Raw genomic sequence first — 144,179 nt, 5'->3', positions numbered from 1 at the left:
TGGCTTATTGGCAAGTATATGAATTTTTTTCCCCCAATAAAAATGCCGTTACTGTAAAAACATCAGTGCCAACATTAATCATCTGCTGTGCAATATTGCGCTCTCGAAAATCTAGAAGGGAGCGAACATATGCATTACCAGCGAACATATATTAATGAGGACATCACAGCACTTCTGCGCACTGACACGATCACATTACTGACAAACAGATGACCCTCTTCAACGAGTCTGATGGAACTTAAATGACAGTGTGAGCTGTAGATTGTATATATATGGTGATGGATGGTGATGACTCTTTCTCCTCCGTCCTCAGTGCCGCAGGCTGACACAGCTGGAAGGAGTGATCTGTATTCTGGGAACAGTGAGGTCAACCAATGCTCAGCCACTGCAACTTATTAAAAGGCTAGATGTACTGACTGGTAGACCGAGAGAAGCAGCATGTGCGCTGCATAAGCACTCTTAATGTACATACATGTGCTGATACAAGTGCTGGATATGCATATGGACAGCATAAAAACATGCTACCTGACAAAAACAAAACGAAGCACAGTGCTCTTTTCCCCTGTATCTTTTCACTTTCAATTCCCCAAACTATGTAACGCACATATGTTCAGGGCTATTATCCATACGGCGCATCAACTTTTACTGGCCTTGGTTTGATAAAGAGCACTGTGCATAGTTTACATAAGATGGACGAATAGATGGACATGCCTTTAATTATTAAACACGGCTGACGGCAGCATTACAGAGATAATGCGAAGAGGAAGAAACCATAAAGTGAGGCAAAGGAAAGGCACAGACTGAATGAATGGATGGGTGGATGTATAGATTGATGCATGCATTAATATCTGCATTACGCAGTCCGATGCGACCATCTGATTTCAGAGCAGCGCAGTCAGTGAGAGAGAGAGAGAGAGAGAGAGGGGGGAAACGCTTTATCAGGTAATCATATTCTGAACACAGGACACATGCAGGAACAGTGCCATCTGCAACTCAATCTGACTGATGCAGTGTGATGTGCTTCAGATCATTCAGAGCTTTCCGAAGACACAAAACAGATCTGAAAGACTTGCATTCGTCAAGACATTAATGTTGCAGTCAGATAGAGGAAAAGTCTCGCATGATGACAGCAGGATATGCATGATTCATCTGTATTGAGTTGCGCAGAGTTTCCGTCTTTAAAGGGAGTGACTAGCAGCACTGAACGTGCCAGAGGCCTGACTAAGGGAAATGCAAAGTCCCATTAGCCTGACTTTCCATCTGATTTATGAGTATTTACATCTCTGTGTGTGTGTTTGTGTGTGTGTGTGTGTGTGTGTGTGAGAGAGAGTGTGTTCCCTTCAGAATTATTTCAGCAAATGGTAAGGTATTTATAAAACACAACATGTGCAGCTTGTGCACACAGAAAAGTGACAACCCAACCTGTTATGAAAAATACTCTTGACCTGTAAACACAGTTACAACTTTTTGGTAAAATCTACCTTCATTACAGCTGTCTCTTTTATTTAACTGTATTTTATTTGATAAAATAAAATAATTTATATAAAATAATATAATAAAATATATATATATATATTTTCTATATTTTTTGCTTTTATATACATTTTATGCCATATATAATTATATGTTTATAATGGGTACCTTTAATATATTTTATATAACTCATTTTTATTAATACATATTATATTTATATATTAATACAATATTTATTTTATATATAATATTGATTAATTATGATAGAATATTTATAATTTCACATACATACTAAATAAATGTACCTATTATACCTTTGTATTTATTTAGTATATACTTTTCATTAGAAAGAAAAAAATATATAAAAAAATGCACTGCTTTGATACTCTGCTAGTAAGTTGGCCCAAAGTATTTATTCCCTAAATGATCCAAAAACACTGACTTTGCACTCAAGCCAATAACCTTGTCTGACCTCAGATAGCCTATATCTCGGGGCTTCCATTAGGGCGGTCTGTTTTTGTGACTGAGAAATCTGAGCAATCCTCAATCAGCGCAGCAGACAGCAGAGATTACCCAGACTCGAGCTGCTGTTAATTGCGAGGTGGAGTTTTCCAGCTCCATCATGGCACAGCTGGAGGATCCATGTGAACGATTTTAACACCACAAGATAAAACTGCTTTATGACAGGGAACACATGGAGATCAGTCTCAGATCCTCAGCGCTAGGAGGTGCATGTGGTCGGTCAGGACAGGACAGGACAGGACAGGACAGAGGAACTGCACTGGGCCTGACGCCAGCTCACCCCACCCCAGCTCCAGCCTGCAGAGAACTGCAGCTCCAGAGGGCAATGCAGAGGAGGAGAGAGCAAGGGTACTCCAAGCACAAGACACTCCAATATCATGCTTTCCACTCTCAAGGGAAACAAAATGTGCCTGATGTGCGTGTATATAAAGGAAAGCAGGCGGTAGGTGGATTGAAAGCAGGAGATAGACATCTTGTTGACGATGTAAACTGCCCGTTCACATCCTTTTGTTGCCATGTCTGTTCAGTGTGAGCTGGATGACTAGGGGCTTTCTGTTACAATACACATAACCACACAGAAAGCTCCATAAACATCCTCATTATCATTGATCACTTTTTTTTGGTCACCTTGCTTGAGGATGTTTTTGATAAGTTTGAATTAAGGACAAAGTGTTGAGCACTGCACTGACTGATATTCATGACTGAATATTTGTCAATTTCCACAAACAGGGTTCAAACTCTTCTTTTTCATCAATTGGACAGTGAAATAAATCGTCAATATTCATCAACTCACACATCAGTTGTGGTAAACGGAAGCTCAAGCATGCTTGCTTGACGTTGATAGCCAATGAGGTTCACTGATCAATAGCCTAAATTCAATCTGTTCATCATATAAAGCGATTGTGTAAACCGCGCTATTCATGTGGATTTGTTTTATGATCTCTTTATGAATTTTTTGAAGCTGTCAATGGAGGGACAAATAAAAAGATCTTCATTTGTTTTTCAAAGATGAACGAAAGTCTTGCGGGTTTGGAAAGACATGAGGGTGAGTAAATGATGAAAATATTTTCATTTTTATAAATGAAATAACCCTTTAAAACCCGTATCTGTGTCATTTAATAAGCATAACGCTAATTATAACATTAAAACAATAAAAAAAAAAATCATACAATAATTTGGGTTACAAAGTTAACTGTTTGATCTTGGCAAATGCCGTCAACTGAAAAAACAAAATAATACTATTTACTTTGTTTGAATTATGTCACTTCCTGCATGTCACAGTTTTTATGTAATATTAATACAGAAAATCATGCAGCAACAGGGTTGGTCATAAAATATCTGTTATTCGTGAATAAACTACGTTTTGGTCATTAAAATGGTTTCATAATTTAAAAAAATATATTTTACTGCTAAGCATTGAATATCATTTCAACAGATTATGGTACAATTATGATATTAAATATATATATAAAAAATCTATGCAAGATTAAAAAAAAATAGAAAAACAACCAATACAAATAAATTGTAAAAAACATTATGGAAATACTTAAATGATAAATGTTTTTACTGCTAAGCATTTCAACAGATTATGTTAAAATTATGATATTTATCCCATGTTATGGGGGATACAGGCATTTAATGTGCTACTTTCAAGTTTAGTTTATGTTAGTTTATCAAACATGTCTAGTAACAATGAAACATTTTGTTGCATCTAATGCTTGCAACAAAAAAAGTAAAAAAATGATTGTCATTCACTTGTGTTATCAAAGCTATAGCATTTAAAAAATATCCCACAGCCACTGCCTCCAAAAACCAGTAACATACACCTGACAGCTGATAATTAAAAATTTATTGATTTGTATGTATGATCAAATCATATTTGACATAAGAAACAAAAGAACCCTTGCATAGATCACAGACCATGCCTTTGTCAATGTACGACAACATTAAAAATAATTTAGCATAACAAAGATTAAAAAATAATTCAAAAAACGTACAGAAACATGTAAAAGACGACATGAACAGTTTGACCAGATGTACATGGAACAACCATTAACATGGAGTCATCATCTGTCTAACATAAACATGTAGCTGAGATGGTCAGTAATGACTGTATGGACTCTAGTTTGGGTTTTTTGGCGGAATTGAATGTTTTGTCAAATGCATCATTCCATGACTTGTATCATTCAGCATCCTGAAAGCAAACGGCAAAATCTCAAATGAAGCCAAAATAAATAAAAAAAGAAACTGATCAGTGGAGTTTGACGGATTAAAGAACTTTTCCCAAACGAAAGGGAACGAAAATAACATTGGCGAATAAATAATGAAGATGGCTCTAGGAACAAATGACAGCAAGGGCTTAAAAAAATGATGCAACCAGAATATAGTTGATCCTCAGTTTTGAAAGGCTAAGCTCATGCAGTCTTCCATACACCATGCAGATTTTTGCAATTGCTAGGTTGCTGTTGTGTTTTGGTTTGGTATGGCGGTATGGAGTTAAGGTTATTACAAAAAAAAGTACAATGTACAGTACATTTTCGATGCTAATGCCATTTTTTTTCATTTCATGATATTGATAATACAAGCTATAATCTTCCTATATATTTGTAATGGCTTGTCTTATGGACTCGTTTGTGAGTCTACTGTAGTTTTATCAAGGGCATGGGTTTGTTATAGTACAGTTAACTATAGTGCCACATGGACGTAACATGGTAATATAGCTAGACGAGGCCACGCAGGTGAAGAAAATAAGTATGTCTGACATCCTCCTAAAGGCCACAACCTAGGGATCCTCATTTTTCAACAGATAGCTTTCACATCGGGTAACTTAGTATTAGTCAGTCATTTATTCGTAATTTTTTTATTCCACTACAGTGTATTTGACCTTTTATCCCTTCTTGAAATAAGGTTTCAGCTTGTTGTTAGGAAATTCTGAGCAATGCAAAACAACCAAATCGAAAGAAATAAAACTAAAACATGTAGTATGCTATGGATTTACACCTTTACAGACTCAACTGATAAAAGACCTACGTCCTAAGCCATAATTCTTTTCAAATTTTGCTCATAAACGGTCCTCACCTTATATCAGATGCAAAATAGACTTCTTAGTACCACAGTACTAACATCATTTGCTTCAATAGGGAAAAAGAAGCGACACTTCCACTTAAAGGAACATTTCTTATTTTTTGTTATAGTCTCTCAACATAAAGTACATGAAAAATGATCATTGGTGGAAATTGTTTGTCCTCTTGCATTATAATAGGTTTACATCTCTATTCTTATCAAAAGTTTGTTTGCCACAGCCCTTGGTAAATATCAAAATAAGCATTCTGGACAGTCCTGTAATACACTTAATCCCTATTGCTATGATATATGGTGTAGTTATTAAATATAGGATTATGCATAGCACCATAGGGTTTGATCACCACTCACATGCCCAGTGGAAACAGTTCTTACTCATCTCATCTTGTTTCATTTACCATATTAAAATGAAATTGTTGTGATGAAATATGTTGCATGATTGGTTGCCTGTTAAGATAACACCACGATTTTACGTTTGCTAAGCCCATTTTTGTTTCCGCTGAAGCAATGTTATGAACTCTAAACAAAATACACATAAATAAAGCCCTGAAAACCTCTTTCTGGCACCGAGCTACAGCAGAGGGGACTAAACCCATGTTAGTGTTATAGGAAACTGCCCAATGGTAAAATGCTGCTGTTTGCCTTTGATTACAATCACACCTCAAGGATCAATAAAGGTCACATGATCAGGCAACTTGTTTACGAGCTGCTCTAGCAGACTTGCTAGCAGACACCCAAAAAGACGAATTTAATCGTGGCCATTTTAAAGCGCTTTTTAATTATCAAGGAAAATGAAAACCTTGAATATTTCGCATTTAACTCTATGCACTGAAATAGCCCTCATTAGCATGAACACAAGATTTCACATTAAAGTTTAAGTCATCAGTACACTCCGTAAATCAATTAAGTCTGCATTCAAATTTGGTCATTTACAGTACCTGTGTGCATATGGCCCGGACGGGTGCAGGCTTAATATACCGTCTTAATTTGAGGTTGCTATACTAATGGGCTAAACATGACTTTTTAACATTACGTAGACATGTCTTTTTGAGGACATACTTTAAAATGACTTTGCAAACGTTAAAATCTACATTGTACCCTGTGGTGTTAGGAAAACCTGTGCTGTGGTCTCTTCCCAGATCTCTCTTTTAAAAAAGGACTAAATCGCAAAACAGAAACAAAAGTGAATGTTGATTGTGCTTAGCAATGGAGCGTTACAGATACGAGGGGTCAGGGATGGGCGCATTGTTGAAATTTGTTGTAAGTGCTTGAAAAAAGGCTAATTCTAGGGCACACTAAGTGTATTATTTCTGCCGTATCATCACACTTCACAGGCTCTTATGTATCTCATGTTCTGCTCTGCAGTGAGCTGTGCGGCGACCTCACTGAGGTAGACTCTTTATTATGGCACAACATAATCAAAACCACAACGAAAGGCAGATCGAAAACTCTAAAGGTCCCGTCATGTGAAAGTCATATGTCTGATTTCATACTCAAGCTCAGCTGTCATATGAAAACACAGAAAATGTTTGAGTTTGTGCCTGACAACCATGTGTCACGTTCGGCAAAACAACAATAAAAATGAAAAGCACTCCGAATACACTGTAATGACCAGCCTCAACATACATTATGACAGTTCTAGAGCAGATATTGTTCCCTTGCCCTGCCCAAAACTCCAGTTACTCTGAGGCACTTTCACCTGTCCGGTTGCTGAGAGGGTCAAAGGCACTAGCAACTAATATGAGTAATTCTGCCATGTTCTCTTTTGCATCCTGCTAAGATAAAGTAAGCGATTTTTGATTTCATAAATCCTAAATTTGATCGCAAAATGGAAGCGTGTAGTATAATTGCCCATAGTTTTCTTTTTTTTCTCAAAGAGAGAGAGAATGCCCATGCACTGCACTATTTAAGTTATATTCATGTTTTTTTAGTTTTTTTTTTTAACAGGTGCGCTTATTATGAGTATATGCATTTGATAGTATCTTGATAGTTCTTTTTCTGTGTCTTTGACTACTTTTTAGATTGAAAAGTTTGCATCCCAGCGTTGGGGCTTGCATATATATTTTGTCACATTTCAGAAAATGTCAAGGAATCAACGTCCCTAGTTTCCCTGATTGTAACAACGACACCCTTATGAGGTATCTCAATTGCAACAAGCTGTTATACCGATGTCATGCATTAAATATACTAGGATACACAGTACCTTAGTTGAGTAGGCCATAATGCAGGTTCTTTTGACATGCTATGATATCATTAAGATTCTGTTTCCCGTAAGGTTAAACATTCAGTCTTTAAATACACCTAAATGATAAGCATCTCAAATCATGACACACTAGTGCACTTTTCATGGCGACAAATAAGGAGGTTGATGGAGAGGGGGAGCTGATGGAACCGAATGCAAAAGAAAAGCAAAACAGGAACAGGTGTCCTATCGTCATGAGGTAATGTCCGACGCATGCCAATATCAAAACGAGGATAATCTAAACATGCTAACTATGAGGCTCCTCTTTCGGCATTGTGCTGTCTTATATCTAAAGGTCATGGCATTTAATCACTTGGTGATATCTAAATTACAGCATCTGCTGGAAAATAGCAGCAATGCGGATGTCCATGAGGCGATGACCTTGGCCTCCGTAGCATCCCAGCAGAAGATAAGTCTTGTTCATTATAAGGTGCTTTGCTGGTCAGTTGGGGAAGACCACCTACGGACGAGGTGTCCACCGCACACTGCACTTGGTCTTTTATGCATTTTCCCGGATGCAGTGTGCAGCTTGCTGAAATGTAGTCTACAGTCCATGCGTGATTTTTTAGTAATCCCATCGTCGAGAGTCCTTCAGTGCCTGTGGACGTTAGCTAGGTGCTCGTGGAGGCTTTTTTCTGAATCATCCTCTTTGGAAATGTATTAGACTAAGTATATACTGAATCATCTGCCTCATTTGCTGCAGTTATGTTCTATATGTTTTGGTGTAGTATTTTTCTTTCGTCTGCATTGTAAAGATATTCGCATTGCAAGGGCTCACGAGAGGAGGTAAAGTAAGCATTCATATGTGACCAGTCAGTACTTGACTGAGTTTTCTACTGTGTCTCTAGACATCGGTTAGCAGCTTACTTTTGTTCACACAGTTCTGATTAGCGGTAGTGCAGTTGCCAGTTCTGAGGTTGGCATCTCTGAAGTTGTCGATGCTGTTGTTTATGTCTCCGTCTATCTCCATGTACTCTGACTTGCTGACGGTCGAGGAGCTGCGACGACTGGAGTTGGAATCAGAGGCGATGTTCGGGTTGCTCACGTTGAGGAGTTGGGCCTGCTCCTCTCCTTCAGTTTCTCTATGGTAGAAATAGTTGAAGTTGGACACGATGACAGGCACGGGGAGGGCGATGGTCAGCACACCGGCGATGGCGCACAGGGAACCCACGATCTTGCCCCCTATAGTCACTGGCACCATGTCCCCGTAGCCTACGGTAGTCATCGACACAACCGCCCACCAGAACGCGTCAGGGATGCTGGTGAAGTAGGACCCTTTTTCCTCGGCCTCTGCGAAATACACAGCACTGGAAAACAATATGACGCCAATGAAGAGGAAGAAAATAAGCAATCCAAGCTCTCGCATACTGGCTTTGAGGGTCTGCCCCAAAATCTGAAGGCCTTTGGAGTGCCTGGATAGTTTAAAGATCCTGAACACCCTGACCAGACGGATCACCCTGAGGATGGCCAGTGATGTTGCCTGCTCGCCCTTTCCCTCCTTCCCGTCCGGCTCGTCCGCTAACTCTGTGCCCAAGGTGATGAAGTAGGGGATGATGGCCACGATGTCAATGGTGTTCATCATATTCTTAAAGAAAGCCGCTTTGCTCGGGCAAGCAAAGAAGCGGACTATCAATTCAAATGAAAACCAGATGATACAGAGGGTCTCTACAATGAAGAAGGGATCGGTCAGGATGTTTGGTTTGTAGTAGAAGGTGGTGTTGCCTATAATCTGTATCCGCCCTGCAGGGTCCTCTTTCAGTTCAGGTAAAGTCTCCAAACAGAAAATGACAATGGAAATTAAAATGACCATAACAGATACGATAGCAATTCCTCTGGCCGGCCCCGAGCTCTCGGGATGCTCGAACAGAAGCCAGATTTGCCGTTGAAACTCACGCTCTGGTAAGGGCCGCTCTTCCTCACGGATGAAGCCCTCATCTTCACGAAACTTCTCCATCGCCTCGACCCCAAGTTCATAGAACTTAATTTCTTCCGAGAACATATCCAATGGGACGTTTGCCGGCCTTCTCAGTCTTCCACCGGACTGATAGTAGTAGAGGATGGCATCAAAGCTCGGACGATTTCTGTCAAAGAAGTACTCGTTCCTCAAGGGATCAAAATACCGCATCCGCTTCTTTGGGTTACCTAAGAGAGTCTCTGGAAACTGGGAGAGAGTTTTGAGCTGGGTCTCGAAGCGCAGCCCCGCTATATTGATGACCACCCGTTCGCAGCATTCATGATCATCGTGGTCAGGAGGGTACGTGTCCTGCGGATGTCCCGGCACGGCAGAGGTCTCATCCATGTTGTCCCCAGCCACGACTGTCATCCTGCAGGTCAAAGTTGGAGCTCCGCAGGAGTTAATTTAATTGAGTAGACATCCAATTGCCCTCCCAAGGCGTCGCTTTCCTTACTTTGCTCTGATTCCAGACCCTTAAATCTATCTCGATCCCCGGGTATATGGTATGACTTGATCTTTCCTCAGTGTGGCCCCACTGCGGTTGTCACTGATTCGACCATCGCTCCCTTCCACTGCATCCACTACGGCTGCCTCTGTCACCGAGTCAGAGAAAAATGGATCGAACAGCGGCGATATTTGCTAGCTCAGCAAGTTCACACTACTTATTTATTTATTTACTTGTTATTGTATGTATATATCACAGAAGTGCACAGCCTTAAGGGCACAATTCTGAATCATTATGCTAATTTAGGTTATTGAAAAGATGTGACAGGACACTGTCACTTTTGCTCCATCACCACATACATGCAGTCTACTTCTCACTATAGATATATATAGGGAAACATATTATTGAATAGCTTAGATGTAAGTTTGAGTACATAAATTGATAGGAAAACATGAAAATGACTTTCACTTCAGGCTGATACATGCAGTTATGATGCTCACCTCGCTACTGAAGGAATGCGTCTTCTGCCGGCAGTCTCCTGTCAGTAATGCACCCTCGATTCTCTTTTGTTGTAGAAAATGCCCTTGTAAAAGCTTCTTTACATTTTCTCACTTTCAAAATGTTCGTCCATAAATGTCACATCCATAATGAAATTAAATCATTCACGACATTCGCACGCGACGCTATAATGACAGAAATATGGCTTTGAGCTGTATTACAAAGCTTCACATTCAATTTAAACGAGGGATAAAATACAAGAAGCGGGAAAAAAGGCTAAAAGAAAACATGAAGCCGCAACGTCCTCCCTCCGCTCATGCTCGTGCGGCGGCACCTTGGTGTAAATGGCTTATACTGCATGAGAAATTGTAATGCTGCAGCTCAGCTCAGGCGGGAGATACATTAAGGGGGCAAAAGCGAACCATACCATTTCCAGACATTACTGCATCAGCAAAATTTCCCTCTTACGAGTAGACAAGATGACGAGCGGTCTGTTTTATCTGGACACACTGACAGGGGTGTATGGAAGCGAAAGGCTTCTTAAAGAGGAGATCAATAAGGGGAGAGGGAATAATTCCTTAATCATGCCCAACATATTGTTGCACTGTATTGCACATGGGAGAACGAGGAGCGGGAGAGGGGGGTAGGACAGTATGGGGGAGGGGTTCGACGCAATGCGTGGCCACAAGTGCTGGTCCACGCAATGCGCGAGAGCTTTTATGTGCCAACACTGGCGCAGTATCTGATTCGCCGAGCACTAATGTGCACAGATACTTTAACTGACCACACTAACCAATAACCACAATAAAAAGACGGCTTCTCTAAAGTGCTCTTCTTCGTGCAATACTGCGACTTCTTTCCACCCAAAAGAGTTATAGAGCCTCACAGCTCCATGCGTGTTGATGGGAGACTAGATCGTGCGGGGGTTGGAATATTTATAGAATAACGTGGGTGTATGTACTTGGACGGACGGCGGTTTGTGCAGCACCTCGGTTAGAGCTCTTTTCAGCAAACGCCAATAATAGGCTTTCCCCCCTCCCAAAAAAAAAAAAAAAAATTCACATTTTTCTCTAAATAATTAACTGGATTTTTTTTTTTCTTGACATGTTTGAATTGCTTGTTTAACATTTTGGTCATTTAGAAAATCACTCTCTATAATTCACAAATGTATAGAATACACAATATTATACTATACCCTAACAATATAGAATTCACAAATATATCAAGAATATAGGCTATACTGATATTTAAGTTAATGACAGAAAAGAGAAATCATTTTAAGATGCCAGTTATTATAAATGTAGCCTAATATTTGAGCCTATTCTTTAATGTTTTTCTACAAAATAAATAAATAAAATAAATTATAGGCTATATATATATATATACATACTTTTTTTTTATAAATTATATTTATAATATTGCAATAATAATAAAATATTATTAATATTTTTAAAAGATATAAAAAAAATATTTACGTCAACATTCCAAGACTTCCTGTCATTTATTTATTTTATATTATTTAATATTATAATTTATTTACGTCAACATTTCAAGATTTTCTGTCATTTTATTTATTTATTATTTTATATTTAATATTATAATTTTATTTTACAATCTGTGTATAGTTCCACCACCAAGATATGTTCAGAAATTGAAAATATATGTTCATCACAGAAAGCTTTAAACTAAATAAGCTTAAATGTAGGCTATTTAATAAACCTCACTGATATATATACTGTATATATAAATTTAATTAAGGAAAGTATTATTACATCATCCGATAATTCTGATAAAGAAAGTAATAGGCTAATACTTTCCTTAATTAAATTGACACAACTCCACGTCTGTAGACGGTGATGATTCCTCCTATTCACCAGTAGGTGGCATACAAACATCAGCAAACGATGTAAACACTACAGGAATGATTGATCTGTGCACGACATCTTCCCATTAGTGTCATGTAACACAATTAAGAGAGGGAAAAGCCTGAATAAAAAGATACATTAAAATGATAAATAAATATAGGCTAAAATGTATAAGATAACTCATGAAACTTAGTATATCCAGTTGATCTACTAATTTGTTTCACATAAATCATCAGCCAAATCAGCCAACGGGAGTACAAGCACAACCGTTTTTATTATCAGGCACTGTTAGAACAGCAGCTGCAGTGAGCTCTTAACTGCTAAATATCATGAATAAGAAATGGGCAGCCCTTTCCTCCCTTCACTTTGCCGTTCAATGACTTCCCCTCAATACATGTAGGCCTACTTTCGGTGAGCAGTGATTAGTTCAATCAACATAAATGCATAGGTAGTCATTAATCAGAGCTGTCTGAAGTGTCATAGATCCCACCTGTTATACATTATTGATGGAGTAATTGTGCAGTTTTGTAAGTGTTTCATCTCTCTGTTTAAACTGACCATGACCAAATTACTTCATCTTTATTTTGGAGACATGCCTCCACTTCACTTTCTTTAAAAAGGACACCCAACTCAATCTAGTTAAATTGCAAGTGTTTCTTGGACCATTGCTATCATATATACAGGCCTATATATATATATAGATATTTTATGCTTAGTCAGAAATATTATTCAAGGTAACAAGCTACAATGCTAGTGAAACAATGATGAAGACAAACGTCTAATATGAATGTGACAAATTATTTATTTACCAAAATAAGTTCATTCTTACCTCATTAATAAGTTAGAAAAATAGTTAATTCACTTGGTCTGATGCTGTCATGTGGGCAGGTTAACAAATCAAAACAAATGTTAAGGAAACAAGTGTCAGACCATTCAATTACATTTCATCCTGAGCAAAGGCAACATGTGCCAACAACAACTCTTGCATTTTCAAAGCACACATAAAGCACAAGGCAGAGATATTTTAAGAGCAATATATCTCATAAGGCACTGACATAATGAAGGCTTAAACAAAGCTTAAATCAATTTATAAATATTTCAATAAGTTCTAGATTACAAATATATTACAATATATTACAAAAATCAGTGGCAGCCTGTGAGTATACATTTTTACATCCTTCATTAATTTAGTTTTTCATTGATATTTTGGCTAAATTCGAAAGTTCCTCTTCACCTGTTGTCTGACAACAATCAGGTTTGATGACGCACTTACGTCACAATGAAAGCTATAATATTTTCACATAGGCTACAGTATGTATTTGCATTATGCACATAAATAGGCAAATGAAAAAAGTCAACTGTATCAGCTTTGCTGTTACATTCCTTTCGAATTCACATTTTTCCTTCCCTGAAGAACAACCACGGACATAAAAGGTTATAACGCACACATATTGCATGTTTACGAAGATCATATGAACTTCTGTCTTCTTTATAGAGAAGAAATGCCTTCATACATCTGCTGCATCCTGCAATCAGAAGTAACATCAGGTGGTGACAGATAATGAGACATGCACCCATCAGTGAGTGTGACATTTGCCTTCTCAAACAGGTTCCATGCTGTAGGACTCTCTAGATCCCTAACCCCGCCGCAAGGGGGCGATTGATACCCATAATATCACATTGGTCCTTTTAACTCTTTCCCCACAAGCGTTTTTGAAAAAAGTTGTCATTTTTGATTATTTTCACTAAAGTTTCACGTGAAAGCGTTTTTGTCAAAGACTACACTGGGATTCCAAACGATGATCAAAACAGATCGAGTCCATCAACACCCCCCAAAGCTTCACAGTCCTATAGCGCGTCCTGGGTCAACATTTCATTTTGATTTATATGTTGTTTAATGTTGATGATTGAACGTTATTTTACATATGCACATGTTTACACATGATATGGTTTGTTTCTGCTGCTTGATCAGATTTTGTACTCTTTCAGAAGATGTGACATATAGCGCCCCCTACCGTTTAACAGTGAAAACACAGAAAGCCGGACATTTCCGTCAATGGTTGGGGAAAGAGTTAAGTTTGAGCGGCGCTGTCCACCTGAACAAGAGGACAAATAATTGACACAAAGCTTATTCTCTCGACTTAGGAACTTAGAACACTAATTTAGAATTCAACCAATGTGATGTCAGGCACATATATTGACTTTTCTACAGTCATTATCTAGAGTTGGAACCCTAGCAACAAGATCCCCAAACGTACGCGCACAGAATGTGATACTCACATAAAAGCTCTTTTTGGATTTCTTATACATCTGTGAGTTTGTCTGTATGTTCTTCTGATGGATTCAAATTTGATACGCTTGATGAATTCCAGTCGTCTTCGTTTGAATGCTCTGATATCACGAGAGAGGGTTTACTGTCGCTTTTATTTCGGTCACATAGCGAAGGCAACGGGCGGCCACAGGTCACGTGCGTGTATTCCTCTTGCTCATCTGCGTTGTGCTCTCGGTGATAGAAATAATTAAAATTCGACACGATTACCGGTACCGGCAGGGCGATTGTAAGAACTCCTGCAATGGCACACATTGATCCAACAACTTTGCCTCCAATGGTGACGGGATACATGTCGCCATATCCAACTGTAGTCATGGTAACAACCGCCCACCAGAACGCGTCAGGGATGCTAGTAAAAGAAGATTCTGGGTCGTCCACTTCGGCGAAGTAAACCGCACTGGAGAACAATATAATGCCGATGAGAAGGAAAAATATCAGTAGTCCGAGTTCTCGCATACTCGCTCGTAGGGTCTGACCGAGAATTTGGAGACCCTTGGAGTGCCGTGAGAGTTTGAAAATCCTGAAGACGCGAACCAAGCGGATAACTCTCAGTATGGCGAGGGACGTGGTCTGTTGCGAGTTTGACTCGGTTTCGGAAAGGTCTAAACCTAGAGTAATGAAATATGGAATAATAGCCACAATATCTATGGTGTTCATTATGTCTTTGAAGAAGGCAGCTTTGCTTGGACATGCAAGAAACCTTACAAACAGTTCGAAGGAAAACCAAACGACGCAGATCGTCTCCAACAAGAAGAATGGATCCATGAACAGACTTTTTTTCCCCGGAGTCGTTCCGTTCGGCGCAAGGTGGTTATTGAACACACGATCATCCTCTCTAAATTCGGGCAAAGTTTCTAGACAGAAGATAACAATGGATATCAAGATGATCATTACAGATATTATAGCAATGATTCTGGCTGCTCCTGAGCTGTCAGGATACTCGAACAGCAGCCAGATTTGACGCTTAAATTCACTGGACGGCATGGGCCGTTCTTCTTCTTTCAGCAAACCCTCGTCCTCTTGGAAATGTTGGATGGCGTCATCACCGATCTCGTAAAATTTGATTTCATCGATAAAAATCTCAACCGGCACGTTGACGGGTCTTCGAAGCCTCCCACCTGACTGGTAGTAATACAAGATCGCATCAAAACTGGGTCTGTTTCGGTCGAAGAAGAACTCGTTCCTCAACGGGTCGAAGAACCGCATCCTTTTAATCGGGTCTCCTAGCAGCGTGTTCGGGAATCTTGCGAGTGTTTTAAGTTGCGTTTCGAAACGCAGACCTGAAATGTTGATGGTGATGAGCTCGCAGCACTCCTGGTCAGGACACTCCACTTCACAGACGTCCTGGAAGGGGGGGTCAGCGTGGTCCACGCTTTCATCCTGGTTCTCTCGGGACATATTTGCCCCTCGAGAGTTTTGCCTGTTTGTCCTCCTCGACTTGCCGCCACTCCACCAGTTTTGGGGATCCGATAGCTCCAGCCTGACGGAGATCGAGCCCTAAACTAACTTCTGAAACTTTACTAGGCCTACCTTCTAAAAACTATTCAAACCCGGTTTATTGTTGTAAGGGAATAGAAAGTCATACTGCCAACACGCTCAGCCGAGAGCTGGAACAGATATAGTAACTCAGACTGCTTGAGACAGCAGAGGGTGGGCTGGCTGTGATTGGCAAACTGTGACTGAAGCAATGCGCCTTGGCTGGTTTGAACTTTAGAACCTGTAATTTGAATACTGAAAAGCTTGATGTTGTTTCTGTTCATTGTATTTGTCAAGTACATTGTAATTATAAATACACACACACTCACCCCTAACAAACTCACTCTCTCTCTCTCTCACCCCCCACCACACACACACTCACTATCACTCATTCTCTCTCTCTCTCTCACACACACACACACACACTCACACTCATACTCCCCCACACACTCACTCACTCACACGCTCACACACACACACACACACACACACACACACACACACACACACAAACAAATTACCCATTTATAGTAAATGTACAAATAGTTTGCAAATTCAATTTTTTTTCCAAACTGTTTATTTAACACTCAAAAGAACAGTTTCAGTGCGGCTCAGATCTGGGTCCTCTTGAAGTGAGAAGTGAAAGTGCTGGCTTGACTGACACCTGAGCACCAGCAGACTCGCTCTGGATCAGGCATTAGCAGCCGTTACACTGTACAACTTTACAACTAACACCAACAGCCGTGTTCGCACTGTCGGGCCAGTGCGAGACAGGGCTTTAAAGTGCCTGTAGCACCGGGCCCAAAATCTGCTTCCACCAACAAATGGAAGTTTTATCAGAAAACTAATCAGAAAGACTTTTTGCTGGCATTTTTGAGGTTTTCTTGAATATTTAAAACCCAAGCATCAATGTTTTACCACAGGTTTACAATAAAAAGTGATACAGAGGCCCAAGTAGAAATGTGATCATGCCTGTTCATTGGTGCTGTGTGATGTGGAGAGAGAGAGAGAGAGAGAGAGAGAGAGAGAGAGAGAGATCATCACACCTCCGACACCTGTGTGCTGGAAGCTGTCTGGAACAGCCGTCTTGGTTATTCTGTGCTTTTGTTTGCTGGTTAGACCTGTGCTAGTGATATCTTTATTTTCAGCAGAGCCAGTCAGGGACCTCTATCTACATCAATGGTTTTTATCAGTATGCAAAATTACTAACAAAATTGACCATTTTGGTGAACACCAAACGTTTAATTAGACCAGCAGAAATGGAAAGTATTTTTTTCATTCTTTCTAAAAGGCAAGCTATTTTACTATCTTATCATTAACTCAAATTTTTTATTTCAATGAACTCAAAATTAAGGCAACCAGCTAACTTACTTTTTTAAGTTAAACCAACTTTTTTTTTTATAGAAGTATGATAGTAACTTGGTTATAGCTGCAGCTGTACCTCTTGTGTTCTTTATTAATAAATTACACAACACTGTTGCTGCTCCCGACATTAAAAATAACTCTGCATATGGATATAAACAGACATGATAAATCAGTTAGGCGTTTCCAAGCAATCAGGAACAGTAGATTGAATCTTGAAGATATCCGATAAACAGGACAATTTCTCTATTTAAAGCAGAAGGGATTCCCATGAGAGGAAAATGCTGACAGAATGCAATTTGCCACCTTAATAAACGGCACCAGCACTGGTCATGTGAGTGAAGGACAGCCCTGTGGGACGAGATATCATCATTCAATTCACACCCAAACGTCAGTGTGGAATTCCTGCAATGTTCAGATGCCGTCAGGCTCCCCAAGGAATCAGGGCTCACGTTTCACCTTGTTGTGTGTAATGGTGTGATGGTACATCCAAGAAATGTATCATGTTTTCAGGTATGACAACCCTTAAGCCCTCAGATTTCAAAGATCTTATATGGAGCTGCGACCCGCTAATCCTCAATGAAAGTTTCTCACTGCTTCTGTGCAGTTGTGTATGCTACAGTAGTATATAATAGCATAGGAGTCTTTCCCGCAGCTAAATAAAGCTCAGATGAATTTCGAGAACGTCTCTGTTTAGTTTATCAACTTATATTACACACTCTTGTCCAACAGAGAACTTAATACTTTCATCATCCCCTGTGTGTGATAGTACCTTAAAAAACGTGTGTGTGTGTATGTGTGTATATAGAGGGGCAAATTTGTACTCATTCACATACACAAGTATGTTTTGGCTCAGTAGTTGATTTGCATGTGAGGTAACATTCCTTTTTAAAGAGATAGGTCATTCTAAAATTATTTCGTTTACTCACCCTCATGTCATTAAGTGAATGTCCAGTCTTCTTTTTTCCCCCCCTGGACAATCAAAGCGAATGAAAATTGGACTATTAAGTTCCACAGATGACAAATAAGTATTTAAATATCTTTTATTATTAACTATAAGACTTAACTAGCAGCTACTATAGCTAATATATCTGTCCTCTCAGTCAGATGTGAGACAGACTGATTTATGCGTGATGATTGATAGCTTCATATGATAGGTTGAAGGCTGCTGAGAGATGTTCTATTAAATTATAATTTTCTTAAACATTATTAACCCATTTTCATGTAGTTATTCTAATGTGACCTAAATGGAGCATGATAGATGGTTTGCAACAACACCTAATTACTACATTTAAGGTGAAAAATGGCCGTGTCAAAACAAGCTAAGAAACACCTGCTACTGAAGCTCAGCAGGTTCATAGTGTGAAACAGTGCTAAGTTGCTGCTGACTTCAACACCTTACGCTGATGCAGATCAAGGCTTCCTCCATAGAAAGTGAATACGACTGCTAGGCATTGCGCCAGTTCTTGGGGTTTGATGGTCACCAGTTTTAGCAGGGTGTCAGTTGAGTTTGATGACCATGTTTTCGCTGATAGGCGACCATGGCATGAGGCAAGGGGTGGTGGTGGTGAAACCCGAGACTGGAGATCCGGGATATTGGAAGGTATCTCTGCTGCATGCTCTGTTCCTCTCCTGACTCTTTCCGGATTATGATTACAGTGCTTGATTAAGACTTGCCCTTTTTAGCCTCAGACACACGACGTCTGCCGTCTACAGCTGCGATCGGATCTGCTGGAAGGAAGGAAGCCCTGAACTGTGTCCTGCTCAACATGAAAGGGTCAGTTTTAAATGTGAGTGAACAAAGGAAATTCTCAAATGTCATTTTATTTGAGGTTTATTGGAGGTTTACGTTCCTCTCATTTCTGAGGCAAAATCATAATTGAGATAAAAGTGAGTTTTTATAATGAAAATGATTCCTAATGTTATTTTTCTTGTTGCAAAAACGACCCTTAAAAAAATGCATTCAGTATTTTTTGTTGCACTATGCAGTCGTTTTGGGCTTATAGTGGCACCTAGTGGTGTGGATGAAGCATTACGCAGAAACGTATGTTTCAAAATAAATGTTAAATATATATTACTAATAGTTTCTTGACAGTAAAACTGAAAAAAAGAGAATTACTGAGTGATATATCATTTTTTTGAAAGCTGCTATATAATTATATAGCTATAGGCTACATACTAAATCTTTTCTACAGTTTTACTTAAAGAAATGAGTGATAAAATAAAAAGCCGATTTTTTAAAATCTGTTACACAATTATACATAGGCTACATTAAGTGTTAATTTCTGTTTAGAGTAAAACTGGACAACAAATATTTCAAAAAATGACTTAAATGACAAAGTGTGTGAATGCTCTGAACAAAATTAAATAAAAAAGAATGCAAACATAATTCCTCGACAATTTCTGAATCAGCAGTGCGGCCATGAACCATTAAGTATCTCAGTAATAAATCTGACACTGTAGCTGGTATGTAGACGTATGCGATACAGCTGAACATTGTGTGCATCATTTCTCAATCTTCTCAGTAACAGTACTGGGAGACACAGATGTTTGACCCTCAGATGCAGCTGAAACTGTATCCAGCCTCACAAGTATCCCTCTGGACTGCCAGGAACTACAGCTAGTATTAATAGCCCTCCAGCACTTTCTGAAGAACCGTATTGGAAAACATCCCCCAATACATGCAATTAGTCTGCATTGAATCAATCAATAGCAAGTTTTAATGAAGAGCTATAAAACAATCGATCTATGACTGGAGTTCTCCTTTCTCATTCAGCTGATTCATGCATTTATAACAGGCAAACTGGTTGGAAATGTTCTTTTAGACTCTGTTTATTTATATTAATGACAAATTGCTTGAAGATCTGCAAGCTTTCATCTAAAGTTGTGGTCACATTAGCGAAATTTCTATTGCCAATGTAGTATAGTATGAAAACACTGCTCACACAGAAGCTAAACCAATCAGCTTTCAGTTTGCAAATTTGCATGGCCAACCTGAACCCACTGCGAAATCTGCGTGGGGAAATCCTTCACTCACAAATTAAATTCCTGATTGGGTGGATTCCTATTGTAATTAACGAATTATCAACGTTAAATGTGACCACACCTTAAGAGCAACGGATGTTTTTAAGTGCTTTTCTCATTACATTTCGAAGTGTACTTTGAGTTCTAAGACCAAACCAGACCACGGGTTTCTGATGTTTGTGTAAAACAATGTGAAATTCTTTCTCGCACACATTTAATCAGGGGTGTCCAATCCTGCTTCTGGAGGGCCACTGTCCTGCAAAGTTTTAACTCTCCAACCCCAGTTAAACACACCTAAAGCAGCGAATCAAGGTCTTACTAGGCATTCTAGAAACTTCCAGGCAGGAGTGTTGAAGCAAGCTGGAAGTCTGCAGGACAGTGGCCCCCCAGAACCGACTTTGGACACCCCTGACCTAAATGTATTTGTAGTGAGATGTAATTCGTTTTTTTATTTTATTACATCTCCCTTTCAGTTGAAAAGAAGCTATTAAGGCTCAATCCCAATTCACCCCTTGCCCCTACCCCTTGGCCCTACCCCTCTGTTTTGCGCGTTCCCGTGAAGGGGTAGGGTTGTCTCAATTCTCTTTTGGTTGGAGGGGTAGGGGTAAGGGGAAGGGCCAGATAGCCCTTGAAACGAAGATTTTTCGGGACCACACTTCAAACGAAGGGGTATGAAAAATGTACCTGCATACACCGGCTACAGAGGCAACATGACTGCCAATAATCATTTTCTTTGTCACATTCAATCTTGTGTTCATATTTACGGTCATGTTCTTCAAAGAAACGGTTGCAAAAAAACGCTAAAGTTCGTTAACAATATGACGCGTGTAAAAAGCAGTTTGAAGCGACGTGGACGCGCGAATGAGGCGAATTCGCGTCCACCGCGCCGCGCTAAACGTCTCATTCGCGCCGCAAGACCTCCAGACGCGCTTAAATGCGTCTTAACATTGAAATCACTCGCGCCAGATGCTCTATTCACGTTTGGTGTGAACGCGGCAGCATTAAGCCTGTTTTATGCTTCTGCGTCGAACTGCCGCCGTAGCTACGTCGTAGGCTGTGTGTAGCGCGCGTACCCTACGGCGTACCCTGACGTGCACCTCTCCAAAAATGTAACAACGCGTCAATTCTACGCGGACACAAGCGCTGTGATTGGTCTGCCAGAACCCCTCCCTCGGGGTTTCACACGCTTCCTAGGTACGCGTCAACGCGGACAACGACACAGAAGTATAAATTAAAACCAACACGTTGCCTACGGCGTATAGGCTCCGGCGTAGGTCCGACGCAGAAGTATAATGAGGCCTTTAGGCGTCGAAGATATCGTCATCTCCGTTGTTTTCTGCGAACTTCAGAAGAAAAATGCAAAAAATAGCTGTAACTCACGCAAGACTACAGCTGACGACGGCATCTTGGAAGTTTGTGATAAACATTGGCGCATTTCCTGTGACGTAGGCGCTATATATAGCGACGACGTATAATGAAACGGTGTAGTAGTGGTGTCCCATTTCTTAGGGGAATATTTTCACCCCTACGCCTTGGCACTCTGTTTCAAGGGGCAAGGGTTAGGGGTAGGCGAAGGGTTAGGGGTAGGTGAAGGGGTATAAAATAGAATTGGGATTGGGCCTAAATATCCTTGTATATGCTTCCCCACACTACTGCATGTGATCCACATATCAAATTCTCTGTTTGAACAATATGCTTAAAATGCCTCTATTATGCTTTTTCGAATAGTACATTTCATGCAGTGAAGTTGCATGAGTGCAGAACATATAAAAAGTTATTGTCTCCTAAAAGAAGGAATCGATTCTAAACTGCTGAAACGAGTGCCAGCAATTCCCGTCTCACTTCCTGTTACAAACCCATGTAGATTTGTAACAAATTCACAAGAAAGTGAATCGCTACAATTCATTGATTCGCTACAATTCTACTTTGACTCGCCCTCAAACACCGTAGTTGTAGCTGAGGCCTGGAAGAGTTTGATGCGTGTCGTCGACATGTCGAGAAGACACCGTTTTCTGTGCTAAGAAAGCAAATCCACTTTGCATGGGCTTCAACTGATACGGTAAAACCAACGCCATCGTCGTCTGTATCACAGTGTATACAAGTGGTGAGGAAGCCTCCAGAGCTGAAATTCAGATATGGTAATGGCCGTTTTGTTTCCGACACGCTGTTAGCGACACAACAGACTAGGCCATCTGACCAATCAGAGCAGAGTAGGCTCTCAGAAAGGAGGGGTTTAGAGAGACCAAACCCTCGAACTAACTGTTTTCAGGCTCTTTGAGAAATGAGGTGATGTGCAATGTATATCTTAAGCAAATTATAGTGATTTTGACCTTAGATGAATGTAAACCTCTTGTAGGAGACCTCCAAAACAAAACGAGGAACATTAGAAAGACAAAGTAGCGGAGCCCTCTAATCAAGGTTACGATTCGTGTGGTGCCTTCTAGTGAAACATCACACTATCTGTGGGCACTCTGATATATTAGAACTGACATTTGTCTCATTCATTCTATAATGCTATTTGGCATCTCCACAGGTGGAAAAAAAAGAAAACAAACAATAAAGGTTACAAAGAACTCCGAGTTTATTTCTTCTCCAATGAAGACTAATCAGAGGAAAGCAGGAAAGAGTTTACCAGACATGTACATCCAGTGTAAATACAAATGTTTGATAAACAAACATCCAGTCACATTCAGCACATCAGATTTACTCAAGTCTCTGAGTAGTTAGACTCCAATTTACGGTGGTTGTTTCTCTGCAAAGTCTATTAAACCCAGTTGCTGGGCGGTCGTACCAATGTAAATGCCATTGCGGCAACTGTGTGCTATACAACCAACTAAACGGATACTTGACGGAAATGTAAAACGATTGAACAGAGTAATACACTGAGTGAAATAATACAAAAACACCCTTTCATGCTATAGCCAATGACTTCCAGGGAACAATAATCCATTTTTTTTTTAAAGCTGGATGAAGAATATGGTAGAATGCAAAATAAAAGAATAAAATGTTTCAACAAGGCATTTAAAAACTATGATTTTCCAGCTCCTTCAACATTCACTACAGGCAACCATGGCTAATTGTCATGCCCCCATTGCTCCAGGGATCAAACTAGTCCATTGTGGAACACAAATGTCTGTAAACGAAACTGTTCTGGGGCAGAAACAGAGCGCAAACAACAATACATATTTATTTGGCAAATGACAATCATTGGTGGTCAATTTTTCCACTTCAAAAATCAATAATGGAATTTGATTTTTAGAACAATGTTAAAAGATGAAATTAATAAAACCAAGGTGCACTATTCATGAGTTTTCACAAATACATACTTCTGCACAGACAATATTACCATCATAGTTATTCTACCTAAATTATCTTTCACTATATAAGTGGCCATATATTTATTAAGCCCAAAAGTGCCATATAAAAATCTATGGTAAACAAACAGCATCCAAGGAGTCCAGAGTCTAACTCCAACAGGCATATACTGACTCAAAATGATTTGAAGAAAGAAAATTTTAAGTGGCAAATGGTTTGAAAAAAAATAAATAAGGCAGAATAAGGCAGGTGAGAAACAAGGCTTGAACGGATAAAACAAAAGAATAAAAGGCAATTTAGCACAACACATTTTGAAACGCGTAAATATTAAAAGAGCAAAAAAAGAAAGAAAGAAAAAGTGTTGGGGACAAATAAACCAGAAAACCGTGACATACTGTAAGACCCTCTTCTCTAAAGAAAGAAAAGACCTGCTTTTAATCCAAACCGAGCTGTAAAAATCTGCATAGTCAAAAGTTACAAATAGAGATGCTATGAATGAGTAAAACAAATAGAAATGTTATGAATGAGTAAAACAAATTAGTAGTTCATTTGGAGTTCCCTATGCACACTTTTAGAAGAATCATAACATATGACATACATAGAGAAATTAGCCTGTGGTTGCTTCAATAATCAGATCTTTTTTGGGGGTACAATATTATTAAATGAAGACATTTAACTAACCATATTCAAAAGGCCTTAATACTTCAATAATCTCAGGGCTCAATGACGAGGAAAGAGAATTAATATATTAACATTACCAGCTAATTCCTGCTTAGTTTGAACAGTCTTTTATTTGTGCACATTCATTTAATGAGTAAGACTGGTGATATTTTTGTGCTTTAAGTAAAATCAAAAAACAAACAAAAAAGCACCCTGATACAGACCAGAATGAGGATAGTTCAGCCAAGAAGTATTTTAATATTTAATCAACATAATGTTGTTTCAAACCTGTATGGCTTTTTATGTGGAACACAATAGGAGATATTTTCAAACCTTTTTTTTCCTCTCTCTCTCCATAAAATGAAAGTCAGTTGTTTTGGACCCCTTTGACTTTAACTGTAGAAATTCTTCAAAATATCTTCTACTGCATCCCACAGGAGCAAATCATATGGGTTTGAAACAACATGAGAGTGAGTAAATGTTGACAGAATTTTTCCTATTTGGGTGAAAGGAGCAGCTTGGACATTCTGCCTAAATATCTCCCTTCTGGGTTAATATGTGAACCATTCCTTTAAAATGAGGTCGTTTTTTTGTCATAAGTTAATACAAGTGTCACTAATGAGAACGTTGGCGCGTCCCAAGGAACGGTGTGGTCGGCAGTTGGGAGCTGCTTTGCGCGTATGGATTTCGGTTGACGGTTAAGTCTGTTCCTTTTCCCTCTAAATCACATCTAAAAGCTCTCAGCAACACTAAGTGCTGTTTCTTTGTGCAAGGCCAGCGGTGATGCAATTAAGTGAAAATGGCGGTAAGCTCAGAGAAGGTTATATGGTCTGACTACACACGGATCACACAGAGCCCTCCGAGAGACACAAAGGAGTACCAGCTCCTGTTCTGAAGTGGCATTTCGCTGTTGTAGGACACAGGACAAACAAGTAAGAAGCACAACCAACCCCTAACCTTATAAAATAAGACCCATCCTGACAAACACTTGTGTAAGATAGTACGCCATTTGAGAGAACATTATATAAAACACCCCTTCCTAATACTCACATGTCATTTAAAAGAGAATATGAAATTATTAATTTTTTTGCAGTTTCTTCTCCTCAAATCCATCTTTTTGGGTTGGAGATTGGGCGGACAACTTCCGGAAGCCATCTTCTCCATATAGCGGTTAGGATAGTGCTACATTAAGGTTAGGGCTGCCTTATGGACTACCTTATGTCATATGTTGATCCAGCTATGTCTCTGGGCTTGTGACTGTGGTAGCTGCTGTGGAATTTATGATCTTCATGTACTGAGTGTTGATGGCATCGAAGGCCTCGTCCCGATGAATCATGGCACCAAACACTAGAGGCTGCGGAAGAGGCATAAAAAAGTTAGTGTGCTTTTCACACTAGTGATTTTGGTCCATTTGACATCACAGAAAGTTTTGCAGTATGAATCGCAGTTGGTATGAAAGCGATCCAGTGTAGAAGCGATTCTATTGGCTGAAAGAACATGTAATGGACACTCGGTTTGGTGCCTGATTAGAAATCTGGCAAAATGCAGCTTTTAGATGGTAACGTATCATATAATATAACCAGTGCTATAAATACAGCAAGCATTTCACATTCAGTTATTTCAGTCAGTGTGCAAGCTAAACAATTAGCCTACTAGCTTTTCCTTTTTTGGCACCTTCTTTGTTACCTAGCTACAGTGGTAAACAGCTGCCTCTGGTGCTCACTGTGGTGCCATGGTTTGGAGCCAGAGAATACAATGAACAAAGAAACCTAGCAGGGTGAGAGGGTGGAATTGAACTGTGTAAACAACCTTGAAACATTTCACCTTAATATCCTACTATTATAAAGAGGAAATAGTTATTATAAATTAGAAGTAATAATACTGAAAAAAAAGGAAAAAAAAGTTATACAGGTAGCTTTACAACTTTATTTATTTATTTTTAATTAAACCTGTGTGCAACGATACCAATTACAATATTTAGCCTACACATGCACAGTAGTATATACATGTGTTTTAGTATGTAAACAATACATGTATATTATTTATAGAATACACACACACCAGAAAAAAAATGCCATTCCAAATATTTGCTGTTTGTTTGAAATTTCTATACTTTAAAGATCTGAATTTTTTTTTATCACGTTTACACTAAAATAATGAGCAGCACAACTGTTTTCAACTTAAAAAAACAGGGGTGGAAATAAATGGTGGCTTTGGGCAAAAATACCATGAAAACGAACAAAAATGCCCCCCAAATTCAAGATAAGGGGGCAAAATACTAATGTAAATAATTTTCATGTCACTTTTATCGTGACAGACTTAAAGGGATAGTTCACCCAAAAATGAAAATTAGCCCATAATTTACTCACCCTGAAGCCATCCTAAGTGTATATGACATTCTTCTTTCAGATGAATACAAATCGGGGGTTATATTAAAAAATTGTCCTGGCTCTTCCAAGCTTTGTAATGGGAGTCAATGGGTATATATTCCTTCAAAGCGCATCCATCCATCCATCCATTATAAAAGTGCTCGACACAGCTCTGGCGGGTTAATAAAGGCCTTCTGAAGTGAAGCAATGTGTTCGTGTAAGAAAATGATACATATTTAAAACTTTATCAACTAAAATAACTAGCTTCTGGCAGACGGCCGTACGCAAGTCGACTTATGCCAAAAGAGTAACCCTTTACTTTACTTCACTTCAGAAGGCCTTTATTAACCTGCCAGAGCCGTGTCGAGCACTTTTATCATGGATGGATGGATGGATGAGCGTTGATGGACTTCCAAAAAAATATACCCATTGACTCCTATTATAAAGCTTGGAAGAGACGGGACATTTTTCAATATAACTCCGATTGTATTCGACTGAAAGAAGAATGTAATAAACACCTAGGATGGCTTCAGGGTGAGTAAATCATGGGCTAATTTTCATGTTTGGGTGAACTATCCCTTTAATGAAAGTTTTATGACAGATCTAATGAAAAGTGTAGATTCTGGTATTACATTGAGATCGCATGTTGCATCAGATTTCTTTTTACATATTTTTGGCATTGAGCATTATAACCAATCGCACGTGCTTCTGTTAAGCTTATGAATGCAATGGCCAATCAGAGGCATTTTGATTAGTCACCACTGAAAATACCAGGGTTTAGTTCTGACTGAATTCTGCAGTGTGTGAAGAAAATGTTTTGTTGAATTTAGGGCAAGTTAACGAGACAACAAAAAAAGTGACAAAAGCAGACTCCATTTGACCCTATGAATCACCGTAGTTCACGCCGGGGTTGCCATGTCTGCAGTTTTTTCCCCTATACAAAACAGTATATGTAGCGCACATCCCATCCAATAATTGCAAAGAGCTTTGTGTTTTGTTACTTCTAATAAGAAAAAGTCTCAGCTTTCAAATTCTGTCCATTTTAAAAAGTTAGTGGAGTCACGAAATTCAAACAATAAATGGTGATACTCTTAAATGTGATGTTACAGAGTGCTGTAGTGCCCCCGATCAAGCGGCAGCCAAAATACAAGTTATAGTACGAAAAAACATGCATGAAGGTATGTTGAAAGATACAGTACATCTTACCGAAATGAATCATGTTTAATGTAATCGATCAATCGGTTTAAACCGCGGAGATACGTCAATAAAACAGCTTGTGAACAATGTTGCTCAACCTTGCATTTACCTCAGGAAAGTTATTCGATATTCATTAGTTAGCTATAAAAAAATAAAATAAAATAAAAATTCACTAGAGAAGAGCTTATTTAAGGTTAATTGTATATGTATGCTCCAATAAATTCATAAGAGTTTATGAAAACTAAACATTTCAGTTTTTATTTAAGCATTTATTATATCTGAAAATAAATAGCAGTTGAAAATAATCGTTTGAGCTCTGTTGTTAATTTTAACCTCTGATAAAATAGTAATGTACCAAATGAGAGGGTTCTCAGTATAGTTTGCAGCATTATTTGGGAGAGATTTTTTCCCCTTAAGAAAATCAAAGAATCGGTATCAGCAGATATAATTCTGAATAATCGGCTATTGGTATCGGTGGAGAAACTTAGTATCGGTGCATCTCATATATATACACATACGCTCTCTGATATTTTGTACATTGGCTGCTGGCCACTTACCTTTAGAGTGGATGGCGTTGTAATCGAGATCCCCATCCCAGATCCAGGCAATACTGACAACACCTTGTACTGTTAACATGTGTGGAGAATCCAGTTAGAACACGCACTCAAGAAAAAATTGTTAATCATCCACAAAACATTTGGCAGACCTTCTGAATATCTGTGATCTCGTGGAGCTTGATGACTTTATTTTTTTTCGAGGAGGTTGCCCGGGAACTGGAACTCTCGAAACACAGGTAACTAAAAACACAAAACACAGTTTTATCATGAAGGACTGCAGTGGGCCTTGCAATTCTCTCATGCAACTCTTGTGCCTAAAATATGACAAAACATTTACAACTTTGTTCAGAGTAAATGCAATTGGTAAATATTGCCATTTAATGCAAAAATACATGCATGCATACTTCTCTGTGACGTAGAGGACACCATTGCGGATGTAGTCAGTCGGCATTTTCCTGTCCCTGTTGATCAAGCAACATCGCCATCCGTTCTCACACACTGTGAATCAAATCAAACATTCTTTTACAATTAAAGACACAACAAAGTACATATGAAATGTTCAAAGGCTACCGCAGTTTCCCCTTCCCACCTGGAAGGGGGCGCTCATTTTCAGACAAGTTGAAGACTTCATGAAACGGGCCTCTCTTGGTGTTGTAAGCCCGTCCGCTTTCCTCCTCACGACCAATCCCGCATGACATCCCAGCCGATTGAGCGCCACGTGCTACCGTTGGCTGGATCTGCTACGGGGAACAAGCAAAATGATTAATTTAGGAGCAGGATGTGTAAATAAAGCCCCAGGTTCCTGTGTGCCAATGAAGGATCAATGCTATCTTTTACCTCCTCACCAGATAAAGAACAGAATTAATCCTAGATCAGCACTTGAGGGCCCCAAAAACAGCACCCATGTGGGGGAAGCTTGTCAATTGTCATAAAACCAGTGAATGCCATTGAGCCAAGCAGCAGTGTTGACCTATAGCACAGTGAATGATGGGTCAGTGGCTCAGCTGCATGTGGACTCCTGGTGACAGACTCGGTTCTCTGGGTTGGATGCCAAACAGTAGCGAGGGATGCCTGGAGGAGGGTGCTGCTGAGGACTAGTGCAAAGCTCAAAGCCGGAGTTAAACAGCCACTTATCATAGGTATTACCACTCACCAACATACTACCATATTACCAAGGTATTCATTTATTTACAGAATGTGTTAGAGTTTGGGACTGAGCAAGACAGATGTCATCTGATCAATGTTCATGGGCATTTCTTCAACTACGGGCACTTTTAAGTGTTGGGAGTTGATTTATATTAAAATTAGCAGAAGAGCTATTTGTTAAACATACATATACACTTTAAAATGAATTAATAAATATTCTATTCACAATTTGACAAATTTTCAATGCCATCATGAGCTATTTTTGATACTTTCTAATGTCTTATGACTAGATTTTATCGTTTAGGTTATACAAATCAATATTAATAATAAAATTGATAACAATAAAACATCCAATTGTCTTATTATAGATGTATATAATAAAACTATACACATGCACTCTTATTTTATGCCATCCTATTTTTAATGATGATGATACTAATAATAAAGATTCTTCATTTAAAACATACATAACTAAGAATAACAACAATACATATTGTTACTGTAATAGGTTTTTCACTTTGTTTATACTATGTTTCATTATTTATCATTAATTTATTGTTGTTATAGAGGTTTATCATTTAAAGAAATTAAATCTATACACATCTAAAAAATAAATAAAAACTATGATAATATAAACAGTAAGTAAAACAAGTCAAATTTTAATATCTATTGTGTGAAAACTATTTATTTTCAGTGTTTTTCCTCATTTGAATCATGTACTTCTACTTTTGTTAGTAGACAAATTATATAAATCACTTTTGAGTTTGAGAAAAGTGTATGTTAAGGGATTTTATTTTTTCCACATGGCAAGTGGCCACAGTTGAAGAAACCTTATATTTGCAGAAAACTGCTTCTTCGTGCATAGAGAGTACGTCTGCAAATACAACATATCCGCAAAAGAAATGTTGAATACGGTAATTGACACAACTGACTACTGTAAATGTAGCCACTTTGAGGCCACTGCTCAAACATGACAAAAACTCGAATCCTATAGTCATACAATTGCATAATATGCAACATTTTCAAATAACAACCATTTTGAAAGTAAATATATGCATATATAATTAAATTTTTAATGTAATTCATCTGATCATCACTTTACCTCCATTTTCTGAGAGGTAATTGTAACCTAGCTTTGAAAAGTAAACACTACAAAGTGGCGACACCAGAAGAGCCAAGCTTTTCAGAATTTCTAGCCACCTACACAAGGCATTTATGTAATCATATGAAAAAAACTGTACTGTAAGTCGTGCATAAATAGAAAAGGATGAGTTTCCTTCTAATTCTCAACAAATGTCTCCATAAAGTGTAATTTGTTGCTAAAATATGTAAAAGCTTGACTGCTCTAATGTGGTCACTGCTTCAAAATACTATTAAGCCCATTATTCTACACTAAACTATAGTATAGAGCAGCAGAGAACCTCTCAGATAAACCTTGCATGTCACACACACACACACACACACACACACACTCACACAGTATTTCTACACTATCACCTTGTCTGATGATGATAGATCAAAAACATCCTGGTACTTTTTACAATCTTGTTCATATACGTTTTGTGCAAATTAGTAAGATGCATTTTTAAAAAGACAGTTTTTGATCCAAATATCGGCAGACATTGTCAGTGTCATACTGCATATTCCTGACACACACACACACACATAAAACGCACACACACACACACGCAGGACCAGCCATTGGTGGCAAACACAGGCACTGTTGTCAAACCAAAGGCCACACTAGATCCCTACCTTTTCGAACCCAGACAGCTGAGAGAGGAAAAATAACAGAATAAACATGTGACAGACCATCACACAAACCAAAATCCTGCCATTTATTAATGAAAAAGAGGAATTACATATCCTCCATTGGCTGAATTCATGTTTAACCATCTTGTAGACACTGTTTTGATCTGTCCTCCATTTTGTGTTTATTTCTTTGTTTTAGTTTATTTTTTTTATTATTTTTTTTTTTCATTTTAAATGATATTTAACTGATTTTAAGATGTTATTAGCACCAAGATACAACTCTTATTCAAGAGTGACCTGGCTAAGATGGAGATGTAATGTAATGACTATATTATAATTAATGTTCTTTTTGACAGCTTGGCCAGGTCAATCTTATAATATAATATAATATAATATAATATAATATAATATAATATAATCTTTTTGCCAACAAGAGTTTTATTTTGGTTAAATAAAGGCTACTAACTAAAAAGAGGAAACTATTGCTCATTTTCAGTCATAACTGACAAGTTCCTCCTCATAAAGAGACAAATAGGAATCAGGATTAATATTTTATAAGCTTTTTGAAACCGGAACAATGAGGTTGCGCACGCGAACAGTTCACTCACCCGTCTGCTCAGTGTGGCGTTGTTACGCTCTTTGAGCTGCGGGTCTGTGGGTAAATTGGCCCATACAATGTAGGGTGTGTCGTACTTGTCCCTCAGTTTTGGACAGCTTTTGAAGATAAAGTCAATGATGAAGAATTTGATGCCAGCATAGAACCCTGAAATAACCACAAATAAATAAATTATAGACTTGAGACAAAAAAAAAGCACATTCAAAGTATTGTTGCATGTCAAACAGAATTTCTTACCAATCATGAAGCCTAAGAGTTTATATGGCAGCAAACAGGAAGTGATGAACGCCATCCACAAACCAACATACAGTTTCTGTGTGATTTCAGGCTGCACCCACATGAACAGACTGCAATGCAATTATATACAGAACATAAATATTATGCATACATGTATGCAAATATACATTTATACAATAAAACATACTTAAACAGGGAAGTACTACCAAAAAAAGAAATCAAAATCATTGCACCATTAATTTTATATCATCAACTCTCTCACAATAGTACTAAAAAAAATAAAAATAAATAAATAAATAAATAAATAAATAATAATAATAATAATCATAAAATTATTTATTTATTTATTTATTTGAAACTTGAATATAATAAATGTACTGTTAATACACAAGTTATTATTTTTATTTATTTATATTTATTTAAAAAAATAAATAAATGCAGAACCAAATGGCATCTGAACCATTACACAGTATATACTGTTATACCGGCCGGTCCCACAATTCAATATCTAACATACTCACTTCTTGATTTTTTCCAATACGTCTGACATCTTTCCAAATAGATTCTGTGAAAAGACGTCACTTGTGCGTCAACAGCTTTATGTGTGAAGCAAAATGAAAGGTGTCGGCGTTACACCACCACAGCTGGAACAAAGTCACAAATCACTTACCTGTGCTTTCTGTGCAACATCCAACACTAACTGGAACTTCTCTGAGACAGTGAGATCTTCCTTTGGAGGCTCCTAATAAAAAGAAGAGCACAAATGAACCATTAAGGCTTTTAATCAAGCATTTATATTTAGCAACTTACTGATGTTAATAAATTAAAATGAGGCTAATACTTACTATCGGTTCGGACACCTCAGGCACAATACTCCACTGTATCCTCCAACCCCTGAAAAGATACACGCAGAACTGTTTTAGTATGCAAGAAAAATGTTTTATACCATATTTAAAAAAAAAATAGGATTTAAAGGTAACATTTAATTATTTTCTATGCTAAATAATAGGTTAGTTAAAGGGATATCTAATTATGGGTCAGATCCCATGTCATGCAACCAGCACATGGGTTTGTGAACTAGTTGTGAATTGAACCAGTGATAGATTATGTCGGACGTACTTTGCAATGAGGTAATTCAAGGACAACCGCAGAATGGCTAAAAATAGAAACATGGGGATAACCCAGCCATGCCAGGCAGCATTCATATAGATCTGTGGAAAAGATGAGAGGGAAGAAGGCATTAAAATGAAGGATGGCATGTCAGGCGTGTTTCTGGCAGTGTTGAAATCATGTCAGCCACCATACAGAAACACGTGGTGGCACTATTTATCTACATTTTAGTATTTTAAGATCTGCCAACTTTTATCACACCGACCTAATAAACATTAAACCGTGTAACTGATTAGTTTAACCTGAGGTGGGGCTTTTTCAAATCTGGTGGTATGCAAACAACAATGAGCTTTATTTGTTTTAATTATGGTAGTAAAACAGACACTTTGGACTGGGAGGCTACATAAACATGATAAACAGTGATGAATGGTGTTTGAGGGATTTGTGTGGGTGGTGGGCTGTGCTCACAATAAAGGCGATGGCTGACGTGTAGACAGAGTGCCAGCTGGATAAGGCAGAGAGGTTCCTCATGAAGTTAGTTACAGGCTTAGCACCCCGTTCTGAAAACACACACGCAACACACAGACCAGAACACAGTCAGTTTCATGCCCGTGACACAGCAGAGGTGATGAAAATTAAAACGGGGCTGCAATCCATTAAAATATTTAGCGTTTATGGCTTGGAGGGTTTTTTATTTGGGCTGCAATATGAAAACACTTACTGAGTCGTCTCATATTTTCAGTTAATCTGCACAGAGGAGAAAAGAAAATTAATTATTTAATGAGATCCGTTGGGAGGGTGAAATTATAAAGCCAGAAATAGCATGAAAATTGAGACTGCATATAAAAGACATCCAGTTCAATGTCCCATCCAGCACATATACAATAAAAACAGGTATAAAAAAAACAAACAAAAAAATTAGCCTGATTCCAAAATGGGTTTTTAATCACACCTAGCATTCAATTACATCCAGGTCATTCCTATTATGCAGTCAGTACATTTTCATGTTTTCAAGTATACTTGAATATATTGGATAAATATGAAACTTAACTTTAAAGAGGTAAATCATGTTAATTATGCAATTAACTGAACAGAGCTGAACTATAAATAATGAAATTATCAAATTTACTTTGGTTTTAGTGGATATTGCCATTTTTCCATGACAAAAACTGGCAATTTATGAAAGTCTTTTGCAAGTTAAACAAACAAAAACAAAAAAGTTAATGGAAAACCAGCAGAAAAAAATATTATAAATATTAGGGCTGGCCAACGATTAATTGCATCCAAAATAAAGTTTATATAATATAATATAATATAATATAATATAATATAATATAATATAATATAATATAATATAATATAATATAAGTTCAAAAGTTTGGGGTCAGTAAGATTTTTTAAATGTTAATATTATGACAATTTAAAATGACTGTTTTCTATTTTAATATATTTTAAACTGTAATTTATTCCTGTGATCAAAATAGTACATATACATAAAATATATTGTATATATCTGGAAAAAATATAAAAATATCTATTATATTACATGTATAATTTTATACTTTTAAATACTTAAGTAACTTTTAAAGGTTTTAGTATAGTTGACCAGAGTCTGACCAGGGTTTACAGAGTTCAAAAGGTACTGCGTAACAGGAATGACCCATGGCTTGAGCAGTTCTCTGTTCGACCTCCCTTCAAAACCTGTAAATTATTAATCGATACAAACTAAACGAGGCTTTATTTGAGCTGGTCACCTTTTAGCACTTAGTGGTTCCTCAGTCTCGACTGTATTCTCCTCAGGCTGAAAGCGGAAGTCTTCGATATAAACACCAAAGCGCTCATAGAGCCATTTCCACAGCCGGGATCTTAAGGTATCCTTCTGTTTGTCCCCTATCAGTTCAAAAACAGCACAACACTTCAATGCAGCATTGCAGACATTTAATAGATTCACAATATAAACATAAAACATAAAAAGGGCTGTAATATTCTCAGAATTCTATTGTGCATTATTACAAATGAGAATCAGCCATTTCAAGGGATGTTTAATTATAGGTGAAATGAAAAAAACAACAACTCCTCTTCTACATGAATTGCAGTTGACAAAATAATAAAAGAATGACCGGTGATATAACAAAATATCTGAAGCATGAAAGACAAAAGCTAAAAATCCGCTATCAATCAGTTGAAGCGATGGATAAACTATAATCGTGTTCCTCAAATGAACTTCAAAATAAGGGCACTGGTTCTCAATCACTAATAAAGTGTTGCTTAGCGCACAGAACAAAATTGCCACACACAATTTCAGGCAGGACAGGTGCGTGTCCAATTCAATTTATTCTTCTCGTTCTAATGTTGATGAATCCGGATTATTCATAATGAGGGACTGTGTGCCCGCCGCTAGTAATTACACAACGCACATCCAAACCATCTCCATATGAGAACACAAATAGCAAAGGTAAAGCCAAATGTGTTACTCAAAACCACATAAAACACAAAAACATTTTATTTAGGACTAGACTGCATGTAATCATGTTTTGGCCCACTAATTATTATGCATTCACCAATAAAAGCTGCATTTTTGTGCAAAACACATCCCAGATTACGATGTAATGCATATCTTTTTTGTTATTAAGAAATAAGGCTTGCTTAAGGCCCGAAAATAATCCGCATTTCGCCTTTCGAAGGATACTCATTTGGCCGTGAGCATGGAAACATGTTAAAAAGACTTTGTATTCAAGTGCTCAAGTGCACATGCAATGTTATATGTGAACTGTCCGAGCAGAAACAAAAATTGGGCTGCACAAGGACGGTGTGCCGAGACGTCCGCGGGCCCTCCTGATGACAAAAATTACATCGAAGTATACTTGGACTTTAGTTATACATTTTCTAATAATAATGCATAAAACAAGATCAAATGCAGAAAAAAATTAATCTAAGCGTGAACCATTATTCAACATATTTGACAGCAACTACCTAACAGCCTCAGTGCTACAGAAAAAGTACTAAAGAGATAAAGAGTGTTGAAAAATTAAAGAAAGAAAAATCAATAAATTAACAATGAATGCGCCCTTAGAGTCAAAACAGCAACAGGCAAAAGTGATTATGATGATGTATTGCTATTAGAGATATCAATTTCCAATTGAATGCATAAGTAAGTGGGTCTCAAGATCTCTATAGATCTATAAGGAGAACAAACTAAGCTTTACCTGTTCCATTGACTGAAGTGACTTGTGGCTTTGGAGGTGGAGGTGGAGGTGGTGAATCTTCTAGTCTGGACCAAGCACACTTATTGTTTAGAAAGTATTAACAATAAATAAATATAGAAATAACTAAAAAGGAACATTTATTTATTAAGTTATATACTATAGACGTGTCAAATGTTGTTGTGGGAAACTTCTATACTGTGGAAAAGCATCACCTCCCATACCTGGATCTGAGAATTTCATTCATTTTCTGCTCGAGATCGACTCTTTTCAATTTCTCTTTCTCCAGCTCCTGCTTCAGGGTGTCGACATTTATCTCCTCTCGGAGCTTCCTCAACTCCTCCTCTGTGAGCAATACACAAAGAAAACAGTTCAACTGCATGATTGAAGGACTGAGGAGATTGCTGTTGACTTCAGGAAACGAACTCGGAGACCATCAGCAAGCTCGAGGTCTCTTTGGCCACAGATGTCAAATATACGCGATACAAAGGGTCAGCTGGTCGTTGTTGCAAAATAAACCCTGACAGCATGATCAGGATCTTGTATCACTCTCTTAAGGTTTATTTTGCAATAATGACTGGCTAAATGTTCATCTAGGCAAGAGGAGAACTGCCTCCCCGACTGAGCCTGGTTTCTCCCATGGTTTGTTTTCTCCATTTCTAATCACCTGATGGAGTTCTATTGGCTTGCTTAGTTGGGGACACTTAATATTCAGTAATATTGATTTGACCCGCGCTGATACTATCGGATGAGAACAAAACTTGAACTGAGCTGAATAATGACACTATTGTCTTCTGTAGAGCTGCTTTCTAGCTGAATTGAACTTGTTCCAGAGGGTTAGGATGACAGGATCCTAGTCATCCTAAATCTCAAAGATGACACTGACACCAGGACAGGACACTCGGCAGAGGAACCAGAGGAAGATTCGAGACACTTCATCCTCAATTTCAGAGAACTTGATGATTCTCGAGTCAAACAAACATGTAGCTGCTGGCAGAGACGGATCGTCCTTGATCTAACAAAACGAAAATAAATTAATCACAGTTCTAACAAAGAGCATGTTTTCTGGAAACTCTTTGCCTCTGGAATCATGCACCAGCACAATAGCCCTAATCGAGTAGTTTTTCCACCTGCCCTCTATTGCACACAATGCCTGCTTCAAGGTTGCCTGGAACACAAGCCCATCTTCATCTATAATTCAGCAGTTCCCGAGTCTCCCACAGAGGCGCTATAGTCATGATAAAGACCCCCTGCCGCTGGCTCAAGGGCAGGTGTGCCAAAAGAGAAGACATCTGAATCCAGATGATCAGTGCAGACCATAGGGGCCGTCGCTAAACCCGGAGCTAGTGGACGGAGGGACTGAGCAAGCTGTTTCACAGTGATAAAACAATGGATCGGAATTAATATTTATAGCCATGATGCTATTCTTCACTTTACAGCGTGTTCAGAGTGCCTAGGCAAGCAAATCTAGATCTAGTTGTACAAAGGCATAAATAATATCAATAATCATAATAATAAATCATATTACTAATAATAATAATAAAGAATAAGAACAAACCAAAGAATACTTACAGATATCCTAATATCCTGTAACATGTTGTGCAAAGCAAATGTTTAGGAGCTTTACATGAATAATCCTTTTGGGAACATTTGCTAGATTTGTGCTATTGTGTGAGCTTTTTTTCACGTTCTGGTATGCAAACTCAACCTCGCTTACGGTTACAGTGAAATTGTGGCAGAAATAATCTTGTAAGCAGATATTAATCTTCGCCATGCTACAAGCACTTAGTCTTAGAACAATATTTGTGTTGCAATGTTGCACTGCACAGATGAGACCCTGAACTCAAATGGCACTTACTGTAAACGTAATGGTAACTAACTGTAAACCAATAACCCATTAGTCAACAAGGAAATGTAATAGAACCTAGTGTAGCGTTTAAACATTGAGTTGCTTAGTCACAATGTACTTTGGTTACTTTTACACTCGGGCTGAAGGTGAAGGTGTCATTTCTGTGCCACTAGTAGCACAAAATAGAATGGTAAAAAAATATTTGTAAAAAATTGTGTGTGACTGTGTATATATATATATATATATATATATATATATATATATATATATATATATATGTGTATACACGCAATTGTATAATTATTTATCAATTATTTAAACTCAGATTTTTAAAATGTTAATAATTAAATGATAAAAGTAATTACATAATTAACCCATAAGCAATCAGCACATTGCTCAGGCAGTAACAATGCGGAAGGAACTTGAAAATGTAAACAACATTTTTATGGTTTGATAAGGACATGTTCAATGAGTTTGCCAGATTGGATCTTGGCCCACTGTCCTTCACTGAAGCTGTGCTGTCTCACTGCCCTCTCTGAAACACAAACTTCAGCCTCAGCTCACGCCAACTTACTGGAGCAAAAAAAAGCTAGAAAAAAAAAAAAAAGATAGCATCTAATGGCCCATTTACACCAAACCAATTAAGCATATGAAAGCCTTTCTGACTGACAGCATCCTTTCACATAGTTCACACAATCAGCCATGCCTGTCTCTGCCAAAAAGACCATTAACAATGGCAAAGGCTACACAAAACCATGGACCAATGCTAGCTCATCATAGAGTAATCTGATGTAATGAATTTGTGAACTACTCATGTTAAGCTAGAGCACCGTTTTCCTCCAGAAAGTTGAATGTTTGAGGAAGTATGATATGTTTGAAAGTTTCGCCAAACATTAGCAATGAAGGTCTTTCATGTTGACATGGTGCATGTTCTGACTGAGCAAGGAGTCACTATACTAGCAGTCAGCACAACTCTATTGTAAAACTGACAGCTGCAGCTTCCAAAGAGATCATGTCATTTGATCCAAGACCAGTGAGATGAGGGATGGGAAATATGAAGATCTGTCTTATGATCTTATGACCATTTGTTACCAGCCCCAGGCATTTACCAACATCACAAGACTAATGCTACTCAAGTAAACTGGCCAATAGCTCTTTGGACTTATTCATTTCAGTCACAAAATGTTAACAGTACTACTACACTGCAATGTAATGCACTGATTTATATATTTGATTGAAATAATTACATTGTTATTATATATATATATGGGAAATGGGATCAAATTTAATTGTATAATATAAAATAAGGAAATACAAAATATATATATATATATATATATTTTGTATTTCCTTATTTTATATTATACAATTAAATTTGATCCCATTTCCGGGTCACAACTCACTGATCTACAGAACAGTCCAGATGTGAAGAGTCACAAAAAGAGCATCCAAATCTTTGACCTCACCACATATAACCTTGCAGCAGCATTATCATCATCATTCACAGGTTTTAAGTCAAAGCCATTAGGTCTCTCTTTCTTTCTTTCTTTTTAGAGCGGAGAGGCCTCTGTTGTGTAACAAACTATTAATAAGTCCAGTCTGCTTTTTTGGGCAGCAGCAGTTTGGCCGCCCAGGTCTGACCTTTTGCTGCTTTCCAGTACTGCAGGGCTCGAGGGCAATTCGTATGCACTCACATACATACAAATACAAACGCAGGGTCTAAAAATAGACCAGACATTCCCAATCTCGTAATACACAACTAACGTTCTGTTTAAGCCAATATAATGAATGGAAAACTGAATTATCACATGGGAAACAAGATATTTTAATGCCTCAACATGCTAGAAAAATCTAAAGATAAAGAAAAAGATGATACTACTCCAGAAAACGTCTGTTGTATGCGTGCGTGTGTGTATGAACCCCAGTGGAGGGCTAATCTCTGCTTCTGAAAGTCTCACTAATTGAAAAGTGGTAGAGGTGAGATGGATCAGCAGTATACATGGTGGGTTTATCGCCGTAAGGTGCAGGCAGCTCCCCGTCCTAATGAGAATGATCTCACTCCACTGCTCGGGGTGATAAATCCAAAGACACAGTGAGACATCACCCATTTAGCTTGAGATATACTGCAGATCTGGAGGCCTGGGAGGACAAATCACTTTATTCCTGAAGAGCCGTTTCTAACAAATTCTGGATATCCAAGTTAAAACTAAATTTTAAAGCAAAAAAAATATATAATAGCCCTATTCCAAAAGCATTTCAAGGTATCATAGGTGTGGTTGTAAGTATGCAATCCCCAAATGCACTGCAACAAGCTCAGTGAAAAAATAAAATAAAATCCACAATGACCTGTGTTGAATGAAATGTTGATTACAAACACTTGTATTTTATTATAATTTACAATTAAATGTATATTAGAATTATGAATATTCAAATATTATACTTTTATTAAGAGTAAAAATTAATAACAATAATATACTTTAATCAATTATAATCTTTAAATATTTATAATTATAACAAAGGTTGCAAAGAATGCATACAAGTATTACATTTTTATTAAATATGAATCAGCCTGGCTCATCAATATTAATTAGAAGAAGCATTTCAATGTATTGAAAGTGTGGTCCTAGGTAAGCAAGCTATATTATATTGTATTATATTATATTATATTATATATCACAGCCTGGCTCATGAATATTAATTAGGTAATGTACAGTCCTAACTGACTTGCTGAAAGTGGGCGCTAGTCATATTAGGACCACTGTTCACCGCTTTCACTTTCGATGAGTCGACTGTCAATGCAACCGGTTCCGTGACAGCTGCCTTAAACTGCTGACTACGCAGACAGTACGCAGCGATACAACTTGCAAGGTTTTAGAACAGAAGCACAATGGCTTAAAAATGGGGCCATTATAAAGCATGAAATCCCACAGAAAAGAACTGCAAAATCAGCAACAGAATAGGATGTGTATCAGGGGAGCAGTGATGATAATTTAAAACGATGTAACCATGTAAAACAGGGATGCTACAAGAATTTGTCTGGGTTACTCACGAAGAAAGTGCTTTTCCAGTAAGGCTATCTCCAGGTGACCTTTGACCTCGTTGAGTCGGTCTGAATCGCACATTTTGTAGTCCTGGTTGAGAGCAGCAGACATGGTGAGAGTCCCTGAACCAGCCTGGAAAAAAATCAGTAAGATAAATTAATTGCAATGACAGCAATACTAGTGTTATGAAAAGCCAAATGGCCCAAAATCTCCAAACTGATCAGTGCATTATTAAAAAATGTTTTTTTGCCTGAACAACGCAGAATATGGCCACGTTACGGTCTAATAAATGAGTGTCCATTAGGAGTCCAGTAAAAGACATTTCACGGATTTGTACTCCAGCCTGCCAGAGACGTTACAGCATCGTCTTCATAGAAGTTCAGCATAACCAGGATTCAACAAATCACGGCTCTAGTCACCAACCGGACGCCAGTACGGCAGCTGTAACCATGGTGACCAGCTCATAAGCTTGCAGAGACACAGCAGCTCTCGTAGGTGAGCTTTCCAGCGCTTATCAAATTAGAAGCAGCAAATGCAATTTCTCAGAAAACGTGCTTTGACAAGGCCGACCTATACGAAAGCCCTTAATAACATCATTTTCTCAAAACGTGGTTTCCGATCAGTTCTTTTCTTGTAAAATTACATGTAAGACATCAAAGGTCAGTGCTGAACACTGAAACAAACGTCCACAGGAAAAGATACTGCAGCTTGAGTATCTTGAGATACCATCTTGACAAAGAAACTCTTGAGATTTTTTTTTAGACGAAGTATTTGGAAGTCTGGGTGTGAACGATGGAGGGAACTCTCAGCTGCAACAGGAAGAGGTCATTAATACAGAAAGAAATACAGTGAAGCAAATGGATGTTTGGGCTGAAAGTCCTTTGGGAATCCGGCTGTCTGCCTCTTCATGCAATGCAAAGGACAGGAATTAAATACAGACTGGAAGCAAGTGACGGGGAACACTTTTTTATATAACTATTATTAATAATGCTATTCTACAAGTATCTGTTCATAAATTTGTTTAATATTTAGATAAAAACATTTAGCCAACACATTTCTACATAAACCCCAGTAAAAAAAACGGTTAGCGAATAACCCGACTCCACCCACACTGCTGAGAGCGTCGCTGAGATGAATATTGTTGGGTGGAAACCTTAGATTTCTATACTCTGTAGTTCTTTTTTTTTCATAACTCATCACTATTGATCACCCTTTATGTCTATCTGCGGGTTTTTGAAAATATTTAACCAATGAAAAGTATTAAAAAGAGCTTGTGACTAAACTGGTCAGTAAAGCCTCATAACTTCACCTACCTCAATCTTAAACGAAGTGCCGCATGCAGTTTGAACAGTCTCTGCTTGTTTGTAATGCAAGGGTAAATAAAGAACTGGTTCTTTGAATAAGTACAGTGTTTACTCAGGAAACATTATATATGTAAAGACTAATGTTTTATGTATTTGAGGAGCGGAAAAGAGTGTCTCAGTCTAGCACAGTGGTTCTTAAAATAGCCTGTGCGAAGCACTTCATCTTTTATAACATGAGATTTTGGCCAAATAACAAAGAAATTTACCACTACAATAAACTTTATAAATCGTAAGTTGATGAAAACGTAATGAGATGCACATACTGCCTTAGATGCGGCCATTTTAATGACAGACAAAACACGCATGTCCAAAATTCTCTGAAATTCGCTGGTCAACAACCACTTGATTTTGATAAAATGTTAATAATATAAATGCCACATGAAAGTATCCGGCCATGTATAAAGCCACAATTGTAAAAAAAAAAAAAAGTGTTACAAGGTTTCCGTCCAACAGCGATGACATGTAAAATACATTTCCTTTCAACAACAAAAACACACAACAACAAAAAAAAAAAAAAAAAGTGAGAAAACCGAAGTGATTAAAGATAAAGAATCCATTTTTGAATAACATGCATCAATGAATCACTTAAAAAAACAGAATGGGAATAAATAAATAAAAAAACTTTTTTTTTTTGGAACGGGGGGGGCGGGGGTCGGTCTATGACTGGTGTTATGAAATCTTCTAAATAGAGGTCTTCACCATTTCAAAATGGCTTAATCACAATCTTATCGCATCTCTACATTTTTCTACAGAGACAAAACACTCAACTTTAAAAAAAGAAAATAAATCTTCAGCACTTTCTGACAGATGCACCCTTGATATTCCTACAAATGAAGGAACGTCACTTACAGGGTCTCGCTGCTCTTCTGTGTCTTTGATAGAGCTCCGCTGTTTTACTGGGACGTCGTCATTACATTCGCTATCAGATGCGTTGGGGGACTCGGCAAGGTCCAGGAACTCATCTCGCTTCGGTCCTCTGAACCTTATCTTATCCAGACGCTTTAGCATGTTCAACACAGAGATCTGTGTCTTTATCTTAACATGGCGGCTGGCAACCCTGTAGGGACAAAAGCAGCTTCTAAGTCATTGTGTTGACATGAAACCATGCAGCGATGAAGAAACGTACAATTGCACAATACTATCTTGATAAATATCATTCTCATTTAAACCAAGTTCTGGCTTTTCATATGTTTATTGCACATACTGAATATGGAAAGTACCATGATATGAATATTTACACTCATTAAGAAACATTCTTCATATTATTGTCCAAGTGAAATCCAGAAGCGGAGTGAGACAAAGCCAGCCATTCTTAGCTCAGGAATAATGTGCAACTGACAGTCATTCGCTTACACAATAATAGTCTCTCTGGACTGGGTATTGAGGTCTGTGAACTGGGACGCCTGATCTCGCTGTGAGAAATTGCTACAGTCTCAAAGAGATCAGCTGATGTGGGACTAGTGTGGCCCAGCACCCTGTTCTGTGTACAGTATGTGGGTCAGAGGTAGAGGCCCCATGATCCTCACGGCCGTTTTGGCCCATAGTGAGACCCTTGTCCAGTTTGAAGTGTGAGGAAAACCAGACATTTCAAATCTATCTAAAAGTGATAAGTAAAAGTTACTCACCTCCATGCCATGAAAAAATCTGTATGACTTCTGATTTGTAAACGAATCATAAAACAGGATTTGTGAACTGAATTGACTGATTCATTGAAAAGACTTGACTCGAAATAATCAGTTAATGTTGTATATATGGTCAGTACTGGATATTTAATTTAGGGCTGTAATCAACCAAAGAAAATCTTGGTCGACTGAAGTCCTGAAATTTTCGACTAAAAATTACGTTAGGAAAAAAAACGTTAAATTAATTAGCTGCGCACTTGGTAGCCTTGTTGTCCTCCTAAATGAATTATAATATATATATATATATATATATACACACATAGTAGGCTATTTTGCAGTATATTACATCGTTTTTGACCAAATTATTTTGCACTGAAATGAGTCTGACACACGAGTCTGTCGGCGCTGCATCACGTGCACCTGCGCAGTATCATAGCCTATGATTTCCGAAAATAGTACTAACGTTATGTTGTCAACTAGTGATATCATCACAAGAACTTTTGAGGAATATGCAACATAATTTACACAATTGTTTTTGTCATATGTAGTATAATAACTGACAGCCACTGTCATTTCAGCCGCTCGGTGTAACTTAGCTCAGCTTCGCGGCTGAGACACGACTATTAACTTTAAAAATGCTGCCACACTGCCGATGTCTTTGTTGACATGGTAGAAGAGGTCTGACTGACTATGAATTAAACGCTCTCACAATTAAATAAATAATATTCAGCAAACCTTCTAGTAGCGTATTTTCTTCAATCTGTCGCTCTTCTCCAGTGGGTTGGGCTAATCCAAAAGAAGTGAAAACGGGGGGTGTTCTGAAGACAGACTGTTACCTGTGAAACAGGGGTGCTCTGAAAACATCCCCATTAGCAATTAGTGCTTTCCACCTGATGAAATGAACACGGCAAAACTGTTGAAATGAACGCGGCAAAAAAATCTACAAATCAGAATTTTGGTCGAGCCAGAACGTATCGACCAAATAATCGACTGGGAGATTACAGCCCTAATTTAATTGTACATGCTCAATTCCACAAACTTTTAGTGAGCGTTAGATTATGATACTTTAAAACAAAAAAATAATCTTTAAAAACACAAATTGCAAACTTTTATACAATTGTGATGCCTAAATTCACTTGTAGCATCTAAAAATGTATGTTTTATTTTTGATTAATTTAGACAAAATGAGGTTGAATTTTAAAATCAAACATTTGGCCATAAAATGAAAACAATTATTGGCTTATTGGTATAGTCTAGAATTTTAACACAGGTGCAGCACTATTTTAATTTTTTTTTTTTTAAATATTTTCAGTTTTCATATTAGTTTTAGTGATTTTATTGTGATTTTGACGCATTAATTCGTTTTTTGCAAATATTTCCATTTACAGTAGCTTTAACATTTTTATATAAATAACTGTAAATTAAAATGATTATAAAACTTTAGGAAGTCAACTTAAACAAAAATTGAAACAAACAAATATTAACTACATTTAACTGAAATAAAACAAGTTGAAGTTTTAATTGAATTACAGAAAATCATTTTTAATTTTTAGTTAATAACAGCACAGTTCCTCACACAAAACTACCATATGGTCTCAGAATAAAGCATTGTAAAACCCACTTTTTTTATTTACTTTATGGGGCTTTTGCATCCTTTTCGAAGCTTGAAAGCCTCACTCACATTGATTGTAACTGTACAGAAAAAAAAGCAACCAGCACATTATTCAAAATGTTTCCTTTTGTGTTCCACTGAAGTGTTAGTCATACAGGTTTAGAACGACATGAGGGTGAGTAACTAATGACATAATATTCATTTTTGATCTTTAATCTTAATATGTTCCAATAACTACCTAATGGAAACAGGACATTCGGCTGTTAAACTCATGGAAAGAAGCAGGTCATGAACTATTGTGCTCTTCCTCAGGCAATGTCTTAAACGTCTTTGTGCATCTACAAACATTCCCTGAGAATGCTGAGGTTAAAACACTAACACAGCTTTGCAACATGTGACTGGATTATTTATACAAAAAAAACTCTCCAGGAACCAAAGGCCCAGAGTGGGGCACAAAATAACGCTATTGGTGTTCCAAACTCTGCATTCCCTGCAGTTAGTTGACCTTACAGCAAACAAAGCAGGCCTGGGAACAAAGCGATCGTATGCGTGCCTAGACACTCAAAACCTCCAACCCAGTTCTAATTTCACTTCCAGAGCTCAGACAACATGCTGTACATGATAATGATAGTACTGAGGTTTAACACCAGTCGTCTTGTTCTCAAGCAGACTGATTTTGGCTTCCTGTGAATTAGAAAGGGACTTTTTTTCTTTCTTTTTTTTACAATAAGCAGACGTTTCAAGCAGCTCTCATGAGGGAAACGGAAACATATCTGCGGATGGTATTTATCACCCATTTGTCAGATTTACAATGTTTAAACTCATTAGAACGCAGCATTTTATGAGAAATTATGACAGTGTGACAACTAATCACAGCCTCTTTCTAAAAAAGTTTTGCTTGTGAAAGAGTACTACATCAGGCCTAAAGTAAACCTTCATTTTCTCTCTTATGTTTCATAGTATAAGAAAATTATTTCTTTAAAGGAACAATTTTCCTAAAAATGACACCTGGTGCAACGTATCTTTAAAAGTCAAATTCCCTAGCTCAAATTTTATTTTTGTTAAAAACAAATCAGTTTTATGATAAACATAACAGAGATGAAAGCCAAAATAGTAAATGGCATATATGAGTATTATTATTATTCTTTTATTTTTGTTATTCACTACTCTGTAGATGGAGGTCAAAATGACAATTTTCACCTGAGAAAAGTGACCCACATTTGGTTTTTGACAATTGAAAATGGGTAATAATCAACAATTTGGACATGGAGCTGCATTGAGATCCCTATATCTATGGGTTTGAAACATAAGGCCTTAAAAATTAAGATACCAAAAGAAAAGTTTGCCAAGAACCAGAATCTAAAATCATATTCGTTAAAACGATTTATCGTTAAAAGGTTGCGATCTTGATTCAAACACCCACGTGATCTTATTCCTTAATAACAGTGATTCGCCTGTGTCTATTAAACCATTGACAAGTTCGATCACAGTGAACATTCAGATCTGCGTTGGCGCTGCCGCTGACCCAGACAGAGCAGCTGTCATGTATAGGTATGAAAAAGCATCACAAACAGTCTTTTCAACTACCCTGGTAATCCAGAGTTCTCGCGAGAGCACAAGTTGAATTTGCTCAGCGAGTTACTCTGGTGTCGAGTAATGATGCTCATTAAATATGCCCCTCGATCTGAGCTGCACCAATCACATCGGGTTATCTGATATAGGCGGGCCAGAGGCGAATTAAACAGATGACGACAGGGCTGTGACGTCGAAGTCATTAGTAAACATTGCAAGATGGCTATGGATGAATACCAGTTGTTTGAAACGGCTTTGGCCGCTACAATGAACGAGTTAGACTTGGCTTTTTATCTAAAACAGGAACAGAAGACGCCGCCGCTCGAATCGTTCCTTTGCAAGAAGGATGTTTTTGCTGTTTTGCCGACCGGATACGGTAAGAGTATAATCTACCAGTTAGCTCCGCGTATGGGGTTTATTGTTGTGATTGGTCGTAGTATTATCCAATTGCGTGCAGTGAGATTTTCAAATGCATGCTTGGTGCCGCCCCTCGAGCTGGCCGATTTTCATTAGTCGACGCCAGACCATTAATCTTTTAGATTTAGGTCTGGATTTCCAGGCTACTTTTCAACTACACAGTATCATCATTTCTGTTACAATAATTCAAATTGAGCTTATAGTTCGGATATAAACACTGATGTATGTGGTAGCAAAATACAGTAAATCACCTTTTGAAAGTAATGACGCTTCAAATAAAGATTGAATCAATTACACTGTTACACCAGTAGGTGGCGAAAAGTGACCGTTAAAGAGATTCGTTCAAAAATGCTGATTCATCCAGTAATGAAACAAGTGAAGTCTGTGGCTGTGTCCGAATCCGAAATCACTCCTATACCCTTAAATAGGGCAATTTTTGAGGGGCACTCGAATGCACTCATTCAAACCCACAATGCACTACAAAAACGAGTGCACAACCGATGTACGCTCAACAGCTAGAGAATACTCAATGCACCGCAAGGGTCATGCCAAATGAATTCCCATGTGGCAGAAGATGGCATCTGCAGCTGAATCATCCATCCATTTTCCAAACCGCTGGTCCAATGTGGGTGCAGCGTAACATCATAGTTATTAGTGCTGTCAAATCGATTAATCACAATTATTCACATCTAACAGAAACGTTTTTGTTTACGTAATATGTATATACAGTACATTATATTTACATACATGTCTGTGTGTGTATACTGTGCACATGCACACACATATATAACATAAATATAATACCATATATACACACATATATCATGTAAACAAAAACTTAGATGCGATTAATCGATTTGAAAGCACTGACCGGTATAAATTCCTTTTTAATTGACTATTAAATTGGTTAATTAAGCTATAAAGCTTTACATTTAGCTCGTTTCAACGAGCTAGTTTCCATGAAAGAGTTCAAGATAAACCTTTACACTACTACTGGAGCTGCCAGTTTGCTCAGTGACAAAAATAAGTATTTAACAGCAAACACAAACTATGCAAAAGTGGCAGGCCTTACGGCGCACTCCAAATTCACTCATTCGTTTTCATTCATCCTTCAAGTAAACTATATTAGTGAAGTAACGTAGGGAATAGTGAATGAGGGTACAGGGGGCGTTTTCAAACAAATACTAAAACATACTTACAGGTTGCGATTCATAAACCAATTGTCCTGACAAAGTGGTAACTGCTCCATCTTTCATGAAAAGCTTTTTTAATTCGTCTGCCTTAGGAAGGCCAAACAAAGGGGTTTTGGAACCGGGGTGGAAAAAACAGCATCTCTTCGACATGGCAACAAAACGGTACTTAAGCAGATGTTCTTCGTCTTCTCTAGCGCAGCTCGACTAGGCCTCGCCCCCTTTTTTGCTATTACGTGGGCAGGATTATTTAAATGAGTGACATTGTGACTTCACAAGATCAGGAAAAGGCGCGTTGTAGTCCCGAACAATTCGCGTTGTAGTCCCAACAAACGCCCATCTAAACGTTCTAAGAACCTTGCCAGAACATTAGCCAACATTTTGTGAACGTTTCCTGATAGCTGGGAATGTACAATACATGACAAAATGCGTTATAAAAGAAAACAACGTTCCATGACTGTTGTATTCCATTCAAGACGCCATTATATTGTAATTCTATATTAACACCCATTAGAATTACATCATAGGTAAACACCATGACTACCAAAACTATTTTCTCAGTACTGACGCCACTGGGCGACTCCCCTTTCACTCTCCCGACTCTGAAGATGAGTTCAGCCGTCAGGCTGCTCCTCTGTGCTCCCTTTACAGCCTCATTTACTGGCATTGTGGCCATCTCCATTCCCCCATACTCTCTCCAAACACCACCCGCCCCTATTGTCAGAACCTCCGCAGCCTATTACTGTATCTGTCAGCAATGTTTAGCGCCTTTTTACATGCTTCCTCGTTCATTGAAATCCCCTGTTAAATAATAAAAAGCATCTTGTTAACACAATGCTTGCTTTAGCCTATCCCAAGCATTCTGCATCTTCATCACCTCCCCGTGTAGTTCAAGTTGGATCTCATCAATAAAACATCGAGGGTTGACACAGTTACACCATCAATAGATTGCCGACTAATGCCTTGACCTAAAAAGCCTTTCGTCACTATGGAACATCTTATAGATCGATGCCGTGTATAGAATGGCGGCTTTCGTGTGCGTGCACAAAATTTTAAATCGTTTTCTTACCTCGTCTTGACTGTAAGGGGTGGTTGTCACATTAAGCCATATAATATATTAATTAAGAGCGTGAAATAGACATATGTCCAGAAAGCGTGCTGCGCTGCACAAAACTACAAACAATGTGGCACATTCGCTCGCGAGTCGCGCGCGCTGTAATGAGTTTGAGGTTTCGAATTCGAACGTAACAATGTAACAAAAGCTTCATCAGTCCGACACATTGTAGCACGCGCCCCGCCCGCAGAGGGATTAAAAACCAGAAAGGGGTTAGAAAGTTTCTTACCCACCTTGCACGGAATCCGTAATTAAGTTTCATTAACAGGAAGGCATGAATATTCGAGCTTCGCCCCGCTCCGTCGCCACCTGCTACCAGCTCGATCAGAAATCCTGCGTAAAATGCCCAAGCAGACACATTGATCTACCAATGCGACTCCATTATCTGTCAGTTGTTATTTTCAGCGTTATTGCGGATTAGAATCGCATGCGAACTGCAAATCATCATTTGTGGTATCTTTCAATCTGTTGTTGATATCCAGCAAGACTCACTTCACACCAGGAAATTTCGTCAATGACAGCGACAGAAGCTCTTAAAGGGGCCGATAATTGACAGTCGCCTCTTGTCAGGCAATAATAATTCTTTTTCGTGAATTAAGTTAGCGTTCTTAAATTAGAACTGTATTTAAAATATTTTAAATAAGGCAACAACAGAGGGACTTCTGTGTCTCAACAAGTGAGGTGGACATTAATCCCATAACTCTTGTCAATCCATGCTTATGCGTCATATAGGCATACGAGGGTGAAAACAAACGCGATGGTGTATAGGTTTTCTGTATTTTTATTAAGTGGACTTGTTTTGACTTGAATATAAGTCTAGACAGATATGTAACAGGTCTTGTTTGACTCGTTTTGGGGGTTTGTACTACAGTTCAATTTAGCCTTTATCGCTGGATGATTGTGTGTCCACTAGGTGGCGCTCAACGACAGTTCATTGTGTTTACATTTGAACAGTAGAACTTTGTCGCAAAAAACACAGTATCACACATTACATTTTCTTTACATATTGCATATTTTATATATACCTTATTTTAGCCTTCATCACACAATACTATCAAAACTATCAAACGGTACAATGAGAATCATCGTTTTTTGTTTTGTTTTTTGGAGGTGTTACATTGGTAAACAGTAAAATGTAAATATTACAATATTTTTTAGAACAAGAACTTTTCAAATACATTTCGAAATGTAATTTATTCCTGATTTTCAGCATCATTACTCCAGTCTTCAATGTCACATGATCCTTTAGAAATCTTGAAAGTTTAAAAAGTTGTGCTGCTTAATATTTTTGTGAAAACCACGATACATTTTTTAGGATTCTTTGATAAATAGAACGTTCAAACAAACAATTTATTTTAAATAGTAAAGACATTTATGACGTTACAAAAGATTTATGTCACTTTTGATCAATTTAATGCATCTTTGCTGAATAAAAGTAATAATTTCTTTAAAAAAAAATACTGACCCCCAAATTTTTAACTGTAGTGGAGATTGAAGGAAATGTCATAATAGCAGAAATAAAATAAAAACGTTTTACTTAAAGTTTTTAAATTCATTTATTTACAATATTAAAATGTATTATCAGTGCGAATAGTACAAATATAAATACCTTATTTTACATGCTGGAATCTAATGTCTACGAGCTTTGACAAGTAATGGAGGTATTTCATGGATACACATTTAATGTGATGATAATGTTTGTTCAGTTAAGGACAACCGATCAATAAATGCTTCTAAACTATTACAGATTACATAGTTACTGACCTGACATCACTTTCACATAGATTGAAATTTAACATGAGTTAAAAAAAATAAAAATAATAATAGTCCCTGAATTTCTCCATCTATATATTATTTACATAAGAGGTTTGGCAGAGATTATAGATGACAGGCACTTTAGGAATCCTTTGATTCTCTGTTGGTAATTTAGATGCAGAGCAAACATAATAAAATACTGTTTTTCTATGTACAGCACTGGCAGAGACATTAAGACATGCTGAACATAAGCTGTAAAATACTGTCAGAGGTAATCAGTGTAAAAACACAACTGCCCATTGAACCCAATACAGAGATCCGATGACAGACAATGTGTATGATGGACATTTTCATACTAATAATTCATAAGAAACTGGGGGGGGAGAAAACCTCAACAAATTTACAAATTAAGCTACAACTGCTAGTTCTTAAAAATGCACAATATATATATAAAAAAACAATATAAACATTCAAAACAGTGCTGTAAAAATACCACAGTAAACAAGTCAACCATAAATATCCAGTATTGGCATCGCAATGAAACCCTATTGTACAATTTTACAAACAACCCTATTACACATCTAAAATACAAAATGTAACTATAAACATTACTTACACACCATAAGTCATCTGTTTATGACTGATGAATTCTGGAATAAACTGTACAAATGCTTATTAATATCAAAGTCTTTATTTTAGTAGCTCCAGATCAACTTTATCCATTTCGACGAAAACCTTCTGTCCCCATCCAGCAGAACTTGGGCAACGTAGTGCTTTGGAATGCTGGGATACAAAGCGCCCAGACTCCATTTGTATTAATCGAACCTTTAGAAAATACTAAAAACAACTTCAGAGCATGTCCATGTTGTGCTCTAATACTAGTAGGGAGAAAGTCACTGATTCTTCAAAACCCTTCCAGTTCATTCAACGTCCTTCACGGTGAAGACTCAGATTGAAGTTTCATTGCTGCCACTAACAAGAGAAACACAGAGTGGCGTTACATTCAGAACGTGACCAAATAAATTCCAATGATCAGCATTTGACATCCAACTCACTCGGAATGGAAGTCTTGGTCCGCCAGGGAGACGTGGCTGGTGCCGAGCTCCACAGCGATCCCGTTCAGCGCAGGCTGGCGAGGTAATGGAGGTGGCTTGATGACGATGCTGTTGGCCTCGGTTCCTGAGCGAACGCCCTCGTTTGACCCCACCGATGGAGTCTTACGGGGGATCTGGGGTGGGTTGTAGTCGCTGAGCTTCTCCCTCAAGCGGTTCTTCATGTTCTTGTCCGTCAGTGGGGGTGGATATGTGATCTTGTTCTTTAAAATGCCTAATAAAAGTGAAGCAATAATATAATATAATATAATATAATATAATATAATAATTACGTTGCCTATTATCTATTAAATATTATTTAAATATTATCAAATATATAAAATACAATCTTCTGTAAGCATGAAGAAAATTGATTGTTTTTTTACATTTAAAGTACTAAAATGGTTTAATTCTCTTGTTTTAAATGAAAAATATAAATAAATATAAAATATATATATACATGTGTTGTCGCTCACCTCTTCTGGGTAGCTGGTTGCTGTTTGGCTGACTGGGTGGACTCTCACTTTGAGACACATCTCCATTTTGGTTTAGTTTATTCCCTTGATGAAGTTCCACATTCACTTTAGTTTCCACCCGCAGTTTCTCAGTTCCCCTCGTATCCTCACTTTCGCTGGCTGTGGGCGGCTCCACGGGCCAATACTGCTTCCCATGACCAGACACAGCATCAACTGCAGAACAACATGGGTACAGTTATCTAACATCCACATTTAAAAATGAATTTGAGATATTTTATGTCAGGAATGAATATCTTCTGGTGACTGACAACTATATATCTAAATCTTTTTAGTGTTTGCTTGAATAAACCATGTAAAAGAGCAGGTCAGAGGTCAGAGAAGAGGTCGCAGGCACCTTTAGGAGTGCTGTGGATGGGCGTTCTCTCGTTATTCCATTTGGTCTTGGAGTGCCTGGCCTCATCCTCACTGTCCGAGGAGTGGGAGGAAGCGTAGGAGCTGCTGTGGTCATCCAATGAGAGCTCACTGTCCGAATCTGAGTCTGTATAGAAACAACAGAAGAATTAGCCTCTGATCACAGAAGTGCACTAGTTTACCCATAATTCATTGTTTGTTTGTTTTTTGCTGATGCTCTCCTACTGACTACTAATTAACAGAAGAGCTTTTAGCATTTGGCTGCTTAATAAAGTTCTTGAATTTTCCTTTGGAACAAAAGTTATGACACCAGTTGACCCTTCAATGGTCTGTGTATGTTGTGTTTTTAAGTGTATCTTCCCTCACCTTCTGCCTTTTTACTCTTATGGAAAAAGTGTGACAAGTCTCCTTCATCATGTCCTACTTTTCCACCATTAGACGATATGCTGTGTTTCTTCTCCCTGTGTGAAAACAACATTAAAACTATGTATTAAATATTAAGAGTTTGTTGCGGAGTCACACTTAAGTTATTTAATGACAGTAAGTTGATAAGTGAAATCTTCACAAATGCAGCAGCTGCAAATATAGCAATATGACAAATATGACAACCAGAATTTTTTCATCACTAGCTAGTAAAATGTTCTCTGAAAGTGTCATATGCTTTACCACCAGTACATTTTGTAGTAAGTAGAATGTGCGTTTGAGAGATAAATCAATACACATTAGATCCAATATGTGATCCATGTAACACATGACCCTGTGCTGTGAATTAGGACACCATTTACAATACTGAAGGGCTCCATTAGTGGTTATGGTAAACAAAAATCTGAGTCATAAATATGGCTAAAGTGGCCCCATTGATAGTCATAATGTACTTAGTTTCATCTAAAGATATTTAGTTGAGTGACCTAAAAACCGCATGCTCCTTTGAGACGTTTACGCACAATATAACAGGTAATAATTGGTGCAAATATGTTAGTGAAACAGCTGCCAGCACAGCTGCAGGCAAATACGTCATTGATTTCATATGAGTTCATAATTCCCGATATATTTAGGGCATGTTGCAGAAAACCGATTCGTATTTGAGAGAAACACTAAGGTCTGCAGAAGTTCAAAGGATACATGATTCGTGTTTTAAGAGGTTAAGGAGGAGGTGTGGAGATCTTTCACATAAGCATTTTTAAAATGAAACAACAAATGAAACCATATTGTGAAGTGTTTAACCCATATCATGATTCACTTGTGGTTTATTACCTGAGTGTGGACGCGAGGTAGCTGCTGCTGTGACTCTTGGCTGATCTAACAGAGTTCTCTAGAGATACAGAGGACTCTCCGATGGTGGTCCGGTACAGACCTCCATCCTCCATGTAGACGTCACCATTCAGAGAACGCTGGAATGACAGAAGAACAGATTCACTGTTAACGTTTCATCGCCAAATAAATTGTGCCTGTATGTGAATTGTTACTTTTTTAATTAACTTTTGTTTTTGTTTTGTATGTGTCAAACTGACTGTGAGTAAAGTAGCCCGTGTTGTACTGGGATCTTCAGCTGGCATTTTCTTCCCTGTAAAGACACTTTTCAGGTTCCTCCTCACGTCTTTATTGAGAATACAGTGGAAAAAGAAGATGCAAATGCCCTGGAAAGAAAAATCCATTACTGAATAATTACATAGACACACATTTGTTGTAAAACACAAGCATACCTGTTTCTGGTCTCATTGACTTCCATAGTAGGAAAAAAATATACTATGGAAGTCAATGAGACCAGAAACTGTCTGATTACTGATATTCTTCTAAATATCTTCCTTTCTGTTCAGCAGAAGAAAGAAATTCATACAGGTTTGAAACAACATGAGTGTGAGTATATGATGACAGAATTTTCATTTTAAAGTGGAGTATCCCTTTAAGAGAGCAATCCAATTCCATATGGTTTGTATAAACCATATTTTATTAGGTAATTACCATTAATTATTTTCCATTGTATTGTATTGAAATGTAAATTTTATTATTTTTATTATTTATTACATTATTTTTAATAATATTTTTTTATATATATATATATATTTTTTTTTTTTACATATTATTTTTATTTCCATATTGTTTGTTTTATTAGCAAAAATGTTAATATTCAGAATCATAATTATAATTAAAATAATTTAATTATACATTGACAGTTATGTCATTAATGCAAAGTTGAATCTAACTTGACTTTATTTAATATTTAACTGGACTTGATTGTATTCTATTTTATATTTCTATATTTTTATTATAATTTTTATCTCATCTTTTTATTTTATTTTACCTTACATTTTCCATATACATGTATATATATATTGCTGAAAATTATGTCAATACAGCTTTGTTTACTTTACCTTGGCTCTAAATCCAATCTACACAAACTGTAGACAAGTTCTGACAAACAGTGTACATAATTCACATGACCATATGTACCTGTAGGCAGCTGAGGAAGGCAAAAAGGTAGTGGAAGGAAAGCACATCACTGTTGACTGCCATTAGACCCAGCAGCCAGGTGGCGCTGATGAGCAACAGGAGGAGGAAAGCCACTCGAAGAGCAGAGCTGCACAAGAGCAAAGAAGAATGTTGAAAAAGATTGGCTTTTATACCAGTTTGACCAAACTCTCACTGAACTTACATTGCTCCTGACTTTTCTGTGCGCTGGCGCCGTCCAAATGAGGCTTTGGCTGCCAGCACAATTAGGACTATATTTATCTGTTAAAAAAATGTTTTTCATTATTTAGTCAAAACCAAACACTTCAGTTGGGAAAAGAAAATGAATGGAAAATTTACACTGTGCTAAATGAGATTAAACTGACCAGCACTAATATGGAGATTGGTCCAGTGATACTCCAGATAAGAGTGTCGTTGACAGAGAGCCAGCAGAAGTCAGGGTTTCCATAACCCTGAGGATCCAAACCCACAGCCAGACCTGACAAGAGACAAATAATCAGCAACAGTATACAATCAAGATGCAAATTACAGGGGGTTTAGGGGGTCTGACCCCTCTATTTTAAGGTGCAGTAAGTGATTTATGAGAAACACTGTTGATATTTGAAATCAACCCAAACAAACACACCCCTCTCTTCATTGCTCCGCCCCCAAAATGCACAAACACACAATGCAAGAGTGGACGTCTCTTTATAATAGCTGAAGCAAAGCAAAATAATGCTTCGCGAAAAATAAAGCGAAGATTAAGAATGAACGACAAGGAAGAACAAAAAATGAACATACAAGAGTCTATACAAGCAAGAGTTTGTTTGTTAGTCGAAAGCAGCACATCAGCTCCAGGCAAACAATGACACTCAAAACTGTCCTGTAGGAGCAAAAACAATGCAACCTCTGTGTCTGTTTTTAGGCCTTCTCACTTAGGTCACTCCAGTGCTGGAAAGCTTTTCTAATATTAACACGGGTCCTAAAGCTCTCGCCTGATCATAAAAACCCTTCTTTTTCCAGTGATATTCCTCTGGCCTTATCTTGCTTGCAATGTCTCTCAGCCATCTCTCTTTTTACAGTCTTTCTTCAAATCTCCCTCTTGCTACCTCTCTCTCCTGCCCCATCATGAGTGGACAAGCCCCCTGATACACGAACCGTCCAAAAGAACTTCAGAACAAAATGTTTTAGGGGGGGTCCTATACTAAACATTTTTTATGAGCAACTGAGTCTCATACCAGTGATAACAGCAGGAATCCCCCAACCGATGGCGTAGTAGAAGCGCATGTGGCCCTGGTTAATGTTACGCATCTCAGTCAGCATGCGATAGATGTGCAGCCCCTCCACAAACATCCAGGCAAATGCGCACATGTACGAATAATGTAGCAGAATGGCCACAACAGTACATACAAACTACAAATCAGACAAAAAAACAGGTTAAGTATCTCACAGAAACGTCAAAATGAAAATAAAATTATGCTATTGCTATTACGATCTAAAATCTGCACACCGGACTGTCGGTCTGATTGATGCCAGTGAGGAAGATGAACTCAGAGAGGAAGATGGCGGCCACCAGGTTCTTGTGGATGCTGTGTAGGTTGGAGCGCAGCTTGCGAAGAATGGCCAGCAGGAGGAAGGTGATGAGGAGGGCCACCAGAGAGGCGGACACTGTGGTGTAGGTCACCACTTTTAGAGGAAGAACATCACCATGCTAAGGACGAGATACCAGCGTTGAAAAACTAGTTAGCTAGCTGTATACTAGCAAAATTCCATATAAACCAAAATTGTTAGTTGTGTCCTACCTCTCGTTTGGAGATGTCCATGAGGACAGCAAAACTGGTCATGTGGTTGCACTGGCAGCTGATGTGAGTCGAGTTCCTGAAGACCAGCTCACAGCCTTTAGAAGACCAGGCACCTCCACCAGAAACCCTATCGAATAAGAAGACACACAAAAAATACACAATTGTGATGTTTTCTGCAATCACAGCATAAGCAGAGCTTTCCTAATATATTGTATTCAAATATTAATCATTAAGTACTCACGGGATGGAGTGGTTCCAATAGACGCACACAGGTTTGGTCCTCTCGTGGGACTCCAGGAGCCTGAAGTTCAAGGTGATGGGTCTTTGGAGGGGTGTGGGGAGGGCTTCTCCGTCCCTGTGGACCACCACACTCACTACAGGTGTGTTGATGACAGGACGAGTGGGCAGTCTGGGGATGTGTAGAGCACCAGACAAATTTACAACACCAAATATATATCAGATGATTCTTTTTCTTGATATTGTCATAAGGGATGCACAATCCCTGAAAGAAATGTTTTATTTATCTGTGTTGGCTGACATTTTAAATGTATTGAAGCCCATTTCCAGGCAGCACATAAGAAGTAAAAAAAAAAAAAAGATCAGTTTTTAAATTATACATATATTTAAAATATATAATATAATATAATAAAATAATATATATATAATTGACTTATGTCAATTTCTTTTTATCTCATAATTATGACTGTCTTAATTTTGACTTAGTACATCATTTCAACTTTTTATCTCATAATTTTGACCTTTTATATCATAATTATGACTTGTCATACTTATACATAGGATTTCTTATCTCATTATTCTGACTATCTGTCATAATTTTGACTTGTCATCCTTTTTATATTTAAATTGTGACTATTTATGGCATAATCAGTGTAGGGTTTTTTTTCTAAGTGGCGGAAACGGGCTTCCGTACATATTTGATGTGTCATTGTTTTGTGCTCATTTCCTCTATTTTTACATTCAGATTAAATTGACCATCATTTTACACTCACTTAAATGTAATCTTGAATAAAAATTAATATCCATTTTACATACTGTACATTATAATGTTGTCTAAATTCACAAGTCACATTTATAATGATGGATTTTCGTTTTTAGTGTTTATTTTTAACCTATTTAAAAAAATTTTTTTTTGAATTTTAATACTGGCTATTTATCAGAATGAAAACAATTATCAGCTGACACACCAACGGGAATTTGAATATGATATATGATAGCATTGCATATCCTGGTCAAGGAAATCTGTTGTTTGTATGTAAAATCCCAGGCTGAAGTTCTACCTTAGACTGCGGCGGTCCGGATCGTAACTCTCCGGAAGGAGACGTCCCAGAGACCTGTAGATCATCACCATTACAACAGCGGGTGGATCAGGTTGTTCAGCATGGCGTCTTTTTTTAATGGACGGTGTTAGATAAACAATATTTGATCCATCCATGCTGATGAAAGACTCATTTGATGCAATCTGGGCTGGAGGCTCTGTGGTAACAGCATCTATAGGGTAATACGACATAAGAAAGTTTAGTTTAATTTCCATGACTACAACTTATATAATATAAAGAGATAAGTTTCGAGGTGAGAACCTTTGCTCTTTTTCGGCATTGAAAGCAGGTTTGGGAAGAGGACAGATGACTCCAGTTCTTTTGCGAACACCTCCGTAACCTCCTGAAATCGAGGAATCTTGTCTTGGTTTGCAGTGGAGTCCAGAAAATCTAATGCAACAACTTGAATGTGAAGAAAAATGGTAAATATTTTTACACTAAACACTCAAAATTAAGCTACAGGACTGAGAACGCAATACTAACTCATGTTGTCAGTGACGATGGTGAAGGGTCTCAGGTAGGTCTTCCTCACGTTCTGTACCAGAGTGTTGGCATACTCCTCAAAGTAGTGCAGAAGATGTGCCGTCCCGCCATCAGAGCGCTGTATCTTCTCCCAGTGCTCCTTGTTGACTGGGTCAAGAATGGCACTTCCAGTTTTAATAATGTTCTACCACAACAAACAAGAGTAACGTTTATTAATACTGTATAATAACCACCCATCGTTTTTTAATGTCAATTAATTAATAAGGTACAAAAATAAATAATACATTTATTAAAATATATTCAAATAAATTAATAAAAATGAGTTAATTTAAAGACACTGAGATCTGAAGATCTGAATGTGTCTGTGAATAAAACTAGATCTTTAGCACATCTTTGCACACATGCATTTCAAATATGGTTTTAAATGCTGTCTAACTGGTCAAAGCTGCTCATTAGTTGGTCCAAGATGGTTTAGATGGTTGATCAGACTGGTGAGGTCAACCAGATAGACCTTCTTGATTAAACCATATTCAGAGAGTAGGTCACTTTTGACCAGCAACAAATCAGTTACAATGTTCCAAAAACCATCTTGACCAACTTAAGCCTTGAAGATCTGGTTCCAATAAAGTTATCTTTAAAAAATTAGTTTAAATAAAAAATTGTATATATTAAATTCAAATGTTACTGTTCCTATCATACTCTTGAGGTGCAGAACCCATTAGATTGAGCTTGAATGTGAAGATACTGAAAGATACTGTGAGATTCTGGAAGTGTGTGAAGGCTTCGAGGTCTTTACCTTGTTGAAATCGGTATCATGAGTGGCGGTGAGCTCAAAGCCCTGCTGCACACTCTCATGCTCTAACACACTGGCCAGCAGATGGTAGGCAGTCCTCACGTCATTTCCAAAAAGACGCTCCGTGTGGTCTGTGGAGACGTACAGCGCCCCCGCAAGGCTTCTTGATCTTTCTCCGTCCATTCGAGAAGAATTAGCATGAAGATCCTCACTCTGAGTCACAAATGTAGTCACACTGGTCACTTCTAGGATTGTGGCATCTGGCGTAGAATGTTTAATAAAATTCCAAGTTGAATCAACCAACAAAAGAGTCACAAACCTCTTTCTTTAGCTTTGAGAAGCTGAGGGAAGTGCAGTTGAAGAGCTCAGGTGGAAGCCATCCTTTATCATCGCTGCAATGACGGATAGCTGTGCCTGTCAATAGACATATCAAATGTGTATATATCGATAAATCATTCAACAAAAAATAAATGAAATGATGAAAAAGTCAAAAGTTTGCACACATCTTCTTTGTTATTGTAAGTACTATTTTCAATTTTTTTTAATTTATAATAAAATCATTCAAATGAATAAGCACAAATAGAAATATGGGATTTATGTAGTGACCAAATATATCTATTTATTTATTAATTATTAATTGTTTATAAAACATAATAAAAAAAAAACTATATTTTTATATAAAATATATAATGTATTTTTAAACAAATATTTTAGTTTTGTAATATATATATATTTTAATAAATATAATTGTGTCTATATTTTTTATTTAATATAGTTATCTACAAAAATTAAATGTTTCAAATTCAGTGAAGTGTGTCCAAACTTTTGGTTGTTTATGTAAATTCTTGATTTAGTTAAGGACCGTATAATTAATCTAGACTCACCGCTGGATCCTTTGGGGCAGTTTGTGGCTGCAGGGCCACCAAACGTGGTCCGGGGCCACCAGATACCGCCTTCAAACGCTTTGGGACAACCGTCATAAACCACTAGATAACAAAAACATGGAATGAGACTGAGAGAAGAAAGGACAGTATGGCAAAACAGATGCCATTTAGTGTCACTAACACTTGTTGCTTTGTCTTAATGATAAGGCCTTTTAAAGGGATAGTTCACCCAAAATTTTTAATTATGTCTTCATTTACTCATCTTCAAGTTGTTCCAAACCTGTATGAATTTCTTTCTTCTGTTGAACACAAAAGAAGATATTTTGAGGAATATGGGTAACCAAACAGTTAATTGGCCCCATTGACTTCCATAGTATGAAAAAAATACTACGGAAGTCAATGGGGTCCATCAACTCTTTGGTTACTGACATTCTTCAAAATATCTTCTTTTGTGTTCAACAGAAGAAAGAAATTCATACAGTTTTGGAACAACTTGAGGGTTAGTAAATGATGACAGAATTTTCAGTTTTGGGTGAACTATCCCTTTAAGAAGCAACAAATTCCTATTATTTCTTCTCCAATTAACCCCATAGTCAGTATACTTGTAGGTACTTCATGCTGACTTGAAAGCATTCTGCTTATGATTATAGTGTATACATTTCATCATACTGTTCATGCATATGTAAGCTAAAATTGTAAACAGCTTTCATTTTTTTGTCCTTATTTATTCAATTGTCAAGAATATTGTAACCAGTTTTGAAATGAGCTCATCAACAGTGAACTGCTATCCTGTCCAGTTGACAGCACACATACCCACGCATCCCCCGACTGTCACCTCTGCGAAGGGGTTGTCACAACGGTTGCACTGACGGCCCACCACGCCCATCTTACAGGCGCACTGGCCCGTTACAGGGTCACATATCCGCGAATGCGCTCCAAGGTGAAAACAATCACAAGGGTAGCAAGTGTCCCCACCAAGAGGCCGAAAGTAATTGTCCTGAAAAATTGAGGAGAAAATAATAGCATCTTGTAAGCATTGACCTGAGATCAAAATATAATAATGATTATATTAACTAAGATATTATTATTTTTTGAAAGAAGTGAATACTTTTATTAAGCAAGAATGCATTAAATTGATCAAAAGTGACATTAAAGACATTTAAATGTTACAACAGATTTGTATTTCAAATAAATGCTGTTCTTTTGAACTTGATAAAATAAACTTTTTTTTTTAAATCCACAAAAAGAATATTAAGCTGTTTTCAACATTGATCATATTTTTTTTTCTTGAGCAGCAAATGATCATATTAGAATGATTTCTGAAGGATCATGTGACTGAAGACTAGAGTAAGGATGCTGAAAATTCAGCTGTCATCGCAGGAATAAATTAAAATATAATAAAATTGAAAACAGTTCTTTTATTTTGTGATAATATTTCACAGTATTACTGTTTTTACTGTATTTTTTATTAAATAAATGGAGCCTTGGTAAGCATTTTCTTTTAAAAGCTTCTTACTGGTTCCAAATTTTGTACAGTAGTGTGCTTAAAGAGTTAAAAAAAATTAAAATGATCCCATAAGTTACTCACCCAAGCCATCCTGGGTGTAAATTACGTCCTTCTTTCAGCTAAACATAATTAGAGTTATATTAAATCATATTTATAATGGGAATGAATGGTACCTTAGATTTTGAAACCCAAAAAACTGCATCCATCCATCATAAAAGTAATCCATACGATTATAAGCCAAGCGATTATAGTTATAGTAAAGTAATAAATATGGACATTTTTCTCACAAAAATGCATCGCTTTGCATCAGAACGCATTTATTAACCCCCTGGAGCAGTATAGATTGATAGATACTTTATGATGGATGGATGCACTTTTTTGGGCTTCAAAATCTCAAGGTACCATTCACTCCCATTATAAAGCTTGGAAGAGCCAGGATATTTTTTAATATAACTCAGACTGTGTTCGGCTGAAAGAAGAAAGTCATATACACCTAGGATGGCTTGAGGGCGAGGCGAGTAAGTTATGTGATAATTTAAATTTTTGGGTGAACTAACACTTTAATACAATAAAAGCCACACGGTCCAGTTTATATTTATATTGTTGTACAACTAGAAGTCAGTGGTTTCCCGTCATTTTCTGCACATTCTATTGAGAGTCTGGAGCATGCGATCACTTGCAGCTTACCTTGCAGCTACACTCTCCTGTGGTTTTATTACAGTCCCTTTTGAAGCCTTTGCTGACATCGCAGTTACAGGGCCCACAGGTCGGGTATCCCCACCAGCCGTGAGCACAAGGTTGATCCCCTCTGTGTGTGTGCGCACACGTCAAAGAAAGAGTGAAAAGGGGGACAGTGAAAAATTAAATAATGCAATAGTGCACTTTACAAACTTCACAGAATGAGACTCAAAACAGCTTATATTGGGGACTGAGGCTGATTGGATTTGCTTTGAAATTGGAAATAAAATTCAGCTGTAAAATCAAAGCGGTGGATTCTGACTGGGAGGCTTGCTTGTGTGAAAGCAATACATCATTCTAAGCCCGCTTCCTTTGTGATCATTGAAATGAGAATCTTCTCATGGTTAAAGGTGGTTAAACAAAATAATTTCAAACATATTTAATCCTATAATTTAAGTCTTTCTCCTCTCATGGAAATTTTTTTATTTGTTATTATCTAATTTTTGGAGTTTACAGATTACGAACATTTAAAAGAAAATTCACTTTTTCAGAACTCAAGTGATTCTGCTAAAGAACAGTTTATCTTTAGTGGATGAAAGACTCGCCAATTACTGGATCATTCCTGCAGTCGGAGCTTTACTTTACTTTGTTGCATTATAAATGAAAGCGATACAGTGTGGGTGAATTATCAGAATTAAAGGAAAGACCAGATTTAAAGGATCATTATAACAATACCATCACAAATACAGTCAGCATCTGCGATCACAGCTTTCACCACTTACAAAACCTTGGCAGTTCATGAAACAGACCATCAGACAATAAAGTTGTTGTCAGTCAGCGTGTTTAAGCATGTACCGAGCTTTAACTAAAAGTCCACCAATTTTCTTAATCCTAACCAAATCTAAACATAAAGGGACAGTTCACCCAAAATGAATGTTCTGCAATTATTTCCAAAACTTTATGACATTCTTTCTTCTACAGAACACAAATAAAGATATTTTAAACAATGTCCCAGTGTTTTTTTCTCTTTGTGGCTATGCAATGAAAGTCCAATGTTGTTTTACCACATTGACTCATTATATGGACAGAAACAGTTGAAACGGTCTTCAAAATATCTTTTATATTCCACGTTCCACAGAAGAAAGGAAGTCATACAGGTTTGGAATGATATGATGGTGAACTATATCTTCAAATACTAACATGACCCCTATTGTATCATCAATCAGACAAAAATGGTATGTCTGATCAAGTACTAACCCTCTGCTCAACAACATGCATAATCTGAGACAACATTCATGTCCGACAAAAAAATGTACATGCAAAACTTTGGGGTTAGGGATTTGTTTTGAGCCCTAACCTTAGTAAAAGCAATGAATGAATGAACCAAAGAGAAGGAGAGACACTCACTTGCGCTCACAGTATTGGCCATAGAAATTGTGTCCACACTCGCAGCTGTAGCCATGTTTGGAGCTGGGTTTTCGAACACAGGAGGAAATGTGTTCGCAAGGGTTCAAGAGACATGCATCCACACAGTCTCCGCCAAAGTAACCTGGGGGAAAGGAAAAGAGAGAAAGAAAGACTGAGAAAGATTCATAAAACTAGATACTCAAATCTTTACTTATATACACAAAATATATTACTTACATACACTTATGTATGTCCTCCTTTTGCTTTAAAGATAAACCAAATTTAATTCCAATTTAAATGTGGTCTCAAACTTTTGGACCCCACTACGTTACTAATCTAAAAGGTTTTAGTCCCTATGTAGAACTGTTGGTGTTACCTGGCTCACAGACACACGTGTGAGACGCCCAGTTGTCCCCACAGTGGCTGTGTGTTGGACACAGGTTGGATAGACAGGCATCAGGTACGTTACATCCGTCTTTAGCCCGGACTCGTGTCGCATGCCGTATGTTGATGTTGGCGGTGTTGGTGGACGTCTCACCCATTCGGAGACCCTATAAGATGACCACATGAAATAAGTAACCATGTGAATAAGACAATACACACCTTTAAACAAAGTAAATGTGCTTGTATGTGAGATCTACCTGCATGCAGCCAGTAAATCCTCCCTGCACAGTGCCGTCTTTCTTAAGCAGTCCCCCGATAAACAAGTTCCTCAGTTTAAGCCCGGGCAGCTCATTGCCGATCTCCACTGTCCTCTAAATATATCAAAACAATATCAGAAATATCAGAACTCAAACCACATGCCTTTATTGGTGTTTCTTCAACTAGAGGCACTCACCTAGGGTGATTTCACACTTTTTTTCTTATTTATGTTGTGAAAGTCACATTAAAACTTTTTTATTCCATCATTTACTTTTGCAGCAAACGCATGGGAAATCTATCATAAAAATGTTAATTATTACACTGAAGGGGTGGATTCTTCAAATCTACTGCTGCTTCAACACTTTTAAAGCAAATAATAATAATAAATAATGATAAATTACACAAACACAATTTTAATAGTTGTTCTTCATAGCATGAAAGCCCTTTATATAAATGTGTATGCAAACTAAGAGTTTTGTGTGCATCTTTTCCATGTATGATTATTTTGTGCATCATTTATAAAGACATTTGTCAAATTATGTAAAAAAAAGTGTGAAAATATGATATAATTGCGTGTAATTAGAATACATAAAAGCCACAGTGTTTTTTAGTGTCATTGAGATACTATTATTTTTTTTTTGTATTTTTAATTAGATTCTATTTTTGTATTTACCATTTTCATAATAATTTAACTTATAGTTAATAACTTATGTTTTGTTTTGTCATTTTTTTTATACTGTTTATATATATACAGTATAATAATTATTTTCAGTTTAAGTTATTTTAGCACATTATGTTAAACTAAATGCAAATTAGAAATGTTGCTTTGGCAATTAGCTTAAATAATTTTTTTATATTAACTAATGATAACAAAGATTAACAAATACAGTAACAAATGTATTGCTCATGGTTAGTTCATGTTAGTTAATATATTATGTGTAAACAAATGAAACCTTATTGTTAAGTGTTACCGGAAAGATTTAATCGAAGTGCATACAGTACCACCTTCCCATAGTTGAACATTATTTGTGTTTGAACCAGACTTAGGTGGTCTACAAATAAATATACATAATAATATAGATAATAGATAATATACCTGAAACATGCCATAATCCAAAGACACAAGAGCCATATATTTGATGTCTTTGCCATCTTTTCCACTCTTGAGCTCGACAAGCACATGGTGCCATTCACCGTTGTCCACGCAAACCTGAGGAAAATCTAAGAGGGCCACACGTCTAATACCCAGAAACACCTGGAACCGAAGGTGTCTGTTGCTCACCTGGAAACACAAAGTAAGAATATGAGAAATCTACGACAAAAAAGGATGAGAGCACAGTCTGATTCATCTGCTTTATTAAAAAAGACATATCATGGAAAACAAGATTGAACATGGTGGATTACTGAAGCAATACTCACCATAAGATTAATCTTGGAAAACTCTCCAGCACTGGCTTGTAGCAGAACGCCTGTGCTTTTTCGGGTGCGAAACATAAGACCCATGTACCAGGGAATGGCAATGGTAATATCGGTCTCACTCCATGACACCAGTGCGTGGCCATCGAAATGCAGAGGGGCGGGCATAACTGTGGAAAGAAAACCATCAGACAACAGTTTAGATGACATCCAGACTAAACAAAGTTGTTTTATTAACTGAAATCTGTTCAATGAAACAAGCACACACTGAGGGAATAACTTTGATATTCCCTCCTGTCCCGACGCACAAATAATAACTATCATTCACGGACAGAGGAATGTTTCCAGTCATCCAGGAGATTTCTTAATCAGGAATGTGAAACGTTCTTACACACCAGTTTCCTCAGGGCAAATATTTTACTTTCTCTAAGCGAGGTCTGAACTTATGGAAATAACAGTAATATATCTTAGACATAACCCTGGGAGTGTGACAGTAATATTAGTGATATTCATAGCTGGCCTTCTCTTCAGTTTTCCTCAATTGAGATTTGCCACCTACAGAGGAGAAGAAGATTTTCTGAGCGCCCTGATCTCAGTGTGCTTTGAAAGAGTAGCCTGAATGTCTTTTGTAGACTCATAACATGGTGTGACCTCTCCATCCAATTGATAAGCAAAAATAAATAGAAAATGCGTGTTCAACCAGGTTTCCTTCCAAGAAATTAGGTCAAACTAAGCTCACTGAAAATGTTAAGCTATTTGCAACCCCATTCACTCTTTCAAATCTCCATTGCCCGTTAAGGGGGACTCTTTGTGATTATGATGCACTTACTCAAATGGGTTTACAGTGTAAAAATTTTTTAGACAGACAGATAGATAGATAGATAGATAGATAGATAGATAGATAGATAGATAGATAGATAGATAGATAGATAGATACTCAGGTATGAGTCACTGGATTTGTGTACACTTTGGTATGAGGCCAAGGGCAAATCCAGGCAAAAGATGGGAGGTGTGTCTATGTGTTTGTGTCCATTAAGCAAAATCAAGTCAAAAGAAGAATGATGTATAGAAAAGAGTAGGAAAGAGAGGATTATCTTACCATGTTCACAATTCTTTCCTCCGTAGCCTAATGGGCAGTTACAGGTGTGGGTGTTCCATCTATTCACACATACGCCTCCATTCAGGCAAACAATCTGGCTACAGAAGTCATGTTTTGCTGCACAACCTGAATAGAAAGGAAAAGTGCACTTTAAATATTAAGGGTTGGAGTTTGACAGCTTAATGGAAAGTTAAGAAAGAAAAACATTCTTTGAAGAAACAGTGCTGTGAGAAAAAAATATTTAAAGAGGCCACATTTTGTCAGGGTTTTTCTTACTGTAATTTTTCAACAACGTTGTTATAAACTCAAGACGTTTCTAAAAGTTTTGAGTTTGTTTTTTTATAGTACTTCGAACATGTATTATTTAAAAAAAAAATCAGGGTAGATATGATTTGTCATGATATGAACACTTGTTATACAGTTTCTAACCTGCTGAGGTGCCATTGTTGGCAATGAAGCCGGCCATGTCTATGGGCTTGCTGTCGATAGTCAGGTTCCTAATGCAGCCCACGAAGTCTCGGTTCTGTATGGGGAAATCCTCAGGGAGGTTTGGAACGCCACCCAGGAGCAAAGGTCCGGTAAGATCCAGTGACCTGCGCACAAATAGAAAGATTCTTGAAGCCACGGATACAAAAACCCAAGTTCCAAACATTCTCCATTATATGGAATAATACAGTTGCATTAAAAAAAATAAAAAAAATAATAGGCAAAATTAAATTGGAATTATGTTTATGTGCGTTCAAACCCGAGATATCAAAAAGTAGGCAAAAATAGATGACATTGAGTTGAGTGGCTATTTTTATTGTACTTTTTTGTCCTTTAAAAAAAACAAAAACAAAAGAGAAACTTTTCATCCTTTCAACCCTCATTCATCACATTTCAAAGAAAACAAACATATTGGTTTGGATAAAAATAAGGACAAGATGATGAAAGAATTTGCTTTTTTGGGCAAACTATTCCTTTAGTATTGTTCACGCAATTTATATATATATATATATATATATATATATATATACAGTAGTGGCCAACAGTGATGTCTGGAGGGGATATTTGTTTAGAATGACCCTACAAGTTCCATCCATCAAAATATGAGGATTTATTTGGAGAAAATGGCAAACTATAGCATGCAAAAAGCATTCATTGACTACAACATAATTAGTTATTCATATTTTGTTGGTTCTCTCTAGTTTTGCACGTGTTCCTTGTATGACAGTCTGGCCAAAAATTATGTCCAGAAAATTTGGCATGTTTCACTGCATTACCATAAATAAAACCATTGACTCCCAGCACAACTACACAATATGCTAGGAAAATATTTTTTCATAATATTTAAAATAAAGGGTGAAGATGTTTCTACTATGCCGGCAAATTGGGTTAATGCCATTCATAGCCTTGTTTTATTTTAAAACAGATATTTATCCAGTATTATATGCCAACATCTGGCAGCAATGATCATATCCATCATAGTCTATCATTCATAGAAAGGCTATCAGATTATGAAAATAATCTAGTATTTTCAAAGGAGGCTCTGCAAGAAAAAAAGAAAGAACCATTAGAAATAAAATGCGCAGAGCTATTAAAAGGAGTGTGTTTACATGATTTTTTTTTAAATTCAGAATAATATTTCATTTTATTTGAGAGTTTTATTGTCACCAGATATGCTGCGGTTTTGTATTTCAGCATCTGGGTTTCACATTCTGACAGATAGCAGTGCATTTAATTTACAATTCATATTGTGAACCATAAATCCACATAGATCTGTAGGTTTATGGGTCAGCACTTACTGCAAGCATATGGTCTTACCCTAGCAGTTGCATTTGAGAGGCTTTACGGACCATATCTCCACTTAACTCTAGGATCTCCACCATCTAACACTGTGCTGTTCTCCACACAGAGAGACAATTAGCCTACAATAGCAAATCCCAGCTGTAGATAAGCCGAGAGTGTGTTCCCATTGTAGAGCCCATAAAACTTGTTTGACGTGAGACAGAGTGCAGATTGATGGAGATTAGGGGAAAAATGGAGTGAAATGGGAGAAGCAGAATGCTCTGTAATCTCCTTTAATGATCAGCTATTCAACACCCGTCGGTGGTTAGCATGCCTTCGTGTACTCAAGTTCCTCTGTCCCGTCACACTCTCCCTTTCAGCACACAATATCATGTCCGTGAGGGCTTTAGATGGTGGAAACATGAATGAATGTGGGAGACAGAACTGACAGACTGGGAAGTGCAATTTATCAGGAAGGTATCACAAACCTTGACATGAAAGCTCCACATGAAATCACAATTCCTCAATGTTTACTAAAAAAACTCAATGTTTTGAAGGCTTTTGCAACCCATTTTACTTCTGCAATGTCACATATTTCCAAAAAAAGATGTTAAACAAGATTGTAGGTATTGGCCAGGCTAGAGGTTCTATTTCAAAAGGAAATACGTCAACCCAGAAAAGAAATCTGCCCTCAACATGCAATTTCATGATTTATTTAATATATGGGGGCTTCAATAAAAAATATTTGTTTGAATAAATAAACAAGTATTATAAGTATCAACTATAAATGATTATATATATATATATATATTACTTTTTTTTATTATGAATATCCTGTTTCACTCTTGAATACGCCACACTACGCAAGTATTGTGCAAGTTTCATGTTGACTTAAGAAAACATTTATCTCTTTTGGCCTGTTTGGGTCAAAATGTTTCCAGGTTTATCACAAATTTTTATTTTTTTATAATTAATAATAATAAATATTATTATCATCAGAGTGCTGATGTCAATAAAGCAACGGGATAATTAAAATATATAAATAATAAAATAATATTTATATTTAACTCTGCATAATAACAATAATCAAAAAATATATAATTTTTACATTTTTAATAATATATACATTTTTTTATTCTTGTTGAATATCCTGATTCACTAAATATGCCACACTCGTAAAATGGGTTGTAAAAGCAGTCTCACGTTTACTTTAAGAAAACACTTACTTCTTTTGGCCTGTTTGGGTACCACTGGCTGCACAGCTGTAGTTCCCAATCTGTCCCCCGAAACGCAGAGCCATGGCCACATCACAATCGTTGACTGCAACCACTGCAACCTTTTCCTCAGAGGGGCCATGAGGGACGCCAAGACTCCCTATATTAGGCTTGAATAAAAAAAAGTTGTGTTTTTAAATCTTAACAGTTAAAATGTAATGTAATACAAAGTAAATTTGTGGGCCCCAACAGTTATCTGGACACTAAAGCTTAGCTTAAAACAATGTATGTAGTTTCTAAACACTGTTGAAATTCAAGAGATTACATATTTAATTGTATTAACAGAAAAAAAAACTAAAGTAAATTTCAAGTATGTCAAATGTAAAATATGTTACATTTATTTACAGTACTGCTATAAATAGTTTTCTTTACACAATAAAATATATAGATGCTTTTATAATTAATAAATGGGGATCCCTCGCAAGGACATCATCTAATGTAATGAAGATCACACATGTCTCTTAAATCTTCTTCTAAAATCTTGGAACATAATTTCAAAGTTTGTGGATCGGAGCAATGATAGATTTAGTTTGTTTGTAATCTCTAACACACAGCATGAGATGATTGTTTACCCCTCTGTGACATTCTGGCCTTCTCAGCTCATCTAATTGGATTATGCCAACGAGACGCTGGCACAGAGGAGATACCAGACAAAGAGAGCACATCATTTCATGTACAACCTCCCCAGAGACCCAAATGGTTTCCACAAAACTGCAGAAATTATCATCTGCCAACACGCAAGAGGTTTTTTGAAATTTTCTCAACCTATTAAAATTGATTTTGTGGTGCGAATGATGTGTTGAGCTGATCTTTGATGTCTGCCCTGTGGTGTTAAAAAATTTCCAAGTGACAGTTTGGTGTGATGTGAACATCACTCGCTCCTGAAGACAGCGGTCACCATTCAAACTAAGTCTATCTAGTTATCGGTGTAGCCTTTGCTAAAAAAAAAAAAAAAAAAAATTGGTATTAGTCTGTTACCAGAACAACAATGATGAAAAATTTGCTGCAAATTAATGCAACATAATAATAATAATAATTATTGTTGTTGTTATTATGCTGCCTATAAATCAAAGTGATAATTAATATTAAATGACTGTCAATATTTATATTCAACATTGCATAACAATAAATAATTGTAATTGTATATGTATAAATACACCTCTAACTAAAAATTCGAATTTTCATAAATCAGATGCCATATTCCTCTCAGCTGCTTCCAGAGAGCGGAGATGAAAAAGGGAATGCAAGTAGACAGATAAACTGGTCAACAAGGAAATCCATGAATGGGAGAATTCCTACACTCTGACGCAAGTGTCATGGAATAAATCCAACCGGTCATGGCCTGAAGCGGACTACTCAGTCAACAGCAGTCAATTTAGCTTTAAAAAAAGGTGTGAAAAAACAGTTTGAGACACTTTTAACAGACCGAATACCATTCAAATATCATGTTTCTACTGCTAGGACATGCATCTCTTTACAGTTTTTATCAGGTGCAAGATGAACATAAAGAAAAGAAAACTGATTCAGGATCAGAGTGTTCACGACCGGAGGTCACCGCAACTCAACCATCTGCCACTCATAATAAGGATCCGCTTCCATTGTAACGCCTTAATGATCCCCAAATCTCTGCTTTCTTGAGTCCAACGACGAAAATGAACTCAATGACAAGCTCAATGCCCTCAGGAACACACATGCACACAAATCCCGACAACGGCTATTAACCTCCACCCTTGTAACTCATCAGCTTTTTTGTTTCAAAGATCAAAACAACGGTTCATGGATTCCGGGTGCTTACACATGAGTTTAAAGAAAAAAAAAGAAAAAAATCAGTGATCTGTTTCAGATAGGAAACCAAATGTATTGTATTGTGTGTATTGTATGGGGTGAGTGAAAACCTAAAGCTGTCTGTAATAGCTAAAGAAATATACTTTTTAAATACAGGTAGGTATTTAAAGATTCTTCTTAATCGTATGAGAACTGACTATAAAACAAATGTCATCTGATTATCAAACATCCTCCATGTCCTTCAGATACAAAATATGTATAAATGCAATGAATTTTTACATGCTAAGCTTTTATTACTGGTGTAACCAGTGTAGAACTATACTGATGCCAATTGATTTTGTTTTCTTTTAATAAATTGTTCTACCATGAGCATTTAGCAAAGTCAACTAAATACTTTTCTTTTGAACTTTCTATACATCAAAGAATCCTGTAAAAAATCCACTAAAATATTAAGCAGCACAACTGTTTTCAACATTGATCATAATAAGAAATGTTTCTTGAGCAGCAAATCAGCATACTAGAATGATTTCTGAAGGATCATGTGACTCTGAAGAATGGAGTAATTATGCTGAAAATAAATATATATGGTCAAATAAATGCTGCCTTGGTGAGCATAAGAGACTTCTTTCAAAAATATAAAAAAATCGTACCTACCCCAAAATCTGTAGTGAAAAAATCATTGGGGTCTCTGGACATCAAACATAAAAACAGTAAGTCTCAACAAACCATCCGGGATAAAGGACCACATTAACTGCCAAACTGTGAATAATGCAAAAATCTTTCCATCATCAAAGGATTGTTTGTAAAAATCGGAGGAGGCAGTCACTTGCTGAGACACTTTAAAAAGAAGAGTAACACTTCAAAGCATCACTGCATTACAGCTGCGCCCTGTTGGGTTTGCTTATTATTACTCAAGGTGAATATCTGAAAGTGTCTTCAAAGACAACTCGAGTCTATAGACAAAATAACACATAGGTTGAACTTTGGAAAGCAAAGATCAATGGGGTCAAATAGAAGTGATTTACATAGTTTTTGAGACACCATTTCACAATATGGTATGGCAGACAATTCAACCAAATCAAAATAGAAACGGCCAAGCGGATGTCGCTAAAGACCCGAATATGTGATAATGATTGCCAAAACATTCATGCATTTAAGGGTTATCTTCACCACAACCTTACCATATGGTCATATTATCTTTCATTATTTTTTTCTTTCTGAAATAAAAAAGCATTCAGGAGATTTACAATAATAGTCTGGGTGTTTTTATGTTCATGTGCAGCAGAAGAAAAAAAAGCGTGCCATCTGGCGCTTTTAGAAACTCCAAGTGTGTCATTGTAGTCCCAGATTAACTCAACAGGGGGTTTGCTATTGTCTGCGTTCCTGATCAGACTATATTGAGCTTGGACTTGTTAAATGACAGGGTTAAGGGGGAGATATAGCCACAATGGAGCAAGCACGACATACGCATGGGGGGAAAAGGACATTGAATCTAAATAGACATCTTTAGAATCTGATCTTCCATAAGTGTAAATGTTGCATGCTACGTTATATTATATACATTTTGGATGCAACTACTGGTCTCAGTGAGGTTTCCAACTTGTGTTGGGCTTTCATCTGTTTAGTGCAACTTGGGTCGAGGTTAAAAAGAAATGATGGACCATCAAAAAGAGAAACCTTCAGCATGTTGACTCAGGGACGAATGTTGCTTTTTAACGAGACTTCAGTGAGATTCTCTAAAGATTCAGTATGTTTCAATTCAGGAATACTGAGACAGACTCAATTAGTTGCTCAAAACGCTTTCTTTTTTAAATTTTATATTTTACAAATATTGTTTTAAAGTAAGGCAGCATGTAAATAAGGTTACTAAAAGGTCACTTAGGAACATAAGAAGGGGTTAATGAGAGCTTAAAGCATTCAAGCTGAATTAATTGCATGTGTAACTACAAAAGGTTAAGGTTTTCGTAATTCAGCAACAACAAACAAAAAAAACTTGAGAACTACTGCTTCAAAACATGAAGAACAAGGATTGAATACCTTATTAAATAATACTATGAGTTACAAAATACTCTTAAAAACAAGACGCTGTGTAATAAGACTCCCAGGTAAAAGAGAAGACACAACTAGCTTTTGGCCGTGAAACATGAAACATGACACATGACACATGACATATTACACACGCACCAAACTTCATGAAAGCTGCATTTCAGCAAATGAAATATGAGGGTTGAAAAACTGAACAGGATAAAAGAAGTAGAAATACAAGATGTTTCTTTTGACTCGAGTTCTTAGAAGGTGCTGTGAACTTTGATACAGCTAGAGATGCCGCTGATATCACGTGTCTTCTTTCATGAAATATGGACACAGAGGCAATGATCTCATCAAGAAGCACGCGACTTGTGAGACTTTCTCTGGCGTAGGACCAAAAAAATTAACGAAGTACAATCAGAACAAATTTTTTGCATATTCTTCGTAAAACCATTCTTACATAATGCATTGCGCAATCAATGCAATTACGTGCTTAATGAATTTAGGAACGATGTAAACAGCATTTCATTTTGCTAATGCTTCATGAATTAGGTCCATTGACTTCCCAAGCACATGCACTACAATGACCGCCCCTTCTCATTGTGTTCAGTACAAATTACTTACCTTGTTGTAGTAATGTAGATGTACAGTGTGCCATTGTCCATTGCTAACCCCACCAGCTACAAATGGAGTCACTGTGGTTTTAGATTCTCCTAAACAAAAATAACAGGAAAGAGGAAACCATTTGTTCAGAAATTTTGCTAGTGATAATCACATTTCATATATACATAGCTTAACACAATATGCAATACAATACAATTCCCAAAACACTAAATTCCAGACTAACAAAATGGCTCCAAAGCACCTTGAGTATTTTAATATGTGTGGCATTTTTCCAGTCTAGTGGACAAAAAAAGTAAATCATTATCGAGGAGATAATGGCATGTCAGGACCTCCCACGTCAGCACTTTCCCTCAGTGCATACACTGTTAAATATCATAGTTGTTAATATCTCTCTCCAACTTAATTAAGTTGAGTGATGGCTAGTAAGCTGGGATGGACCTTTGATCTCTGAGGGTTCATAATTTACCAGAATCACTGTGCTGTTTGATGTTTTACATTCCAGGACAGTGGAGGAAATGCCTTTCACTGTCTTTATTCTCAGCTCATGTGGACAGTGGACCCTCAGTATTGTGGTTAGACGTAACAAGCATCTGCTAATACTAGGACACTCTAGAGATGAATTCCACTATCGTGTTTCCTTTGGAAAAAAAAATCTGACCTGTTAAAAAGACAGTACGTGGTATTTCACACACACTGACTAGACAGTAACTCTTGTTGATGTGCGAGGTTCAACAAAACAAAGGAACAGGTAGACAGAGGAAGTGTGTTTTAATGCTCTTTGGCCACCTGCTTCCTTTGGCACAGCTCTGGATGAGCAAATACGCACTAATGTTTGGGATTTGACACTCAAAAAAAAAAGTAGATGAATATTTAGGACTCTAAGGCTTTGTTCAGATTCAAACCGAATGAAAACCAGTTAGTTGTTAGTAGTTTGAGCAACAAAACAAAACAAAAGTCAAAACTACAAACTCGATCCAATACAAATATATGTAGTTTAAAATCTGATTTAAAAAAAAAAGGTGTCATCATTCACAAAGATTTTTTTGTATATATTTTTTTAAATGCATTGGTTTCTTGGGTATTTTCATTAAACAAAAACATTGGGTACCGTTCTTAAAAAAACAACTAAACTAAATTATTAAAATTCTATTTTTATATTAAAACAAAAAATACAGATTAATTGAATGGTGCCATTTAGAAATGAAAGTCAACTACTTACCAGCAGAGAAGGTCAGCTGGATTTGCTCTTCGACAATTTCAATCGCAATGAAATCATGCCTTTCATTAAACCTGCCATTATAAAGCAGTAGGCCGTTTCTCTCCCTGGTAGCAAACCTATGAATAATAAAAAATAAATTAAAAAATTAAAAACCTAAATGCATCATAATTAGCTTGTTCAATTCAAACCTTAATGCATAACAATTAGCTTGTTCAATTCAAAGTGTAAAGTAAGATCCACAGGCTATTTCAAAAAGTTTCTTAAATAGGTTTAAAAAAAAAATGTTTACACCAGATTTATCATATATTCATCAGACATTCTATTTGAATAAATATTCATTTCTGATCCACAGATCAAGAGTCCAGGAACATCCTAAGATCACTCACAACAAAAACATGCATGCTTGACAGGAGGGTAAAAAAAGATAGGGAGTGGAGGAAAAGGAAGTGATAAAAGCTGCCAAGAGACACAGCTAGAGGTAATGACGCTGTAATGGACAGGGGAAACTGATACTCTGATGTTTGCCAACCTCTGGTATCTCAGTTGGCCCTGTGGTGAGGGCACCTGGGATTTTTGCAGGGAGAGGTGTCAGATTGCACATGGCAAAGGGGCAGACTCACAGGAAGTACGAACAAAGATACCTCACCGCACGCGGCATCCTGTTTTCATGTTTGTCATGAGAAGACCTTGTGTGGCTGGTATGCATTCGTGTCTAATTTGCTAGATCGGTTACATGGTAATTAATAAATGGCATAATGGGAAAGTGAGGAGACGTGGTAGAGGTTAAACAGGTGTTAACCCTTTAGAAAAGTTTTAACAGCACGACATTTTCCCAGGACAGAACTGCATGAGATTTGGATGCGAATCAGACGTTATTAACTAAACGTAACAAAAATCACATAAAAAATCATATAAAATGAAATAGAAATATGTCAAAATAATACAAACTAAACTGAAACTATCAAAACCAAATAACTAAACCTGAACTAAAATGTAAAATATATTAATATAGTATTAAAATGTAAATGTGTTATTTTGACTAAAAAAATTTATAATTTTATTTATCATCATTAATTAATAAGAATTTTATTTTATTTTAATATATTTCAAATATTTGTATTATTATTTGATAAATAAAATGTATTTTATGTATAATAAGATTTTTTTTTTGTATTAAAATATGATCTTAATACATTTATCATTTTATTATAAGATAATTTTATTTTAATATTATTAAAATATTATTTAATTAATAATATATTTAATTTAATTGTTTATTATGGGATATTTTAATAGTATTAAAATAAAATATTTTATTATTTTATGTATTATTTATTATAAAATATTTTAAAAGCATTAAAATATTATCTTATTAATAACATTTATCATTTTATTATTTATTATAGGATCTTTTTATTTTAATAGTATTAAAAATATTGTTTTATGAATATGTAAAATTTTATTGGTTATTATGGAATATTTTAATAGTATTTTATGTATTATTATTTATTTTAAGATATTTTATTTTAAAAGTATAAAAATATGATTTTATTAATAACATTTATTTATTATCAGATATTTTTATTTTAATAGTATTTAATAGTAATAAAAAAATAATGGTAACCATCGGCTAATAGACAATGTTGTCTAGAGAGGTAAGTGCATGGATGGATGGATGGGTGGATGAAGTGATAGATGGCGTAACTCTAGAGAGTTTACTGACATGAAGGAGAGGGTGAAGTGGAATCTCTGCCTCAGGCCTCTGAAGGTGACGAAGGACTGGCCAGGGAAGCTGCGTGTGGTCATCTCACAATAGGGCTTCTCGTACTCGCCGTCAGGACACTGGCACAGGAAACCTCCCACCAGAAGGTCCACACACCTGCCTCCGTTCTTACACACACCTGGAACACAGCGGCCTGAGCGCGTGTTCACCTCACAGCGCTCTCCTGAAAAGAAAATACCAGAGAAACATTACTACAACAAACTGCTTTTTATGTTTTCTGAAGAAAATACGAGTGGTCTGAAAGTTGATTGTCTAGGGTATTGTTGCCAAGGTGTTGCTGTGCAGTGCTTGAAGAACCTTTTTCCACAATAAAGAACCTTTTGTGCATTGAAAAGATTCCATGGATGTAAAAGGTTCTTCGTGGAACCATAGATGCCAATAAATAACCTTCATTTTAAAGAATGTAAAAGGCTCTACTGTGATAGAATTTGCAGACAAAAGTTCAAGTTGTTAAATTCTGACACTCCACCTTATGGTTTGCTAAATGGTGACAGAATTTTCATTTTTTTGTTGAATTAATTCTTTAATAAAATGGACAGTTCAGGTCCTGGATGCTGAATGGTCCTTCCATTAATGCTAAATGAGGTAACCAACCCACATTTCATACGTCCACTGACACATACTAAGTGCAATTCAGCCATGGAACTCAATTTCAGATTGTTCCCTTCACCCAACCTTCTAACCCAGCCACTTGAGGGAGCTTAGTTTTAGTTCCAACAGGACAAAGGCTTCCAGTTCTGTCCAAACGAGAAGTTTCAGAGAAAGCGTTGACCACCATGTCCTCTTTGCTTAGTGATTCCAGGCAGGCTGCTGTGCTCACTGACCCAGACTAACCTTTGTTCATACTCTAAAGAAACAGGACCAAAGCCAAGCAACAGAAGAACAATGAAAGAGCCCTGGTGGTCTGTAAGACACCTGTTATGCTCCACTAGCCTCATAACGGGACATGAGATCTGGGGTGAACCGATGACGGCTCGCTATTGGAAGATGCTGCAAGCAAAAGTGACATCATTCACATTGTTACAGGTAGATGTTTGCCAGAGGGTTCCTTTGATATTTATCACGGTAAACGTTTTTGAGGTTGCGTTAGGGGCATTTGACCAAATTAAGATTAAATTCAAGAAAAACACATAGCTGAAAGATGAGACTGCTTAACTTTATATTGCAATAAAGGTCAACTGAACCTGATGATTTTATTTCCAGAGTGTTTTTTAGCAATCTTTGTGCATAATTGGCCCAAAAAATTATTTTTGCCACACTTATTGACAGCAGGCGAAATGAAAATAAATAAATAAATATTAATGACCATAAATTCTAAGGTAACACATTACAATAAGGTCTCATGTTTAGCATTAGTTAAGGCATTAACTATCATAAACTAACAATGAGCAATATATTTTTTACAGCGTTTATACAGACAGATAGACTGTCAAAGATAGATAGATATGTCTTTGTACGACCCTTATATATATATAGTTTGTTTGGTTTGTTTTCACTGAGATAGATGCACCCGTAGCACAGGACACAGAAACATGCCGATAACAATCTTCCCAAAAATCCATCACCATGCTGACAAATGCAGCAGCTGCGGAACAAACATCTGAGGTTTGCTTGGAAGACTTTACCTTGTTGCACTTGTAATCCTGTATCTCTGATTCCAGGCCAGCTCGGTGTGCACACTATTGTGTACCTGCCATTACCTTGACAAGATCTGGGCCCAGAGGAACTATGTCGACTGGGACACACAAAAGAGGTTCCAAAGAGGTAATGATCCAAATGTCGGTCAGATAATCCCTCATTTCTGAGGAATTAAAGGGATACATTACTCTGTAATGAGAGAAACCCATGAGAGGAACTACAGAGGCCACTGTCAACACCTCTAGTTATGACCACATACTACCTGAGGGCTTGACAGGGCAGGGGTTCACTACTCTTTACTGTAGTTAGGAAACCTGAGCTGACAAACAGACAGAAGCTGTCAAAGTGAATGATCCAGTGCGGGAGCTCCGAACCTCGGGACTGAGGGTCTGGATACCGTTCCTGCTGTCAAACTTACACAGGATAATTCCTTCCAACAAGAGCTTATCTCCTTTCAAGTTATGACAGAAGCAAAACTAATGGCGCTCTCAACAGTCTCAACAACTGAGAAGAAGACAATTTGCAACCAATTTTAAATAAACCATACTATATCAAAACACAGGTTATTGATATTTGCAGTGTTTCCAAAGGCACACATACCTATAGCTTGGATTTGGGTTAGAGATGTGAATAAAACACAAAACCTAAGCATTAAATGTCAGCAAGCAACTTGAATCATACCTCAAATCATGCCGTTTGTTGAAAAGAGGTGTTGTATTACTTTTCTAGGCAAACAGACTTGCAATTTTCACTTGGCCACCGATGAAATGGGTAAATGATTGTGTGTGTGCGCTATTCAGAATTTAATTGACAATGCCTCTTAATTCTGAATTCAATCCCTGAAGTGGCCAACAGGATACAATTCAAATTTGAATGTAAAGATTTAAAATGAACTGACATTCAAAGAAATTCATGTAACTGAAATGTTAAACTAAAACAAGCAATGATAGATAGATTAACAGATACTGACCTGTGAAATCTTGCGGGCACTCACAAGTGAACCCCCCCTCTCGGCTGCGGCACTTCCCGTTGTTCTGACACGGGCCTGAGTAACAAAGGTCCACCTCCGTCTCACAGTAGTCTCCAGTGAATCCGTCAGGACATCGACACCGCAACCCGTTCACGGGGTGTATGGGCCTGAAAAGAACCGTGTTGGATGCCACGAAGGGAGCCGTACTGTCAAACTTCAGAACGGCTACACACTTCATGTAGTTCTCACAGGGCTCACGCAGACAGATATTATCATCAAACGGCAGGACGCGCTGAGTTGAGATTAGCCTCAACAAGGTGCGGTTAAGGTACATCTGCTCCTGCAGTTCCTCTGATGGGAAATAACGTCCCGGAGCTCCACCAGGGAGCAGGGCCGAGAAAGTGACGTTGAGAATGCTGCCGCTAACGTCCGTATCATTTTGGACGTTGAAGACGAAGACGCCATCGGGGCTGGTGGACAGGACCGCGGCTACACCTTCAGTAAAGAGTGAGAGCAGAGGGGAGAGGAAACGCTCCTGAGACATGTTCTCCAGACGAACGGTGATGCTGTTCGTCAACATGTCATCCGTAATGATGGTCACACGTAGGGTGCAGAAGGCTGAGACCTGGTGGAGTCCATCTGTGAAGACACAAGGTACATTGAGGGAGTCGATTAATGTTTAAACCAAAATGAATGCCATGTCAGGAGCTGGCAGGTGGTAAGTTTACATTCTTGAGAGTGAGATGAACTTTATGAACATGCTTGAACATGGAGCTCAATTCATGTTGCAATGTGATTGTTCACCAAGCACTCCTACCTTCAGAGTTTTATGATCATTATTCACACTGTTTGAACAGAAATACAAGGTTTGTTGTGGATGAGGTGTTGATTACCGGTTGTAATTGTTTTACAAGGAAAAGTATAAATACATTATTCTGATCTGATACTTATCTGAATACAGTAATAGAATATATCTGATACTGCAAAAAAAGTATAAAAAAAAAAGTTTGTATTAGTATTATTATTAGTAGTAGTAGTATTAATAATAAATAGGGATGCACCAATATGAACATTTTGGACGATACCGATAACCGATAATTCTTTATATTTGAAAGCCGATATCTGATATATTGGCCGATAAATCTTAATCCAAAATTTTATATAATTTCTGAGGGCCTAATTACAAAAACAAAAGTCTCACCATTAAAAGCCATGTCCCAAGCACACAATTATAATGTTCTCATTATGATTTTATGTAGCCTATATGACTGACTTGCGCTGTACATGTTGCAGTTACTGTATTTTCCTTTTTTGAAGTAATTCCAATCATATTTCAAGCAATTCAAAACCATCATGGCAAACAGTGCGCATCTGAAGTGTCTCAGCTGAAGGACATAATACATTTTTTATTGGCTTTAATATATCAGCCAAATTTTCTTAGCGGGCCAATAACGATAACATTAACATATCAGTCAATACCAATATGGTGGCCGATATATCGTGCATCCCTAATAATAATAATAATAATAATAATGTTATAATAAATAAACAAATGAATTAATTATATTGTATATGCTTTTGTTGTTAATATTATAATATTTTTTACAAGGAAAGAAAATGAATATATTATTCTGATGCTTATTATAAAAATATTGCAAAAAAAAAAGTTTACTATTATATAATATTATTACAATTTATAATAAATCATTGAATGAAAAAAGAATGTTTATTATTGTTGTTAATTAATATATGAATAATTTATATATACATACATATACACACACACAAATTTGTGTGTGGTGGTTCCATTGAAAATGTTGGCAGAGCAAATAAAAAATGTGAACTACTAGTCTGACGGCCAGCAGAAGAAAAAAATCCACCTTCCTTTTCATTCATCCCCACTTTATCATTACCAAATGTTTAAAAGTGTCTAAGTGTTGTGTTGTACATCTGGCCACTGTCACATTTGCCCTGTCCTTTTGTTTGACAGGCACTGTTCATGGTCCAGCGTATTCTTTAGTACCAATTGCGGGCTCCTAGTGTAAAGGGCCCCTATGTCATGTGAATGGAGAGAGCTATAATTGCAGGACAATGAGGACATGTTTCCACTCTGTTACACTGTCTTTTCACATTCTGTCAGCCAAGCCAGACATGCAGTTGCAGACACAACAAGGAGTTTCTCTTTCTAGACGCACACGCATTTGCACATGCACACAAAAACGCCACGCATACACATTAAATTATATTAATTCATACTTTACACGCACAAACACAACAGTTGAACAAGTCACAGCTATTGCAATCATATTCCATTTCATCACCCTTCTTATTTCCATTTTATAACTAAGCAGATGAAATAATATTTAAATATCATAGGAATTCTTACAAAAATATAAAAAAATGCACAATAGTGATCATCACAGGCATTGGTAATTAAAAAAAAATATATATTTCCAATGCAAGAAAGTTTTCCATCAATGTTTTTACTGTAGAAAATATTTTGACATGAATTATTGTGATTAATGCAATTATTTCAATTAAATTGTGTAATCGATTGACAGCCTAAAACTAATTTCCTCCTATCTTTACGCGTTAAACATGGGGTGTCCTGGTAAGCTTGCAATCTTGGCAAATCACAAATTTGTCAAATACTAACCGCAATTTTCCCAGAAGTTTCTATGAGGGGAACGGCTTATAACAGGTCACATCCTGCTCCATTGTGTTCATAATACTCAGTAATCCCATAAACTACTTAACTAAGTTTCTTTTAAATATGCTTAGTAAACTTTGCTAAATAGTACCAGAAATCTGATCCTCATATGGAGAAGAACGCAGTAATGTATATACTAAGTGATTTCCTGTTTTTTGTCTTTTCTTTAATGAGGTGTGCAATACAAACCCAACTTTCTATATTACTGCCACTCTGAAATGCATTAAGTCTCTCTCTTGCTCCCTCTCTGTTGACTCTCTTACCAGTAATTGCTATACATAGACACTCCGGCATAAAATAAAATATTACAGAGACACTTTACATTAAGTCATATTACTGATGAAAATTGATCCAAGCACTTTAAATCTGCAGACAGCACAACTGCTGAAAATTTTACTTAGTTAATTTATCCAGTAGTTCATTAGTAGTAATCATCACTACTTAAATATGTATGTAAGAAATTGTCATTAAAATCCAACCTTAAAACTGCACAGTCATCAAACATGTAAAACCTAGTTATTCCTACCAGAAAAAGAGAAGCAGAATGTTCTCAACTAAAAAGGCCTACAGGTGATCTTGTATCCTCTCCAGGAAAAAGCTTGTACAAAAGAATGATAATTCTCTAAAATCTGTCTATACAATCAAATAGGAATTGCTGTGTTAATATGAATATCATACACAAGTGTGGGTGGTCCAGAGCAGAAACTGTACCAACTGATTCCAGAGACTGCAGAACCAGAAATCAAAGCAAAACATTATACGATCATTCGTTTAAATGGAATAAATTAGCACCGCACCACAGAAAGTCCAGCTTCAACGAATCCATCAAAACTGACTGTGGAGATTATGACACTAGCAAAGTAAACTACACTGAAATGTTCACAGTTTCACTTGGCAACAAACTCCTTTGCAAGACCACTGAGCTGTGACAGTGTGTTCAGTTTTCTTTTCGAACAATCTGAGAATGAAGGCAAACACACAGAGCAGCTTTTCTCCACAGTGTTTTCCGAGGGAAAAGGCCAAACAGTCTGTGCAAAGATAATACTTCAGTGTAGTTTAAACACACACTCTAAAGACACTTACTCGCAGGAGCTGACCTGCAAATGAACACAGTGGGAAGTTTAGAGGTTATCACCTAACTGTTAATCTGTCCTACAGCTAATGTCAACCTCGGTTTCCTGGTTACCAACTACTATGTGGATGACGTGAATCAGAAATCTGACTCTAAACGCCTATTTCCACACACTCTCATGACAGCTCATATTTTGTATGAGATGGCAATATCATATGATATAACTTGTCTCATGTGAAAAGTACAACTTATTTTTTTTAAATTATAATCATGGTTTTGTTTAGGTTTGAGTCACGCATTTTTGTACAACTTCGCCATATCATAAACATTTTCACAACTTTTCATGAGAATGGTTGCCTTTCAAATAAACTTTGCTTTCCATTTATTTAAAGCACACTTTAAGTAGGCTTACTTCGATACTAAAGCAAAAACACTAATACAAGCATACAACAAAGTCACAAAAAAGTAAGGTCTAACTGTAGTGTATGTATTCAGGTACAGACATGTAATAATTAGGCCCAAATGTAAAATAATAGTGTTCACTGTATAAATTAAATATAGTTTTTTTTTTGTTGTTGTTTGATTAACAATAATGACTTAGACAGCAGCAGGTATTTCGGCTACAGATTGCTGTCACTTTAAGACCGAATGCACGGATCTCACGGAAAATAATGTTACCTATCCGATTTCTTTCTCAACTGTTTACATTCACTTAAGACACAACCGACTGTGTTTACGAGATACTTGCCCGAGACTGGTATTTTGACATAATTTTGTGTGTATGTGTCTGTTCAAGCACATGAAGATGCGAAAGAGGAATCAATGTGCGCACAGATAACAGCGCGCAAGAGCCGAATTGGTGGTGAACCTTAGCAATTAATCCGTGAAACACATGCATACCGAACCGTGGGGCCTTGTCTGTACGGATTACGGATCAACTACGATCCGATTAACCCCTAGTATGGCACATCTGAATGTGAATGAGATTTGAGCTGCAGTGGAAGGAAAGTTTGGTAAGACTTTTTTTTAAGGTGATGTAGTTACACGTTACGACATGTACTTATTATAGTAATAACACAAAATGATGCATAATTACAAGTAACTAACCCTGACCCTATAGTAAGTACATGTACTTGCTCAGTACTTGTTTGAGTAAGTACAAATGTAACTACGTCACCTTAAAATAAAGCAAAAGTTTTTCAGCAAATAACAACTCAGAAGTCATACGGGCTGAATTTATGGTTGATTGTATGAAAAACACCAATGTGAACATTCTGCTAAACGGAAGAAAGGAAGCCATGCGGGTTTGGCATGAGGTTGAGTAAATAATGACAGAATCAGGATGATCTAATGCTTTAAATAGGGAGTGTCATGGGGTGAGAATACAAAATGTTGAATACAAACACATCAGTCTTAATTGTCTCTTTTCAGTCATCTGTCCTGAAATGCTTCTCAAAAAGCATGTGGGAACATTCAGTTGGACAGCTGATTGGCAGTTGGCTGGTGCAAAAGTAGCAGGGAATCCCAAAAAACTCCTGCCAAAGCATCAGTTAGCCAACGCCAAGACACATGTCCTGCTTCACTGGCAGTGGCCACAGCAACTTCATGGCTGATGGCTGACCTAAATATTTGCGAAGCTGAGCCAACTGGTGCCCGTCGCACAATAGGCACAGCTGAGAGAGGGGCTACTGAGAGCACAAGGCAATGAGGGCAGGGCTGTTCCCTTTAGAAAAATCATAAACGTTTTTTAAAAGGACTTCAAATATGGAAGTCAATTTCCACCACATAAGAAAAACAAAACAAAACATGCTTTGGTAAATAATAATTATGAGATTAACATAAGTCATAATTATGAGATAAACAGACAAAATGATTAGATAAAAGTCAAAATTATGGCATAGTAAGTACCATAAGTATTAGATAAAAGGACATGGTTATGAGATATTTATGTGAAAAACAAAATAAGTATGACATACCAAGTCAGACTTCTAATATAAAAAGTCAAAATGATAAGAAACGTAAAAAATAATGATAAAAAGTATAAATTGAGAATTATGAGATAATAAATTTAATGAAAATGATGTGTCAAAATTATGACACACCAAGTCAATTATGCTATAAAAGTCAAAATTCTGACATACAATGAAATAGAGATCGATAATTATGACAGTTGAAATTATCACATAAAAAGTAAAAAGTAAGACATACTAAGTCATAATTATGAAATAAAAAAAAAGAAATTATGACAAATATGAAACGTAAAAATAGTGGAAATTCTATTGCACAATTAAATATCTAATATCAAATGAGGACCAATTAAAAAATATATTAAAAGTATTTGATAAATGATATGGTCCCATACAGTATATTCATGGGTATTGAGGAGAGATTCCCTGATATGATTGTAAAGCACTTTGGGTGTACAGTAGTACATATGAAAGCGATATATAAATTCATTCATTCATTCATGTACTGTATTTGTTCATTTTTGCAGAAAATATTTTTCTCTGTGGTCATCGACGACAGCATGCCACTTTAACATTCTATGCAATCAAAACGTTCAGTTTTGTTTGTTTCTTGCTTGTTCAACATCTATCTTCCGTTCAAGCCCTACATTCCTTCTTAAGGCCTATTAAAAGCTTTCTCCCTGGCATGGCTTGTGTGGAATGTGGTAAGTTGCACTCTGAGAAGTTAATGAACAAAGCATCTTTCTAGAGAGTGCATGGTCTAAAGTGCCTGATAATGGAGACCACACCTTGGCCGGCCTCCCTCATGAATCTGTTGTGATTCTTGTTAACATCATCGGTGGCAGGTCTGCTTTGATCCCTTCAAGCACATACATAAAACAGAGGGGAGCACAGTGAAATGGGACCCTGCAAGGTGTGGATTTTATGGGTAGAACTGTTAATGTTGCCCAAGGCCAAGAGACATGCTTCTGCTTGGTAATGCATTAGTATCTGCTAGAGGTCGTTGAGGATTGAAGCACTTATATAAAATATTAATACCTAGGCATTAAATGCCTTTATTTAAAAATGCAGCAAAATGCAGATGCCACCAAATACTGAGAAACTGGAAACTTCCGCCTTCATTACTCTGCATTAGATTAGCTCATCCTTGCATTTCTTGTAAAGGTAGTGACATTCCGAAATAATGCATTTCAATTATGAAATCCTTGCTGAATAAAAATATGTATCTTACTGACCTCACCCACTTTTATAATGCTTCTTGACCTTTTTAGAGCTTGGGAGCCATATCCTGGTCACTGTTTGCTTTCATTGTATGTAAAAGTGCAGCTTCTACATTCTGCTGAACTTCTCCTTTTGTACTCCAAAAAAAGAAAAAGAAAAAAGGTCATATGGGTTTGGAACATGAGGGTGAGCAAATTACTCCAGACATTTCATTTTTGGGTCAGCAGCTTTAAAACTTTGATTTGGGAGAACTGCGATAGTTGTATAAAATGATTAAGATTAAACAAAGAATTTGCCTTGATTGCATCATCATTTCATTTCATTGTTAAGGAAGGAATTCAGTATCAAAGCCTTAGCGTTAGAGAAGATAAAGCCCAGTTTGCCCTTTGTACTCGTGCAGTCCAATGAAAAACCTCCATTCACCATTCCTGACTCTTTTTCAAATAGTCTTTGGTGTCCAATGGCAACAGCTTGTGCCTGGAAATTAAGAACAGTACTCCTAAGCTCTATTTATGAGTAACACAAACTCTGCAATCATTACCAAGCTTTGTCTTTTGATATAAAAATCTACTTCATGCAAGTGGTGTGATCCGGAATATTGTTTTACTGTCACGCAGGTACACCAGTCACAACATACTGTGCCTGACTGACAAGTTTTGCAGTTGCTGTTCTGATCTCTGCTCTTTCACCAGACAGACACCAAGTGAGTGCAAAAAACTCTCTCCTCTTTCAGCTGTGTCCTTCCTTTAAGGTTTCGACACACAAACAGCTTTGTCTTCACTGACAGAAATCTGCATGTGGACAATGCCTCCCTCCTCTTCGGATTTAAGAAGCCCCCCGAATTTCACCCCCTACCCTCCTTCTCACCCCACTTCACAAAAGGGGCCCGTGCTTCAACCCCCCAGCTTGGCGCAAAACGCTTAAGAGCTCCACAATGCTCCCCCATTCTCCATGGCAACAACAACGGAGAGCCAGAGCTTTTCAAAACTCTTTTTCCCAGACGTCCTTCAGAGGACGTCCATGAGGGAACCCAATGGGATGCTTCGTTCCATTACCAGAGGATTAAGAAGGAGATCAGCTTGCTTAGCGCAAGTTCCCCAGTTGAAAAGATCAGCATATGTTGTGTTTTGGATGTTGGTCCACACCAGGCTTCTTAACTAGTTTAACCAGCAAGACTTTCTTGTTCTTTCTGGTCTAATGAAGCAATCAGTTCCTTCCAAATCAACCCAACATTTTTGAAAGGAATTGACAAATGGCCAAATTGGAATTGTGGAAGGAAATTTTCTTGTCAGTTCTTCACAAACATATTGCCTCATATGCAATTTTTTATCAAAGACTTTCTTAGTATTTCTGATCTAGTGAAGAGCAGCATGTTTTGGTGCACCACCAAGACCAGCACTAACCTACAGTACATAAACCAGCCTGGACATGCAAGGAAATTCATGTTGGCCTAAACTGGTCTATGTCAGCATTAAAAGTGACCTGACCAACCGCTTGATCCCTGCTTTTCTCTGAAAAGTTCACAAATTCCCTGCATGGTTTAGATGCTTCGAAAAGCTGATAAGATAAAGATTTCATGCATAAGATGATTTAGAACGTGCCGAAATAAGGATAAAGACATATGCACTGCCATTAATGGAAGAAATGTGTGCACCACAAGCTTTGCATCAGTCGCTGCGTGAGATTTCACTTATAGACGAAAAGGGGATTGATGAGATGCATCAAAGGTTCAAAAGATAAAGATGAAAAGATCAAAGATTGTGAGAAGTGCCCAACCTATAAAATAAAACTGTAGATCAAAAGTTGACTGAAGAATTAACCACAGATGGTCCTTTCCTGGCAGCTCACTCTCTCGAATTAGATATTGAATTATCACTCAAAATCCAAAAGCGCTCTCGATAAGGCTTATGAAGTTATCCTGATGCACTGTTGTGAATGGAATGCACTGCTCGGGTTGAGTCAAGACTAAATGTTAAATGATGCAAAGTAACTAACACTAAAGATGAGGCATGTGCTAGGAAAGAGAAGAACCACTGAGTCAACATGAATACAGATGCTGCAATGATTCATATACATTAAATACCTAAGATTTTAAAAACTTTACAGTGTACTTGCTTAAAGCTGCATTCATATTAACGCAGTCAACAATTTCAAGGAATAAAAGGATAACCTAAGATTTATCAAATAAGCACAGTACATCATGTGTATCTCTTTCTCTCTCTCTCTCTCTCAAAAAAACAAACAAACAAAAAACATTTATTTTCCAGCATTAAAGGAAAAGCTTGAATGGTAATGACTGACTGGTTTAAAAGCTTTCCAAATTATCCCAAATTTTAAAAAAGGAATAGAAAAATGGCCACATTTTGTGGAAGGAAAAGTTCTTGCCAGTTTTTACAAACATATTGCCTCATATTCTTTTTTTCACTGCAAGACTGTACTAAATATAATTGCAATCAATGCAATACTTTGAAATGTGATAATCTGAAGCATTTAAAAAAAGAATGTATATCTTATCAAATATCTGTAATTTATAAAATGTATTAAAATGTATATTAAAAAGAAAACAAGGTTTAAAAAAAGTATATGCATAATGTTTATAATGAACAAAAGCAGGATTTTATTCATCATAAGCAGTAATGTTTGTGTTCTCCCTCCACTGTCACTGTGTACTAGGAAGTTATTTGCCTGCCCACTAAGCAGTGGCACATGACATTTCTCGGAATCAAATTAAGTGGCAGTGTATCATTGGAGCTACATGCTAAAGGTGCATCTCTACTTACTGGCTGATCCTGATCCTCTGTAAGCCGTGACAACAATTAAACAGAAGAAATCAAAACAGCACAAAACAATCTCTAGTTGTACATAGGAGTTTTAAAGGCTCTTCAATTAATCCCCCAACATTTTCTTGTCAAATGTGACACCTTATATGAGACGATAAGTTTTATCGTTGTGAAACTATCACTCCATTGACATCAGTTCTAATCCTGATATCACATGATATCTTGTTTGGACATGCAACATGGTTTTCAGCTTATGGATTTCAGTTATTTTAGCTTTTTTTTGTTTTGTTTCATTTTTCTCAAATTAATCTTGGGGCATGGTACAGCCTGGGGATGCAGAATGTGAATAAAGACTTGAAATCATAAGTCAAGTCAAAACCTCCTTTGACACGTGATCAGTCACTGTCAAACAGGCATGGCATTCTGTAAGCTTTGGCTCCTGGGAAAAAATGTACTCACTACAAAAAAAAAAAAAAAAAATTGTAATCACTAACTTTTATTCATGTTAGTGCATGATAGTTGTTAGAGGGAATATGTTCTGATGCATCTGAGGAATGTGGGGGAAGATCAACAACAGTTAATTTGAAAATTGTTGGAGAGTACCAATTTAGAAACAATTACATCTCACTATCAAACCACAGTTGCTGTACCGAGTAGAAGAGACTTTAAAAGAGTGTGAGCGTGGCATAGGCCCAGGTACAAGACTTTTAAAAAAGAGAGATAAGTGAGTCCTAAATGTGATATGCAGAATGACCAATTGGGAGATTTACAGTTGTTATCATGAGGTAATGTTGCAAGTACTATTTTTGACTCTGAGGTTTGAACAGGCTTCAAAAACAATCTCATATTCATTGAATAATATATTGCAAAAAATAAACTTCAGAACTGCTGCAAATAAAGAAGCATGATAATTGTTGTTATGGATATGTTCACTATAGGGAGTGCCATCAAATATTGTTGAGCATAAGCAGACACACAGTATGGCTGTAAAAATTATTTAGATATTCAGGGACTGAGAACCCACCAGAAGAGAAGAGCACACAAGGAGGCAGATCACTATCACTTAGAGCATGAAAGAAAACCAATTAACACACCGTGAAAAGAATAAAGCTTGCACAAATCCCTTTCTACTATGACAAGGCAACTCGCAAAGCAGATTTTGAAAATCACTCAAACCACTGCACACAATACTTTGCCTGTTCGCCACATAATAGTTTTACTTTTCAAAACAAAAATTGTGCCCAAATATTGTGGTATGTGCATAGTGAGTCTCACCTGAAACCGTTACCCTCATTGTGGCCTCAAGAGGCCTGTTGTTATCCAAGTCCTTGCTCAGCTTTAACTCCCCAGTGTCTTGATTGAGAATCAGCAGGCTGAGTTCATTTCCCTCAACAAATGTGTAGAGGAGCTTGTCAGACACATCTGGATCACGAGCAGGCACCTTCCCGATAGCTCCTGTGGGAAAGCTGCTGGACTTATTAGTAATGTAGTTGTTAAAAATAATCTCAAAATCCTGTAGAACGGGGTCATTGTCATTGACATCTACTAGGAGGACGTGTATAGTGGCCCGACTGACAAGTGGTGCGGAAGTGGCCTGGACCACTATTACGTACTCCATCTTGGTCTCGTAGTCTAGGTCAGTAAGGGCAATTAGATCTCCGCTGAAGATGTCAAGCTGGAAGACCTCAGGAATATTGCCCTCAACAATCTGGTAGAGGATCTGGGCATTGGTACCTTCATCTGGATCTGTGGCACTTACACGGGCAAGAGTGGACCCTACAGCACTGTTTTCCTCTACGTATATATACAACTCGTCCTTTTCAAACACAGGGGCATTATCGTTTATGTCCAACACCGACACATGAATGTCTACGGCTGCTTTGAGAGGGGGCACTCCTTTGTCCACTGCAAACGCCTTGAGATTATACACTGCAACGTTTTCCCTGTCGAGCTTATGGGCCGTTCTGATGATCCCAGAGTAAGGCTCAATAAAAAAGTCCCCCTCGCCATCATCTCCACCCTGGAAGGTGTAGCTCAGTCGACCGTTAGATCCTGAGTCTCTGTCTGAAGCGGACACCTGGAGTACACTAGTGTATAGCGGTGCATCCTCAAACACTGTTCCCTGGTAGATGTCCCGGAGGAACTGCGGTGCATTGTCATTGGCATCAAGGATGATAATCTCTACATAAGTGGTGTCTGATTTCTGGGGAATACCGTTGTCACGGGCAATGATGGCAAGCGTGTAGGATGCCAGATCTTCGTAGTCAATCTCAATCTGAGTTGTGATGGCACCGGTGTCAGGATCAATCTTGAACTGTGGCACATTGTCCTCCATTTCATAAGTGATACGGGCGTTTTCACCAGTGTCCTCATCGGTGGCACTGATGACCACAACTGTTGAGCCTACGGGCCGGTCCTCGCTCACTAAAACCTGGTAGCTAGCACTTTGAAATACTGGTCGATGGGTGTTGGCATCAGTCACATTAATGAAGACTTGAGCTGTGTCATGGCGTGTACCATCCGAAGCGGTGATTGTTAGGAGATACTGCCTTTCTTGCTTGTAGTCCAGAGGTAGTGCTAAAGTAATAAGTCCCCCTCCACTCTGGCTGGTGATGGCGAACCTGTTCCGTGTGTTCCCACTAGATATTTGGTACGTTACCACACTGTTTACATCCCTGTCTACAGCTGTGACGGAAAGCACACTGGTGCCCACAGCAGCATCCTCATTGACCTTTAGGTTATAAAAGTGCTGTGTGAAGGTAGGGACATTGTCATTTACATCTAGTATAGTGACACTTACACTAGCTGAAGATGACATTGTAGGAACCCCGCAGTCTCTGGCCTCAACACCAAAACTGTAAAACTCTGTAGTTTCCCTGTCCAGCTCGGCACCAACCGTAATCCATCCAGTTTTGTTATTGATAGTGAACGGAAAACCAGGTGATGTGTCAGTCAGCTTGTATTCCAAATGAGCATTGTCACCTGAATCAGCATCGATAGCTTGAATGTGCATCACTGAGTAACCTACAGGAACATTTTCTAACACTGAGGCTTGAAAGGGTGTGCTGACAAACATGGGGGCATTATCATTAACATCCACCACTTGGATTACAACCATACCTGTGCCATTAATAAGAGGTGGTCGCCCTCCATCTTGTGCTTTCACTCGCAGTGTGTACTCTCTTATCATTTCATAATCTAGAGGGCTGATAACATCAATGACACCCGTAGGGGAGTGTATGTAAAACTGGCCCTTTATATTCCCATTTATGATGCTGTAATGCACTTTCGCATTATTCCCGGCATCTCTATCTGTAGCCTTCACAACAGCTACTTCTGAATTCACGGCTATATTTTCAGGAACTTGAACTACATATCTCTTCTCACTAAATTGAGGGTAGTTATCATTCTCGTCCTCTACGAAGATGTGCACTGTGGCTGTAGCGGAACGTGGACCGGGCTCTCTGCCCTGGTCGTTGGCTTCAACAATAATCATGTACTGAGATTTAACTTCTCTGTCTGGTCTGACTCTGGTTTTGACCAACCCATTCCTTGGATCAATTTCAAAGCAAGCGTTCACCTCATCGTTATTCACAATCTTATAAATCATATTGGCATTAGAAGGGGCATCTCCATCTGTAGCTCTAATAGTCATCACTTCAAAGCCTACTTCAACATTTTCTCGAATACTAGCCCTATACTCATTTTGTTCAAAAACTGGCGCGTGGTCGTTAGTATCGCTGACTGTGATAGTGAGGTACGCTGGTTTGGCTGTTTTTTTAGGGGTTCCCCTATCAGTAGCAGTAACTTTGAACACATGCGTGTCTTTAACTTCTCTGTCTAAAGGTTGTAGAGTAGTTATACCACCCGTCTCAGGGTTTATTTGAAATAAATGGTTAGATCTGCTGTCAAAAAGAGCTTCCATATCATATTCAACAACACCAGCGTCTCCATCATCGGCGTCGAAGGCTTTGAGGGTAATGACGCGCGTTCCCGAAGGCTCGTTCTCGGGCACTGATACCTGGTAGTTTGGCAGTTGAAACTGAGGAGCAGAGTTCACGTTTCTTTTTTGACGTTTAACCCACGGGTCTAATTGACCTCCAATGTGTTTTCTGCTTAAATGTAACTTAACATCGACAAATAAAGAGCCATTCAGTGAGTTAGGCATTAAACAAATCAAATTCGCTTCATCTTGCTGCTTATGAGGTAAACAGAGGCTCGTGCTCCTGAGGGAAATAACGTGCCGCTGGTCTTTCTCCACACACCTACCTCGAAACATTTGAGAACTCCGCATGGATACAGGTAAACGTTCGTAAATGTTTATGGGTAAGAAGTCTAAAGAAAAACATGTCTCATACCCAGTCAGGAGATAGAAATAGGCATCTGGTTTACGATTTTTTCTTTTGTATTTGTTGAAGCAGTTCTGCCCATGAATGAATGTATTGAAATGAAGCAGAATGAAGTTTTCTGAAAGCAGAGATTTAATCCGCAAATACAGTGGCACAGGATTTCTCGGTAAACGAGTGCAGTCAACTTTGCGCGCGAGTGATACCAGCCCATCACTTCTCCTTATCTTTAGAAAGTGCCGTAAAGACTTATCTGTGAGACTTCTGTCGATTATGTACGTCCATTCTGGCCCGATTGATACATTTGCCAGTGTTGCACCAGGCTGGAGGGCTTCAGAAAGATGTAAATCCAAGCATCCAAACGGTGAGAGATGAATAAGTAATCCAAAGCAGATCCATATCGCTGTTAATTCCATGGCTCACGCGCATTTCATTGAGAAAATTAGTCCAAACGATCCAGAACGTTTACAGCCTGCAAAATTCCAACCATTCCTGTAACGTGCAAATGCGCATTGGGTCAAGGCATGTTTCTGTGTGCAGAGCAGCAGGGACCAGAGAGCTGCACTGATAAGTTTTAATGAGTAAGATGGCTCTTCTCCCTCCCCTCCCACAACAATTTGCATGGACCTACTCATGCATTGTGATTTTGAAATACCCAATGAGCTCAACCGAATAGCTTACATTCGTGGCTATTAAATAACAAAGTTTTAAACTTAAATGTAGATCATTTCATCCATCTAAAATTTCACTTTGATTTTTTTCCTATTATGTAAAGAATTATAATGTATTTCTAAATACTGAGACACAAGTATAGTTAAAAACAAGATTTAAAAAATCGTTCTTTTATGTACATTTTTCTTGTTCCAAAATGTAAGAATGCACTATAATTCATATATATATACATACATAGTACATACACACACAGCATACATATACACACACCATACATACACAGTACACACACCATACATACACAGTACACACACAGACTTGGGTTGTTCTTAAAATGTCCATAATCATTTGAAGACTTTTAGCTGTAGCCCTTACTCTGAGTCTGTTCATTCCATGTACAACCTTTTTTCACTGTACATTGTTAAATAAAACATCTCAACATCTCATCTCATCTCATAAATAAACACCAATAAAATATATGTAGCCTATTACTCAAATTATGATTTCTTGAAAAAAAGAAAAGGTGCTGAACGTGTCTATCCCAAGGAAATAGATCTCATGTTCAACTCTTCTTTCTCATTCCCCAATATAAAACTGCATGAAATGGAATTTAGTTTACATACATCTAAAGAAGATAAAACAGTGTTTTGTCTGATAGTAGTGATCTAGGGCAGATCTTGGTTGAGTACGCCCTCTTGTGGATACTTAAAGGAATAGTTCACTTAAAAATGAAAATTCTGTTATCATTACTCACCAAGTTGTTTCAAACATTTCCTTCTTCTAAACACAAAAGATGATGTTTTGAAGAACTTCGGTAACTTAACAGTTGATGGACCCCATTGACTTCCATAGAATTCTTTTTTTTTCCTATTATGGAAGTCAATGGGGTCCATCAACTGTCTGGTTACCGATTTCCTTCAAAATATCTTCCTTTGTGTGTGTGTGTATATATATATATATAATTATTGTAAAGAAAAATAGTACACTTAAAGCAAAACATTTCACAATAACGTTTCATGTCTTAAAATACAAAACAATAGACAGACAAAACACTGTCTAAAAAAGAAAAACATTATAGTCTTGCCTTTCTTGTCAATTGTTAGTGGAAGATGTCCACATATGGTTACTCTTAAAAGGAACTTGATGCCAAATAACTGTAGGACGAGTTATGGAAAAAGTAATTGGGGGAAATAGGCTGAATAAATAACATTAATTCTGAGAAAAGGTCTAGAATAATTTATTTGCTATAAGTTTGGCTTACTTTAGTGGGGCACTGTACCAATCAAATCAAGGTTGAAAGAAACAGTGGTTTAGAATACACATTCTCTGATCATTTAAAAAAAAAAATCTTTAAGTATTAAGGCCCATTCACACCGAGAACGATAACTATAACGATAACTATATTAGAATCCACATTAATGCCATTAAACAGTCTGTTTATTATAAGCACGTGCTGTGGGTGTATTCTGATTGGCTGTCAATGTTTTACTGTTCAACATCTGAAAAAAAATTTCAACCTTTCTGAAAATGATTCAAATAATATCATTCCACTGTTGGGCTTCCCTATTCTCATAGAATTAGAACAATTAAAACAGCCTTCAGTTTGAATGAACTTTCACAAATGTGATTTTCTTACAGTGCAACTAGTAGTAAGCTCGCTAAACACACAAGAAATATTTTTCTTTACATACTGCTGATTTTTTTTTTTTTTTAATATAGACTTACAAATCCTAATTATAATTGTTAAAGGGATAGTTCACCAATAATTCTGAATTCCAAATATCTTATTTGTGCTCCCCAGAATAAAGTCAGTCATACAGGTTTGGAATGACATGAGGGTGAGTAAATGACCATTTTCATTTTTGGATGAAATATCCCTTTAACTACCTTCAATCTTTGTGCCCAAAAGTGATTAAATTCAAACTAAATATCTAAATAAAATTCATGTGTTCAAGTTTCATTTATTGCAGTTGATGGGTACAACATTATGTAAACGTTTCAAACTAAACTGTTAAATTCTTCCAACCAAAAACGTAGGTTTTTTTTTTTGCCACTCTTTACAGTTCTTTATAATTCCACAGAACCACCCTGAATGAGGGACATTAGAACAAAAATGGCCAGCAATGGGGATGATTATATCAGGAAACAAACAGCCCACACAGCTTGGTCAACAGTATCCAGTCAGAAAGTCTGAGAGCAGGCAGGATGCTACTGGTAATACGGTCTATATCGTGACTGGTCAGGGTGGTGAGGCCCTGGCATCTGTCCCTGTGGTGGTGGCCCCTGCATACGGGGCGGATGGGGTCCGCGTGAATTGGGCCACATCCCTGGGCTCATGCCACCTGGTTGGGTAAAAGGTGGGCTAAGAGTGCCTTGGTCCTGTGGCATTGAGTTTGGGTTGTAGTGGGGAATCGGACCTGGTGGAGGGTGATTCATGTAGGGTGGCATCTGGCTGATGATGTGTCCAGGTGGAGGCGGTGTTGACATGGGAGGTGCCTGGTTGTAAACCATGTGAGGTGTGGCCGAGCCTTGCGGCGGGTGCTGCATGGGGATGCTGAGAGGGGGGGGTGGAGGCGGCGGAGGCCTGTAATGTGGTTGTTGTGGTGGAGGCATTATGTGATGCGGGTGGGAAACCACTGGTTGGCTGGAGTAATCACCAGGGAGATGGTGCTGTGCGGGAGGTGTCTGTGGGTGAGGCTCACGGGGAGATCGCCCCAAGCTCCCCGAATCATCATGAATGGGCACTGTGATGAGGTTGCTATGCTTCCGTGTGGTCACTGTGGCAATCCGGAAAGTCTCTGGGGGGAGGGGCCGTGCGGAAGGCCCCAGATCGGAGGGCGAGGATGGAGGCGGGTGGTTGTAGTTATCGTGGCCTTGCAGTGGGGAAGGAATGAGAGGGTGTGATTTAGACAGGTGGGGAGGTGGAGGCAACCGGAAGCGGTCTGGTGGGTCGGAGGCCAGCGTCGGGTGTGGTGGATCCGGGCGAGAGCTTCCGGTCTTGCTGGCCCTCATGTGGCGATGGTTGATGTGGGCCTGCAAGTCTCGCTGTGAGAGGTAGGTGCGTTTGCAGCTTTGCACGATGCTGCACATGAAGAGGGAGCCACGCTGGCACTGCTCGATGCGCTGGACAGGGTCTGTGCAGCTGTAGAGGGACAAACTAAACTTAGGATTTAGTAGGGGAAGTGGACTCTTATACACAAACTATTAAGGCCCGTTCACACCAACAACGATAACTATGAAGATAAAGTTCTAAATATTGTTCTGAATATAAAAAGTCCACACCAGAGCTATAACGATAATGATACAGAGGAACGATATTGCTGAGATCACTTTCAGAGCGATTTTTTTTCGAGCTGTTGAACGATAAAACGCTGACAGCCCATCAGAATCCATTCGAACTCAAGGGCTCATGCATTTAAAAAGGCAGAAGTTAATCGCAGAGGTCCAGAAAAATCCACCCCTTTTCAAGGATACTTTAAAGAGAATAGATATATGGAAAACAATCGGCCATACCCTCAGAATGGACGATGAGAAGTATTAATGGAGATTATCATTATATCAGGCTAACAAACAGTGTAACATAAAATTACCTCAGGTATCCAGCGCTAGTTGACAACTTTGTCTTTGAAGTTGCAGTGAAAAAGACTAGGTGTTGTTTTTATTCCACAATATTGACTACATCGGCTAAATTCACTTCTAGATTAGATTGTCCTGCATGCTGAGGACATCTGCTGGTTAAAGCCGTGAAAATGCAAGAACATGTTCAATGACATGTTATAAACACTTTAAAACCGCACCTGCTTAGATTAAACAGACCGTTGCCGTTTGTTGGTGTGGACGCAATTATCGTTATCATTATAGCTATCGTTCTTGGTGAGAACAGGCCTTTACTCTGATTTCCATTTATATCCGAGGACATCTGAACGAACAAAGGACCTGCTATTCAGTATTCACACTGCCCTCCAAAAGTTTAGGAACACCCTGGGCAATATCAACATAAAAGCTTATTATTGCAAGACCAGCAACAATGACTTTCTTTTTGATTTTATAATAATGGCAGTATATACAGGTCCTAGTCAGACAGTTATGCCTGATTACCGGACTAAATTTTGCCCAGATTATTATTTTTTTGGTTCAGCACATTTATAGCTTTACTGTTTGGTGGACAATTAAGAGTAGTACAGAGAAATAGTACAGACCAAATAAAACACAGTTTAGAGATACTATAATATTTTAGTATGCTCTGATTCAATGATTTTTGTTTTGTTAAAAAAGCCATAAAAAAGGATTTATGCTTATATTGTCTAAAATCCTATTATGACCAAAAGTAATTTAATGCTAAAATCATGGCCTGTAAAAATCTCAGAAATGGTAAATATCATGACATCTTCCCTGGAAATTTGATCTAAAAATGTATTACATTATATTATATACATAACTACATCATTACACCTGTTTTTTGATAATCCAGGGAATTAAAAATATGCACTTTGTAAAAATGTAAGCCAAAAATAACATTAGACAACAAATAAATGAGATAAATGAGAAAAACAGATGCTTCACATTATGTAATAGACGGTGTAAAGTAGACTGGATGAGACGCATTCAAAGCTGTTAGAATAGTCGATATAGACACCTGTGACTGCATATCATTTCAATTCTATATCAATTTGCCAAATATTTGAGGGTACGTTTACACGACAACGATGTACTAAAAATGGAAAAGTTTTTCCTTCATGTTTTTCACGTACACAGATGACAACATTGTCAAAACCATCCTCATTCAGCTCCCAAAACACTGTTGCTGTGTAAATGAACGGCCAAAACACAAAATGTTTTCATTTTTTAGTTGATAATGTGTCTTTTAAACAGCCCTAAAGACACAAGTGGTGCACCAAAACTAAATTGCTCTCAATATGATCAATTAACACTTAATATTTTTAACAAATTGTGATTTATGATACATTTATAATATAAATTCAAATGTACATGACACTATTCAGTCTCTAATGAAAAAAATCCTGCTGAATAAGTCAGGTTTTCCCATTTTCCTTGTCACAGAGTGAACATCTGTCCACATTAAGTATAGAAATGGATACTCTTTATAGCATAACTCCCAAAACAACACTGGATGTGTAAGACAAGCATGTGCTTCTGAACCACATAAAGTCTGCTTACATACTCTTATTCTAACGCCTACAGACGTTACCAAGGAAACAGAACATGCTAAATTTTCCTGATTTGCTTGGACCTTACAGGCAACATTTAGAAGAACACTTCATCCAAACTTTATATACCAGGGATAGACACGCTGTGTTTTTAAAAGCATCACTTGAACCTCAAACATACTATGAACAGGATAAAATACACTTAAACTGTTGTAGGAGAAACTCACCCTGGGCACATCTTGTCGCATTTCTTCTCATAGTGCAATGCACAGTCATAGCAGAAAACATGCTTACAGGGAATCTGAGAAAAAAAAAGAAAAAAAAAAAACGTGTCAAAACAAGATCTCCAGCAGTATAAAGTATGTTTTAGGGACATATTTCTCACCATTCGCCCATAGATCTTTATTGGCAGGCCACACTTGTCACAAAAATGAACTGGAGTGTCATCTTTTACTCCTACCAAGTTGAGCTGAGAAAATAAGCAGATCACTAACTTACAATAAATATTTCATTAAATATTAAAATATTGTATGACATATTTCCTTTATTACATAATTGTTATTACAAAAATATAATCTAATTTGTTGAAAATAATTGATGAGAAATGTGTAACCTTATAATCCCAGAAGATTGGTTGAGGGAATCTGCGCTGGTTTCCATAAGCATCTCCAGATTTACACTCAAATCTTTCCTCTTGTTTATAGCTGAAAGGCTCTGAAGATCACAATTAAGTTTATGAATAAAGAAAAACATAAATCTATTCATAAACAAGTCATTCCTACAGTTTTATTTAGACTGAGCAAAAATTAGATTTCCGACTCAAATCCACTAAGCAGTTTATAGTCCAAAAAGCAAAAAACACACGAACAGGGATGTACTGCTATTACACAAATAACTATCCAATTTCGGCTAATACGATACATTGGCCAGCCAATGTAAATATACCAGATATTTAAATTGCTGTCTGTCTTAACAGACAGATACAATTTCATTACTTGCACGTTGCCGGTCAGTTCTAAAGATCAGATTTGGAAACACATCAGATTTATGTGTAGTGTGAACAAGGTGATAACACACTCTTTTGTACGATACTGCATCCACTTAGTGAGACTAACCTTCTTCACTTTTTGAGGGCAGTCTGGTGGTGGGACGCTGAGGTCGGGCGGGCGGCTTGCCTCTTACCGTCTGTTTAGAAAGTAACTTGATTGGGATCTGTCTGCGAACATCAAGACCTCCAAGGGATCCTGATCCATCAGTTCCTTGAAGGTCATCTGAGGAAACATACACAAGACATCATTAATAAGAAATCCACACTAACAAGCACAATACTAAAACTGATACATTATATGTCTAAAATTAATCACACCATATTATCATTAAAAATGAACATTTCATAAAAGAAGGAAATGGACAAATTAAGGAATGGAGACCTGTGTTATCCAAAAAGTGCTCAATAAAAAGGGGAGAGGAAACTAAGTATTAATAAACTAGACAACCATAGTAGGGGCAGGTCTCACTATAAAGCTTATACACAACTTTACATAGTAACTAATGAGTATAACTGTGTTTAAAAAGATATTTGGAAGTCCAATGTGAATGTCTCCTGCCGCTGCGTTTATTTAAATCTGGCACTTGCTGGACCCGCGCGCAGCACTAGTTGGTCATGTCAGCGGCTAACAGCTGAATACATCCATTAATGCGTTTACTGCCAGTACACAACAACGTATAAATAGCACCAGGGTTCGCTGCTTTACTGGCAGGTGGTTACCTTTCACTCGAGAGCATTTTGGGTATTTAAAACGTAAAGCTGCTGCAGAAAAATACTTCGTTACATTAGCTTGTAGCTCACCATTTTGGTCCATGACTTGACGCTGTTCGTACTGCGAATCTGCGATGAGGTGGTGGGAGTGGCTTCGTGTCGTTTGGAGTTCAACGTTGCGCACAATTTACGCATATGATGTTTTGCGTCATGTGTCGAGTTTCTGTTGTTGTTATACATCGATTTAAATTGCGTTTTACATATGCAACCACCAAAAGTAGTGTTACAAGCAAAACCCACTCAGAATTGAAAACAAAAGTAATGTTTTATATAGGCTACAGACAAAAGAAAACACAGCAACATACACTTTAACATCATAAATAAACCATATGAATACCACAATTTAAACGTTAACTATAATTACTACATTTACAATTCATTTAAAAATACATTTTACCATAACCCCCCCCCCCCCCCAAAAAAAAAAATATATATATAAACTATATTATATTGTAGGCCTATTATATTGTAAAGTCCAGGATAACCTGGATAACCTGATAACCTTGCACCATAGTTGAAACAGTGATGTATATGGTCTCAGATATAGTAATAGAAATCAGAAACACATTGTGGCTCAGCATGTTGTATTGTTGAAGACGAGTAAATAGCTTCTGGATATTGGTTTTAAAATGACTCATACAAACATGTTAATGTTCTTTTAGCAGAACAAATTGTGCTACAGGAAAAACAATTAGTCTGTTCTTGGTATGCAACCGTCCATCTCGACCATTTCTGGCCAGCTTTCATACTTATTAGTTTCCCTGTCATTCTTCATGTGCTGAAAAAGACAGAAAAGGGAGAGGCATACATTACGTTTTTTCATTGCATAAACTTAAGCACATAAATGGGTGAATTTGGGTTAAAAATGGGTTACCGTCTCAAAAGTGACATGGGTCATGGTATTCTTCCCACCCACAAAGATCCAGTTATCTCTGAATTTTAGTTTGGAAATATATGAACTGCCAAGCTCTGCAATAAGTGCCCTTGCTTCATCATTAAGTCTATAATAAAGGAAGCATACAAACCATGACATCATGAGACAACACCATCATAAGATGTGCATGTAGTATATGATAAAACTAGAGAAAGAAACTTACTTTGTGGCTGGATCATCAAAAGAGGCTATCAACACAAGAGAACCATCCTCGATTGACTTCAGGAACTCTATCAATTCCTCAACCTCTGTCAACAGCAAAAGATTTTTTTATTACATACATGTGAACTGAGAATGAGAATGAAATAAGTATTTAGAATGCAGAAATACTGAACAACATGGTATAATGAAGTCAAGATACAACATACTTCCGTTCCACATATTGAAGCTGCCAGTTTTAATGTGTTCACCTGTTTTTTCTGAAATTTTAATGAATAAGAAAGAAAACATATTACACCCTGGCAAGAAATGTATGTGAACCCCTTGTAATTAATTGGTTTTCTGCTATAATTTGTGATAAAATGTGATCTGATCCACAAACACAATGTGATTAAGCTGACTTTTACTTGTGGGTTCTTCTTTACCTCATTGAGGATTCTGCATTGTGCCTTAAGAGTCATCTTGGTTGGGCGCCCACTTCTAGGAAGCTTAACCATAGTACTTAACTGTCTCCATTTATAGACAATTTGTCTAACTTTTGACTGATGGATGCCTAAACCCCTTTCCAGCCTTACGGAGATCAATGCTCCTTATTGCGAGGCATGGTTCACATCAGTTTATGCTTCTTACCAACAGCAGTCTTAAAAATATTTGCATGTAATTTATCAATCAAAGCAGCTCTAAACCACACCTTCAAATTCATTTTATTAACTGGACTCCAGGTGTGCAATGTATTAGCTTTCGTTGAAGTAATTAGTCTATTGATCCACTTAGTTTTCCCTCCAACACTGGGACTGTTTAATGGGTTTGTTCAAAAAGACACGAGAAATTAGAATTGTTTGTGCGTTATCAGCTTAAGCACATTGTGTTTGTCTACTGTCGTGACTTAGATGAGGATCAGATCACATTTTATGGCAAATTACTGCAGAAAACAAGTTAATTCCAAGGGGTTCACATACTTTTTCTAGCCACATATTGATAAAATAAAAATATAAAAATATTACTAAATACAAAACATGGTGCCATTTTAATTTTTTGCTTTTTTTAAAAGGGCACAACAAACTTACCATTGATAACAACAATATTAATTCCTAGCCAATTATTACCACGTGTGTCTCTCTCTATTATCCTAAAACAAAATGCAGAACAGGTTTAAATTCTGTCAAATAGCACTTATGGCGTTCGTTTAATCATTCAGTAAAAGTATATTTACATTTTCCCCTCAAAGCATATTTGTGGACCAACGATGTTTGTTGCACCGCTGTAAATCTTAAAGGCAAAATCTTTTCCAGAACATGGTTTTGGGAGGCCACATTTGTTTTTAGGACCTGATAAAACATAGACATGTAAATATGTACCCTTAAAGTATTTTTTTTACACTGTACCAGATCAGATTATTCGGCAATTGCTTACCATCATCTTTGTGATTATCAGGTTTCAACTGGACATAAACTCCTCCCCCCATTGACCTTTCTGGGTTAGAGAAAAATATAAAACATGCATTGTTTAGCCTATATGCCAGTACAAATTTTAAAGAAGCAAAATATATAAAAATGCATAAAAAAATAAAATATTCCTTATAGCAGTAACTCACCCACTATATTTGATACTGTTAATTCAGGATTGATCTGCAGGAGCTTGAGGACAAAGCTTATGGATATTATCAGGGCAGCCACCATGAAAACAAATTTCAATTTTTCTGTGAAAGCAATTGTGATTATATATAATTCTTATTTTCCCATAATATCCATCCTTGTTAGTAGATTTAATGTTTGCACAGCATCCTTTCAAAAGTGGAACAAAAGTTTCAAAATGTGCTGATATTTTTCTGATGGTAGCTGGTTTTTCGTATTTTCTGGACCATGTTGGTCATTTATGGTCATTAGAGGGCTGAGATCCTATTGGTTGATTAAGCTGGTTAGATCTTATAGACCACCTTGGACCACTAACAAAACAGCAGTTATCATGTCAAAACCTGTTTGACCACTTTAAGCAGACAAGCCATGTTTTTTATCAGCAGGAATTCCTTAACAAGGGCCTAATTCAATCTATTTTTTTTTTTTTTTTTTGTGGTTTTCATAGAAGAACATTAGGCTACTATAAAAAGTCTAGAAGGGCTGTGGCATCACTAAAAAACTTTAAAGGCTTGAGAATATAAAGCTTTTAGAGTCTGGCATCTATGCAAAGTAAGGAAACATTTGCATTCAGTCACTTTTCAAATGTACTGCTTCTGCGTTGTGATAGAAAACAATGCAACCAGGAAAGTAAACACTGCACTGAACGAGACTTCTAGCATGTCTTCACAACATAACTTACTTTTGCCTCTCTGTCTCCTGTGTACCACAAGGGGACCAACTAGAAATAAAAATGTCAACATAAACATGAAACATGAGAGAGACAGAAAAAGACAGCGAAGAGAAGCAAAACCAACCTCTTCTAACGTATATCATGACTGAAATGTTCGGCTCTCCTCACAGAAGCTGTAGATCCACTTTAAGCGAAGGTGTTGAAAAAGTTATTCCGCACAACACAATCTATCAATTGATCACTTAATATATATATAAAAAAAAAAGAAAAAAAAAGAAGAAGAATTAAAAATACTTATGTTTTTTAAATCATATCTGTTGTCCTTGCCACTGCGGATCTAATTGAATAAAGTTGCTCTAGACTTTAGACTCTATGCGTAAGGCTGACTAATGGCAGCGAAAGGTAGTGTAGGCTACTACTGCATTTAACCCATATACTCTGTCCAACCTGATTAACTCGTTCTTGAGAATTCTGGCTAAAGCGCTTTAAATCCAGTTTGTCAACTATCGTGTAATGATGTTTGCTGTTGTCACGACTATTTCCTTTAAAATAGACAATGGAGACTTATTAAAAGAAACACATGTATACTAGAGCGACTAGGCAAATATATATATATATAAAGTAGTATAAAGCAAGCAATCTATCCTACTCATTTAGAAGAAAGATTCCCCTCGTTAAACCATGTATTTTTCAGCAATTCTGTTGTATCTAAGAGGGAATTAGTATGACAAAAAGAAGGCTATTGACCGTTTGTGGACACCGTAGTCTCACGTTGGCGTGTCTGTCGTTCAGCGAGTACGCACTACGCCGCGCAACCGCTAGATGGTGGTCTCGAGTCGACTACAGGGGCACTAGCAGAAGACGTTCGTTTACTTCTGTATTTATATATATATATATATATATATATATATATATATTATTATTATTATTTTTTTTTTTTTATTAACATTTTGCCAGTAACATTTGACATTTGAAAACATAGTATTATATTCCAACGAAAGTTAGCCTTTAGCAATGAATAAGAACAAACAATCTGTTACCAGGGATTTAGAATAAAAGAATAATAAATAAAAAAATATCCAGATAAAACAACAAATAAAATAATAATAAAATACAATAACAATTAAATCACATATTAAATAATAATAATACATAGACAGTAAATAAATAAATAAATACTTTTTTTTTACTCAAGTAGGGGATAGGAAAGCTCATTTAAAGATTATATCTCAATTTACAGGTGATTCAAAACCTTATTTAAAATCTGGTATGTTTTAACTGCTTTTTTGTTTTGATTTAATTTACAGAGGGATTCAGCAAAACTTTTTAATTCAGAGCAAAATGCAATAAAATTTGGGTTTGAAGCTGTAACTTTACACTTATGAATATGACCTTTTCCAAGCAAGCACAGGATTTTGATAGCATTATTTAAAGGAACAGAACCAGTGTTACATGACAAAAACGTCTGTATTTATATGTGCAGAGCTATATTTTAATCAGTCACTTTATTTTTGAGTACCGGCACTTCTCACATGTTGCCGGTAGCCTACTCTGAGCGCACACACCGAAAACGTACATCAGGCTATTAGGGAGCTTTTGTAAGCTGTACGAGCATGTGACTGTGAATGAAGCTTAATATTAATTTAGCATGAGTGGCATCAGCGCGCGAATCACCGCAGGCGCGTTCACCAGCACGCTCCAAAAAAGTGCGATTAAAATTTGCACGAGCCGTTCCTATGCAACCCTAATGATAAAATGTGCAATCCTTTTGAAATATAGAGAATGTAGTAAAACGATTCAGAGAAAGTCAAACGTGATCTAAAACAGCCACTAAAAAGACTGATGAAAAAGGGGAAAACATCATCCTGCTCCAACATACATTAGCTTTTTCTATTGTATTTATTGTGGAAACATTTGACTAGTTGTAGAATTTATAATAGATCATCTCTTTTGGGGGAACAGATTTTCCACTAAAGATTTATGTTACAACTGTGGCATGTTGTATAGGCTAGTTTCTAAATGCAGCTTGCTATTTTTCATAAATGCTATAGATAAAAAAAACATTGGCCTAAGCATAGAAAGCTAATGAGGAGCCATCAATAGTCTTATTTGTAATTAAATCCTTATTTTAACAAATGCTATAGTTAAACAATTATAAGATGTTACTTTTAAGGCCGAGCACAAGTTAGAAAGAGCTTTAAAATTCGGACCTTCTTGAATTATCGACTAAACAATTGATTTTCCCCTTGTGTAAAATGTGTTCTGCTTTCAGATATTCCAAGAGATGACAGAAAATTTGAAGTAAAGATTATTTGACTACCCATTGCACTTTGTAAACAAGTGATTGTTAACTATAGGCTACTTTATTGCAGTTATGTTATCAACTAATTTGCATGTTTGGACCATTTTGCACAAAACAAACCAACAAATGAAATGCCCGGGACGCTGTTAAACAGGTCACACTTCAACCACCCAAAGTTCAAACCAAAACTACCAAGGGAGATCACCAATAACTGGGGTACAACAGTAACAACAGTTATTAAATATTATGTGGACTGAAATTGTGTTTGACTTTGAACAACATCTTTCAATAAAAGAGGACTTGTTTAAAACTGATAGTTTCAATGGAACTTTAGAAATCTGGAAGTCACATTGTAAAAAAATGTTTTATATCTGCACATTTTTTTAAAGACTTGATGGAATTGCAAACCAAAATGAATGCTCATTCTTGATAAGAGATTGCAGCCATTTAAGTTTAAGAATCTCATTCATGATATCAAAATCTATTTCCTTTAGTCCACCTTCCTCGTATTCTTTTATTATATCTTTTTTTCAAATTTTCTTTCTCCACAGAAATCAAAATTCAGTTGATTAATAGCTTTTTATCTAGAAATTGTGTCACGGCTCATCGCAATGAGTTGTACATCAGAACGTAGGCTCAGAAGTGCTGCGCTGTTACACTACGGTCTCAGATTTCATCAAAAATATCTTAATTTGTGTTCCAAAGATGAACGAATGTCTTACGGGGGTTGGAACAACATGAGGGTGGGTGATTACTGACAGAATTTTCATTTTTGGGTGAACTAACCCTTTAATCCACCCCTGACTTGGCCAGCTAAACAATCACAGCACATTTCTTATCTCAGAAGGAGGGGCTTCATTGCGTTTTTTTTTAACAATCAAGCATGAAAAGTTGAAAACATATTCTAGTACATGGCGGCACACCCCAAAACCAAAATCAAGACTTTGTGTCAGAAACGGCCGCTTTGATGCAGTGTAATGAATCAGCGCCCCGCGCTTGCCCTCCGACGTAAGGGAGAAACTGCTGTCTTTTCTTCTTTGGAAAAAACATTCTTATCCTCTGGATCAGATAGGTAATGCTGATGTGTTTTTAGTTGTTTTGACAAGCCAACATCGGTCACTGATTGTACATGAAAAAGGTGAGAAATCAGTCATCAAATGAGAACTACAGGTGTTTATTAAACTAAAATGTTTATTTTTAAATGTGATTGTTGGTACATTTTACTGGTATTTACCATAGTTTCAATACAAAAATTAAAATATGAAAATTATTTTCACATAAAAGCAGTATTTGGTCTTCAAAAAACCTTTTACCAAAAGGTACATTTAAAAGGGGGGGGGCATCTTATATTTGGAACAACACAATATATATATATACATACATACATCAAAATGTTTTAATATGCTGAAGAAAGTTATGTGTTGTCAGATAGCCTAAGATTATCATAAGGTACATTAGATGCCCTTTCAGTTAATTTCCTCTAGTCAGTAGATTGTTCAGATAAAATTGCTAATTTTTTCCTGACCGATACTCAAACGATCCAGTCGGGCCTGTAGTTCTTTGCGCTTTCTACCAACTTCAGAGTCCTCAAACAGAAGCTCACTCACATTTGCCTCATCCAGTAAACTCAACATGTCAATACACAGGAGCTGAGCAGTCTGCTTCCGCATGAAAAGGGAGATCATCAATGGCAGTTGGTCAGCCATTCGCTGCACCACAATCTGAAAGAAAATCAGGTACTAAGCACTGCAGTCCATTCAGTCTCTGAACAAAGCTTCATATTTGTAACTGAAAACTAAGAAGATTTACCTCATAATATGCCTGCAGTATTTCACTGTACTTGCTTTTTTGGTGAAAGATAGGTAACTGGTCTTCTGAAAACGTCACTTCGGTCTCTGAAAACATCTCTTCATTCTCTTCAGGCATCTCTTTTAAGGCCTTAAAGTGGATGGAATCTTGAGTGAAGACCATGTTTTCCATTTCAAGCTGCTCTGAGATCCTCTGCTCTGCCTTCTCTTGCTGGGTTGACTGAATGTTGTGAATTTTGTCCTATATAATCAAGTGAAGTCCAGAGGAAGCTTGATTAAAAATGGATGATTGTTTAGTTTTGTTTACCATTAATAAGGAGCAATATTTACCGTAGTGATATCTAGAAGAACAGGGTATTTCTGGAAACATTGATTTACTACATTAGTAAACTGCTTGATGATGATGCCTTCAGGGAAAATACAAAATCAAAACGACAAATAGCCACAATGACTCACAATTCAGATGTGCTAAAACTACAAAAACATTCCCCCCCCTGTGTTATTCAGTTGTAATCTCATCTTTTGGTTTTATAATGGAAAATGTCCCCAGTGTGCAGAAAGATCTTTAGCATGGAGATGAGTGATGGTACCTTTGACGGTGTTGAGTAAGTCGATGGCTGGTTCTTTAAGTGTGGCCACATGCTCCTGCAGAACCACCTCAAACATTTTGTAGTTGCAGAAGCCGATCAGTTCCCTCCCTCTGTAATTCTGGATATTTGCTATCATCTCTCCAGTCGAATTTTTAACTTGTTTGGGAACAAGGCAGATTTATTTTGAAATTATTTGACTTTTTTATTTGAAGAGCACAAAACATCAGAGTCAATTAAAACTTATTTATATTTCTTAAATTTCAAAATATACTAACAAGTTGTCTTTGTGTCGTTAAGATGATCATTCCACATCTCATATTCAGCCCGAAGTTGGACAAACAAATTGTTCTCACTGATCAGCTCTCCTGATGATAAGGACTTGATTTGATCATTGAATCTTGTTAAAGTCTGTGAGAACAAAAATAACATTTGTTACCTAAAAATGTACATTACATAATAACATTAATCAAAGAGAAATACAATATAAACGGACATAAATTATTTCTTTTGGCTTTACTAGAGGATTTAGTATAGTCAATATTGCAATAATTTATTATAGCCATTATGGTTACACAATTATTGGGAGAAATGTAATTTAGGATAATATGGCTGCGTCTCACAAAATTTGGTACCCATCTGGAGACACATCAGTTGCTTGGACCCCAAATACTAATTTTGAGTAGCAAGGTAATTAACCCTCAGACGGTCCTCGGTCATTTCTGACCGAAGCATTTTCTGTTTTGAATTTCTAAAAATCACAGCTTCATCGGAATGTTATGAAACTGGTGACTTTTATGGCATTTGGTATGTGAATACAAAAAAAAATTGAGGTCATGATCCGAGCATGCTAAGTCAAAAATGACCGACCCATAGGAAATGAATGGGAAATTGACAAAAAAAAAAAAAAAAAATTCTTCGAATTTTCGTGTGTACAATCTACAAATCGGCCACAATCCTAAAAAAAAGTACACAGCTGTAAAGGGGTGACACTCTACAACATCAAGAGTGCAAAAAAGACACACCCACCCACACACACACACATACAAACACACTTTTATACACATAAACACCAATAAATTTTGATTACAAAAAATCTGTTTTGAATTTTTAAAAGTCACAGCTTCATCGGAATGTTACAAAACTTGGTGACTTTTCTGGCATTAGGTATGTGAACACACAAAAAAAATTAGGTCATGATCCGAGCATGCTAAGTCGTCGTAAAAAAAATAGTCACACTTGTGGTCTTTGGTCAAAAATGACCCCCATAGAAAATGAATGGGAAATTGACAAAAAATCTAAAAAAAAAACAATAAAAAAAAATATATATATATATTATTTTACATAAAGTGTTATAATTGAATGAATTGCATTTTTTGTTACAAATTCTTTAAAAAAAAAAGAAAAAGTAAATTTGTCCATAAACAGCTGGGGAATTCACATGCCTCTCCATAGAGAGCTGTACATGCCATCTAGTGGTTACACCATGGTTCTACGCTTTCTCTCCATACTCTCACCAGATGGTGCTAATCTGCTTAAAACATTATTTTTTTTGAAGGCCTAGCCCTAGACTCTATATTAAACTAAAATACTGCATAAAAAAAACAAAAAAAAAAAACATATAGGCTATATATATATAATATATATATATATATATATATATATATATATATATATATATATATATATATATATATATATATATATATACAGTGCAATGCAATGCATAAGTGAATACACCCATGCTAAAGTTGACTAAAAAGAGGAATAAAAAATCATATTTTGGAAATTGAACTTAATGCCTTAATTAAAAAAATTAGGAAAAATCCAACCTTTAAGGACACCAGTTTTCTTTGTGAATGAATAATGTATCGTAAATAAATAAATGTTCTTCCTTAAAATACATGGTGCATAAGTGAGTACACCCCTATGTTAAATTCCCATAGAGGCAGGCAGATTTTTATTTTTAAGTATTTTAAAAAAAAAAAATTTAGGATACTATGCATCCTGATAAAGTTCCCTTGGCCTTTGGAATTAAAATAGCCCCACATCATCACATAGCCTTCACCATACCTAGAGATTGGCATGGTTTTATTTCAGTTAGCCTAAAAGCTAGTTTGATTTGCATTGAGAGATGATCTTATGGAAAGTACCCCATGCCAATCTCTAGGTATGGTGAAGGCTATGTGATGATGTGGGGCTATTTTAATTCCAAAGGCCAAGGGAACTTTATCAGGATGCATAGTATCCTAATTTTTTTTTTTTTTAAATACTTAAAAATAAAAATCTGCCTGCCTCTATGGGAATTTAACATAGGGGTGTACTCACTTATGCACCATGTATTTTAAGGAAGAACATTTATTTATTTACGATACATTATTCATTCACAAAGAAAACTGGTGTCCTTAAAGGTTGGATTTTTCCTAATTTTTTTAATTAAGGCATTAAGTTCAATTTCCAAAATATGATTTTTTATTCCTCTTTTTAGTCAACTTTAGCATGGGTGTATTCACTTATGCATTGCACTGTATATAAAAAATCAATGGCAAAAATAGACCATAAATATTAATAAATTCAATAAAATTCTCTCAAAATACAAAATTAAAAAGACAAAAATATTATAGAACAAAAATAAATTGCATTGGTTTTACTAGGATGGAGGAAGTTTCATTTTTAGGTATCCGGTCACTTCTGACCGGGAAGGCCCAGGATGTGACTCCGAAACGAAATATTAAATTGTTACTTCAGTGAGGAATAGTTTGGCCCCCTTAGGATCCTGTGGTGGTCCAGCCTCACACTCTTTGAGCTCATTCCTCAGGTCCCACATCTGCTTTTTTATCTGCTCATTGAGGTGTGGCAGAGATTTCTGACAAAAATGAGTAAAACATTTAATAAATTCACACAATGCATTTGAAACACACTATGTTCAATAGATATAGTAATAGACAAATATGAACAGAGAATTAGTCTCAACACCAATGAGCTGCCTAATTTCCATTTTTACCATTTGGGCCTTGTTCATACTGCTAATGAGGTGTATGAAACAACATAGTAAATATACAACCAGTTAAGAAAAATAGTAAATAACTAAATTATCATAGTGTAGGGCAGGGTTCCTCAAATGCAGCCCTGGAAAGTTTAGCACCATCTCTAATCGAAGACACCAGAACAAGCTAATAAGGGTCTTCAGAGAGTTACAGGTAGGTGAGTTTGATCAGGGTTTGAGCTAAACTCTGTATGGTAGATTTTAGGAACCCTGGTGTAGGGTTATAGCAGGGATACAAACTCATGATAGATGAATAAGGCAAGCAATTACAGATCTGAGATTTCTGTGAAAGAATACACTTCAAGTTCACTTTTCAATCTGTTTTATATGATTCAATGAGTTATATGTGCCCACAGTAAGTTTCACTGGCTCTTATTCTTTTTCACACTAGAAAAAAACAAACAAACAAATAAATTATTCACAAATATCAACTATTTTCCTGCCATTGAGGAATTTTTCGACAACCCATGTTTTCACTGTTATAGGGAGTGCTATTACACATATTCTGAAAGAGTAGGCTACAGAATCTCTAGATCAAAACACAAGCGAAGAAGAAGCAGAAACAAGCGATAAAAGCATTATGCAAGTTGTTGTCTTTGATAAAAACGTGATTTCCTTCTTTTTTTTTACTTACCTGTTAATAATCTTGTATTGTGCAAAAGTATTATAATATGAAAGGCTCCAATTTAGAGCGGCAAAGTACTTATGCGCATTGTGTAAATTCTTCTTGTAATCGTTTCTTTTGTTTTATGTAACTTGAGTATACAGTGTAGCCTACCACTGTATGTTACTAGTCCTGAAAGAGGCGGACAGGTAAGAACGTCACGTGACATACACTGCAACACATAGTTTTTTTTTTTTTTTTAGTTGTCTAGTAGGCTACACTAGTGTGTAGTCTTAGAAAAAAAACTAAGAAAATAAATAAATAAATAAATAAATCTTCAGCGTCCATGACGCCCTATCTAATCTTCACTAACGACCCAAAACCAAAAGTACATGGAGTGGCACCTGCCCCTAACCTATAGGTGCCACTCCATGTACTTTTGGTTTTGGGTTTTTAGTGAAGATTAGATAGGGCGTCATGGATGCTGAAGATCTTTGTTTTATTTATTTATTTTCTTAGTTAGGATTAGAGGTTATTTAAAAGTTAGACTTCGTTTGGTTTTGTTACTTTCTTTTCTTTGGTGCCGTCCACGTCCCCTCTTCCTTTTTGTGGTATTGACCATCTTACAGAAATTCTGTATCCACTGTATAATATACAAAATTATCAAACCTCTGCAACATAAATTTCCATATCTTTCAAAGTGCGGACACATTAGTGCAGTTTTGGCTAAATTGTGGCGAAAAAGGTCCAATGTCAATATTGTAATGTATAGGCCTAAAGCACAGCTCACACAGAAGTTACTTTCAAAACATGCAGCTTTCTATTGGTCAACGCGGTGAATCCATGTATCCAATTTGAACCGATTCCGATATTAACACAAGAAAATCTTTTCACTTTCACACGAAATTCCCGATTCTGTGGATTCCTATTGATATAGACAGGTTTTAGCCCTGCTGCTGGAGTCAGCCACAGCAGCCATTGTAGTCGGAACGAACACTGTCAAATGTGTTTTCAAAATGAAGTTTGCATCCCTGACCATTAGTAACTTACTTTGATGTGATCAACGAGATGCTGAGTCAGTTTGACGGCAAGACATTTAATAGTCGCTTTATCTTCTTTCAAGAGGTCTCTGTAGAAAAATAAAAGACACTTTTTGAAAGGCGGTATACTATAGCTTATTGACATAAATTTTAGAGAACAAAATGTTAAATACTGGTTAAAAGGTTAAATATTCTTTTCACATTGTAACCTGAAAAAGTAATGATTTTGGAAGAAATCTCTCTCTTTTTCTGCTGCCTCCTCTAGAGGAATTTTCTCATTGATCTGCTGTTGTCCTCTACACTTCACCATGATGTAACCTTTGCGGAGAGGAATCACTTTGTTGTGGACAATAGCCAGAATGTCCTTCTCTGTCCCACTGTCTATGAGATCTGGCTTGGTCAAAATGGCTGTGAAAAAAAGGTAAATTAGAAGTGCAGAAGTGCTTTAAGCTATTGATAGATGATGTGCGGATCATCTGCTTAATTACCGACAGTTCTTTTGCCTTCAGGATCTACTTTTTGTGCCATTTTTAATGCTTCTGTTGTTGCAATGTCAATGTTACAAGGAACCACCACCATGTTTATAGTCTCTTGCTTCTCAATAAATTTCATTATCAGACGTTTGATCTACAAGACATGAAGAAATAGTTTAAAAACTGAACTAAGGTACTGAATGTGGCACGCAAGACAATAATAAATCAAATTATACTTTCCACCTGGTCGTCAATATCATCTGGTTGTCCTGGGACTGGGACTCGGGCAATTCCAGGTAGATCGATCAGTGTGAGGTCACACACATCTGGTGACATGACCTCTAAAGTGATGAGCTCATCACATATTCCTACCCCCTTTCCTGCCAGCTCATTCTGGGCTGTAGAACAGACATACTGCATAATTAAATCAATGCATTCAACAATGCAAATCAATGTATTCAAACAGTAGAGCAGCCAAAGGATGTAAAAAAAAACTGATGCTACGTTAATTGCGTTAAATATTTTAACTCGTTAAACTGAAAAAAATGATTGCATGTGTTAAACATGCTAATTTTGACAGTCCTAATGGATTATATACAGGGGTGCACATAAGTGGCGCAGGTGCGCGGCGAAAATAAAAAATGCGCTGGGTTCAGAATTCATTTGCGTACAGACATACAATTGTTAATAAACAAACACCGTTTTAGATCGACACTATAATACTGTATAAGAAATCCATTTGAACTGAATACACAAATCTGCCGATTTCAGAGAAAAATGCGAAACTGTTCTAATAAAAAAGTAAAAAAGAGAAAAAATCTAAATGTAAATATTCGCATTGTATTTTTTAAGTGTAATATAAAATAAGTGTATTTGTATTTAATACTAATTAAAAAATATATATAAAATAGTATTATCACACTTTATTTATTATGTTGTCTATTTTATAAAAAAAACACTAAATAAAATGCAGTTATACTATTATTAATTATTTGTATTATTAATTACGCAATACTGCCAATCTGCGTCCAATTCTCTCATCCTCTCACACTCCACTCTCTCTGTCCGTGGGTCTATGGAATTGTCAGTCAGCAGTCAATAAAGCTGACTTCATTCCAGCCTTCGCATCTCATTCTACTCTTAGTATCTTGGGCTTGACTGAGACCTGGATTCGTCCAGAACACTCAGCAACCCCCGCTGCTCTCTCTAGCAATTTCTCCTTCTCTCACTCCCCTCGCCAGTCTGGGAGAGGTGGGGGTACAGGGCTCCTCGTTTCTAACAATTACAAATACTCCGCGCTCTCTTCTCTATGCAACAACAACTCATTTGAATATCATGCTATTACACTTACAACTCCCATTAAGATCCATATTGTAGTCATTTATCGTCCCCCAGGTCAGCTGGGAAACTTTGTAGATGAGCTGGATGTGCTGCTGTCCACTTTCCCTGAGGACGGCACCCCACTTCTAGTCTTTGGTGACTTCAACATCCATCTCGAAAAGCCGAATGCAACAGACTTCACCTCTCTCCTAGCCTCTTTCGATCTCAAACGACTCATCACCACAGGTACTCACAAATCAGGCAACCAACTGGACCTGGTTTACACACGCAATTGCATCACAGACAACATCCTGGTGAGACCTCTCCATGTTTCAGATCATTTCCTCATTACTTTCAGTCTACATCTCTCTACCCCTTCACCACCAACACCCCCACCAGTCACTTTCAGGCGAAACCTGCGCTCACTTTCTCCCTCCCATCTTTCCTCTGCCGTGTCATCTTCTCTTCCCCCACCCTCACAATTCTCATCTCTGGATGTGAACACAGCAACGGACACCTTATGCTCCACTCTAACCTCTTCTCTAGACATTATCTGCCCTCTCTCCTCCAGGCCAGCACGCGCTACTCCCCCTAACCCCTGGTTATCTGAGGTTCTTCGGGAACACCGGACTGAACTTAGGGCAGCGGAGAGGAAATGGCACAAATCAAAAGACGCATCTGACCTGAGTATGTATCAATCTCTCCTCTCTTCCTTTTCTGTGGATGTTCATGCTGCAAAATCTTCATACTTTCACAACAAGATCAACAGCTCCTCCAACACACGTTCACTCTTCAAGACATTCAACTCTCTCCTCTGCCCACCTCCACCACCACCCGCCTCCTCCTTAACTGCTGACGATTTTGCGAACTTCTTCACCAACAAAACAACAGCTATCAGCAGTCAGTTTTCAGCTCCACACACACAGGAACCCAGACTGACCGCTTCCACAGCCAATATCCCACTGTTCTCCTTCTCCTCGCTAACCGAGGAAGAAGTATCTATACTTCTCCTCTCCAGTCATCCTACCACCTGCCCTCTAGACCCCATCCCCTCACACCTTCTACAAGCCATCTCTCCGACACTTCTACCATCACTCACACACATAATCAACTCATCCCTCCATACTGGCACCTTCCCTACAGCATTCAAGCAGGCTCGGGTCACTCCACTGCTTAAAAAACCAACACTAAACACATCATCCGTAGAGAATTACAGACCTATCTCTCTCCTACCATTCATTGCGAAGACACTTGAAAGAGCTGTTTTCAACCAAATAACATCCTTTTTGTCTCTAAACAACCAGCTGGATGTCAACCAATCTGGCTTCAAGAAAGGGCATTCAACAGAAACTGCATTACTGTCAGTCACAGAAGCCCTACGGATCGCAAAAGCTGCTTCCAAGTCTTCAGTCCTCATTCTCCTGGATCTGTCTGCTGCCTTCGACACTGTGAATCATCAGATCCTTATGTCCAGCCTCTCATCACTGGGCATCACAGGAACTTCACTCCACTGGTTTGAGTCCTATCTCACAGGTAGGTCCTTCAAGGTCGCATGGAGAGGCGAGGTATCCAGAGCACATCAACTGACCACAGGGGTTCCCCAGGGTTCAGTTCTTGGTCCCCTCCTCTTCTCCATCTACACTACATCACTGGGACACATCATACAGGCACACGGCTTCTCCTACCACTGCTATGCTGATGACACACAGCTCTTCCTCTCGTTTCAACCAGATGATCCCACAGTAGCTGCACGGGTCTCAAGCTGTCTGGCGGACATCTCCACATGGATGAAGGAACATCACCTGCAGCTCAACCTGGCAAAGACTGAGCTTCTCATCCTCCCTGCCAATCCGTCTATACAACACGACTTCACCATCCAGCTAGAGTCATCATCAATCACCCCATCAAGGTCGGTCAGAAATCTTGGAGTAACGTTTGATGACCAGCTGTCCTTCACAGATCACATTTCAAAGACAGCTCGATCATGCAGGTTTGCACTGCACAACATCAGGAAGATCAGGCCTTTCCTAACTGAGCATGCAACACAACTTCTCGTCCAGGCCCTGGTCATCTCTAGGCTTGACTACTGTAATGCTCTTTTGGCCGGACTTCCAGCATGTGCAACAAAACCTCTACAGATGATCCAAAATGCTGCAGCTCGTCTTGTCTTCAACGAGCCCAAGAGGGCCCACGTCACTCCTCTGTTCATCTCTCTGCACTGGCTACCTCTCGCTGCTCGCATCAAATTCAAGGCATTGACGCTTGCTTACAGATCTATCACAGGCTCAGCTCCCTACTACTTTCACTCACTCCTACGAGTCTACATCCCTACCAGACGCCTACGATCGGTCAACGAGCGACGTCTCGTGGTTCCATCACAGAGAGCCACAAAATCACTTTCCAGAACATTCTCATTCACAGCTCCATGCTGGTGGAACGCTCTCCCCGGCCTCATCCGGAATGCAGAATCACTGGCAACATTCAAAAAACAGCTGAAAACCCATCTCTTCCGTGAGCACTTAACCTCCTAAAAAAAATAAATAAAAAAAAACCTTGCCCTTTGAAACATCACTTATCGTGCTTATGCTACTCTGAATAATGCCTGAACTTTGTATTCTGAACACTTCTTGCGTTGTTGTTGTTTTTGCCTCTTCATGATGACTCGCTTAATTTAGTCCTAATTTGTAAGTCGCTTTGGATAAAAGCGTCTGCTAAATGACTAAATGTAAATGTAAATGTAATTATTTTACTATTAATAATTCTTTTTATAGTTATATTTAATGAGTCACACTATGTGCAATGTGAGCACCAACCCAAATCTCCAGGTGCTCTCATGAGAACCAGACGGAAAAACAAAAATGTGCACACCTTATTATACTGTATATGAATTAAAACTAGAATCAATGAATTCATATCACCTCTGGTGCCATCTCCTTATTTCAGTTTCCTGTCTAATTTCTCTCTTATATGTGACCCTGGATCACAAAACCAGTCATAAGTCGCACGGGTATATTTGTGGCGATAGCCAACAATACATTGTATGGGTGAAAATTATCGATTTTTCTTTTATGCCAAAAATCATTAGGATATTAAGTAAAGATCATGTTCCATGAAGATATTTTGTAAATTTCCTACTGTAAATATATAAAACATTTATTTTTGTGAGTGAATGCAGCACAATCGCGAACATAAATGGAAAACTTTAAAGGCGATTTTCTCAATGTTTTTTTTTTTTTTTTTGCACCCTCAGATTCCAGATTTTCAAATAGTTGTATCTCGGCCAAATATTGTCTTATCATAACAAGCTTATTTATTCAGCTTTCATATGATGTATAAATCTCAATTTCAGAGGTTTACCAATTACTGGTTTTGTCATCCAGGGTCACATACTGTATGTTATTGGTTCATTGATATTATAGCATACTAAGCAGAAATGCAAATTTAAAAAGTACTAGTACCTATTAAGATCTTTGGTCTCAAAAGTAAAAAAATAAGTACTAGTTCTATTTTTTCTTAAGTTAAGTAGAATTAAATGCTAGACACTATTGGAATAAGTACTAGTTCTAATAAATCAGAACTAGTAGCCTATCTAATGAATATGTACCTAAAGAATAAGCACTAAAAAATAAGGCACTTGCGCCTAAAGAATAAGCACTAGAAGCTAATGAATAAGTACCTAATGGAAGATAGTAAAAAATAAGTAGGCCTACTAGTAGCATGAAAATAGATACTAGTACATTTTAAGTATTACATCTTTCTAAGCAACATACATTAATAGGTATATTATAGTATTTCTTTTACATGCTTTAAACGCTTCCGACTGGAAAACAAAACAGATTGCATGCATTTTTTCCTAACCTGCTTCAATGTAGTTTCCAACTAATGATGAATCAACAAATTCGTTTTTCTTATCACGGTAGGATAGAACAGCCTTCCAGCTGACTCCGACTGTTACCTTCTTCAGCCTCAGCTCTAGTGGACATCGGGTGACAATTCCTATAGCAAACACAGTTCAGTTAACAATTACAGTTAATTAATAACAAAAACGGGTACTGACAAAAGATATAACTCTTATTATTTATATTCAATTTTGAATATATATGAATATAGATATAGGAAAAGGAGAGTAAAACCAGTCCTCACCGCTTCCTCTTGGTAATGCAACTCCAGAAATCGCTTCCAACACAGAGCTTTTCCCAGAACTCTGGTCTCCGATCACTGCAATAGTCGGTAATGCCAAGTCCTTGTGAATGCCAACTGACCGCAGAGTGTCGATCAGATCAATGTATGGACGAATTTTCTCTTCTAAAAGACTGTGAAATGCTCCTTTCATTTTCTGACTGTAAATATAAAAATGTACATTTTATTTCTAAAATCTCACTGATTGCACTGTATTATTTTCTTATTATTTAGCCTAGTCTTTTTACTTTTTTGATTTGCTATAATTAAATTATGTGTAGGCTATAAATGATAATTTCTTTTTTTTTTTACTCCAGTGCACATACTAAAAAATAAACTAGGCCTATATAAAATCATTTAAAATATGTATCTCAAAGGTAATTAATGAGATACACATTGCACATTATATAGCCTACTACTAACCTTTCATTTTTAGAACGCAGAACGTTGTCATTATCGTAATGAGCACTTCTGTCTGAAAATAAAGAAAACATTGTCTTGAAACAAAAAACAAAAAAGTTTTTAATGCCTCAAAATTCCAATATGTTAGTTTTTATCCAAACACAGTGTATGTGGCGATGCTAAATGGAAACCAAATCCTGTGTGTCTGACTGAATTTATAGTGTAGCCTAACACACCCCCTGATAAGAACGAAAATAAAAGTACCCTAGATTAAACACGAGGTTGTTGAGAGTTTCTGGAAAAATACCAGGGGGGTGTTGTGGCCGGGGATGGGCCAGGGGCGGCTGCAGTGAAAAAAGCACATTGTCAAGCAGATAAGAGTAAGACATCATAATGGAAACTGTAAAGACGTGGTAACATACCCTGAACTCTCGGTTGATTAAACCAAACCTTGCTTAAGCGAGGTATGTTGGTTGCAAAAACGCGAGTAAGTTAATCAAACTCAAAGTACGTTGTGTGTTCATAGTTAACACCATAGACTGTGGTTAACACACAAGACATTCTCAGAGCAACGAATCGACGAGTCACCATGGAAACGGATGCTAAGAAATTTTTCAATCTTTTCATTTAATACTCTTCTTTAATCACTGTAAATAAGAACTATAACGTTTGTTTGATCCTTATTAGGCTATATAATAAAAAAAAAATGCTGATTAAACTAAATACAGTCTCTGCTTGCAAAGATAACATGGCTGTATAAGTTTATTTTTTTGTTTAGTCGTTTTGCTTCCACATTGTTTGAAAGGTAAGATATAGCATATCATATCATATGTCTTTTATTAGAAATACATTATTGCATAAAAAAATTACCTTGTTTTAAAAGCGCTTTATATATCGATATAGCTATATTTAAAATATTGTGCTGTCACACCCACTGGAGCCTCATCAATAGGCTACATCACGCATGCGCTGAACACATCTGAAGTAAACTAACCCTGGAACAGAACCTGCTCCGAAGCAGGTTATGTTTAGCGAGAAAGTTGCTATGGCAACATACCCTGAAAGTTACATCGGTTTTTGGAACCGAAAGTTGAGGTTATCCATTTACTTATAAAAAATACACGGGTAATGTCACAGCCTGCTTTCTGGAAAACACCCCCAGGACAACTAATTTTGTTATTTTTAAGGGGTCACAAGTCCAGACAGATCCTGTTGGTTACCGGTTAATGATCTGTTAAAGGTGCTCTAAGCGATGTCACACGTTTTTTAGGCCAAAACATTTTTAGTCACATACAGCAAACGTCTCCTCACTATCCGCTAGCTGCCTGTCCCCTGAACACACTGTAAAAAAACGCGGTCTCTGCAGACACCCCAGGCTCCACAAACTGCAACAAAAATAAACTGGGCTAACCTGCACCACAAAACATAACAAACAGTGTTCCAGCCAATAACCGACAAGAAGGATTTGGGGGTGGGGTTTGGGGGGTTAATGCACGGATGAGGAGGAAGGAGGGTCTAGCTAGTCTCCGTTTTGTTTGACAAAGGTGCAATGTGTGATATTTCTGAGGATCTATTGACAGAAATGCAATATTCACTCATTCGTCACTAACTTGAATGAGAAGCAGCAGAAAAAGACGCAGCAGAATACTCAGGTTGTCCCTGACTCTGAAAACGTGGAGAAAAACATGCTGTCTGAATGACGCCTCGAACATCGTAACTTTAGCTATTTCGATTTGATTTGAGCAGAGGATGTAATCATGGAGAGGAAGAGGCGATCTAAAGCTTGGCTTTATTTTACTAAACGAGACAAATTATGCCGTTTGCAGGGTTTTTCCTGCATTGAACTTGTTCTAGCGCCCGCCAAAGCGAATTTTTGTCCCGCCAAAGTCTTATTTGATCGGTGAGTAATGTAGTAGAACTGCTGCGCTTGTGTAAACAAGACTTCACCGTCTCCAAACTAAGCGCTGTCTTGCTCTCTCTCCCTCGCACATATTAATCAAAATAAATCGACATGGTGGTAAAAGGTCGGAAGACCAAAGTTTCATGTGGAGCATTCGGAGATTTTTTTTCCCATTTTTTTCCTGAATTACCGCTGGGTGTGAATTGTGCTAAATAAGTTGCCTTATCTTCTCTGAAAAGCATTCCGGACATTCAGCTGACATAAAACAACACTTTTATTAAACGAAAAAAACTATCCAGTGATGAAATGTTTTCTGTGTTGACACCAGACCGTAAATAGACCGTAAATAAGGTTCTATTTATTACATAAATTACATAAAAAGTACAGATTGCTTATTCAAGCTTAAACTTTAAAATAAATAAAACCACTTGTTTTTTTGAAAAGCATATGACTACATTTTTCCACACAGTGCTATCAATAATCGATAAGAGAATCGTTAAAGAATAGGATCGATAAGCAGAATCGCCAGTGGCATTGATATTGATCAAATCTTATCAATTCCCATCCCTAGTAAAGTCAGTGAATAAAAGACTAACACAATGATGAACAAGTAAAAATAACAATTGCAATAACATGTGGTTTTACTGAATAATTAAAGGGATAGTTCACTTTGAAATTAATTTTTGATATGTTTTAGCTTACCTCAAGGGCATCCAAGATGTAGGTGTCTTTGTTTCCGCAGTAGTTTCAATTTTGATATTTTTAGGTCAAACCGTTCTTGTCTGTCAGTCATATAATGCAGGTCTATGGTCACTGTCTCAAAACACAAGCACAGAGTCCAAATTAAAACAATTCCCCATCGTCCAAATGAAACAATTCCCCATCATAAGTACACATTGATGGCCTAAGACACGAAACGAGCGGTTTGTGTGAGAAAACGAACAGTATTTATATCGTTGTTATCTCTTGAAAACAGCACACGTCCAAATGATCTGACGGCGCGGGCGGGTATAGATATATACATAGATGTCGCCTTGGCTACGGTTTCGTTCCAATGAACTGCAGTAGCGAAGGCGACATCTAGTGTATACATCTATACCCGCCCGCTGGCGGGTATAGATATATACACTAGATGTCGCTTGGCTACGGTTTCGTTCCAATGAACTGCAGTAGCCAAGGCGACATCTATGTATATATCTATACCCGCCCGCGCCGTCAGATCATTTGGACGTGTGCTGTTTTCAAGAGATAACAACGATATAAATACTGTTCGTTTTCTCACACAAACCGCTCGTTTCGTGTCTTAGGCCATCAATGTGTACTTATGATGGGGAATTGTTTCATTTGGACGTGGGGAATTGTTTTAATTTGGACTCTGTGCTTGTGTTTTGAGACAGTGACCATAGACCTGCATTATATGACTGACAGACAAGAACGGTTTGACCTAAAAATATCAAAATTGAAACTACTGCGGAAACAAAGACACCTACATCTTGGATGCCCTTGAGGTAAGCTAAAACATATCAAAAATTAATTTCAAAGTGAACTATCCCTTTAAGTAAATATAATTTAATATAAAATATAATATAATAATAATTAATAATAATTCATTACATTTATATAGCGCTTTTCTCGGCACTCAAAGCGCTTTTACATAGAAGGGGCAATCTCCTCAACCACCACCAATGTGCAGCATCCACTTGGATGATGCGACGGCAGCCATATTGCGCCAGAACGCTCACCACACACCAGCTTACTGGTGGAGAGGAGACAGTGATGAAGCCAATCAGTATATGGGGATGATTAGGAGGCCATGATGGACAGAGGCCACTGGGCAAATTTGGCCAGGATGCCGGGGTTACACCCCTACTCTTTCGAAAGACATCCTGGGATTTTTAATGACCACAGAGAGTCAGGACCTCGGTTTTTTACGTCTCATCCGAAGGACGGTGCTCTTTGACAGTATAGTGTCCCCATCACTATACTGGGGCGTTAGGACCCACACAGACCACAGGGTGAGCACCCCCTGCTGGCCTCACTAACACCTCTTCCAGCAGCAACCTGGTTTTCTCAGGAGGTCTCCCATCCAGGTACTAACCAGGCTCAGCCCTGCTTAGCTTCAGTGGGCAACCAGTCTTGGGCTACAGGGTGACATGGCTGCTGACAGAAACCTCATTGCTTGACTTGCTACTCTCCGCTGCCTCAGACGATGACATCTTCCGATCCTACGTCGGCCACCGTAGCTTCTCATTCGAGTTTGCAATTTGAAGGATAAGCCATGAGTGACTGATTGTTTGCAATTCGCAAATCTCACCACTAGATGCCGCTAAAAATTACACACTGCACCTTTAAATGTCAACAAGAAGTGACATCACCCAACATCACTTAGAGCACCTTTAATGGGCGTCCGTTAGAGGAAACAATGAAATGGACCTCCCTATACCTTGGGTTGTTTCACCATTAGTTTAAATGCAGGAATCGGATATGGGTCACTTTTAAAAGAAGATGTAAGCTGGTCATCAAAAAAAGAAAAAAAAGAGAACATAATAGGGCAACGGAAAAAACACTGGGAATAAGTCCACAGTGTTAATGCAGCTCTACCACAGAACTTTGTTACATATTTTGAAAAAGCTAACAAATGGCTGCATGGAAAACTGAAACTGTTGGGGAAATTAAACATCATCATGCCAAACACGTTTAGTTGTGTTCATGATCTTCCAAACTAAACAAAAACTTAGATTTTAAATAAAGAATTAAACGTTATTGAAAGCTTAGTGGTGGTGGTGGTGATGATGATGTCGCGCGACCATACAGGTCGTTAACATTAGCTTTTTACATCTGCTTTTTGTATTTATGCTTCAGAATTTATAAAAGTTGTGATCATTTGCGAAGACTATCTTGATGAATAAAACCTGTAAGGTTCATAAACTTTTGTTGGTCACAGAGTTTATTTTCTGCAATAATAATGTCATTGGCTTTTAATAGATGTAACCAGGATAATGCTTTTGAAACTTCTGGGTTGGCCTACAAAATTGCATAGTACCTGGCAGCACTTTAGCCAGCTTTGACTTGAACTGGACATTTTATGGGAAAACAAAAAGGAAAATGAAAGAAAAGTGGAATAAATGGAATGTTTCACCTTTCCGAGAAATCAAAAGGGGTCGATATCACGTTTCAGACTTGATTTGTACAACACACCCCTGATAACAATCAAAATGAAAGTAGATTAAACACAAGGGGTTTTATTATTCATTTATCTGGAGACGTCCATGACCGTTGCGAGCTAAAACAAGTCTGAACTTGGGCTCAGTGAAAATTGTATAGACATCTAACCATAGCCCAAGAATAGTCATCAAACAGACAGCTATGACTTTATACATCCAATAAACAAAAACAAAAAAAACAAAAAATTAGCTAAAGGAGACTTTTAACTCAAATATAATAGGTTCTCATAAATGGCAATCCATCAAAAAAAAAAAAAAAAAAAAAAAAATTATATGCTTTTATTAAGAATTTTCTTTTTTTTACAACTTAAGATAGGCTAAGTTGGGGAAATTAAACATCATCATGCCAAACAAATTTAGTTGTGTTCATGATCTTCCAAACTGAACAAAAACTTTCTTCCATCTTAGATTTTAAATGAAGAATTGAAAATTGTTGAAAGCTTATAGTGTGGGTGATGTCGCGTGACCGTGCAGGTCGTTTATAGCCGAACATTAGCTTTTTACATATGCTTTTTGTATTCAAAATTGTGATCTTTTGTGAAGAATATCTTGATGAATAAAACCTCTAAGTTTCAGAAACTTGTTGGTCACAGAGTTTATTATTTCCAAAAGCCAATGATAAAATCTTATTGGCTTTTCATCGAGGTAACCAGGATAATGCTAACTTCTGGGTTGGCCTACAAAATTGCATATAGTTTCTGCAGCACTTTATAACATTTACATTTATGCATTTGGCAGATGCTTTTATCCAAAGCGACTTACATTGCATTTCAAGGTACACATTTACATTCTTATCAGTAACAACAAGCCTTGACTTGAACTGGACATTTTGGAACGGGAGAGAACTGGAACGGGAGAGAACAAAAAGGGAAAATGAAAGCATAATATAACGCAAGTTATAACAGATTGTGTTTTGGGGTGTCTGTTATAAATAAAACATTTCACTTAAACATGGTGTTTCTGAGAAATCAAAAAGATAATATTTCAGACTGGATTTGTATCACACACCTGCCAGATAATCAGAATGAAAGTAGATTAAACACAAGGGGTTTTATTATATCTGCATGGAGAAGTACCTGGAAAAGTTCTAGATTCATAAATATTTGAAGAGACACAGTTTTAAACACACAGAAAACAACTGTGACACACATATGTCACAGTTGTGTTCTGTTTAGTTTGTTTTCATTGGACTTGTCTGCCTGGCTTCATGTCACGTGTCATCTTCATATACAGTGTATATATATATATATATATATATATATATAGGCCTATATATATATGAATGAGTGATGTATAACACAACTATATTTCATGTCAATTAATGATCTTTTATAAATTTGTTGCTAACATTAATGTCCTAAACAACTTGTGAAACTTTTAATTGGGTTTATAAAATCCCTCTATATTTGTGACAATCTTGCAATTGATCATACTTGAGTCGCACAGACTTCAACATTCAGCCTGCAAAACACAACAATGGTAACAATTATATTTTATTTAAAGAAAATTAACAAGTACTCTCTACAGATCTTTTTTAGTTACTAGTACTCTTGTGTAAGTGAACTATACTAACTAAGCATTTGTCAGTACCACATACTATTCCTATTTCACTTTACTTTTTTTTTTTTAAGGCAATCGGTTTGCATGCTTTTTTTAAGTAAGTCCAACTAATTAGATGTTACAGTGCATTTGCTCTGCAGTGAGCATCATCTAAAACATTGGCACTTTGTGGCCCCACCTGATGAATAAAAGGGAAATGATTATCCCGTCATTTCGAGGGTAGATCATGATGTGCAAACGACTGTATTTTGAGAGAGAGTCCATTATTCATAGGCTATATTATGAAAGTCCATTAATCACCTTTGCACTGCTGCACAAGACTCATCCCTCAAACATCCCTAAAATATGTAAAATATGTATTTCATACTTACTCAACTCTTGACTTTACATTGACTTGGTTGTATGTGTGTGTGTGTGTGTGTGTCTTATTTGGGATTCAGTAGAATAGTTTTGAGTCAACTGTAACTTCAACTAACTTAACTGATTATTGATCAATATGAATCCTTTGACCAGGCTAAACATGACATGATTTGTGGTCTCATTGGCACAGTGATTAGATCAGATTAGATAGAACTGTATTGATCCCAGATTGATTCCACTCTTGTAGCCTACTTCTGGACTTCCGAAGCTGTTTGGTCATGTGATATTTCAAACTATCCTTGGCTCAGCAATGATTTATTAGATATGGGGTGCTTCTCAATTCTTATTTGTGCATCCTCGTTTCCTCTCCTCGCTTCCTTTCCTCGAGTCTCAGCTCCGACCCCTGTAGGATGCGAGGAAAGGCTGCAAGGAAAAGACGCGAGGACGGAGGGATCGAATGAAAGCTTTTTTTATACATTGGAATCCTTGATGACTCGAGCGTCATCAGCGGCGCTCAGAGGATCTGCCCTCATGTTGTTGAAATGTGTTTATTTAAGAAATTCATAATAAATAATAATAAAGAAAGATACCCTGTTGAAATATGTAACGTGTGTGGTTTATATAAACTGCAAAAGTAAAGTATAAATCAAAATTATTGTGGCCGATGTGAAGGGGGAGGAGAATTTATACGTGCGTCACGTTTTAGTCGATAAAACTCTTCCGCATAGGATGCACCTGTGTATCCTCGCTCATGACTCCTCTGGAAGCCTCCTCACTCCTCGCGGTGCAATTAGAGAAATGAGATGTCCTTCAAGATGGCTGAGCTCGATCGGTTTCCGGTGCTGCGTTCCAGTCCAAAATTGTCATGCCCTTCACTCGCAAACTTCCCTCCGTCTCGTTCACTCGGATGTACATCATTGCGAGTGCCCACTACTGGCGGAAACTGCAATGGGCTGAATTGGAACGTCCTAAGCCCTTGATCACTTGGAATCAGCTGTGGAGTTGATTTATTATTTACATTTTTTTTTCTTTAAGAATTTGTTTAATGCAGCATCCAAATGTTTATGTGTGTTTGGGTTGTTTTAAACAAAAAAATATATATAATTAATATATCATAGAGTTGTCTGTTGTGGTGGTGAGAGAGGGGGTTCAGCGAAAAATCGGCAGCTGGCAGCAGGAAGTAGCTGCCGTTGACAGCCGGAAGTAGCTGCCGTTGACAGCCGGAAGCCCTGCCATATTAGGAAGGGACCTGCTATTTCGTGACAGCATATCAGTATCGTCCAACGTAGTAGCAACCAATCACATTTAACTTTAAGTCAAGCGACAGCAGCCAATGGTGGCGCCGGCGAATCTTCAGTAATGGCGGCGGTGTTTGGCTCGGTAAGTTCGTATATATTATCAGATTAATAAATAATTGTTGCTCTGTACGTTGGAGTTTAACTTTTATATTAGAGACAGTGTATCTGTGACTACTTAAGTTGAATTGGTTAATTTAATCATTTGTAGAAACGCAGCTTGTGCACCGTGTGCTCCTGGTTTGTGAGGGGCTATCATTAACTTAAAATACTACGTTACCATTATCATTAAATATTAGCGTTTGTTAACATGTTAACTTAATCTATTGATTAGAATAAAGCTCATGCTGATTTATTGGAATTATTGACAAGCGCAGCCTTGATGATACACGTGCAGCGCTAACAAAACATATCCCAAATGTGCCATGTTTTAATACAAAACACCATTTTAATCAACATTACTTCACTGTATTCTAAACTTCTGTTTTTTGTAGGTTCACCAGAGCCTGTCACAGATTGCTGGGGACAGACAAACATACTGCCAGGAAGGAAACCCCATATTTGCAAATCCATCCAAACTCACTGGTATGTTTTCACATAAGGAACATAATGTTAAATGTATTATATCCTGTCTTGATCAAAGCAGGCAAAAGGCATACTGTTTTTTTTATCTTTTTATTTTTTTATACAAATTCTAGATTGTATCGAAAATTTGACATTTCAGTGTCTATTTTCTTTGTTTGATTATGTTTTGGATGGGACCCAATCACCAGATGAGACCAGAATATGTGTGTATGTATGTATGTGTGTGTGTGTGTGTGTGTGTGTGTATGTATGTATGTGATATGTATATGTATGTATGTATGTATGTATGTTAAATTATTTTATATATATCTATTCAAGATATACTGGAACTGTTCACTTTTTCCATATAACTTTCACCCCCAGTTTCACAGACAAGGCTCAAACTGGTCCCAGACTAAAATGCGTGTTTAACTGAAAGCAAATTACACTTGCATATCTTAAAATGTCAGTGCCATTGTTTCTTTTAAGATTCACAACAGTAATGTTTTTTTCTAAGGCATATTTATAAAAGTCCTAATTGCACTAAGGCCTAATCTTGTCATAATCTAAACCCTATTTGTGAAACCGGGCTTCAGAGTTTTACATATTAGTCCAGTGGTTCAGTTCAACACTTTTTTCTCTTGTTCTTTAGATGGGAATAGACAGTGGCATTTAAAAAATAAATTACACCTGCTTTTTCTCTCGTGTATAAAATAACAAACTTTTTTTTTTTTTTTTTAAGCTCAATTGCAATAAAGATGGATCCGGGATCTTGGAAGCTTGTTAAAAATAAGGGTTTGATTTCATGTTGCAACAATTTTGATTTCTTTGCTATCTTTAGTGTAGAAATAAAATATTAGTTTTTCCATTTAGATTTCTTTTTTTCCAGGGTGTTCCAGCTCAGTTGGGATCTGTGGACTGCGGTGTATTCATGCTAATGGTAAGTTATTACAGTGGTTTTGTTTCCCCATAACTTTTATTTTACGGATAACCCAACATCCATAATTGTCATCAAAAGACATCAGGCTGATCCCAATTAATTTTGTTTTTCAGGTGTGTGTGTGTGTGTGTGTGATTTCTGTAAAAAAAAAAAAAAAAAAGTCTCCCTTTGCTTTGAACTTTGATCGTCGTAACTTATTCATATTGCAGATATTGTTTATGCTCTGACAGCAACATTACTCTAAAGTTTCTTTCTTTCTAACTTGTCTATCTTTTTCTAACATCTGTCTTTCTTACTAAGGTTTCAGGGGTCAAACACTATGTGATCTGATTCACAGAATTGTACTTTTATGTGTATTTCTTTAAAGTGAACATTATCTGTACTACTTTTGGAGGAACTGCGATTCCCTTGTGCTTTTGTGTGTGTTGAATGCTCTGTACAGGTCTTGTAATATGCAACAGCTGACCCCAAGACGCCTTTCTACGACCTCCAAGGTCATCACCGGACCATCTTGGACTCGGATGACAATGTCGACTTACCCTCCTATCTGTACATAAGTGTAGAATTGTTTTAACTTTGTTCTTTTGCCAATGAGAAGTAGCCAACATGTATGTACTGATGTCAATCATGCCTTCAGAAATGGTATAACTGGTGTGAGATTGTGTGTACAGTAGAGTCTCTGGCCTGCGACCCCCGTGAGAATTTGATGCCTGGCTCTACCGATGAAACTATTCTTCAGTAAATTTGTACTTATTTGATTGAACCTCACGACTCCTGGTCTTCTTTCATCATATCTGGTCCTGGGTCTTTAAGCTGTTATTCCCTAACACTAGAAACTTAGTTTTTCTATGAACTGTAACATCTAGTTCAGAATTGTTGTTCATTCTGATTTCAGAACAACAAATATCAAGCCTGTTTTTAAAGTTATAGCTGTTTTATACAACAAAGACAAGAATGTATGGAAATACTACAGATGTAAAACTGAACTTAAATGATAGCAAAATATGTTTTTTGGGTCATTGAGAATTATTATTATTATTTTTTTTTAGACAGGACATTCATTATTTGTTTAATGAATGTTTTTGTACGTTTAATAAAAATACAATATTATATAGGCATTCATTTATGTATATATTTCATTATTTGACAAACATGTACACATTTATACACGTTCAAATTCATAATTTCAAGTATGTTTGTTTTTTGTACTGTGTCTATGATCTTCGTTACTTAATTTATATTTGATAAACCTTTTTAAATCAATTACAAATGTAAGTATTTTATTTAAATAAGTACTAAAATAATATATATACATTGATATAATAATTTATTTGCCTTGCTAAAAGCGGCATCCACCTCCGACTTCCGGTTATTAGCGGCAGCTGACGTCAGCTGCCAATGGCAGCTACTTCCTGCTGCCAGCTGCCGATTTTTCGCTGAACCCCTACTGGGTGGTGATTAGATGAGATATGTGGTGACGTCACAATCGTACTGCATTGTGGGACATATAGGTGCCTGAAGTGTACATTTGAAGCAGACTCGCTCCCTCGGTCAAAATCGAGGGAGCGAGGGTCTGTCCATATAAACTTCCCTCGTCCACTTCACGAAGTGGAACGCACTTCAAAATGGTGGCAGGGATTCCCCCAAGGGGAAGTGCTTAGGGAAGTTCGCAAGTGCGTGTCTAAAAGTGGACTGGAACGCAGCACAAGTCATAGGATGGAGGACGGAGGAGAGAGGAGACGAGGAGGGATATTGAGAAGCACCCTCAGTGAAGAAAACATGTCTGACCACTTGATGTCGCTAATGGGCATTGTGTTAAAAGCTTTGAGTAACAAACCGGTTTCAGCACAATTTGATGAAAGCCTCAAATGCTTCAGAATGCCTCGGTTTCCCATCCATCACTAATACCAGGGGGGTGTTGTGGGGATGGGCGGCAGGCTTTTAATCAATAGGGGGCGCTGTCCTCTAGCCTACAAGTTAGCCAGAGAAGAAGGCTACTTCAATATGTTAAATATTATAATATTAATATTTGTGGTGAAAATCCCGTTTTTAATGTTGTTTATATGTCTTTGTGTTATTTTTAATGTGCTTTAAGACAAACCACGTGCAAATTCATGTCAAGACCATTACTGAGTATTTTCTCCTTAAAACTGCAGTAAAAAAAAAAAAAAGACCGGTGTTCCTTACGTCACAATCTACCTTGTAACCAGTCATGTTCGGTCGGGCTTTAGCATATCATTAACAATGCTGTGAAATTTTTTTTTTATATAAAGCTTTTATTAAGATTTTTTTTTTTTTTACTTAAGATCAAAATGGTCAAACAAAAACATATCCACCTTATTCCTGACGACCTTACTGCGTTTTGAATTATGGTTTGGGGAACTTCCATTCAAAAAGGCTGAAATGAATCATTTCAAATCATAAGGTGCCATATGATACAAATAATGCTTATCCGTCAGTCTGACTCAATGAGCTATCAGTTTTCTGTCATGTTTTATTTAAGAATAACATAACGTAACACTTGGTATTTTAACGTGACATGTTATAACAAGAATATCTATGGCGAGCTCAATTTTCAGTCGCTGCTTTCTTTTCCTCGTGATTATAATTTTTTTTCCCTTTGTAGCCTAATCCGCTGTTAAAGTGTGAAAAAGGACAACATATAGTGCACATTTGTGGTCTGTTCTCCCGAATTTAATTTACGATATATTCCATTAATAATTCACTGGAATGCACGAAGAATCTCTCGTTATTCTCCTCACGTCTCTTTCCAGGTTTGTTTTCACAGGTAGCCTAAATTCAATATATTGATATTGAAATCTGCCTGTAGATTTGAAAAAGCTAATTTAGCTGTGGGGGCACAGGAATACAGAATTGTATCATCTGCATAGAGGTGCTATTTACAAAAATGTAAATTATCGCAAGCATTATTAATATAAACTAGGAAAAGCAAGGGACCCAAAACAGAACCCTGTGGAACACCCTTAGTTACAAGGACTGGGTTTGACAGATCATTGCCATATTTGACCATTTGTGAACGATTGGTCAAATAGCTATGGAACCATTTGACCGCGTTACATCCAATGCCAGCTCTCAGCAGGGTATTAACCAATAATGGATGGTCCACAGTATCAAACGCCTTTGTGAGGTCTATGAACAGAGAAACACAGCTAAGTTTACTGTCCATAGCCTCTTTGATGTCATCCATGACTTTTAAAGTGGCGGATATTGTACTGTGCCCCGAACGGAACCCGGATTGCATTTCATTTAAAATATTATGTAAGTGCAAATATGATTTAAGTTGAGTAGCTTAAATTGAGAATTAAGGATGTTGTGTACACCTAAATTCATTAAAAACATTTAATTTAAGTGATTTTAGTGTTTCTTCATCTATAGATGAATTGTCCGTAGCCTTAAAAAATGTCATGTGGTGCGACCGTGATTTATCTTAAAATGAATTAATTTCCTTAACATGCTTAACAATTTTTTTACAAGGTCTTAGTAATTAAAGTATTTAGAAACCAAATATTTGCATTTCTTTTGAGTTTTTGTATTTTGCATTTTTTTGTTATATAATTTCTGAGTTGCCTTCTTAAATCTAGTTAACAGACTTATTTTTCCTGTAAATCACATAAAACTGATACAAATGTTTTAAAAATATCATTTACTAAAGCATACTGTATCAGTGATTCATATTTCAGCCACAGAAATAAGATATTTTATTTTAAATTTAATACAGTGATTGCTTTTATTGGTCGCACATGATCTTCGCTCAGAAGACCTTATATAGTTAAAAATCTATTTAAAGAGATCAATGAACAATACATTTTATACAAAACAAATATATTTAAACCAGATTTGATATAAATTTCACAGAATTTTCCTGAACATAAACATTTTATACATTTATTTTATTTTTTTATTTATAAAAATCACATTACAAACACAAGTGCACCATTTCATTGAACTTGACTTAGAATTTCTTTCTAACTAATAATAATGTTATAGATATAAATTATTTCATAAAAGTATTGTATACAGGTAACATTTGGGGTCAATAGTTTTTTTTAAGTAATTAATACTTTTATTAATCAAGGACACATTCAGTTAATAAAAAGTCACAGTAAAGATATTTAGGCTATAATGTTACGAAAGATTCTATTTCAAATAAATGCTGTTCTTTTGAACTTCATCAAATAATTCTGACATATAAAATATATCACAGTTTCCACAAAAATATGAACATTGTTAATAATCAGAAATGTTTCTTGAGCAGCAAATCATTAGTGACCCTGGATCACAAAACCAGTCACGACTTGGACAGGGTATTTGTGGCAATAGCCAACAATATTTTTAAAAACAATACTTTTATTCCAAAAATCATTAGGATATTAAATAAAGATCATGTTTCATATTTTGTAAATGTCCTACCGTAAATATATAAAACATTTATTTTTGTGAGTGAATATAGCAATATCGCATTGGGATGTTGAAAATTCAGCTTTGATCACAGGAATAATGTAATAATATTGTAATAATATTTAACTCTTCTCCTATCAAGGTACTCCACTCTTGCTGCAGGATCAGAATTTTTTTTCGCTTGGCAGTGGCATCTGGTAAAATAGATTAAAATAGTTTTAAATAAATAAATAGGCAATAATAAATACACTACTAATAAATGCATAATTACTAAACTGAAATTACATGCTCTAATTATTGTTATTTTTTTGCATTTTTCTCATATTGTATAAGAGTAGGCTAAATATAAACTGTCTGAAATATATTTTAAAAAAATCCCAAATTGCATAAAAATCTATTCCAATTTCCAAATGATACTAAATTAAAGTACTTTTTGTTTAAAAAATTTATTGTCAAATTAACAGTAACTTACTGGCAACAATTATCCAGTAGTTGCTGTATTTCATTCAACAGTAAAATTTCTGTAACACTAAATACAGTACTGTTAAGCATACTGTAAAATTAAATACATTATTTTACTGTAATTTTTTCCCACGTTAAAACACAGTATTACACCGTTGATTTTTAATAATACTGTATATTATACAGTTATGAAATGTTATTTTATTACTTTTATAGTGCTACTGTGTTACCTGTAGAATATGTAGAAAATCTGTAGGAATATTATTTTAACTGTTAATGGGAAATAGAAAAAAGAACAATTGAAGCTTTAACTGCACAACAAGGTTTATTGTGTATTTTTAAACAATACATTAGTAATAATAATGTAATATAATACAACAATAAAAATCTGTTTTAAAAGAAGACTAATGAACAATATATATTTAATAATTAAGATCAGTGAACAATTCATGTATTTCAATTCATGCAAAAATGATCCTGAACAGGTAAAAAAGAAACTTAGAAAGAAAGCAAGACAGGTTAGGATGAAGGCCAGGTGAGGAGAGTAGTGATGGTGTCAAGTGGTAGAAGAGCTAGAGTTCTCAATGGTTCGGGTCGGCCCGACAAACCCGACGGGACCCGCGGGTTCGGGTCGAAAATATAATCAAATGACTCGGGTCGGGTCGGACCTCGGGCTTAATCTTTTCCAGTCAGTGAAAAAAAAAAAAAACATTTATTAACCCTCTGAGGTCTGAGCTGTTTTCTGGGCCCTGGAGGTGTTCTGACATGCTCTGACATTTGTGGTTATTTCTGTTACTTGTGACATTTTCATGGCTAAAGTCTGATTACACTGTATTCAGCACAAACTCTGCTACAATAATATATCAGCAGCATGTGTGTAAAAGTTTGTAGTTTTGAGATAATGACATTTATGCGTGGTTTGTGAAAATACAAAAAAAAAATCTCACTGAAATAAGGTCATGAAACCCATACTGATTATTTCTTCACAAGACTTTTGAAAATTGTATGGCGTAGCCTAGAATATTTGCTCCAAAACTATGTGAAAATCACCCTGACTGCTCATTCAGAGAAGACAATATATTGATTTGAAATTTTTACGACGTGTTTTGTGTGAAAAAGCAATATGCGAAGGGGCGGATCATCTCATTAATATGTAAGGCTTTTTACACCTGAGAAAGACAAAGACACACCCTAATGGCCCTATTAGGAGCTTATCAGGGCCCATCATTCTGACCAACCTTCCACAAAGAATGAGGAGATTTAAAAAAGAATGGCTTTTAGATTGTTTGGATTTATTTACAACACAACATGATCCAAAGAAAGAGACCTTTGTGCCATTCCTAAAAACATTGTACATACCTTTCATTTCCAAGGTGTTTGATTTTCACTTTACCATGTTCATGTACAGAGACATGTACTGTGAATGTTGAAGTCAGCAGGACTCAGTGGCATCTGGGTCCTGAAAAAAAAAAAGTGAACACACTGATATCAAGAGAAAGGCCTGCACGATTTTGGGAATACATTTTAGATTTTTCTGGTTAAAATTGCTTTTTAAAATTCACAGAATACACACACACACACAAATGTTTCCAACAATATATTATATAATGAACACCACGTTTGTTGTGCCTTGTAGGCATAGGCTATGCGCAGTGCTGCATAAAATAATAACAATATAGCAGCCTATATAAATCTTCCAAAAGATTTCAGTAACTAAGCTAGAGAAAAATATATTGATTATCATGTTACTTCAAATGTTTCCATTCGTTATGATGATATGAAATGAGATAATAGTAAAAACATGAAGCCGTTTGGAGCGTTTTGCTTTTCCAAAATATGATACATTCAAACGCGATCGCGATCCAAAATGTGATACATTCAAACGCGATCGTGCTCAAATATAAAACATTATGGTTACCAAACATATCTACGTTTGACCAGATATCCACAAACACAGTAACAGTAAACACAGATCTAATTATGATAATAGTCACCATATATCTAGCAACAGTTCAACTGCAATGTGAAATTTATGCAACAATAACAAACTAATATGTAAGAATTTCTTACCTTATCTTTCTTGTCTTCAAATCGCGTTCATCTTCTGGGGTAAAGCCAATGTAAGCTCACGACGCGTCTTTCAATCTCGACGAAAAGCAGAGACTGATGAAGTGTTTTGGTGTTTTGTTTTTGAGGTAATGAGCGCGTTCGCGCTCAATGTGGAGATTTGCATGTGAATATCTTTTGCGCGAGTAGGCGTGGTCAAATTAAAACTAATGAGCAAGCGTTTGAGATACTGGACATCTTGTTGGTTTTATACAAATTACTTAAACAGAGAATATTTGTTTTCAGTTTGAATCCGATCATTTAAAAGTACACACTTAAATGTTTATAAAGGTATATGGCTCATAAATGTGTGACAAGTATTCGCTGAGTTTTGTTTCAGTTTATAGACGTGCTCAAGAAAAAAAAGTTCACCGCGACGGAGAGGCAGAACGCACAGCCTGTTTATTTTCTTTATTTTTCAAAAGCACAATGTTTTGATTTGATTGTAAGTGGACACATACAAAAGTAGAAATATCACAGATTCTTTTTTTATATTTCTTTTTTTCTGTATGACCATAAATGACGGAGTAATTTAAGTTTAAAGTGCTACAATGTGAAGAAAATACAACAAAACGCGGGGGCGCGTTTGCCGACCTCAGAGGGTTAATCATCGCTGCTGTTCACCGTAAAGAAAGTCTGGCTGCTGCGTGCAAGCGCATCACGGAGAGGGGCGGGGGCAGACCTGACGCCGCTGCGTGCACGCCTTTAGCCTGGAGAAGAAGATGGAGTTGGTGAAAAGTAAACTTGCCTCAGGTGAATTCACCGTCGCTACTACAGCCTATTTATATATTTAAAGTTTATTGTTTCAGTTGTTTGTATTGTTAAAAGGCGTGAACATTAAAGGTTGATTTGAATTTCCGTCTGCTGGTCATGATAATACGTGTATGAGAAAAAAAAAATTCCGCCGCGGGCCGGGTTCGGGCAGATAATTCATGTTGATGTGTCGGGTTACATCGGGTCCGGGCTTTAAAAGCCACGGGCCGGGTCGGGTCGGGTTGTTATTTTCAGGCCCGTTGAGAACTCTAAGAAGAGCGACAACACTTCTGATAATCCTGCAAGGAATGATAAGCACAAATCAATCAGAGGCAAAACATACAACTAATAATAAAAAAAAAACTAACTCACATTATCCACAACTTTTTAGGAGAATTTTTTTTTCCTATGGTATCCACCTTATTTTTCACGGAAGAGTGGGCATGGCCATTTATATATGAAATGTGTCTGTGCTTGAAATGCGCTCGATTGGGGCTAACAGTAGCTGCTGATCATTTCTCTTCTGTTCGATTCTCGATTTTGAATCAAATTTCATTTAGATATATGCACAGATTTGATTTTAGATTTGATCATAGATTTTAAATCTATTCTATGCATATATCAAAATGAAATTTGATTCAAAAGAGAATTCCCAATTTCAAAAGTACCGCCTCTTTTGAATCAAATCGTGACCCAAAGAATCAATTTGAATCGAATCGTTGAATCAAAAAGATTCCCACCCCTATTACATTTCATTATATTTTAACTTTACCTGTTGTCTTCAATATTTAATGTATGTTTGAGAACATTTAAAACTTAAAATAAATAAATATTTGACATTGATTGTGATAATGATCAACACTGACTGATATGAAAAATTTTATCAAGATGATTTGACCATATCACTCAACCCTATTTTTTACCATTTCATGTTTTAATTAAAATACTAATTATTTGACTTATACAAGGCATATTTGTTAAATGGAAACTGTGAAGGGAACATTAATTACATTATAAAACAGACTATCAGTTTGAAAAATGTATGGTTTAAGTCATTTCCACCCTTTTTGGATTTTTCTAAATACAGATTCAGACACAAATCATTTCTACAGATATGGGCTCCACTGCACATCCCTAATTATGACCGCCGCTAGCGTAGCTAGCGAAAGCGGTCATATAGGGATTGTCAAAGTTTTTTTTTTTTTTTTTTTTTCGTCACCTTACTGAATTTTTCGTCAACGATACCAGGGACACCGAAGCACCGGGGAACATGAAATTTGGTGGGCATGTAGCCCCACTAGACTTCTAAGGAAAAATTTCATTTGGTCCCCGGGGGCCACTCCCCCCCCGCGCTGGGCCCCCCCAAACCCCCAAAAATGCAGTTTTTCCTAAATAACTACCTGAACCGTGGCACAGAGGATGAAGAAATTTTTATGGTATGTTGGTCTACTAGACTTTTACGGAAAAATTTCGTTTGGTCCCCGGGGGCCACTTCCCCCCCCGCGCTGGGGCCCCCTTAAATTTTTCGTCAACGATACCAGGGACACCGAAACACCGGGGAACATGAAATTTGGTGGGCATGTAGCCCCACTAGACTTCTAAGGAAAAATTTCGTTTGGTCCCCGGGGGCCACTCCCCCCCCGCGCTGGGCCCCCCCAAACCCCCAAAAATGCAGTTTTTCCTAAATAACTACCTGAACCGTGGCACCGAGGATGAAGAAATTTTTATGGTATGTTGGTCTACTAGACTTTTACGGAAAAATTACGTTTGGTCCCCGGGGGCCACTTCCCCCCCCGCGCTGGGGCCCCCTTAAATTTTTCGTCAACGATACCAGGGACACCGAAACACCGGGGAACATGCAATTTGGTGGGCATGTAGCCCCACTAGACTTCTAAGGAAAAATTTCATTTGGTCCCCGGGGGCCACTCCCCCCCCGCGCTGGGCCCCCCCAAACCCCCAAAAATGCAGTTTTTCCTAAATAACTACCTGAACCGTGGCACCGAGGATGAAGAAATTTTTATGGTATGTTGGTCTACTAGACTTTTACGGAAAAATTTCGTTTGGTCCCCGGGGGCCACTCCCCCCCCCGCGCTGGGGCCCCCTTAAATTTTTCGTCAACGATACCAGGGACACCGAAACACCGGGGAACATGAAATTTGGTGGGCATGTAGCCCCACTAGACTTCTAAGGAAAAATTTCGTTTGGTCCCCGGGGGCCACTCCCCCCCCGCGCTGGGCCCCCCCAAACCCCAAAAAATGCAGTTTTTCCTAAATAACTACCTGAACCGTGGCACCGAGGATGAAGAAATTTTTATGGTATGTTGGTCTACTAGACTTTTACGGAAAAATTTCGTTTGGTCCCCGGGGGCCACTTCCCCCCCCCGTGCTGGGGCCCCCTTAAATTTTTCGTCAACGATACCAGGGACACCGAAACACCGGGGAACATGAAATTTGGTGGGCATGTAGCCCCACTAGACTTCTAAGGAAAAATTTCGTTTGGTCCCCGGGGGCCACTCCCCCCCCGCGCTGGGCCCCCCCAAACCCAAAAAAATTCAGTTTTTCCTAAATAACTACCTGAACCGTGGCACCGAGGATGAAGAAATTTTTATGGTATGTTGGTCTACTAGACTTTTACGGAAAAATTTCGTTTGGTCCCCGGGGGCCACTTCCCCCCCCGCGCTGAGGCCCCCTTAAATTTTTCGTCAACGATACCAGGGACACCGAAACACCGGGGAACATGAAATTTGGTGGGCATGTAGCCCCACTAGACTTCTAAGGAAAAATTTCGTTTGGTCCCCGGGGGCCACTCCCCCCCCCGCGCTGGGCCCCCCCAAACCCAAAAAAATGCAGTTTTTCCTAAATAACTACCTGAACCGTGGCACCGAGGATGAAGACATTTTTATGGTATGTTGGTCTACTAGACTTTTACGGAAAAATTTTGTTTGGTCCGCGGGGGCCACTTCCCCCCCCGCGCTGGGGCCCCCGTAAATTTTTCGTCAACGATACCAGGGACACCGAAACACCGGGGAACATGAAATTTGGTGGGCATGTAGCCCCACTAGACTTCTAAGGAAAAATTTCGTTTGGTCCCCGGGGGCCACTCCCCCCCCGCGCTGGGCCCCCCCAAACCCAAAAAAATGCAGTTTTTCCTAAATAACTACCTGAACCGTGGCACCGAGGATGAAGAAATTTTTATGGTATGTTGGTCTACTAGACTTTTACGGAAAAATTTCGTTTGGTCCGCGGGGGCCACTTCCCCCCCCGCGCTGGGGCCCCCGTAAATTTTTCGTCAACGATACCAGGGACACCGAAGCACCGGGGAACATGAAATTTGGTGGGCATGTAGCCCCACTAGACTTCGAAGGAAAAATTTCGTTTGGTCCCCGGGGGCCACTCCCCCCCCGCGCTGGGCCCCCCCAAACCCCAAAAAATGCAGTTTTTCCTAAATAACTACCTGAACCGTGGCACCGAGGATGAAGAAATTTTTATGGTATGTTGGTCTACTAGACTTTTACGGAAAAATTTCGTTTGGTCCCCGGGGGCCACTTCCCCCCCCGCGCTGAGGCCCCCTTAAATTTTTCGTCAACGATACCAGGGACACCGAAACACCGGGGAACATGAAATTTGGTGGGCATGTAGCCCCACTAGACTTCTAAGGAAAAATTTCGTTTGGTCCCCGGGGGCCACTCCCCCCCCCGCGCTGGGCCCCCCCAAACCCAAAAAAATGCAGTTTTTCCTAAATAACTACCTGAACCGTGGCACCGAGGATGAAGACATTTTTATGGTATGTTGGTCTACTAGACTTTTACGGAAAAATTTTGTTTGGTCCGCGGGGGCCACTTCCCCCCCCGCGCTGGGGCCCCCGTAAATTTTTCGTCAACGATACCAGGGACACCGAAACACCGGGGAACATGAAATTTGGTGGGCATGTAGCCCCACTAGACTTCTAAGGAAAAATTTCGTTTGGTCCCCGGGGGCCACTCCCCCCCCGCGCTGGGCCCCCCCAAACCCAAAAAAATGCAGTTTTTCCTAAATAACTACCTGAACCGTGGCACCGAGGATGAAGAAATTTTTATGGTATGTTGGTCTACTAGACTTTTACGGAAAAATTTCGTTTGGTCCGCGGGGGCCACTTCCCCCCCCGCGC

The 144,179-nt window shown here is 37.4% G+C and overlaps 7 protein-coding genes and 1 long non-coding RNA gene across 22 annotated transcripts in view; 1 reads left to right on the top strand and 7 right to left on the bottom strand.

Moving 5' to 3' along the window:
* kcna1a (potassium voltage-gated channel, shaker-related subfamily, member 1a) overlaps positions 1-10,753 on the bottom strand; it is a 13,349-nt gene extending 2,596 nt beyond the window's left edge. Inside the window, exons 1-2 of one of the 2 annotated variants that reach the window (XM_084396738.1) lie at positions 10,218-10,753; positions 3,336-9,865 (exon numbers count right to left, since the gene is read on the bottom strand). In XM_084396738.1, coding sequence (XP_084252864.1) covers positions 8,163-9,641 — 1,479 coding nt within the window. In that variant the 5' untranslated portion in view covers positions 9,642-9,865; positions 10,218-10,753 and the 3' untranslated portion in view covers positions 3,336-8,162. Of the gene's footprint in view, positions 1-3,335; positions 9,866-10,217 lie in introns of those variants that run through there. The other variant, XR_014625977.1, reaches the window with a different exon arrangement.
* Positions 10,754-12,911: 2,158 nt separating this feature from the next.
* kcna6a (potassium voltage-gated channel, shaker-related, subfamily, member 6 a) lies at positions 12,912-16,830 on the bottom strand. 3 transcript variants are annotated; one of them, XR_014625978.1, is made up of 3 exons: positions 14,361-16,830; positions 14,096-14,176; positions 12,912-13,606 (listed from the first exon to the last, which is right to left on the bottom strand). XR_014625978.1 is itself a non-coding variant. In XM_084396739.1 (2 exons), the coding sequence occupies exon 1, from the start codon at positions 15,808-15,810 to the stop codon at positions 14,383-14,385; it is 1,428 nt and encodes a 475-aa protein (XP_084252865.1). In that variant the 5' UTR covers positions 15,811-16,830; the 3' UTR covers positions 12,912-14,176; positions 14,361-14,382. The 3 variants fall into 3 exon arrangements, 2 of the variants coding, with proteins under 2 accessions (XP_084252865.1, XP_084252866.1); XM_084396739.1 differs by having other exon boundaries at positions 12,912-14,176; XM_084396740.1 differs by lacking the exon at positions 14,096-14,176.
* A 6,003-nt stretch (positions 16,831-22,833) lies between these two features.
* On the bottom strand, positions 22,834-50,904 carry gramd4b (GRAM domain containing 4b). Of its 6 annotated transcripts, XM_084397451.1 has the most exons (21): positions 50,710-50,904; positions 50,451-50,550; positions 43,540-43,747; positions 41,335-41,458; positions 36,661-36,781; positions 36,440-36,504; positions 34,988-35,123; positions 33,955-33,980; positions 33,702-33,793; positions 33,243-33,334; positions 32,969-33,017; positions 32,794-32,865; positions 32,645-32,688; positions 32,124-32,233; positions 31,879-32,033; positions 31,274-31,291; positions 28,962-29,112; positions 28,777-28,870; positions 28,522-28,612; positions 28,373-28,441; positions 22,834-25,603 (listed from the first exon to the last, which is right to left on the bottom strand). In XM_084397451.1, exons 2-21 carry the CDS (start codon positions 50,477-50,479, stop codon positions 25,487-25,489), a joined length of 1,863 nt encoding a protein of 620 aa, XP_084253577.1. In that variant the 5' UTR covers positions 50,480-50,550; positions 50,710-50,904; the 3' UTR covers positions 22,834-25,486. The 6 variants fall into 6 exon arrangements, with proteins under 6 accessions (XP_084253577.1, XP_084253579.1, XP_084253581.1 ...); XM_084397453.1 differs by lacking the exon at positions 31,274-31,291; XM_084397455.1 differs by lacking the exon at positions 31,274-31,291 and having other exon boundaries at positions 28,962-29,109.
* A 903-nt stretch (positions 50,905-51,807) lies between these two features.
* Positions 51,808-96,287, bottom strand: celsr1b (cadherin EGF LAG seven-pass G-type receptor 1b). The gene is made up of 35 exons (XM_084396999.1): positions 92,560-96,287; positions 81,535-82,173; positions 78,867-79,089; positions 77,144-77,259; positions 75,925-76,013; positions 71,440-71,597; positions 68,876-69,039; positions 68,447-68,572; positions 67,351-67,517; positions 67,028-67,213; positions 65,931-66,044; positions 65,666-65,840; positions 65,290-65,431; positions 63,892-64,012; positions 62,511-62,694; positions 61,698-61,799; positions 61,133-61,227; positions 60,817-61,026; positions 60,021-60,204; positions 59,799-59,939; positions 59,499-59,709; positions 58,442-58,609; positions 58,201-58,327; positions 57,909-58,109; positions 57,637-57,811; positions 56,785-56,897; positions 56,604-56,680; positions 56,402-56,528; positions 55,462-55,587; positions 55,205-55,341; positions 54,317-54,411; positions 53,934-54,077; positions 53,540-53,752; positions 53,028-53,298; positions 51,808-52,944 (listed from the first exon to the last, which is right to left on the bottom strand). The coding sequence occupies exons 1-35, from the start codon at positions 96,044-96,046 to the stop codon at positions 52,920-52,922; spliced, it is 9,033 nt and encodes a 3,010-aa protein (XP_084253125.1). The 5' UTR covers positions 96,047-96,287; the 3' UTR covers positions 51,808-52,919.
* A 1,236-nt stretch (positions 96,288-97,523) lies between these two features.
* Positions 97,524-103,569, bottom strand: LOC311282827 (E3 ubiquitin-protein ligase Hakai). 5 transcript variants are annotated; one of them, XM_084396869.1, is made up of 6 exons: positions 103,320-103,569; positions 102,586-102,741; positions 102,084-102,184; positions 101,856-101,939; positions 101,698-101,771; positions 97,524-99,459 (listed from the first exon to the last, which is right to left on the bottom strand). In XM_084396869.1, the coding sequence occupies exons 1-6, from the start codon at positions 103,330-103,332 to the stop codon at positions 98,511-98,513; spliced, it is 1,377 nt and encodes a 458-aa protein (XP_084252995.1). In that variant the 5' UTR covers positions 103,333-103,569; the 3' UTR covers positions 97,524-98,510. The 5 variants fall into 5 exon arrangements, with proteins under 5 accessions (XP_084252995.1, XP_084252994.1, XP_084252996.1 ...); XM_084396868.1 differs by having other exon boundaries at positions 98,016-99,444; positions 103,239-103,394; XM_084396870.1 differs by having other exon boundaries at positions 98,022-99,444; positions 103,320-103,406.
* A 90-nt stretch (positions 103,570-103,659) lies between these two features.
* LOC311282828 (protein FAM3C) lies at positions 103,660-107,414 on the bottom strand. 3 transcript variants are annotated; one of them, XM_084396871.1, is made up of 11 exons: positions 107,339-107,411; positions 106,814-106,873; positions 106,699-106,737; positions 105,977-106,081; positions 105,796-105,855; positions 105,596-105,710; positions 105,450-105,511; positions 104,592-104,642; positions 104,387-104,471; positions 104,164-104,290; positions 103,861-104,067 (listed from the first exon to the last, which is right to left on the bottom strand). In XM_084396871.1, the coding sequence occupies exons 2-11, from the start codon at positions 106,830-106,832 to the stop codon at positions 103,981-103,983; spliced, it is 750 nt and encodes a 249-aa protein (XP_084252997.1). In that variant the 5' UTR covers positions 106,833-106,873; positions 107,339-107,411; the 3' UTR covers positions 103,861-103,980. The 3 variants fall into 3 exon arrangements, with proteins under 3 accessions (XP_084252998.1, XP_084252999.1, XP_084252997.1); XM_084396872.1 differs by lacking the exon at positions 106,699-106,737 and having other exon boundaries at positions 103,660-104,067; positions 107,339-107,414; XM_084396873.1 differs by lacking the exons at positions 106,699-106,737; positions 107,339-107,411 and adding an exon at positions 106,984-107,047 and having other exon boundaries at positions 103,660-104,067.
* A 2,736-nt stretch (positions 107,415-110,150) lies between these two features.
* On the bottom strand, positions 110,151-122,717 carry LOC311282604 (interferon-induced GTP-binding protein Mx2-like). Its single transcript, XM_084396442.1, has 13 exons — positions 122,472-122,717; positions 122,013-122,209; positions 121,728-121,865; positions 116,793-116,947; positions 116,565-116,703; positions 116,286-116,484; positions 116,087-116,165; positions 114,130-114,252; positions 111,665-111,797; positions 111,390-111,545; positions 111,130-111,206; positions 110,801-111,040; positions 110,151-110,712 (listed from the first exon to the last, which is right to left on the bottom strand). The coding sequence occupies exons 1-13, from the start codon at positions 122,540-122,542 to the stop codon at positions 110,488-110,490; spliced, it is 1,932 nt and encodes a 643-aa protein (XP_084252568.1). The 5' UTR covers positions 122,543-122,717; the 3' UTR covers positions 110,151-110,487.
* An 8,068-nt stretch (positions 122,718-130,785) lies between these two features.
* On the top strand, positions 130,786-133,159 carry LOC311283278. Its single transcript, XR_014626046.1, has 4 exons — positions 130,786-130,874; positions 131,284-131,374; positions 132,096-132,293; positions 132,736-133,159. It is a non-coding gene; the product is annotated as an uncharacterized lncRNA (long non-coding RNA).
* The last annotated feature ends 11,020 nt before the right edge of the window (positions 133,160-144,179 follow it).

This window comes from Rutilus rutilus, assembly GCF_951802725.1.
Source record: "Rutilus rutilus genome assembly, chromosome: 23".
In the NCBI taxonomy this organism is placed as follows: domain Eukaryota; kingdom Metazoa; phylum Chordata; class Actinopteri; order Cypriniformes; family Leuciscidae; genus Rutilus; species Rutilus rutilus.
This window is presented reverse-complemented; position numbering and strand designations above follow the sequence as displayed.

What these genes read in the sequence shown, in the direction of transcription:
- kcna6a (XM_084396739.1), bottom strand. Translation starts at nt 15,810, where the DNA reads ATGTCCCGAGAGAACCAGGATGAAAGCGTGGACCACGCTGACCCCCCC.
- gramd4b (XM_084397451.1), bottom strand. Translation starts at nt 50,479, where the DNA reads ATGAAACTTAATTACGGATTCCGTGCAAG. An exon ending in AATTACGGATTCCGTGCAAG is followed by an intron (nt 43,748 to 50,450) that starts GTGGGTAAGAAA and finishes TTGTCCCTACAG; the next exon opens with GGTTGCCAGCCGCCATGTTA. An exon ending in ATGTTGCACAGAAAGCACAG is followed by an intron (nt 32,689 to 32,793) that starts GTAAGTGATTTG and finishes GTCTTTTCACAG; the next exon opens with AATCTATTTGGAAAGATGTC.
- celsr1b (XM_084396999.1), bottom strand. Translation starts at nt 96,046, where the DNA reads ATGGAATTAACAGCGATATGGATCTGCTTTGGATTACTTATTCATCTC. An exon ending in AGGAAAGAATTGTGAACATG is followed by an intron (nt 67,518 to 68,446) that starts GTAAGATAATCC and finishes TTCTTTCCACAG; the next exon opens with TTATGCCCGCCCCTCTGCAT. An exon ending in GACAGTCGGGGGATGCGTGG is followed by an intron (nt 61,800 to 62,510) that starts GTATGTGTGCTG and finishes TTTGTTATCTAG; the next exon opens with TGGTTTATGACGGTTGTCCC.
- LOC311282827 (XM_084396866.1), bottom strand. An exon ending in GCCCTCAAAAAGTGAAGAAG is followed by an intron (nt 102,185 to 102,585) that starts GTTAGTCTCACT and finishes TGTGATCTTCAG; the next exon opens with AGCCTTTCAGCTATAAACAA. An exon ending in TGCGACAAGATGTGCCCAGG is followed by an intron (nt 99,460 to 101,697) that starts GTGAGTTTCTCC and finishes TCCTAAGTTTAG; the next exon opens with TTTGTCCCTCTACAGCTGCA.
- LOC311282828 (XM_084396871.1), bottom strand. An exon ending in TTTGATGATCCAGCCACAAA is followed by an intron (nt 104,291 to 104,386) that starts GTAAGTTTCTTT and finishes CCTTTATTATAG; the next exon opens with ACTTAATGATGAAGCAAGGG. An exon ending in CCCATGTCACTTTTGAGACG is followed by an intron (nt 104,068 to 104,163) that starts GTAACCCATTTT and finishes TGTCTTTTTCAG; the next exon opens with CACATGAAGAATGACAGGGA.
- LOC311282604 (XM_084396442.1), bottom strand. Translation starts at nt 122,542, where the DNA reads ATGTTTTCTTTATTTTCAGACAGAAGTGCTCATTACGATAATGACAAC. An exon ending in ATCTCGTTGATCACATCAAA is followed by an intron (nt 114,253 to 116,086) that starts GTAAGTTACTAA and finishes CATTTTTGTCAG; the next exon opens with AAATCTCTGCCACACCTCAA. An exon ending in TTCTTCTAGATATCACTACG is followed by an intron (nt 111,041 to 111,129) that starts GTAAATATTGCT and finishes TTGATTATATAG; the next exon opens with GACAAAATTCACAACATTCA.